The sequence below is a fragment of the Pelophylax lessonae genome (assembly GCF_965119305.1).
Source record: "Pelophylax lessonae genome assembly, chromosome: 4".
Classification (NCBI taxonomy): domain Eukaryota; kingdom Metazoa; phylum Chordata; class Amphibia; order Anura; family Ranidae; genus Pelophylax; species Pelophylax lessonae.
The window spans coordinates 138,722,692-138,866,870 of record NC_138771.1 but is presented as its reverse complement, the minus strand read 5'-3'; the positions used below and the strand labels follow the sequence as shown (position 1 = coordinate 138,866,870).

Here is a 144,179-nt window from a genome sequence, read left to right as displayed (position 1 = left end):
ACGCAATTTTTTACTGCGTTTTTTGACGCGAAGCAATACCTATTACATTTTTCTTTTTGCGCCCCCCCAAAAATTTTGAGCACCAGCCGCCACTGGTATTGACTCGAGTATAAGCCTAGGGTGGGAAATGCAGCAGTTACTGGACCCAACTGGACCACCACGAGACACAAAACAGGGGCTGCGGCATGGTGCAGGGGCTGCGGACATGGTACAGGAGATGCAGGGCTGTGGGCATGGCACAGGAGATGGTACAGGCATGGTACAGGAGATGGTACAGGCATGGCACAGGAGATGGTTCAGGCATGGCATAGGAGATGGTACAGACATGTCACAAATGGTACAGGCACGGCACAGATATGGCACAGATGGTACCGGCATGGCACAGATATGGTACAGGCATGGCACAGATATGGCACAGGCATGGCACATATATGGCACTGAGGGTACAGGCAATGAAGTGCTGCGGGCATGGTACAGGAGTCTCTCTTACCTTTACCTGCAGTGCTGCGGAGGAGTCTCACTCACCTTTCCACCTTACATTTAAAAATGGCGCCGCTCGGCGCCAACATGTCACTGCGCATGCACTGTCTGCCCGGGAATAGCCGAACGTGTACGGGCTTTCCCCGAGCGGTGGCGGCGCATGCACACTGACCGGGGGAAAAGGTAAGTGAGACCGTGACTCAAGTATAAGCCGAGGGGGGCTTTTTCAGCATGAAAAAACATGCTGAAAAACTCAGCTTATACTCGAGTATATACGGTATATGTAATTTATAAGTGAATCTATATTATTACCAAGAACAAGTGCAACCAAAGTCTGAAACTTTCCTCCTTAGTGTCCTTTATAAATAATATTGGTGAAAACACAAAAAAAAAACGATATCATAAACTCAAACCCTGGTTCTTGGGTATGCTCTAAATCAGTGCAAATAAATGTAAAATGTGAAACACAATGTGTAATGTGAAAAAAATGCAAAATCACAATATCGCAGTATAATCGCCTCAACTGAAAAAGCTCTTAAAAGTGCAACATGTATGTACAACTGATAAGTGAGTCCATAATAATCCGTAATCAGAAAAGTGCTGGTGCGTCGGTGATCCCCACCACCTCTCAATTAATGCGCTTACCTCTATGTTTGACCTCTCTAACCAGGTCAAATTTCACCTTCCCCTATATGCTGGGGTATACACGATGGGCTCCTCTTGCGTCTTCTTCCTCCTCGCTTGTTCCACTGTATATCCAGATACCCTTTCTGTAGTGGGGTGTGTGGCCCTTTAGAACAGTGTTTTTTTTCTCCATATAAAGATCCATGCAAAAAAAGGGGCCCTCATGGTGTAGTAATTTCAAAGTAGGCATTTATTTAAAAGTAGTAACTTACATTAAAGTTTAAAATAAACAGCTCCTGTAATGGACAACAGCAGGCCCGGACTGGCCATAGGGCTCACCGGGCATCTGCCCGGTGGGCCGGGGCCGTCTGGGCAGCACATAGAGGAACCGAACTGTCCATTTCTCTCCTGCTGCTTCTGAATTCCCGCTTCTCCTCCTGCAGGCATTCAGCGGTGGCAGGGGATAAAGGGACATATTGGTTCCTTTATGTGCTGCCCCTCCTACCCAGGCCATGTTGCAGTGGGCCCGTGTGGGCACATCTATATATATATAACCAGGGAGCCCATAGGGAACTATAGACTACCTCTGCTTTCTCCACCGGGTGCAGTGCAGATTTTGTTTCCGACACGCAGCCTTCTCTGGCCGGCAGACCCGATGGTCTTTCTCCCAGCCAGCAACTTCTGACTGAGCTGGTGGGAGGGGTGGGGGTGTTGCCATGTTCATTAACATACACAGGTGGCTGCTGAAGATGGTAGTACTGGGAGGAGGAGCATTGATGGCAACCCCGGGAGTCTTCACCTTCATCCACATGGTGAGTGATTCCTGCAGCAATTCCCTCCATGTGCAATTCTTCAGCTCCCTCCTGTGGTTAGTACACTATTGTATGCTCCCCCTCCCCACTGTATATTGGCCATTGCCCCCCCCCCCCATGTACTGCTCCCCATTGTATAATGGTCACTGCCCCCCCCCCCCATTGTATACTGCCCAGTGCCCCCCTCCCCCATATACTGCTCCTCCTGTATACTGTTCACTGCTCCCCCTGTATACTTTTTACTGCCCCCCTCCCCCATATACTGCTCCTCCTGTATACTGTTCACTGCTCCCCCCTCCACTTTATATCTACCACTGTATGCTCCCCCCCACACAGTATACTCCCCACTGCCCCCCATATACTGCTCCCCCTGTATACTGCCCACTGCCCGCCCCTACCCCTGTATACTTTTTACTGCCCCCCTCCCCCATATACTGCTCCTCCTGTATACTGTTCACTGCTCCCCCCTCCACTTTATATCTACCACTGTATGCTCCCCCCCACACAGTATACTCCCCACTGCCTGCCATATACTGCTCCCTCTGTATACTGCCCACTGCCCGCCCCTCCCCCCTTACTGCTCCCCCTGTATACTTTTTACTGCCCCCCATTGTATACTACCCACTGCCCCCCTCCCCCATATACTGATCCTCCCCATATACTGTTCACTGCCCCCCCCCATTGTATACTGCTCCCCCTGTATACTGTTCACTGCCCGCCCCATTGTATACTAGTCACTGCCTCCCCTCCACTGTATACCCCCCACTGTATACTGCCCCCCCCCACTGTATACTACCCACTGACCCCCCCTCCACACTGTACTACTGATCACTGCCAGCCCCTTCCACTGTATACTGTTCACTGCCCCCCGTGTATACTGCTCACTGCTCCTCCTCCACTGTATACTGCCTACTGCTCCCCTCCCATTGTTTATTGCTCCCCCCATACTGTATACTGCACTGTTCCCCCTCTGTATAATGTTTCACTGGCATAGATTCAGGCGTCACAATTGCGACCCCCGACCATGCTACAGCCTCCCTGTCCATAGGTTTGGCACCAGGGGGGTGCTACAGAACCCCCAAAAATATTGCTAGCACCTCCGTATACTGCTCACTGCTCCCCCTCCACACTATATGCTGCCTCCCTGTATACTGCTCACTGCTCCCTCCCTACCACACTGTATACTGTCCACTGTTTCTCCCCGTATACTGCTCACGTTCCCCCTCAATCTGTATACTGCTCATTGTCCCCCCCAATATGTAGTCTGCTCACTGCTTCCCCCCACTGTATATTGCTTTCCCCATACTGTATAATGCTTCAATGGCGTAGCTTCAGGGTCGCAATTGCGACCCCGGACCATGATGCAGAGAGCCCATGCAGCCTCCCTGTCAGTAGGGGCCGCACCAAGGGGTGCTATAAAACCCCCAAAAATATTGCTGGCACTCATTGGCGGAACTACCAGGGTCGCAAAGGTCACACTTGCGACTTGGCTTTGGCATTCCACCACCTTTGGGTGGCCCCACTGCAGAACATGTAAAAGGGTCCCACATCTGATCCTTAATGACATACCACCCGCCCACCGTCAAATGACGGTGGAGCAGTGGAGCTATTATCCTGGGATGCCGTCATATGACGGCGCACCAGAACAGCCTCTCTCGTCCTCCCCGGGGGCGCGCGGAGTGGCGATCGTGACTGCGCCGTGTTGCTAGGACACAGCACGATCCCGATCTCGGTAAAGAGTCAATGACATGACTCTTTACCCATGTGATCGGCTGTGTCAGTGTGTGAGGCGAGGAGAGCCGATCAGCGGCTCCTCCTCATAGGGGACACAAATACAGGTAATCAGGGCACTGATCATCAGTGCCCTGATTACACAAATGTAAAAAAAGTGCCATTAATGCCTACCATCAGTACCCACAGTGCCCGCCATCAGTGCCCACAATCAGTGCCCATAGTACTGCCAGTCAGTGCCCATCAGTGCCTGCTCATCTAGGCACTGATGGGCACTGACTGGCAGCACTATGGGCACTGATTGTGGGCACTGATGGTGCTGGCCATCAGTGTCCATCAGTGCTCATCAGTGCCACCCGTCAGTGCCCATCAGTGCCATCCGTCAGTGTCCATCAGTGCCGCCTGTCAGTGCCCATCAGTACTGCCCATCAGTGCCGCCTCTCAGTGCCCATCAGGGCCACCTATCAGTGCCGCCTATCAGTGCTTATCAGTGCCACCTATCAGTGCCCATCAGTGTGGCATATTAGTACCTCCTCATAAGTGCCACCTCATCAGTGCACATCAGTGAAGGAGAAAAAAAATTATTTATTTTCAAAATGTACTCACAGAAAATAAGAAAACCTTTTTTTTTCAAAATGTTTTCAAAATTTTCTGTCTGTTTTATTTTTGTTTTTGTAAGAAATAAAAAACCCAGAGGTGATTAAATACCACCAAAAGAAAGCTCTATTTGTATGGAAAAAGTGATAAAAAATTTCATATGGGTACAGTGTTTTATGACCGCGCAATTGTCATTCAAAATGTGAGAGCGCTGAATGCTGAAAATTGGCCTGGGCAGGAAGGGGGTGAAAGTGCACTGTAGGCAAGTGGTTAATAAAGGGACCTGCAATGGTTCTAGTTATGTCTCTGCTTCTATCCATCTTCTTTCTGCTGCCCCCAGGTCCCTGTCCTCTCTCTGGGCCCCTCTGTGCTCTTTCCCGCCCCTTCTCCTCCCCCACTGGGCTGCTCAGTCTAGAAATGCCCAGGCCTATTTTTTGTCCCAGTCCGGGCCTGGACAGCAGGATACAAAGGTTTTCACATCATTTCCTGTGTGCAGCAGTGTCACCAGACTCACCCTCTACTGACTCACCTACTCTTTATGGAAGGATCTGGGGTCTATAAGACCCAAAACCCCTCCTCTGCACTTGAAAGTATTCGTAACGCCAAGATCTGCATTTTTGAATACCTTCAAATTTTTTAAAATGGCGCCTTTAAGACTCCAGTAAACCGGAAGTGACGTTGGTAAAGCACCATTGGTCCAAGCAGTCCAATAAAAATGCTGCAGTGGAGGCTGTCCTCTGCAGTGTCTAAAAGACAATTTCTCCTTTCCAGCCCAGCCCTCTTAACTACGAGGAAAGCATGGGTTTATGGGTATAAGGTTTGCCCATAATCCCATGCAGTGGCGGCTGGTACATGATAATTTGGGGGGGCCCAAAACCCACACCCCTCGCGGGACGGTCGGCCAAGCGGTCAGCATTCTTACCTCCTCCTTCCCGAATGGCTGAGCGGCTGTGATTCTCCTCCCGCCATGCATCTTCTCCCTCTTCCTGGCCAATGGCCAGTAAAATGACTTCTCTTTGCAGCCATTCAGGAAAGGGGTCTCAGGACCTGCTTCCTGATTGGCTGGGAGAAGAATCAGTGTGATAATAGCGAATATTCATTCGCTATTGTCATACAACTGGGTGGGCTATTAGAGCAAAAAAAAACCCTATTGGAATCCATGCATCCGGCGCCCTGCATGTAGATTAGGGGCCGGATGCATGGATGAGGGGGGGGGGGGTGGCGCCCCTGCGCCTCCAATTGACGGCCGCTGCTGATCCCATGTTTTTCTCACACAGTTAAGAGGGATAATCTGCTGCTGCTGAAAAGGTACTTTTTTAATAAAACAAAATAATATATTATTATGCTATATGTTATAACATAATAATTTATTATTTATCTACAGTATTTACTGTGAAATTATTGGTTTAAAGTTATAACTTCAACATTCAGTAATTTGTCTGTTAAGCCACCTGCTTAAATACAGTTTTTTAAAATATAGTAAATTATCTAAAAACAATATATAATAATTATTTGTATATTACGTACTTATGGTAATTACCACTTGCCACCCAAGTCAATTCTGACACTTCTCTCCTACATGTAAAAGGCATAATTTGTTTGCTAGGAAATTACTCAGAATCACCCAAACATTTTATATATTTTTTTAGTTGGACAGTTTCACTGTTTTAGGCTACGTTCACATGTGGGCGCAGCGGATCAGGGCAGGATCACCGCGATTCTGCCCACGATCCGGAAATCATTGCAAATCGCAGGACGCCTATGCAATGCCCGTGATTTGCAATGGCACCCCAAACGCTGTTCGATGTTGCCGCGATTTCCGCCTGCCGAATCCCGGTAACATCGCGCAAACAGAATCGCGGGACGCATGACGCCCAAAAAAGGTACAAGAGCTTCTTTTGTGCGTCATGCGTCCCGCGATTCTGTTTGCACGATGTTACCGCGATTCGGCAGGCGGAAATCGCGGCAACATCGCATAGCGTTTGGGGTGCCATTGCAAATCACGGGCATCGCACAGGCGTCCTGCAATTTGCAATGATTTCCGGATCGCGGGCAGAATCGCAGTGATTCTGCCCTGATCCGCTGTGCCCACATGTGAACGTAGCCTTACCATTTGTTTTAAACTCTCCTGCATTTCACCCTTTAGGCTACGTTCACATGTGGGCGCAGCGGATCACGGGCAGAATCACCGCGATTCTGCCCACGATCCGGAAATTATTGCAAATCGCGGGACGCCTGTGGGATGCCCATGATTTGCAATGGCACCCCAAACGCTATGCGATGTTGCCGCGATTTCCGCCTGCCGAATCGCGGTAACATCGCGCAAATAGAATCGCGGGACGCATGACGCCCAAAAGAAGCTCTTGTACTTTTTTGGGCGTTATGCATCCCGCGATTCTGTTTGCGCGATGTTACCGCTATTCGGCAGGCGGAGATCGCGGCAACATCACACAGCGTTTGGGGTGCCATTGCAAATCATGGGCATCGCACAGGCGTCCCGCGATTTGCATTGATTTCCGGATCGCGGGCAGAATCGCAGTGATTCTGCCCTGATCCGCTGCGCCCACATGTGAATGTAGCCTTAGTAAATACATCTGAACCCTTTATTGTTTACTTGGTTATTACTGAATATTACTGTTATATTTCTGGCTTCAGAAAATAAAGAGACAGGTTTTATTTTTTCTACAATCTTTATTGTCATCTTTGCTAGTAATATTGTTTTCAGCATCAACAAAAAGGGTGACTGAAAAAGATCTTAAAGGGACAGCGCTTGTGAATATTTTTGTTAAATGAGTATAATTAGTAGAACTGCAATCACCTACATAATAAGAATCGAATACATAACTTGTGAATATGTAACCTGTGTGTATCTGGCTCTGATACTAGCCAGTGCCTCACCAGCCACTGACCTCACCGCACATCCCTGGGTAACAACCCATGCAATACATACATACAGAGAAACCAAAACAAATACGTTCAGAAATTAAGTTGTGTAAAGAAAATGGAATGACACAGTGAAAAAGTATTGAACACGCTAACTGAAATTTATTTAGGCCTGGTTCACTATGAATTTTTTTAGTGCAGTTTCAGTTTTGCAGAAACAGACTACAGTCCATTTAACATGGTTTCCTATAGGGTCAAGTTCACATGTGTGCATTTTATGGAAAGGATCAGGGACCAGCAGGTTGTGTTTTTGGTTCCATAGACTTCAATAGATCAAAAACGTGTACTGAAAAACGCAAAATGCACCAGGAATATGCACCAACTGCAACCTGCATAGTTGTGAACCAGGGCATAAATGATTGTAAAGTCTTGTTTTTTTTTAAATAACAAACATATTATGCTTACATCCTCTGTGTAATGGTTTTGCACAGGGCAGCCTGGATCCTCCTCTTTTCTGGTCCCTCATTGCTGCTCCTGGTCCCTCCCTCCTATCTAGTGCCCCCACAGCAAGCAGCTTGCTATGGGGGCACCTGAGCCAAGCATCAGCTCTGTGTGTCCATTCAGACACGGAGCTGCCATTCTGCCCCACCCCTTTCTCTCCTGATTGGCTCACTGACTTTGATTGACAGCCGTGGGAGCCATTGGCTGAGAATGCTGAACCTCGGGGAGCACCCATCCAGGATCAAAAAGAGCATACCGACCTGAGTGGTTGTATGCAGCTAACCCCCCCACATCTGTACTAGCCCACTCCAGCCTCCCTCTCACCAAACTCCAGGACGCACAGGCCGGTCCTCGGAGAAGCCAGCGGCTCCAGGCTCCGGGAAGACGGTCACTGAGAGGAGATCAGGAGGAAGTGCCGCGAGACGCCGGGAGGACACGTGAGCCTGGCGTCCAGCACGGAGACTGCAGAGAACCGCTCCAGCAAACCAGCCTGTGAAGCATACCCGCCAGACATCTGAGCGGAAAGAAGTGGAAGGGAGACCGGTGTGCCTGCAATTCGGGAGAGTACTGGAGCTGCCAGGCGGGACAAATTGATAATGCGGAGGTCGGGAGGAGTGAGAGGGGGAGTCCCCCCCACTATAAAGTCTAAAGATTGCTACACTGTTTTAAAAAGTGAAGTAAAGTACCCCTGTTTTGTTGTGAGATTAAAACTTTGTACCTACGTTGAACTAAGTAAGCTGTACCTGGGACTCAGTTGAAAATTAAGGAGACACCTGGAGGACTTTGCAGGGTGATTGATATTACCAACGGGGGTGAATATTCGTTCCTTCCCCATAGGTGTCTGAAGGAGAGAAATCCTCCATAGAGTACTGTTGCATAAAGGCAGGAGTTGAACCAGGGTAGTGAATATAGAGTTCCCTTCAAATATTTGGAAGTTAAATCTATATAAATAAATACTGGCTCATATCTACAGTGTGGAGGCAGAGAAGAGGGGAAAGTGGACTTAAAATGAAAAATAAATCTGTAAAAGAAGGGGGAGGAAAACCAGTAAAAACGATAGGGGAAACTGGAGAAAACAGTTCTAACCTTTCTAAAGATAGTGTACAGATGGACAGAGACCTGAAATAGGAGGAGAAGAAGAATGGAGAGTTAAAGACCAACTGCCTAAAAAGTTTGAAATGAGGGAGATGTTCGCAAAACTGGATCAGTCTATTAAAAATGAGATGGCAACCCTGCATAGAGATCTAGGCCAAATGCTGAAAAGAGTAGAGGAAGTAGAGGAAAAAACAGACAGTTATGGGAAAGAGATGAAAGTACTTAAAGATGAAATGAGGAGATCACAGATGGTACAAAGAAATACACTATATAAATTAGAAGACCAAGAAAACAGAGATAGAAGAAAAAACCTGAGAATCCGGGGTCTACCTGAGGCTGGGAAGGAAGAAAATTTAGAAGAAATGATTGAAACAGTGTTTAACCCCCTCCTAGGAAGAGAAAAAACAGCAAAATTGGAAATTGAAAGGGTATGCAGAATTAAGAAACCACAAAATTTACCAAAAGAGACTACAAGAGATGTCATTATGAGATTTCATAGGTATGAAGTAAGAGCACAGATCTGGGAAAAGCTGAAAAGTAGACCCCCATTAAAATATGAAAATATGAGGGTGCAGACCTACAAGTATTCGCTGATCTTTCACAGGAGACATTAGCAAGGAAACGGATACTTAAACCACTGGTAGAATTAATGAAACAACAAAAAATCCAATATTTCTGGGGGTACCCAGGATGCTTGGGAGTTAGAAAAGAGGGGAAGATAGTAAAATTGAGATTTCCGGAAGAATTACAGGACTTCTGTGAGATTTTGAAAATACCTTTACCGGAGATCCCCAGATGGACAGCCTTAGGGGGGAAAGGAATAGAGGAAGAAGAGGACCAGTGGCATCTAATGACTAAGAAGAATTCTATAGCTAAGAAGTAATAAGGGAACTGATGTTATGCATTTACCGTGTGGGGGGGCTAGGGGGGGGATTGGTGGAGGGGGGCGAGGGGAGGGGAAGAAGAGAGCAATATAAGAACTGGATGGGTCCCTGAGGACTGAGCAGTGCACCGACCCCGTGTCACCATTGTGGGGGGGGGGGAAGGGGGAGTTAGGCGAGCAGAGTTAGAGCCCTACCCCAGGGAGAGAGTCGATGTAAGGAGGGAGGAAGTGTATCGGCTAGAAGGGTCCAAGGATAGAGGGACCAGATACCCACTTTTCCCAATTCAGAGGGAAAAAGGGGGAGGGAGAGGGGGAGGGGGAGGGAGAGGGGGGGAGGGAGGGGGAGAGGGAGAGGGAGGGAAGGGAAAGGGAAAATTATATAGGTTACTCTCTCCACTCTTATATTGGAATCATTTTCTCTCGTTAAGTATATGGGGAGGTATGTTCTATGTTCCCTCAACCTGTTTGACGATAAGAAATCAGATGAATGGGAGAGGGAGTAGAAGAAGGAGGAAGTTGAACATGGAGGAGAGGGGTAACATAGAGGAAAATTCAATAGCCAGATGTCAGTAGTGAACTTTGTAACGTATAATGTCAGGTGTATGAACTCCCCGGAAAAAAGACAAAAAATTTTGAGGAAAGTTAAAAATATGGAAGCGGATATAGTATTCCTACAGGAAACCCATATCTCACACTCATCCAATATTAGGCTATATGCGAAGGACCACCCCATATGGTTCTATGCAGATTCTACAACGAAAAAATCAAACGGGGTGGCCATTGGACTAGCCAGAGGGGTGAGGTTTGCCCTGGAAGAAAGGATGACAAACCCTAAAGGGAGATTCCTTTTTTGAAGGGGAAACTATTTAATAGAGACCGTAAAAATACGTAAAAATAAATAAAAGTGCTGGTAAATTTGTGCAAAATACAATAATAAGATGCTCTTGTGCAAGTGCTGGGGTGCTCCTAGGATAATCACTGGTGCCAGGTGACTTGGTCCCCTTTAGAAACCCCACTCACCAAAATGGATGGACCCTTGTCAGGGGTCAAAACCGCTTGTGTTCAGAGAGATCCTCCAATCTGTTTTCCTAGCTGGTTGGAAACCATAGCATGTCAAATCCTCTCCTTAGTGGAAGATACAGTGGTGGGATTCAGCCGGTTCGCACCGGTTCCATAGAACCGGTGGCTAACTTTCTGCAAGTTCGCAGAACCGGCTGAATCCCTCTGCGTGTCTGAGGACGCGCAGGACAATTGAATGTCCCGCGCTCGGGCAGACGTGGTGGCCGGGGGGCGGAGCAGTGCGCCCGACCCGCCCATTCCGTGACAATAGCGAATGAGAATTCGCTATTGTCACATGATCCTCCTCCTGGCCAATCAGGGAGCGGGTCCTCCCGCTTCCTGATTGGCCGAAAGGCAAACACCGTGCCATTGGACGAGGAGGAGGCGCCGCGGGAGGACTCGGAGACGCGGGGAGCCGACTGCGAGACCGTCCGTGAGGTAAGTGCATGGGTCTCGCGGGGATCGCTGGCACTCTGCAATTGGGGGCAATGTTGTGTCTGGCACTCTGCAATTGGGGGCAATGTTGTGGCTGGCGCTCTGCAATTGGGGGCAATGCTGTGGCTGGCACTCTGCAATTGGGGGCAATGCTGTGGCTGGCGCTCTGCAATTGGGGGCAATTCTGTGGCTGGCACTCTGCAATCATTGGGGGCAATGTTGTGGCTGGCGCTCGGCAATCATTGGGGGCATGCTGTGGCTGGCACTCTGCAATCATTGGGGGCAATGTTGTGGCTGGCGCTCTGCAATTGGGGCAATGTTGTGGCTGGCGCTCTGCAATTGGGGGCAATGTTGTGGCTGGCGCTCTGCAATCATTGGGGGCAATACTCTGGCTGGCACTCTGCAATCATTGGGGGCAATGTTGTGGCTGGCACTCTGCAATCATTGGGGGCAATGTTGTGGCTGGCGCTCTGCAATTGGGGCAATGTTGTGGCTGGCGCTCTGCAATTGGGGGCAATGTGGCTGGCGCTCTGCAATTGGGGGCAATGTTGTGGCTGGCACTCTGCAATCATTGGGGGCAATGTTGTGGCTGGCGCTCTGCAATTGGGGGCAATGTTGTGGCTGGCGCTCTGCAGTTAGGGGCAATGTTGTGGCTGGCACTCTGCAATTGGGGGCAATGTTGTGGCTGGCACTCTGCAATCATTGGGGGCAATGCTGTGGCTGGCGCTCTGCAATTGGGGGCAATGCTGTGGCTGGCACTCTGCAATTGGGGGCAATGCTGTGGCTGGCACTCTGCAATGATTGGGGGCAATACTGTGGCTGGCGCTCTGCAATTGGGGGCAATGCTGTGGCTGGCACTCTGCAATCATTGGGGGCAATGCTGTGGCTGGCGCTCTGCAATTGGGGGCAATGCTGTGGCTGGCACTCTGCAATTGGGGGCAATGCTGTGGCTGGCACTCTGCAATGATTGGGGGCAATGCTGTGGTCACTGTGCATTGAAAGGGGGGCACGCTGGTCTCTCTGCATTGAAAGGGGGGCACGCTGGTCACTGTGCATTAAAGGGGGCATGTACACTGGTCACTGCATTGAAAGGGGGCACGTTGGTCACTGTTCATTGAAAGGGGGGCACGCTGGTCTCTCTGCATTGAAAGGGGGGCACGCTGGTCACTGTGCATTAAAGGGGGCATGTACACTGGTCACTGCATTGAAAGGGGGCACGTTGGTCACTGTGCATTGAAAGGGGGGCACGCTGGTCTCTCTGCATTGAAAGGGGGGCACGCTGGTCACTGTGCATTAAAGGGGGCATGTACACTGGTCACTGCATTGAAAGGGGGCACGTTGGTCACTGTGCATTGAAAGGGGGGCACGCTGGTCTCTCTGCATTGAAAGGGGGGCGCGCTGGTCACTGTGCATTAAAGGGGGCATGTACACTGGTCACTGCATTGAAAGGGGGCACGCTGGTCTCTCTGCATTGAAAGGGGGCACGCTGGTCACTGTGCATTGAAGGGGGCATGTACACTGGTCACTGTGCATTGAAAGGGGGCACGCTGGTCACTGTGCATTGAAAGGGGGAACGCTGGTTATTCTGCATTAAAAGGGGGCACGCTGGTCATTCTGCATTTAAAGGGGGCACGCTGGTCATTCTGCTGGGAAAGTCGGAACTGGTTACTAAAATTTTTGAATCCCACCACTGGGAAGATACAATGTGCTGGACAATATCCTTTCAATGTAGTGGCCCTAGGCATCTCCAAAACATTAAGGATTCCAAAATAGTGAAGCCCGTTTTTAAAATTTTTATTTATCGCCAAAAAGAAATATACTCACATCAACGGGAACCCCGCGGCCGTGTGCATTCCACGGAGAACCAGGAAATGACCAGGAAGTGACGTCAGAAGGTGTCGCACCTGAAGTACGTTGACGCGTTTAGTAGAATAGTTAAAGAAAGATACCAGTGGAGTAATAAGATCGGGAAAAAAATGGCTAGTGTGTTAAAAAAGAAGAAATCAATGAATTACATAGAAAGGGTAAGGGGCAGAAGCGGAGAAATAGTGTACTCAACAACGGAAATAGCAAGAGAGTTTCAAGGGTATTACGGACAGGGCTTTTTTTCTCAGAAAATAGGTGTCCCCCTTCTGAGACACTTCTTGTCTCCGCCTCCTACCCATCTATGAGCAACATCCCTTGGTTCCACCCCCTACCTACCTCACAGTACTGCCCCTTTTAGAGACTACAGAACCAAGTATAATTTTGTGGGGATAAGTAATTTGTATGGAATTTGTTAATAACAAGAAGAGCAGTACAGTAGATCCCCAGCAGCAATAGACCCCCCCCAGCAACAATAGATTCCCCCAGCAACAATAGAGCCCCCAGCAACAATAGACCCCCCAGCAATAATAGATTCCCCCAGCAACAATAGACCCCCCAGCAACAATAGATTCCCCCAGCAACAATAGACCCCCCAGCAACAATAGACCCCCCAGCAACAATAGATTCCCCCAGCAACAATAGACCCCCCATCAACAATAGATTCCCCCAGCATCAATAGACCCCCTAGCAACAATGAACGCCAACAAAAACAGACAACAACTGATTTCCCAGCATCAATAGAATCCAGCAGCCAACAACAATAGACCACTCCCTCAACAGGAGATCCCTTCCAGCAACAATTGACCTCCCCTAGCAACATAACCCCCCCCCCCCCCTCAGTAACAATACCAGCCTTGCAAAAATAGATTCACCCCAACATCCCTTTCCATTACATTCAGCTCTGGAGGTGGCGGCCCGGAACTGCGTTCTCCCGCATTTCCGCTGAAAAAAAGCCCTGATTACGGAAGATTAAATAAAAGGATGGGGTGAGAAGGGACAAATTAGAGCTGAGAAAATTAAGCAATCTTGAGCGATGCAAAGCTGCCCAAGTCCAACAGGAAAAATTAGATCAGTTGGAAGTTCTGATTACGGAGGAAGAGATAGGAAAAGCCCTAAACAATACAACCTCAGGTAAAAGCCCAGGGCCAGATGGGTTTACAGTTAACTATTATAAAAAGTTTAAAGAACTGCTGATACCTAAATTAAAGGATTATATTAATGGACTGGGGCAGCAGTATAAAATGAGTAAAGAGGCCCTACTGGCCTCAATTACTGTTCTACTGAAGGAGGAAAAGGATGCTACAATGTGTTCCAGCTATAGACCCATCTCGCTCTTAAATGCAGATGTAAAACTCTTTACAAAAGTGTTGGCAACAAGGATGAAGAAACTGATGATGGAGTGGGTTCACAGGGACCAAGTGGGTTTTATCCCCGGAAGACAGGGTAGAGACAATGGAGTAAGAACAATCCCTTTGATGCAGCGGATGGCTAAGAGTGGATCCCCCTCGGGCTGATACTGTCGATTGATGCGGAAAAAGCATTCGACAGGGTCAGCTGGGGATTTATGTTAAGAACTCTGGAGGGACTGGGAAATGGAATGAGGATGATGGCTTGGATAAGATCATAATATAGCCACCCTACAGCCATAGTAAAAAAAAAATGGGACCCACTCTGAGCCATTTGAGATGTATAACGGAATGAGGCAGGGGTGCCCACTTTCGCCGATGTTGTTTGTTCTCTCGCTGGAGCCCCTCCTGGCAACAATAAGGGGGAGCCTTAATATAAGGGGGGTAGAGGTGGGAGATGTGGAGCACAAGGTTGCTGCCTTCGCGGATGACGTTTTGCTGTACATCTCCAGACCTAGGATAACCTTGCCAAATGTGATGAAAATCTTGAAAAATTATGGGGAACTTTCCAACTTAAAAATTAACCCAGCAAAGTCAGAGATATTAAACATCAACATAAAAAAACCAGGAAGAAGAAGCACTAAAACAAGAATTCCCCTTTATATGGAAAAAATCAGAACTAAAATATTTAGGAATTACATTAACAGCGGTACCCGAGAAATTATATAAAGTAAACTATATCCCATTGTTAAACGAAATAAGAACGGAAATAAACAGGCTATCATTTAGGGCCCTGTCATGGATAGGAAGAATAAACATCATATAAATGGCAATCTTGCCGAAAATAGCCTATAAGTATCAAATGTTACCGATCCCCCAAACATATTTTAGGACCTTAAAATCCCTAATAACTAAATTTATATGGAAAAAAGGTAAACCCAGAATACAATATGCGGTGTTAACGAAGGGTAAAAGTCAGGGGGGCTTAGCGGTACCGGACTTCAAAAATATATTATGATGCAACATTACTTGCATGAGTGATGGAATGGGGAAAGGCAAAAAGTGAAAAGAGTTGGGTTAAAATAGAATGCACTTTAAGTCGTACACATTTAGGAAAAATTATTTGGATACCACCACAATATAGAAAACTAAACACAAACACACATATGATCACACGTCAGGCACTTAGAATTTGGGACTTAAATCACAAAAAAGAAAAATGGAAATAATTCACCACTGATCCCTTTAAAAGACACAAGTTTTTTTCCACCAGGACAAGGAAAGGTAGGGGGGAATTGGATAAGAGAGGAAGATGTACGATTGAAAGATATTTTGGATAGGGGGAAAATATGCACAAAATAGATGAATGGCAATACTGTCAGTTGAAACATTTTGTGGCATCTTTACCAAAACCCTTAAGAGCAGAAGATCAGTTGCTGCCTCTTGAGCAAATCTTTGTCTCTGATGGGGGGCAAGAATAGCATCTCAAATATTTACAAAATTTTGGTGACTATGATGGCACCGGCAGTACCGCCTTTCATAGAAAAATGGGAAAGGAAATTGGGAACACAAAATACAGATTTTCACTTGGAAAAAAGTTTGAGGTTGGTACATAGTTCTGCAGTAGATATGAATACAGCAGAAATGAACTATAAATGTATTGCCAGATAGTATAATACCCCAGATAAAGCCCATAACTATCAGAAGGAGAAATCAAAATATTGTTGGAGGGGTTGCAAGGAAGTTGGTACAATGGCACATATATGGTGGGAATGCCCGAAAATAAAAAAGTACTGGAAGGAGGTCTTAGCTCAAATTAAAAAGGTTACAAATGTAGAGGTCCCGGAAGAGCCCTGGTACTGTTTATTCCATGGTATAAAGAGCTCAGTAAAACAATACAAAGTAACCTTGATTCCTCATTTAACTACTTGCCGCCCGCCCGCCGTCAATTGACGGCGGAGCGGTGCGACCATTATCCTGGGAAGACGTCATATGACGTGATCCCAGGAAACAGGGCAGGCGCGCGATCGCGTGCGTGCCGCCCTGCACTGCCGGTGTCGGGGTGTCTCTGGGACACCCCCCGTCACCGGCAGGGGGAAAACAGCCGATGGGCATGGCTGTTTCCCACGTGATCGGTTGTGTTCTAATGACAGCCGATCACAATGGAGGCGCCCGGGAGATGACCGCGCATGCGCGATCGGGAGCGCGCAGCACGGTCATGTCGGTGGCACTGTGTTCCGTAGGAACACAGCTGTCACCGGCAGTAGTAAACAGTCACTGACAGTGACTGTTTACTATGTGATCGGCTGTGAATCCATTCACAGCCGATCACAAAATGTAAACAAAGAGCAGTAACTCACTGTTACTAGCTCTTCTCCCCTCATACAGTTTCCAGTGTGAGGAGAGCAGAGCTAGAAATAGTGAGTTACTGCTCTGTGTACCTGTAAAAAGTAAAATCACAGTAAAATCACACTAATAAAGGTCCCCACACAGTCCTCAGCCCCCCCCCCCCCAATGTCACCTGTCACCCAACAGTCACCTCATCAGTGCCCAGAAATTGACACCCATAACGTTCACATGTGAGCGATTCTGCCCGCGATCCGGAAATCATTGCAAATTGCGGGACGCCTGTGCGTTGCCCGTTTTTTGCAATAGCACCCCAAACGCTGTGCGATGTTGCCGCCATTTCCGCCTGCCGAATCGCGGTAACATCGCGCAAACAACGCATGACGCCCAAAAAAGGTACAAGAGCTTCTTTGGGGCGTCATGCGTTGTTTGCGTGATGTTACCTCTATTCGGCAGGCGGAAATCGCAGCAACATCGCACAGCGTTTGGGGTGCTATTGCAAATCACAGGCAACGCACAGGCGTCCCGCAATTTGCAATGATTTCTGGATCGCGGGCAGAATCGCAGTGATTCTGCCCATGATCGCTACGCTCACATGTGAACGTAGCCTAAAGTTCACCGGTCACCAGAGACTGCCATCAGTACCGCTGTGCACCATCGCCCGTCACCTGTCACCCATCAGTGACCATCGCCCATCACCTGTCACCCCATCAATCACCGTCACCTGTCACCCCATCAGTCATCGTCATCTGTCACCCTATCAATCATCGTCACTTGACACCCCATCAGTGATCGTCACTTGTCACCCCATCAATCATCATCATATGTCACCCCGTCAGTGATTGTCATCTGTCACCCCATCAATCATCGTCACTTGTCACCTCATCAATCATCGTCACCTGTCACCTCATCAATCATCATCACCTGTCACCTCATCAATCATCGTCACCTGTCACCCCATCAGTCATCGTCACCTGTCACCCCATCAGTCATTGTCACCTGTCACCCCATCAGTCATCGTCACCTGTCACCCCATCAGTCATCGTCACCTGTTTGCCATATACATGCAATCACTTACTGACCGCCTAACAACTATATGCGTCGGCCATTAAAAGCTAAATACTGGGGTTATGGCAGCAGATAGCCCCCATAACCCTGGTATTTTTTGAAACGGCGGGCGGTCGGCTTTCAGATAAGGGTGGTCCCAGTGGCGGATTCGCCGTGGAATTACCCTTACTGTGCAGGGGAAGAGGTGCCCCCCCCCCCTGCCGCGTCCCAGACGTTTTCCCAGCTTACCGGACCCGCCGGCAGCGGGGAAAACTATCCGGTCCCGGATCCTCAGAGATAGGAAGTCGAGTGAGGGCAAGATGGCCCTCACTCGACTCTATGGTCTTGGAGGACCGGAGCTACGTCAAAAGACGTTGCCTAGCAACCGGTTTAAAGGGCCGCCTTTTTTCTTTTCTTTTCTTTTTTTTCCTCTTTCAACAATTTTTTTTTTTTTTTCTTTTTTAGTGTAGTTGTGAGGTGTGAAGTCTTTTTGACCCCAGATCTCACAATAAAGAGGACCTGTCATGCCTATTTCTATTACAAGGGATGTTTACATTCCTTGTAATAGGAATAAAAATGATCAAAACATTTTTTTTTTTAAACTGAGTAAAAATAAAAAAATAATAAATAAAATAAATAGGAAAAAAAAAAAAAATTAAAGCACCCTGTCCCCGTTAGCTCGTGCACAGAAGCAAACGCATACGCAAGTCCCGCCCACATATGTAAACGGTGTTCAAACCATACATGTGAGGTATCGCCACGATCGTTAGAGTGAGAGCAATAATTTGAGCCCTAGACCTCCTCTATAACTCTAAGCTAGTAACCTGCAGACATTTTTAAAATGTTGCCTATGGGGATTTTTAAGTACCAATGTTTGGCGCCATTCTGTGAGCATGCGCAATTTTGAAGCATGACATGTTGGGTATCTAATTACTCGGCGTAACATTATCTTTCACATTTTGGAAAAAAATTGGGCTAAATTTACTGTTTTCTTATTTTTTAGTTAAAAAAAGTGAATTTTTTTCCAAAAAATCGCATTTGGAAGACTGCTGCGCAAATATGGTGTGATAAAAAATATTGCAACGATCTCCATTTTATTCTCTAGGGTCTCTGCTAAAAACAAATATATAATGTTTGGGGGTTCCAAGTAGTTTTCTAGCAAAAAAAATGATTTTAGCTTGTAAACACCAAGTGTCAAAAATAGGCCCAGTCTTAAAGTGGATAAATGGACAACTTTGTGTCAAGCGCTACTTGGATGTTAGGCCTATGTATTGGCCAGGCTGTGAAAAAGTGTTACACATGTGGTATCGCCATACTCAGGAGGAATAGCAGAATGTATTTTGGGGTGCAATTTTTGCTATGTACATGCTATGTGTTAGAAATATTGCATAAATGGACAGCTTTGTGTAAAAAAAAAATGTGTTTTCATTTTCTTTCCACATTTTCCAAAAACTTGTGGAAAAAAAATGACATATTCAAAAGACTCATTATGCCTCAAAAATTATACGTTGGGCTGTTTGCTTTCCAAAATGGGGTCATTTTATGGGGGTTTCCATTGTCCTGGTGCTCCAGGGCCTTCAAAAGTGCGATAGGTTGTCAGGAAATTATATGTGTAATTTGTGCTCCTAGAATGCCGGACGGTACTACTTGGATGTTAGGCCTCTGTATGTGGCCAGGCTGTGAAAAAGTCTCACACATGTGGTATCGCCATACTCAGGAGGAGTAGTAGAATGTGTTTTTGGGTGTAGTTGCAAGTATACATATGCTGTGTGAGAGAAATAACCTGTTAATACGTCAATTTGTAAAAAAAAAAAAAAAAAAAAATATTCATTTTGCAAAGAGTTGTGGGAAAAAATGACAACTTCAAAAAACTCACCATGCCCCTTATTAAATACCTTGGAATGTCTACTTTCCAAAAAGGGGTCATTTGGGGGGTATTTGTACTTTCCTGACTTTTTAGTGTCTTAAGAAATGAGATAGGCCTTCAGTACATCAGGTGTGATTAAGTGTGATCAATTTTCAATGATTCGCACCATAGCTTGTGGACTCTATAACTTTCACAAAGACCAAATAATATACACTTATTTGGGTTATTTTTACCAAAGATAAGTAGCAGTATAAATTTTGGCCAAAATTTGTGAAGAAAAATTACTCATTTGCTAAATTTTATGACAGAAACAAAGAAAAATGCGTTTTTTCACAATATTTTCAGTCTTTTTTTATTTATAGCACAAAAAATAAAAAACCCAGTAGTGATTAAATACCATCAAAAGAAAGCTCTATTTGTGTCAAAAAAAGGACACACATCTTTTATGGGTACAGTGTTGCATGACTGAGTAATTGTCATTCAAAGTGTGAGAGCGCTGAAAGCTGAAAATCAGTCTGGGCAGGAAGGGGGTGAAAGTGCACTGTAGGCAAGTGGTTAATGAAAGCTGCAAAAGGATTGATCCCGCTATATTGGCAGAAAGACGAGGCCCCGACAGTAGGGGACTGGATTAAAAGGGTAGAGACAATAAGAACTATGGAATACTTAAGAAATGGGGGAGAAGATGGGACGGAGGAATGGGTAAACATCTGGGAGGATTGGAACGAGTTCAAGAAAATAAGGGAATATAGAGGGGGAGAAGGAGAAAGGTAATTAGGGAAAGGGTGGGGGGGGGAGGGGGGGAGGGGAAGGTTAATGGGGGAAAATTGTAAGTGGGTGAAATTAATTTATAGTGAGATTTGTATTTTTGTATTTTTGAAAATTAATAAACAAATTTATAAAAAAAAAAAAAAAGATAAAAACCTTCCTGACTTTACAACTCCTTTAATTCTTCGTACAAAATCCTTTGTTGGTAATGACAGCTTCAAGATGCCCCCTGTATGGAGAAACTAGTCACATGCATTGCTCAGGTGTGATTTTGGCCCATTCTTAAAAACAAACAGTCTTCAAATCTTTATGGTTCGGTGGGCTTCTTCTATGAACTCTGATCTTTAGTTCTTTCCATAGATTTTCTAATGGATTCAATTCAGGTGATTGGCTGGGCCATTCTAACAGCTTTATTTTCTTTCTCTGAAACCAATAGATTTTCCTTGTTTTTATGTTTGGGATCATTGTCCACCCTCATTTCGTCTTCATCATCCTGGTAGATGGCAGCAGATTTTTATCAAGAATGTCTTGGTACCAGGGACGGCCCATCCATTGAGGGCGCAGGGGCACCGCCCCCCCTATCCATGCGTCTGGACCCCTAATCTACATGCAGGGCGCCGGACGCATGGATTCCAATGGGGATTTTTTTATTTTTGAAGCACGTGATTAGAGCCAGAGGCTCTAATAGGCTTCAGAAGAGGGTGGGCTCGGGGCGCAGGGCACTGCACCCTGAGCCCACCCAGTTGTGTGACAATAGCGAATGAATACCCAGCGGCCAGGTGCATTGCTTCAGCCAGTCAGGGCCCTAGAATGCACTGTGCATCCCGCCAAGTGCCCTGCAAATTTGGGTGCTTGGTGAACACCCAAATGGGTACTGTTCAGGTCTGAACCAATATGCGGCCCGAACAGCTCCCCCATCTCTAGGTAACACTAGTTATACAAAGGAGATAAAACTCTATGCATTGTGTGTGCATTACAAGTTTTAAGAGCAAACTCTCCATTCTAGGAACTCTGTACTATTACATATCTCACCTGTTCTAGAAACAAAAAAGCAAGTTGGTTGACAAGGAAATGGTCACGTCACCTTTGTAGATGTTCTTTGGCCAACAATTTGTGCAGTCTATAAATAGCGTTTTTTATTTTCTTCTATAGATTTGGCATCTTCCCTCACATGAATGAAGATAACTGAGAATCAATCCAAGGAAAAGACCTGCTTGTTGCCTACTATGATGTAGGCTATGAGAAGAACCCCAGGGGCTCCAATGGTACAGGTGAGCTGCACTTCATTTTATAGTGCAGGATTCTGTTAACCGGTTGCCGACCGCCGCACGACTATTTACTGTGGCGGTCAGCCCCGGCCAGGCAAAGTGACGTAGATCTACGTCACTTGCCTGTCACTTCCTTGTGAGCCAATAGCGGGCGAGGCGCGCGCCCGCCGCGGCTCGTTCACAGGGAAGTCAGTGCGTGTGACCGGCGGACCCGATGTCTGCCGGTCACTCGCCGATCTTCGGTGCAGAGGGAGAAAGTCAGGCGGCTGAGGCAGCTGATGTAAACAAGCCGCCTGTCATTCTCCCCTGTGTAGAAACAGTGATCATACGGTTCTACTATGTAGGACCGTTGATCACTGTTCCTACACTAGTAGCCACAGCCAATCACAGTAAAAAGCACGCCCCTAGGGACACACTTAACCCCTCCCTCCCCAATAAAGTTAACCCCTTCCCTGCCAGTGTCATTTTGCAGTAACAGTGCATATGTATAGCACTGATTACTTCAGTAATGTCACTGGTAACCCCAAAAGTGTCAAAAATGTCAGTCAAGGGTCCGATCTGTCCTCCGTAATGTCACAGTACCGCAAAAAAAATCGCAGATCGCCGCCATTATGCGTTAAAAAAAAAAAAAATGACCGAAATCTTTCCCTTAGTTAGTAAACGCAATAACTTTTGCGCAAACCAAACAAAATACGCTTTTTGCAATTTTTTTTTACCAAACATATGTAGCAGAAAACAAATTGGCCAAAAATGTTAAAAAATTTTGATTTTTACATTTTTTTGGGGGGAATTTCATATAAAAAAATGTGAAAAATATTGTTATTTTTGCAAAATTTGCGCTCTTTTTTTGTTTATAGAGCAAAAAGTAAAAATCGCACAGTAAAAATTGTATAGTGTATGGCCAGCCTAAGACTAACTAAAAAATGATCAAATACCACCAAAAGAAAGCTCTGTTTGTGGGAAAAAAAGGACGTCAAATTAGTTTAGGTACAGCCCCGCACGGCCGCGCAATTGTCCGTTAAAGTCACACAGTAAAAAATCGCAAAAAACCCCCTGGTCAGGAAGGGGGTAAAATCTTCCGGGGCTTAAGTGGTTAAGATACCCAGAGATGTGAATTGACATTTACTATAGTTACCTGGATCAGGTGATGACACATGTTCTCTGCAGGAAAATTTGATTAAAAACGTATTAGGATTGCCATTGCATCTCCTCCCACTCCGCTTCGGGTCATAAGCAGTGTTTTTTTCTCGTTCAATACTTTTATTGAGTTTTATAAAACAGCCATAAAGCAAGTTACAAAACAAAAACAAAAGTACAAATACTGTTATTGTTACAGAAGTATTATAAATGTTATACTGTATAGTGAAGTTTGCACAAAAGGAAGGAACAAAAGAAAAAGGTAGAATTATTAATATGATATTCTGAGATATTAAAATTTTGAGAAGATATTCAGAACATGGCTGTGGGGGAAAAAAATAAATAAAAAAAAGTAAAAGGAAGAAGTCAGCAGGGTGTGGGTAGGGTAAAGTGGGTAAAGCAAAGGGCATTGAGAATAGAACTTGTACCACAAAAGTTAATACAAAGTAAATAAAATATAAGTCTTAACTACCAAGCATTCAGAACCTGTTCCTCAAAACCCGGTGATAAGGCCATGTTTAATCCAAGGATCCCAAATGCTTATAAAAGTACTAAATTTATCGCAATCCATGGCTTCCATTTTTGCATGTAATAATGCATTATTCATCCTATATAAGCAGTTTTTTTTTATTCTTGGTTGGGCAAGCCAAGATTGATTTTGCCTGCTTATCTGACTGCCTTCTTATCTCAATGGCTGACATTAATGTGTGCTTGTAGCTTTATTCAGTAAACATAGCTGATAAAGATAGACGTAATATTGAGATGTACGGTATTTATGTCTTGAGATGGTAACATACACTTTAATGTTTCTCAAGAAACAAGAAGGATTCAAACTGAGCACACAATTAAAACCAGAAAGCAGGGATTGTCTGTAGATTTTTTTTTTTACTACCGTTTCCTGCTCTGAAAATGCATTTAAACTGGAACGCTCATTCATAATGTGGCTACATCACATCTACAGTATATGCTGCAGCTCATTGTTTGTAGAAAATCAGAACGTACAGAATTTTGTATACCTTGTTAAAGAAAACCTTTCATAAGAGAAACGTGAAGGTTATCATAACTAACCTACACCTGGAGGAAAAGAGATTTCATCTCCAAATACGGAAAGGCTTCTTCACAGTAAGGGCTGTGAAAATGTTGAATAGACTCCTTTAAGACCTGGTTCCTTGCCAGATCAGTAGATTGTTTTAAGAAAGGCCTGGATTATTTCCTAGGAACACGTAATATAACTGGATACTAGTAATTATAGGCACAGTTAATCCAGGGAACATTTGATTGCCTCTTGGGGGATCAGGAAGGAATTGTGTGTATATATATATATATATATATATATATAGAATGTGTGTGTTTTTGTTTTCCTTCTATTGGTTGAACTAGATGGACCTGTGTCTTTTTTCAGCCAGACTAACTATGTAACCCCACCTCATGACGTTCTCTGGTCATTATATCTGTGCATTGGCTTTACTGGGTTTAGTGGAAGAACAGCCTAAGACTAACTAAAAAATGTTCTATCCACCCTCTTCCTATCTAATCTGCCTAACCTGTATTTTTAATCAGATCTGATCACGTGATCTCACAAATGTGGCTCCCCTATGTTAGTTAGTGGCTGCTGTAGGGACAATACCTGAGTGTGGCTGAATGTCATGGCTCCTGAAATTCCCAGCTGCTGTTGAGTGCTCCTTGAACTTGGAGCTACAGCATCATGTGATCAGACTAAAGTGGATTAAAAAGGGGTAAGTACACTTTTTTATTTTGCAGGATAGGTAGAAACATAGAAACATAGAAACATAGAATGTGTCGGCAGATAAGAACCATTTGGCCCATCTAGTCTGCCCAATATATCTGAATCCTATGAATAGTCCTTGGCCCTATCTTATATGAAGGATAGCCTTATGCCTATCCCATGCATGCTTAAACTCCTTCACTGTATTTGCAGCTACCACTTCTGCAGGAAGGTTATTCCATGCATCCACTACTCTCTCAGTAAAGTAATACTTCCTCATATTACTTTTAAACCTTTGCCCCTCTAGTTTAAAACGGTGTCCTCTTGTGGTAGTATTTCTTCTTTTAAATATGCTCTCCTCCTTTACCGAGTTGATTCCCTTTATGTATTTAAAGGTTTCTATCATATCCCCTCTGTCTCTTCTTTCTTCCAAGCTATACATGTTAAGGTCCTTTAACCTTTCCTGGTAAGTTTTTTCCTGTAATCCATGTACTAGTTTAGTAGCTCTTCTCTGAACTCTCTCTAGAGTATCTATATCCTTCTGGAGATATGGCCTCCAGTACTGCGCACAATACTCCAAGTGAGGTCTCACCAGTGTTCTGTACAGCGGCATAAGCACTTCCCTCTTTCTACTGCTTATACCTCTCCCTATACATCCAAGCATTCTGCTGGCATTTCGTGCTGCTCTATTACATTGTCCTCCCACCATTAAGTCTTCTGAAATAATTACTCCTAAATCCCTTTCCTCAGATACTGAGGTCAGGACTGTGTCAAATATTCTATATTCTGCCCTTGGGTTTTTACGCCCCAGGTGCATTATCTTGCACTTATCCACATTAAATTTCAGTTGCCAGAGTTCTGACCATTCTTCTAGTTTTCCTAAATCCTTTTCCATTTGGCATTTCCCTCCAGGAACATCAACCCTGTTACATATCTTTGTGTCATCAGCAAAAAGACAAACCTTACCATCGAGGCCTTTTGCAATATCACTTATGAAGATATTAAACAAAATTGGTCTCAGTACAGATCCCTGAGGTACCCCACTGGTAACATGACCTTGTTCTGAATGTTCTCCATTGACTACAACCCTCTGTTGTCTGTCACTCAGCCACTGCCTAATCCACTCAACAATATGGGAGTCCATGTTCAATGACTGTAGTTTATTGATAAGTCTTCTATGTGGGACAGTGTCAAAAGCCTTACTAAAATCTAGATATGCAATGTCTACTGCACCTCCACCGTCTATTATTTTAGTCACCCAGTACCCAGTCAAAAAAATCTATAAGATTTGTTTGACATGATCTCCCTGAAGTAAACCCATGTTGTTTTTCATCTTGCAATCCATGGGATTTAAGATGTTCCACAATTCTATCCTTTAATAGGGTTTCCATTAATTTGCCTACTATTGATGTCAGACTCACTGGTCTATAGTTGCTCGATTCCTCCCTACTACCTTTTTTGTGAATGGGCACGACATTTGCCAATTTCCAATCTTCCGGGACGACTCCTGTTACTAATGATTGGTTAAATAAATCTGTTAATGGTTTTGCCAGCTCACCACTAAGCTCTTTTAATAATTTTGGGTGTATCTCATCAGGACCCTGTGACTTATTTGTCTTCACTTTAGACAGCAATCTTAGAACGTCTTCCTCTGTAAAGACACATGCATCAAACGATTCATTAGTCATCCTTTCAAGTGGAGGTCCTTCTTCTTTTTCTTCTGTAAAAACTGAACAGAAGTATTCATTAAGGCAGTCGGCTAGCCCTTTATTCTCTTCTACATACCTTCCGTCCTTTGTTTTTAATTTAGTTATTCCTTGTTTTAATTTCCTTTTTTCATTTATATATCTGAAGAATGTCTTATCCCCCTTTTTCATAGACTGAGCTAGTTTTTCTTCTGCCTGCGCTTTAGAAGTTCTTATAACTTGCTTGGCCTTTTTCTGCCTAATCTTGTAGATTTCCTTATCTTCATTGCTCTGTGTTTTTTTATAATTACAAAATGCTAGCTTTTTATTTTTAATGATTTGGGCCACTTCTGCTGAGTACCACAGTGGTCTCTTCCTTTTTTTGCTTTTACTGACAAATCTAATGCAATTTTCTGTTGCCTTCAATAGTGCGCCTTTTAAGTAGTCCCATTTCTCCTGGACTCCATGTAATCCGTTCCAGTCTGATAAGGACTCATTTATGACTAATTTCATTTTTGAAAAGTCTGTTTTTCTAAAATCTAAAACTTTTGTTTTTGTGTGGTGTGATTCTTTCACAGTTCTTATATTAAACCACACTGACTGGTGATCACTAGATCCCAAGGTTTCGGGAGGAGGTGAGGGAATATTTTTAAGAATACATACTTAGGCTTTTTTTTCCATGCTAGTGTCATTAGACAAGTATGCAAATGGCCTTGAACGTTCCTGACTTCTCATGTGTAATCGTTTCTAGTTGGTGATAAAAGTAATGAAGCCAGCGTGGTCTGCATAAGCAATTTCAGTATTTCAGTAGTTCAGCAATGACAGTAGGCAAGTATATTTAGCCGGAATGGTTGAAACAAAAATTTGGTGTGGGGTTTATTGGTCCCCCCCCCCCCCCCAACCTGAGATTGGTAGTATGTTGCATCTGTTTCATGCATAATTCATAAATAGAAACCTTTATTTTAAACACTTGTAAACAATTCTTGAAATTTTGCAAAAGTGCTTAGGTGTTAAAGGATCCTTCATGTAAAAGAGGCTGGTCAGATTTGGTCCAACAAGTATCAGTTTTGAGTGGACTGTCTGTACTTTTTGTGCATCAGAGACCAAGAAAATGCCTACTTATTTGCCTTACTGACTAGTCTGTCTTCCCAGGGTAATGATGGTTGCAAAAAAGTTTCTCAATGCCGGACGCAAGCTCAAATTTGCCATTGCCAACCGCAAAATAGGTCACAGAGTTTGGTCTGGATGCCAGTACTGTTGAAATTCCTAAATCAGAACCTCTAAGGGAGAGAAATATGTTATGCAGGAGGAATTTTCATAGGTGTCAGAAGTTTTATTAGCCCAAAGATTTCAAAGTGCTATTGTTAAAGTATATCTAAAGGCAAAATTTTTTTTTCGTAATTCAAAGATACTCCCGCACTATCAATATATAAGATGGTAAATATAACTAACTGCTGCAGGCCCAGATCAGCCAATCCATAGCTCCAAAAAAATGAATACAAAGACTATTGGTGCTGCGCTGTCAGATACCAGCTCATAGACCAGGCTCTGAGGAAGAGGCAAGGCCTCGAAACGCGTCAGCCCTCCGTCTATATGAGACATTGAACTTTTCCATTTGATGCTGTTCTTTGGAATTGATATGTTGATCTACCACGCATGTATGTGAGTAGTTGATTTTAAACAATTGTTATTGAAAAGCTTGCTGAGGATAATGCGCTAGGCTGGTGCACCCTTTGTGTTTATTTTACCAGGGTTCCGTGGAATCCTAGGGTTCCTCCTGAGGTTGCTAGGAGTTCCTAGAGCAATGGTAATTTCTTGTTGGAATATTAATTATTTATGTATTAACTCATTCAGCAGTGTTATGTTTTGTTTGCACATTAATATACCAATTTATTAATACTGTGCACAACACCTATATTTTTTAGCAAGTGCTGTAGATAGTCTATATTCTTAACGCTATTTTTCTGACACATCACCCCATTTCCTATAGCTGCTGCTGATTATTTATTTTCATATATATATATATATATATATATATATTCCATTTATATTATATATATATATATATATATATATACACAGTGGGGATCGAAAGTTTGGGCACCCCAGGTAAACATTTGTATTAATGTGCATAAAGAAGCCAAGGAAAGATGGAAAAATCTCCAAAAGGCATTAAATTACAGATTAGACATTCTTATAATATGTCAACAAAAGTTAGATTTTATTTCCATCATTTACAGTTTCAAAATAACAGAAAACAAAAAAAATGGCGTCTGCAAAAGTTTGGGCACCCTGCAGAGTTAATATCTTGTACTGCCCCCTTTGGCAAGTATCACAGCTTGTAAACACTTTTTGTAGCCAGCCAAGAGTCTTTCAATTCTTGTTTGAGGTATCTTTGCCCATTCTTCCTTACAAAAGTCTTCCAGTTCTTTGAGATTTCTGAGCTGTCTGTCACGCACTGCGTCTGCAATGTAGCCAAGGCACTCCACGGTGCTGGATGACGTGCTGGTGTCCGCACATATCTGGTTAGGCTGACGTTTTTCGAGGGCAAACCCTCTTCCTCAGAGCCCAAAAGTGCCACTGCCACTTTGGAGACAATTTGTCAGATGTGTTTATATGTGTGCTATCTACAATTGTTTGTGAGTATAATGTATGTCATTTTTGGGTTTTAATAAACCTTTTTAGTGGTACTGCACAAGGTCGGTGCACCCCTCTCTTGTTGTTGTCCCTGGTATGCAGACAGCTCCCATTGTGCCTGCCCAGTCAGGATACAGTGCGGCGCATGGTGGATTGCAGAAATAAAGCAAAGGCAGCAGAGGATGCCCGATATATAATGACTCCGATTGACTCCTGGGATATCAATGTCATCAATCCCAGGAGTCAATGGGAGTGGAGATATGACATGCATTGCCGTGGTGACTAGGGCTGGAAGTGGAGGGAATTTTAAATATAAAAAAAGTAACTAAAAAAAAAAAAAATTGCAGGTATTGGTTACTAGTGGGGCCATGGGTATAAGAAAGGGTGGAACTCCGCTTGATTTTTGTTTTTAAAAAGTAACTACAGGCTTTTTATTAGATAAATATGAAGGCAATTGATGTAAAAGCTAGTTCATAGAATATGCACACATTTTTAATAGTAGTATAATATCTAACAGTTGTCTTTTGTGAAAGGAGTCAGGCAGGACCATTGCACTGATGAATGAGTATGCCTTTATGTAGCAACAAAACATAACGCAGCATTTTAAAAAAATCTTGTTCCTCACATTGCACACCATCTAATATCCCTATCACAGATATATGCATGCAAAAGCCAGCTTAAAAATAGTTATTTATTTGGAATAGAGGGGGAAACTGGGAATCCCACTCAAATACCTGCAAACATTGTTCTAGTTGCAAATAAAACCTAGGGCCCCGTAAGCAGAATAAGCATTTATACAGAACATAATCACAGCCTTTAGGCTTACTTCACACTCCTGCAACCCCAAAGTCATGCAAATTCCAGTGCAATTTTGCAGGACGGCTTGCTTGCAACTTGATGTGACTTCAATGCAACATCAATGCGGCTTTGATGTTTTGCAACTTTAGCATTTGGAAATGCTAAAAATACAGAGTGTGACATATTAATATACTGTACTTACAAAATCCTCTGAAGTTGCAGCCAAAGTCACAACATTCCTTGCGTCCTTTGTGATTTTAACATTGCAATCAATCGTACTCATATCACAAGGAAGACGCAAAAAAGTAGTGCAGGAACTATTTTTTATTGTTGTTGCTGCGACTTGAGTTGCAGCAATTATAAGAGGGCAACCCTTGAAATAAATGTGTTTTGACTATTGTGACTTTCTGTGCCACACGTCACAGCAAGTTGTAAGCAAGTTGTAGCAAGTCACAGCAGTGTGAACAAGAGCTTTGTGGACTACCTTATGTTTTAATATTAGTTACAGGCAGTCCCCAAGTTACGAACAAGATAGGTTCTGTAGGTTTTTTTCCTAAAGAGGAAGTAAAGTCTGCTTTTTTTACCTGCAAATTAAAAGCATATCGTGCTAGTATGCATTGCATTCTAGCACATTATGTTACACTTGCCTGCAAACAAAGCCCTCGCCGTCCCCACTGGAGACCACATCCAACTTTGCCTGTCTTCCTTCTGGGTCCGCTGACTCTGGCTGTGCTACTTTCCAAAGCCGCGTGACGTCACTCCCACACATGCGCGCTGGAGCCGATGGTCACGGCACAGGGCTCTGAAGAAACGACACGGGGGCCATTCCATCAGAACGCATGCGCCTACGACGTCATCGGCGCAGTATACAGTAAATATCTCCTAACTGGTGCAAGTTTAGGAAATATTTACAGTACCTATAGGTAAGCTCTATTATAGGCTTACCTATAGGTACAAACAGTAGAGGGAAATTCACAACCACTTCAAGTTACATTTGTAATGGGTACATTTTTTAAGTGTAATTCCAGCCAAAAATGTATTTTTATGTTTTGGATAGCATAGGGAAGGGTTAACTGGCCATGCAGTGAGCGGCATAATGGCCATCAGGTGGTTTCCAGGACCAGCATGATGTCATACTGCCTCTATTCTTAAAGTGGAAGTAAACCGCTGGCTTTTTTTTTTTTTTTAACCTGCAAGGCGATGCCATAATGTGCTGGTATGCATCCCAAACCAGTACATTATGTGAAACTTATCTTAGAACGAAGCCCTCCAACAGCGAACTGTCACCACTGAAGGCACTTCCATCTTCACTCAGTCTTCCTTCCGGGTTCGCGGACTGCAGCTGTGTGAGTAGCCAGAGCCATGATGACGTCACTCCCGCCGTTCCCGTCCTGTCTCTTTAGAGCGCATGCGCCGGTGAAGTCACTGTCTGCATCTAAAATAAATATCTCCTAACAGTGCATGTTTAGTAGATATTTACTGTACCTATAGGTAAGATTTAATATAGGCTTACCTATAGGTAGAAATCATGCATGGGTGCTTACTCCCACTTTAAGTCCAAGTGGTATGTATGTGGTATGTTTGTAACTCAGGGACTGCCTATACTTAAAAAGCAGTGAAACCTTAGAGGCTAACATTTGTTTTGGCTCTCATATAATATAAGCTTACGGTTTCTGTAACATTGATGTTCCCATTCTTACCTCCTAGAGAGATTGAGAGTTACCTTAGTACTTCTTTTCTCTTTATGAAGACCTCACATGTTGATCGTGCCTTACAATGTATACAAATTTGTTTACATTTTTTCTGTTGTGTATTGTAAAACTTTATTAATAAAAACACATTGAACTAGAAACCTAAGGCCCCAATGCTCCAAGGACAGACTGCTTGCTAGTTTCCAATAACTTATCATTGATTAAATAAATGTAGTTAGATACAAATATGATGTTACTTTTGAAACCTGTTATAATAGAGGTCTATTTAACTAGTTGTTAAAATGTTGGGATAATTCTACAATATGGTTGGACAAAACTAGTGCTATTTTTTTTAAGTTTGCCGTTGAGCTGTAATTCTGTGTCTGATCATTTCATGGTTACCAATGCTGCAAAAACTGTCTGAAATTTGCAGTGGTGTGCAGTCCAATGGCTTGCCAGAGTCAAGAGCAAACGAAATGCAGATAATTGTATGCAACTTCCTTATGAGCTTCTTATGAGTTGCATGCGAACATTTTATTAGTTGCTCTGAGCTGCTTTGCCGTCGCTCTAATTTGTACAAGGAATAAAGCACTTCAGCTGCAAATCTCAGTGTTCATTAACTTTTAAGCACCAGCAGTATGAATAAGATGGTTATTTTAGTGTAAGCAAGGCAATCGATTTTATAATGAGCCTCTTTCCAAATTCCATTTTCAAAACTAAAGTAAGTAAAACAAAACTTTTCAGTTTTTTCTAGTTTTTATTTTTTTATCTTTTATTTTTCAATCTATTTTCTCAAAATTTTAACAAACAAAAGTAAAACAGTACAATAGCATATCTTACGCACATCGTCATATCCATAGAGTCCGGCATTTGTAAAGTTAGGGCTGTAACCGTATTCCTGAATATTAAATATTAGTTTGGCAAAGAAAGTCTGCTGAACTGGGGGTCCCCCTCCCCGAAGGTAAGGGGTCACCCCAACCTAATTCCATCAGACCCTCTCAAACTAAATAATCAGCTCTCAGGCAGGGAATATGGTCCACGGTGACCGTCCTGCAGTCTCATGGCCCTTCCCAAATGGTCAGAAAAGGGTAATACAGAAGAGGAGGGAGTAAGTGGAGAAAAAAGCAGCGAAGCAGACCCTGCAGCTTAGGTAGTCCCCTTCAGGGATCGCAAGTTTTTTCAAATCTGGGCATCTTATACTGCGGAATATCAGAGAGACATTCCATGAGCATTATCCAGGACAATTTGGCCTTTTAAAGATTGAAGGGTATTGTGAGGGATTTCCAAGATCTTGCCATCGTAATCCTTGCCACTAAAAAGATAAATGCTATTAGGTGCTGGGTGGGTCTCAGGACTCTCTCTGCGGAGTGGCCAAGTAGTGCCTGTCGGAGACATTTGGTTAGGTTAGTCGCTGTAAAGGGAATAGGTAAAGTTATAGGTGTAGCCAAATCCAAAACCTGTGGATTTTTGGGCACGTCCACCTGGTATGATACGCTGTACCCTCTAAAACATAGGGGGAGTCCCCTGATACGCACCGGCACATCTAGCAGGGATCATGTACCACCGCAGTTAGACCTTGTAGTTAGCTTCGATCAGCGATCAATTATTATAGATTTTGCAGCTCCCTTGGCCAAACTATGCCATTCTGCAGTGTCTAAGACTTCTCCCATGTCCCATTCCCATATTTCCATATAGGGAAGCTTTCCTTTTGTAGAGGTCACAAAAATGTTTAGTGGTACTAAATTTCTTAAGTGTTGGATTACCCCCTATAAAGTTTGATGCCTTCATCAACTGAGTTCACATAATTCCTTGATCAGTTTGTGTTCACCATCTATTCAGGAACAGTTTCTATCTGGACAGTAAGGTCTGTTGATGCTAAATTTTCCATATCTTTCTCAGGTAGCATCCATTTTCTGCCAGTGCACTGTAAAGCAGAGACTAGTAACCTCTGTAAAACCTCTGGACTTTGTAAACCATTAATAGAACGGCAGCAGCTCCGCTTTCTGTTTAATATTAGTGCAGGGTTGTTAATAAGAGTGTACGCTAAGTGCCACTTGGTCCTTACATGTCTATTTTTGCAGTCCATCAGCACATCTGAAATAAAGAATTAATAGAGTCTTATCACAACAGATTAATGAACGGGTTGATGCTATGTGGTTGTTTATTGGGTAATAGCAATAATACTTTCAGGACAAAATAATTTACTTTCAATCTCAAATCTTCAATTTCAAATTTTATTCACAAAATGTAATAAAATAGACAGAAGGTCATGTCAGTTGTTACAACAGTCCTGGTACAGATCTACAGGAACTAGAACAATAAAATAACACTTGAAAATGCTTAAACTATTTCTGTCTAGAGAGCTAAAGAGACAAAATACCCTGAGATATTGTTACCCACCTCCTGGGAAGAGTAATTAAAGGGATTGAAAAGGCAGAAGTATTTTCTATGCATTAAGATAAAAAACCTTCTGTGTGCAGCAGCCTCCCCAGCACCCCCTAATACTTACCTGAGCCGGTCTTTATCCAGCGATGTTGCAGGAGTGTCTAAGCTGCCTGGGACTCCCCTTCTCATTGGCTAAGACAGCAGCGTGGCATGGTTGGCTCCCCCTGCTGTCATTTAAAATCATTCAGCCAATCAGGAGACAGTGGGGGCCGGGCAGGGTCGTGGCTCTGTGTCTAAATGGACACAGGGAGCTGTGACTCAGCTTGGGTGCCCTCACAGCAAGCTGCTTGCTGTGGGGGTACTCAACAGGAGGAAGAGGCCAGAAGCACCTGAAGAGGGACCCGAGAAGAAGGGGATCCAGGCTGCCCTGTGCAAAACCAACTGCACAGAGCAGGTAAGTATAATGTGTTTGTCATTTAAAAAAAAACAAGACTTTGCAATCACTTTAAGCTGGGCTAAACCACTCACTGTTCTAGATTTACACAGTAAACTCTGACTGTAACACGTCATAATCAGGATGTCCCAATTACAGGGACCCTTAGTATGTATTAAAGTAGATGGTTGTTGGATAGACTATGGTTACATGGTATGATGACCCTACAATCCCAATTATTACAAATAAAACAAGGCAGGGATAGTGAGGTCCCCCCTCTGAGAGGTGGGGTCCCAACTAGGCCTATAAAAGAAGGGGATGGTGGTGAGGGTATCATAAACCAGTAAGTCTGAGCATCAAGGAAATATCTTGAGATAATCAAAAAAGAAGTAAATAGTTAGAGAAGACAAAAAAGGGAATAAAAAAAAGGGGGGAAGGAAAATAGAGAGAGAGAAAAGGAAACTGGGGAGAGGACAGAAAAGTGAACCCCCCAGGACACTAGCCTGAAAAGGACAGGACCCTTACAGGCTCACATGCACATATTCAGCCCAAGGGATTCAAATGGCCTCAAAGTGCTTAGTAGTGCCATTAACCACACTGGCAATTTGTTCATTAAGCATAATCCAGGACACCTTTCGTCTATATAATGACATACACACAGATGTCTTTTTCCAGGATTGGGCTAAGGTAGAGCTGCACGATTCTAGATAAAATAAGAATCACTACTTTTTTGCTTAGAATAAAGATCATGACTTTCTCATGATTCTAGGCGTAATATCATCCTTCACATTATACTAAAAAATTGGGTTATCTTTACTGTTTAGTTTTTTTTTTTTTTTTTGTATTCTTTTTTTTTTATTTTTTTTTTAATTTTGTTTGTGAGCTGCCATCTAGATAAAGGAAGGCCTGTAGATGTGGTGTGTCTGGATTTTGCATTTGATACAGTTCTCCACAAATGTCTACTGTACAAACTAATGTACGTAGGTATGGACCATTGAGTACCTGGATTGAAAACTGGCTTCAGGGGTAAGTGCAAAGGGTGGTGATAAAAGGGGAGTACTCAGAATGGTCTGGTGTGGAAAGTAGGGTCCCCCAAGGATCTTTCCTGGGATCAATCCTGTTTAATTTATTCATAAACGATCTAGAGGATGGGATAAACAGCTCAATCTCCGTATTTGGGATGATACTAAGCTAAGCAGGGCAATACCTTCTACGCAGGATGTGGAAACCTTACCAGAAGACCTGAACAAAATAATGGGGTGGGCATCTATGTGGCAAATGAGGTTTAATTTTGGAAAATGTTAGGTAAAGCATTTGGGTGCCAGAAATACAAACACAAGTTATTTACTGGGGGGAGCCTTTGGGGAAATCTAAGATGGAAAAGGATCTAGAGGTCCGAGTAGACGACAAGCTCAGCAATGGCATGCAATGCCAAGCAGTTGCAAGCAAAGCCAACAGAATACTGGCATGTATTAAAAAGGGGATTCACTCCAGAGATAAAATTATAATTCTCCCACTCTACAAGACTCTGGTCTGGCCGCATCTGGAGTATGCCATCCTGTTCTGGTCACCGGTCCTCAGGAAGGTTGTGCTGGAACTGGAGAGAGTCCAGAGAAGGGCAACAAAGCTAATGAAGGGAATGGAGGACTTCAGCTATGAGTAAAGACTACAAGCTTTGAACTTATTCTCTCTGGAGAGGAGATGCTTGAGAAGGGATATGATATCAATGTACAAATACCGTACTGGTGACCATAGCATAGGGTCTTTTCAGTAAAAGGGAATATAAAAGGACACGCGGCCAGTCACTAAAATTAGAAGAGAAGCGGTTTAACCTCAAACTGCGTAAAGGGTTCTTTACTGTCAGAGTGGTAAGGATGTGGAACTATCTTCCATAAGCTGGTATCAGCAGGGAGCATCGATAGTTTCAAAAAACTATTAGATGGGCACCTTAACGACCACAACATCCAAGGGTATATGATGTACTATTGACAGCAAACACACACACACTCATCATAGGTTATAGTGGTTTGACTGAGGTGTCTTTTTTCAACCTCACTAACTATGTAACTATTCATTGTATTGTATTGTTTACCATAAAATTGCATTTGAAAGACCGCTGCGCAAATACAGTGTGACATAAAATATTGCAACGACTGCCATTTTATTCTCTAGGGTCTCTGCTAAAAAAAAAATATATATATAAGGGGGTTCTAAGTAATTTTCTAGCAAAAATTACAGATTTTAACTTGTAAGCAACAAGTGTCAGAAAAAGGCTTTAAAGCGGTAGTATACCGCTTTTTTTGACTTTGAAATACAGGTAAGCCTATAATAAGGCTTACCTGTATGTACAATTAATATCACCTAAACCTGCATGGTTTAGGAGATATTTGCACTGCATGCAGCCGCTAACGCGAGCGGCGCATGCGCTCTGAAGGTCCGGCGGATGCGCATGTGCGGGAGTGACGTAATCGCGGCTCCGGCAACTCACAGCGCCGGAGCCGCCGAACCCGGAAGAGACGCTGAGGGATCATGTCAGCTCCCACAGCGGTGTCTGGGGGTCCGTGTCGGGGCTTCGTTCTAAGGCAAGTATTTCATAATGAGCTAGTATGCGATGCATACTAGCTCATTATGCCTTTGTCTTGCAGGGTTTTTTTTTTTTAAGTATACTACCGCTTTAAGTGGTTAAACTGCCCTCATTTACAGACCTTTCATCCCTTTAATCTAAAAGAACCAAATGATACAAGGTTTCTTTTTATCTCAGCACTGAGCAATGTTGTGATAAAACTTTGCTGGCTTATTTTTTTAAAAGGGGGGGTTGAATAGAGATTGTGCTTTTTAACGATTTATCGTGAAGCTCTAGGCTACGGTAAATTTAGCCACAAGAAGCATGTAAAAAATCGAATTTCTCTTTCATTTATTGGCGGACACAGCTCATGAACTTCTTAACCATTGGTTTATACTGCCCCCTACAGGAGTAGGACACTAGGCATTTCCAGGGAGTATACTCACTCTCTCTGCTATAGCTATTTTTTTCTGCCAAATCAGGAGTAAGGACCTAGTTCCTTGCTTGGATCTCTAGTCCTGGAAATGTTTTCTTTTTACATAGTTACATAGTTACATAGTAGGTGAGGTTGAATAAAGACAATAGTCCATCCAGTTCAACCTGTGTAGGTGTGTGTGACTGTAATCATCTAACATAGCCCTCAATCTCCTGATCCTTGAGATGTAAGTCTAAGAGTCTTTTGAAAGTCACCATACTACCCGCGGAAACCACCTCTTGTGGTAGACAATTCCACAATCTTGTAGCCCTAACAGTAAAGAACCCCCCACGTTGCCTGAGGTTAAAACGCTTCTCCTCTAATCGCATTGTATGTCCTCGAGTCCTCATGCAATTCCTTCGAATGAACAGCTTTTCTTCTAAGCTGAGATCCCCATTAAGATATTTATAAATTGCTATCATGTCCCCTCTCAGACGTCTTTTCTCCAGGGAAAATAAATCGAGCGATTGCAGCCGCTCTTCATAGGTAAGGTCCTCCAACCCCCTAATCAGTTTAGTTGCCCTTCTCTGGACTTTCTCCAGCTCCAACACATCCCTCCTGAGGACTGGCGACCAGAACTGGACAGAATACTCCAGATGCGGTCGGACCAGAGTTTTATAAAGTGGAAGGATTATAGTCTTATCTCTGGAATACATCCCTTTCTTTATGCATGCTAATATTCTGTTGGCTTTGGAAGCTGCCGCTTGGCATTGCATGCTGTTGCCTAATCTATCATCAACTAAGACTCCCAGATCTTTCTCCATTTTTGATTCCCCCAAGGGTTCCCCTCCTAACGTGTTATTGTGTTTTTATGTTTTTGGTCCCCAAGTGCAAAACCTTACACTTCTCCACATTAAACCTCATTTGCCATGTCGTTGCCCACTCCGTAATTTTGTCCAGGTCATTCTGTAGGATATCTGCTTCATGCTGTGCCGTTATTGCCCTGGCCAATTTTGTGTCATCTGCAAAAACTGATAATGAACTACTGATCCCTTCCTCAATGCTGTTTATGAATAAATTGAACAAGGTTGGTCCCAGGACTGAGCCCTGGGGCACCCCGCTTACTACCTCAGACCAGTCTGAGTATGCGCTGTTTATTACTACCCTTTGGACACGGCCTTTTAGCCAATTCCGTATCCAAGAGCAAACCCTGCTGTCGATACCTGCAGACCTTATTTTATAAATTAAGCGCTTGTGGGGAACTGTATCAAACGCCTTAGCGAAATCCAAGTACACCACATCCACTGGTCTCCCCCTATCTAGCTCACAGCTCACTTCCTCGTAGAATGCTAAGAGATTGGTTTGACAAGAACGCCCATTTGTAAACCCGTGCTGGTTACTACTGATGATGTTGTTGTCTTTAGCATACTCTACGATATAGTCCCTTATCATCCCCTCCAAAAGTTTACATATTATTGATGTCAGACTGACAGGCCTATATTTTTAGATAGAAATTTTTCTCCTGTTTTTTTCCTGTTAGAAACTACAAAAAACTGCCAGACTGGGTGACAGGCTGGATAATCTAGATTCAGTTGTCAGCCCAGTCTGCCCAGCGAGTGCACACAGACCTCAGCTCCGCGGACGGGACAGGCCTGCGAGTTAAACACCTTGCGAGGTCGCATACGATCGGTTTTCGGCCAGAGTCACAGCGTTCCTCCTGACTGACAGCCCCTCCATTTGGATGGAGAGGAGGTTCTGTCTGAAGCGGTACCCGCCTGGTTCCTGGTTTGGCGAGTAACTGCCCCCCCAGTCGGACCCCCGGGTTCCCTTCCTTCCCATCAGGCACCCCCCTTCATCTGTCCCCCTATCCTACCCCCCTCCACTTATGCTGGTACTGTGTGGGTGGTTTGGCGCTATGCTGGTAATGGGGCGGGGGGTGCGCCGCGCCAGCGGCGACCGGACCATCGGCTGTGCGGGGGGGTTGTACTTGGTGGGGGGTTCTACCAGGGCCCCCTGTCCTGCCTGGGCCTGTCCTTGAGGCCTAGGGATCCCTCCTGGGTCCCTGGGAGCTTGGTGGTGGCGCGGCCGCCATTTTCTTGTAGCCTGTGTGCTCAATGCACGGTGGCCATGTTTATGTACTCCAGTGCAAATTTTGCATTTGTTTGGCATTGAAAATAGCGGCAGTCATGACAATGGAGCCCTGTGGGTGGAAATTTTGGCGGTGGGCCCCAACCGTCCATCGATGCACTGACGGCGGTCTTGGAGTCCTTTGTGTCCTGGGTGGAGGTTGTTTTTGGGTGACGGACTAGAAAAAAGCGCCGCCCCCCCCCCCCCCCAGCTTCCCTGCCTTATCTGTCTCATCAGATCCTGAATCTGATTCGACCGCTACGGGCGTGGGTCACCCTGTTGGGTCTGCGACCACGCGCCCCAGGAATCCTCAGATAGTGAGGACGATTCCTCCACATCTGCAAAGGCACACAAAAAGGCGCTGGTGGAAGCACTGATTGTATCTGTGCATGAGACCTTAAAGATGGAGGACGCAGACGCGATGGAGGCGCAGGTTCCCTTTGGCACTCACAAGCCATCCAGAGCGGCAAAGGTGTTTTCTTTCCCCACCTATTTTGACAGAATTGTCGCTAAAGAGTGGAGACGACCAAAGCGTCCTCTTGGGGTCCCTAAGTGAGTTGCTAGGCGATACCCCTATGAGAAGTCCCTTATTAAGACTCCTCATAGGGGTACACTCCGGTTTCCAGATTGAACAAGGCAACCATGATTTCAGTTGAAGAGTCCCCGGCCTTTAAGGCTCTGGGTTACAGGAAGGTGGAGGCTGTGGACCGCAATATATTCACTCTGGCTGCTTCGGCACCGAGGCAGGTATTCACTGAGTGGGCTAAGCTTTTACGCCGTGACCTGGAAGGAGAACAGCTCCCCCCTGCCTTTGCTGAGCTGGTGGACCAGCTGCTCCAGGGGCTGCAGTTTATCTGTAATGCCTCTTTGGATGTGACTCCCCTAGTGGCTCAGCTCTCTGTTTCTGCAGTGGTCCTTCATGGTGTCTTTTGACTCAAATGCTGGTCTGCGGACCAGACTTCTAAAAAGACCTTGACTTATCTCCCCTTTCAAGGAGATCGCCTGTTTGGAGCTACCCTGGATGACATTATTAAAGGTCTCACAGGGGGTAAGAGTACCTTTCTTCTGCAGACTACTAAGGACAAGGGCCCCCGTCATACACGTGGACCCTCCTTCTCGGCTCATAGGAAGTTTTTTCGTCCCTCAGGGTCGACTGACAAGAGCTCAAAGCCTTTCAGGGCCTCCTCTGGAGAATCCAATGAACCTGGTCTGGAAAGTCGAGAGCGGGCTTCTCCATACCTGCAAACAAGGCTCCTTTAGCATGAAGGTGCACCCTCACCCGTATCAGGGGTGGGGGGGACGTCTCCGGACCCGTGGACTTCCCTGGTACAAGACAAGTGGGTCCACAAAGTAATTTGGTCCATTTACAAGATCGAGTTTCGCTCTTGTCCCCCAGCAAGGCTCTTTCCTTCCAACTTGCGCCTGTCCCCGTACCGCTTACAGGGTCTGTTTGGGGCAGGACAGGACCTGTTACTTTAGGGGGTGATTGTCCTGGTTCCGACTTCAAAATGTTTTCAGGGTTTTTACTCAAACCTGTTTACAATCCCCAGGAAGGAAGGCAAGGTGCGTCCAATCCTGGACCTCAAGCGCTGAACTTCTTTGTGCGGGTACAAAAGTTCAGAATGGAGTCCATTCACATGGTGGTGGCATCCCTGCATCAGGGGAATTTTCTTGCCTCTATCGACATCAAGGATGCTTACCTTCACATTCCAATATGTGCTGGTCATCAGCACTTCCTCTGCTTTGCCGTGGGAGAAGAGCATTACCAGTTTGTGGCGCTACCCTCTGGTCTCGCCTCTGCTCTTCAGGGCATCAAAAAAGTGTTAGCCCAGGTGCTGGCATTGTTAACGGGGGATTGCTGTACTGGGCTACTTGGATGACCTCCTTCTGCAAGCAGAGTCTCCTACTGATCTGATGGAAAACCTGGAAATCACCATACGAACACTGAGGGAGTTTGGCTGAATTCTGAATTTTCAGAAGTCTGTTCTGTTTCCGTCCACAAAGCTGGACTATCTGGGTCTGACTCTGGACTCGGCCTTAGGCAGAGTGCTCCTTCCTCTGGAAAAACTCCAGAAATTGCAGGCTACAATTCGTCTCCTGCTGTTCAGCAGATGGTCATCCCTCCGGACTTGCATGCGGGTGCTGGGCCTGATGGTGTCTACCTTCGAGGACGTTCCGTTTGCATAGTTCCATATGAGGTCCCTGCAAAGGGAGATTCTGGCCAAATGGGACAAGACTTCCGCAGTCTCTGGACAATCAGATCCGGCTGAGCTGGGGAACGGGGGAGTCTCTGATATGTGGCTTCGTTCTCCAACGCTTAGGCTGGGCATGTCCTTCCCCCCGTTCTATTGGACAGTGGTCACCACTGATGCCAGCCTGTCCGTCTGGGGAGGCATCCTCAGCAAAAATTCTGCTCAGGGGCTCTGGACACTGGAAGAGTCCAGACTACTGATCAATGTCTTGGAACTCCGAGCAATCAGACTGTGCCTGGACCATTCAGGGATGTCCAGTGCGCATTCATTCACAAAATTACCAGGGGGGCACAAGAAGTGTCCTGGCAGCTCTGGAGGTAGCCAGAATCCTAAGGTGGGCAAAACGGTTGGTTCTAGCAATCTCCGCTGTACACATTCCCAGGGTGGAAAACTGGCAGGCGAATTACCTCAGTCGGCAGGCGTGGACCAAGGGGAGTGGTCCCTTCATCCATAGGTGTTTCATCAGTTGTGTCTCTGGTGGGGCATCCCCGAGGTGGATCCATTGGCATCTTGGCTCAACAGAAAGGTGCAGAGGTTTGTGGCTTGGTCATGGGATCCTCTGGCGGACGCCACAGACACATTGGTGGCCCGTGAGGTCAGTATCGTCTGATTTACGCCTTCCCTCCTCTCCAGCTTCTGCCAAGACTTCTATGCAAGATCGAGGCAGAAGGCATTCCGGTCATCTTAGTGGCTCCACACTGGCCTCAATGGGCTTGGTACGCCGATCTGGTGCCGCTGGTCGTAGACGTTCCTTGGAAGCTTTCTCTCAGGGAGGATCTGCTGTCCCAAGGGCCAATCTTCCATCCTGCTTTACAGTCGCTGGCTTTGACCACTTGGCTGTTGAAAGCCAGGTGCTGATGGATAGTCAGTGATTCCAACGCTGTTAAAAGCTAGGTAATCGACTTCTAGGAAAGTCTACCATTGTATGTGGAAGTCGTACTTTGCGTGGCGTGAGTCTCTTGGGGTTCATCCTCGTTCTTTCTCGGTGGCTCAGATCTTGACCTCCCTTCAATGGGGGGGGGGGTTGAGCAGAAACTGGCCTTGAGTACTATCAAGGGTCAGGTGTCGGCCTTAGTGGCCTTCTTTCAACGAGCTTTAGCCACATATTCCCTGGTGCGTATCTTTCTTCAGGGAGTTAGGAACTTGGCCCCCCCAGTGCAGTCTCCATTGCCACCTTAGGACCACAATTTAGTGCTCTCAGTCCTCCAGAAGCCTCCTTTTGAGAATCTTTAGGAGATTCCCCTGCTTATGCTGTCCCAGAAGGAGGTCGTCTTGGTGGCTATCACCTCTGCGCGCAGGGTGTCGGAATTGGCAGCGTTATCCTGTCGTTCACCTTACTAAGGTGGTTCTTCGTCCCTGTCCGTCATTTCTTCCAAAGGTTTTCTCTGATTTTCATTTGAATGAAGACATTGTGTTGCCTTCCCTGTGTCCCAGGCCAAAACATCCGAAGAAAATTGCTTTGCATGCCTTGGACGTTGTTCAGGCAATTAGGGTGTACCTGGCCTCTACGGAGTCTTTTAGGAAATCAGACTAATTATTTGTGCTCACTGCTGGACCTCGGAAAGGGTTGTCTGCTTCCTCTGCGACCATTTCCCGATGAATCAGACAGACAGTGATTCAGGCCTATTCCATTAAGGATCAGGTTTCTCCTTTCCCTGTCAAGGTGCACTCTACTCGGGCGCCCGGTGCCTCCTGGGCCTTCCATCATCAGGCGTCAGTGACGCAGGTTTGCAAGGGGCCACCTGGTCATCGGTGCACACTTTCACAAAGTTCTATAAAGTGGATGTGTTGGCATCTGCAGATTCTTTCTTTTGGCCGCAAGGTTTTGCAGGCTGCTGTTTACAGGACAGGACCTGGTCCTCTTTGAGGGTGTATTGTTTTTTTTAGGTGAGCTCCAGTTGTTTTAGTTGAGCTCCTGTTTACCTGGTTTTGCTATTGTTTAGTTTTGGGATTTTCTTTTTTGCTGTTCCCACCCCTCATAACACTGCTTTGGGACATCCCAATGGTTATGAAGATCAGGAGCTGTGTCCGTCAATGAACAAAAGAGAAAATGGGATTTTTCACTTACCCTAAAATCAATTTCTCTGATGTTTATTGACAGACACAGCACCCACCCCTCTGTGGAGTTGTAACTCTTCTGACACTGCTTGTAACAAAACTGAGTAACTATAACAGGGAGAGGGAGTATACCCCCTGGGACTGCCCATACGCGTAGTCAGACTTTGTTTCTGCCTAGTGTCCTACTCCTGTAGGGGGCAGTATAACTCAATGGTTAAGAAGATCAGGAGCTGTGTCCGTCAATGAACATCAGAGAAATGGATTTTACGGTAAGTCAGAAATCCCATTTTTGTTTAGAACGTGAAAGATTTTCCACTGGTTCATTCAACAAAGCAAGGACAAATATATTTAAAAGAGAAGATGGTCAATATTTATTATACAAGCGTTGTGTATCACAAACTATTTACATTTCTCTGTTAAAGTGGAACTAAACTTTCTCAACCAACATTAAAAAGGTATTAAAGCCAACACCAAAAATCTAATATGTTTTCATTTATTAATCATTAGATGTGGTGGCTGCATTTGTTTTCTTTTTTAGGCTTTTTCCCCTCTGTTTTTCCATGGTGACCTAGCCAGTAACAGACCTTCTTCTTTTTTAGAGTGCCCCACTCTAAATGAAAGAGCACAGGGGGTACAGCAGGCAGCAGCATTGTCAGTCTAGGAGGGAGGGGAAAGTTACTAGCAGATTTAAATACAATAACAAATTGATGGCAAACTCCAGCTCATTATAATTAGTTATAGCCAACAGTTTTTTCCTTTTGGGATAAAGGTTGTTCATGAATAAATAAAAACTGATCATTGTAAGCACCCCTATCAGCGTTAAATAGTTTCTCATCCCTGCAAACTGATACATTGGAGGGAGAGAGCTTGCTCTTTTGAAAAACAACAGACTTACAGGCTGGATTACCAGATGAAAATAGAAGAAAGAAAGCCTAAAAAAGGAACTTTATGCAGACATCACATCTAATAATTGGTAAGCTGCAATATAATAAATATTTGCTTTTGGGTTTATTACTGCTTTAACTATCTTTAATCCTTTTGCTGTTAGCATTGTAAATAGGTAGGAAGTTATATTATATTTCTATAAACTTTTTTTTAACATTTCATCAGTTGGTTTCCGGCTTAGGCCAACATGATGTCATACATCCCATGAGTCTTCATGGGCATTTTTTCTTTCATTTGGAGTAGGGGATGGGCTTTCTTAGCCAAATGTACCCTCCTGCCTCCATGTCTGAGCTAAGGGCAGATGGATTCCAGGAAGTAAATGCTTCATGAACCATTGACCCTTACTCAAGATGGCTGGGGCCAGAAATGTTGGGGGGGGGGGGGGGTTCTCAATAAAATAAAGAATGGAGACATGGATGAATGAGTTTTCTTTGAACATTAAAAATGAGTTAACTACTTCCTGCAAAATCACGTACCTGTATGTCATTTTGAGGAAGTGGTTGTACCGCGGTGATTCTTGCAGCTAGAGGCATCACCCCAGTACTGTTTTGTAGAGCGGACAGTCAGCTCTTATGTGGTAACAACCGATGCAGCTAAGCAGTCACTTGGCCGTTATCACAAGCAGTGGGAAAGGATGTCCCCCCTGCTACCTTCCACCACTCTGCCTGGGTCTCCTGCCTCACCGGGAGACCAGAGCATGTCCATCGGCTGGCCAGAGACCTGAACAATTCTATCAGAAAATCGGGTGAACATTTTCATCCAAGAAACTTTCATATGATTTTTGTATAATGTGTACACAACTTTCTCGATTCCGACCTTCTGAATGAAAATTTCCAAAGGGACAAGCTCAAAATGTTTCTCTTACGGGAACAGAATGAATGATTTTTGTTTAATGTGTTCCATTTTCGTATGATTTTCGTACCAGAAAAATCAGAAACGAAAGACTGCGCATGATCAGTAACAATAAACAACCAAAAAAAGCCTCGTACGAGAAATTTCGTATGAATTTTCCTTTGTTGGTTACCATTTGTTGTGAAACGAGGAAAATCAGATGATCGTTTGCCCAATTTTCTTATAGTGTGTACCGCACTTTAGTCAGGGGGCACAACAATGTAACAGCTCAGCATTCCATGGCATCATGTTCTGAGAATCAAGGGGGGCTAATTGGCAGCAGTTCCCACTGCTAATCTCATTGAACAATAGTCATATGTCCGGTTTTCCAATTTGTCTTATTGACTGCCCCTGCATAAAGGGTCTGGTTGGTGGACACGAGGATCTAATGTAGACATGAGGAAAATTGCCTGATCCAGCTGAAAATGGTTGGATCAGATGACTTTCATATCATATATATAGCTACCCAAGGTGACACAGGCATTGTTTGTTACTTATTTTTGCTTCAGAAATAGAAGCCAAAGAGAGAAGAATCTAGGATTGGCACTGATAGCATTTTATCTCTATGCAGCAGTTAAGTCCACGTTCTCAAGGTGCATAGATACAGATACAGGAGAAGGACCAACCAAAGTCCACCATGTATGACACTTGCTTTAAATGATATCCATATTTGAGCTTAATAGGTATGACAAGGGCTATGCTTTAGCAAAGAAGCAAATTACCCTTTATCAGTACAACCCCTATTTTTTTCTACACAAAATGGACATGAAGAAGACAGTAGAAGTCAAACACTGGCCATAATTAAAAGGGAGGTTTGTCTTGTGTATACTGGCCACACTAATGTGGCTGGGTTAGGACTACATTTACTACTATACTTCAATTACTACCCATCATTCAGTTTCCAGTCATTGCTGTTTTAATAATTAGCATTATTAACAAAACACTACCATGAAATGTGGAAAAAGTCTTGCTGAATTAGGTCTGTAAAGGCTTTACCACTCCTCAGAATTGTTCATCATGAGATACATATTGTAGGTAAAGAGGAGTTCCAGCCTGGGGGAAAAAAATTAAAATTAAGCTGTTACAAATACTGTAGCTACTGACTTTTAATATTAGGACAGTTACCTGTCCAGGGATTCCACGATGTCAGCACCCGAAGCCTATCCGTCTATTGGCTCCAGGTGCAAGCGCAGGCATCTTCACTAAGGGAAAGAGGAAGTGAAGCCTTGCGGCTTCACAGCCTGTTTCCTGCTGCGGGCCGTGCTGCACTTTCTGAATGGTCCTTCTGTCTTCTGGGACCTGTGAAGGCAGCGGGCAGGGCCAGATTAACGTAGGGGCTATTGGAGCTGCAGCTCCAGGCCCCTACCTTTTATATAGGCCCCGGGTTGGCCATATTCACTGTTACCGCTCTTCTGTCACTTGTAAACACAGAAGTCTGGCTTCTATGCTCGCTTCCCCAGGCAGCTCCCTCAGAACCTCCCCACACAGCGCGAAGGCCGGACAAGGAGGGACAGTTGCCGATGCATGGATGTGTTTATGGGCTTCAGAGACAGCATCCCATGTTGAATTAGGCATGCATGGCTGCACCCTTCCTCCTCTGGGTGCATGCCAAGGCACGGCCCTTAAGGCCCTTCAAAATCCTCAGCACCAAGCCCATGATGCTCTTAATTCGGCCCTGGCAGCGGGGGGGAGCAGAAATTGCGTAGATCACCGCACAATGATTGTGGCGATCTTACACAGAAGTGGGAGTGGGTACCCTGTTTTGACAAGTATTTCGCTCCCCCCTGTAAGGTGCCAAATGTGGCAGCAAAATGGGGAGGAAGCAAACAAGCAGAGCTTCCCCTTTTGGGAGGCACTCCTCTTTAAAGTGGAACTTTAGTCAGAAACTGAAGTCCTGCTAGAACACTTCAGGCCCCTTTTGCAGGTATATCTATGTAAAACATTAATTATAAGTGTCTATACTGTTTAAAATCCAGTATACACTATCTCACCCTGCTCTGCATATGCTCAGTTGCTTTCCATTTTTAGGCACTGCAGAGTTTGTAGAGGCCAATCTGCTGACAGCCTTAAAGCTGAATAAAACCCTCCTATCCTTCACAGTTATGCCACCAGTCATTTGATGCTTTGAGAGGAATGTAGCTGTTTTTTGAAACTGTTAAATCGATGTGTTTAATTCTGCTTTACGATTTACTGCTGTTCAAGGGGCTCAGGGCTTCAACAAAATGGCAGCCTTCCGCAAAGAGGAACAGGAGCCATGCTGGAGACAATTTACTGTGTACACTCATTTTGGTAGCATAATTATTACTGTGGAATATATGTACTTTCCTAAAGAACATTATTTTTTATCAAGTTGTTATGGGTAAAGGTCCACTTTAAACTGATGCACTTGGCTGTAGGGAAATGTTTGCAGAATGATGATATGGTGACATAAGCAAGGAAAACCATCCTTGTAATGACTAATGTCCCGTACACACATTGCGATAATTATACGACAAAACTTGCTTTCGACCTGATCTCACGATAATCTGATCATTAGTACACAGCTTTCAACAGCCGATCACGACAGTTGGTCCAACAAAATCCGAAGGGACAAACAGGAAAACTTCTGTCGTACGACATCTTCTCGAACGATAATCATTTCGTCAGTACAGTATTCGTACGCTAAAAGTCGATCGACAAAGACTGCGCATGCTCAGAAACACTAAAATAGCCCCGAAAAAGCCTGGCTGCCATTGTTTTGTTTTGCACCATCTGATACATAGCTAAGCAACCAGGAAGCTTTTCCAGAATCATACGACAAAAATCATACGGTTTGTACGCATTGTTGAATTCGATGTTAGTATCATGCAACAAAATGCGAACGATAAGTCGTCCGATTATCGGAACCTGTGTACGGGGCATTCCCTTCAGTATAAGGAAAACCATCCATGTGAATCATTCTGTTTGTACAATTTGATATATAGTTCCCTTATTACCTGGGCTTGCATGAGATCTTCTAGACACTTCTTGTGTGAGAAGGTGACAAAAGGACAGAGTAACAGGATGAGTGTGGTAAAGATCCACCTGGAGCATACCTGTCCATGTATTATACCCTGTAAAGAAAATAAATAATCAGAATTAAAAAGGTTCATTCGTGAGAAGCAGAGGAAGTAAAGAATAATTCAAATTTGCTGGTGCAGGCCATGGCCATTGGGCACCAAATTCCTCTAAGAAAACGCATACTAAAAACATCCTAAATGTTGCGCTCTGAGTTGTTCCACCACAAGCCGTACCTGGAGAACGATGGTTAGTCAACATTCTCCCGTCTCCTGCTGCTATCTTGGTCGCTCTATTCTGGGACCCCAAGGCACACGTTCGCAGGACACCTGTCAACTGGCTTGCCGCCCTTTATGAACCTTTATTGTTCAGCAAAGATGTGAGTCTTCACTCGTCCACTTGTCTGAATCATTTTATTAAAATACTGCACTTAGAGGCGCCTTTCTCTTTCTTTGCACTAGAACACATGGGTCAGTGTTTGCAGCCATCGGCTGAGAGCACTGATTGGATGCCGATCAGCTACTGGTTTTCCAGCAAGCTCATTAGACAGAAGCTGGCCGTAAGATTGGCTTCTCTCAAACAAGGACCTGTATACAAGGGCAGAATGTTGGCCAGTATCTACTGTGTACAGTACAGTGTACTGTTGTGTGTACAGGGCCTTAGAGTGTGGGAGGAAGTTTTATCTCAATTAGTAGTACTTTATTGTTGTAGCAGGCAGAAAATAGCTATTTTATGGGAAATATATATTAGAACTTTTCACTTTTAACAGCTTCAGCTCTGCAAGGTTTACCTCCCTTCATGACCAGGCCTTTTTTTTTGCGAAATGGCACTGCGTTACTTGAACAGACAATTGTGCAGCCGTGCGACGCTGTACACAAATAAAATCGATGTTCTTTTTCTCTCACAAATAGAGCTTTCTTTTGGTGGTTTTTAATTTTCGCGCTAGGAACAAAAAAAAGACCGACAATTTTGAAAAGAAAAACAATGTTTCTTTACTGTCTGCTATAGTATAAAACACATCCAGTAAAAAAAAATCGAATTTCTTAATCGATTTAGGCCAATATGTATTTTGTATGTATACGCTTTTTGGGATTTTTTTTTACCAAAAATATGTAGCAGAATACAAATTGGTTTAAACTGATAAAAAATAACATTTTTAAAAATTTTTTATTGGGAATGTTTTATAGCAGAAAGTAAAAAATATGGACATTTTTTCACAATTCTTGCTCTTTTTTTCGTTTATAGCACAAAATCTAAAAAACACAGAGATGATCAAATACCACCAAAAGAAGGCTCTATTTGTGGGAAAAAAGGACATCAATTGTATTTCGGTACAGCGTCGCACGACCGTGCAATTTTCCATTAACCACTTGCCGACTGGCGCACGACTATTTACTGCGGCAGTCTGGCTCTCCTGGGCAAACCGACATAGGGCTACGTCGCTCACCCAGGAGCCTCTAGGGGGCGAGCGCGCGCCGCTGGAGGAGCGCTCCCGCCCCCGTTCGTTCCCGCACATCCCCGCGCGAGTGACCGGCGGCTCCGATGTTGGCCGGTCACTCGCGATCTCCCGCTGGAGAGGGAGAAAGGCAGGCGGCTAATGTAAACAAAGCCGCCTGTCATTCTCCCTGATGTAACTTCAGAGACTACACGATCCTGCTATGTAGTATCGTATGTCTCTGTTATTACATCACAAGCCACGCCCCTTTACAGTTAGAATCACGCCCCTAGGGATACACCTAACCCCTTGATCACTAATAAAGTTAACCCCTTCCCTGCCAGTGTCATTTTTACAGTAATAGTGCATATGTATAGCACTGATTACTGTAGTAATGTCACTGGTACCCCCAAAAGTGTCAAAAATGTTAGTCAGGGATCCACAGTTGGCACTGTGGTGTGGTGTGCTACACTTTTCACACTAAACCTGGTGTTGGGATTTCGTCCTTCCATCCTTTCTTATGGTCATGGACTGTCATGTTCTGGTTTAAGCGCAACAATTCAAGCGCAGTTTTCTCAAACTCATATTATCTAAATTTGAGCAGCATGCAGATAAAATAGGGTTCAGAGATCTATCACACACAAAACATTACTGTACATAGGCAAAGCTGAAGGTACTCACCCATATCCGCTCCTTCATATCCTCTCGGGAAAAGTGGACGATCAATCCTAGCCAGTAGCCAGCTACCCAGGAACACATTAAATAAGACTCGGAGCAAACATGAGCCCAAACCTAGGATAGCTGAGTAGAACATGAAGAAGTAGCTAAAATTCTGAAATCCTCTCCTAGGAAAAAGAATAGGATTTGGGCTACTACAGACAACATGAACAACTAAAGAAGTACATTACAATGTGCTAGGTGTGAAATTATAAAAAACATGTCAATATAACCCTACTCAGAGAAATGCACAGTCTGAGACATACCCATGCAAAGCAATTGCTTACAGCGGTATTAAACCTAAAAATGTAATGTATTAAAGTTTACCAATCAGTAGATGTGGTGGCTGCATTTGTTTTGTTTTCTTTTTTTTATTTTAGGCTTTTCCTCTCTGTTTTCACCTGATGATCTAGCCAGTTACATATCTCCTGTACCAGAGTGCCTTCACGCTGGATGAAAGTGCAACACCTTTGACATCTTTGGACAGCAGCTTTTGGGATAAAAGATTTAGATAAATAAAAACTGATCATTGTAAGCACCCCTGTCGGTGTTAAATGGTTTGCCTTAACCCTCTAATTTCCCCATCTTCAGGACAGCTCGTTCTGTTGAAAAACAAAAGACTTGCTGGCCAGATCACAGGGGGAAAATAAAAGAAAGAAAGTATATAAACAACATGAGTGCAGCTACCACATCTAAGAAATGGTAAGATGCAGTATAAAGTTTGCTTATATTTATTACAGGTACATATATAGTGGCATCAATTTATGCAGCGCTTTACATATATGTAGCACTACTCCCTTGGAAACTGCTGGATGTGGATTCCCCTGGGTTACCCATAGCAACAACTTAGTAATTCAAAGTACTTTAAGTGTTTGGCTCAGTCAGGAAACAGTCCAGAGTATTTGGTTTTTGTTGTTTTTATTTTAGAACTTGGATAGGCGAAGGGATGAGTGGAATACTCCAACTGGATGAACTATGCACAATTTTTGGACTTCTAACTATGTTGTGTGCGGCAAGGCCGCTGCTTCACCTTGCCACTGAATTGAAGTATTTAACCACTTTACCACCGGAGGATTTTGCTGTCTTACGTCCAGGCCACTTTTTGCGATTCGGCGCTGTGTGACTTTAACTGACAATTGTGCGGTCATGCGACGCTGTACCCAAACAAAATTTACGTCCTTTTTTTCCCACAAACAGAGCTTTTTTTGGTGGTATTTGATCACCTGTGCGCTTTTTGCTTTTTGCGCTATAAACAAAAAAATAGCGTTTATTTTGAAAAAATAACAATATTTTTAACATTTTTTTATATGAAATTCCCCCCCCCCCAAAAAAAAATGTAAAAATCAAATTTTTTTTAAATTTTTGGCCAATTTGTTTTCTGCTACCTATGCTTGGTAAAAGAAAATCACGATAAGCGTATTTTGATTGGTTTGCGCAAAAGTTATTGTGTTTACTAACTACGGGAAAGATTTCTGTCATTTTTGGTGTTTTTTTTTTAACGCGTAATGGCGGCGATCTGCGATTTTTTTGCGGGACTGCGACATTGCGGCGGACAGATCGGATCCTTGACCGACATTTTTGACACTTTTGGGGGTACCAGTGACATTACTGCAGTAATCAGTGCTATACATATGCACTGTTACTGTAAAAATGACACTGGCAGTGAAGGGGTTAATTTTATTGGAGAGGGAGGGGTTAATGTATGCCTGCTGCTTACTGACGTGTGGGGGGGGGGGTGACTATGTGACAGAAGGACAGATCGGATGTTCAGCTATGCTGAACACTCCGATCTGTCACTCCCTGTCACTTAGGAGATCCGCCCGCTCTGTTTACACAGGCGGGCGGATCTCCTCACTCGATTCCCCGACGATCGGGGAAGAGCGGTGGCGATCGCCGCTGCTCCTCCCCTGGCCCGACTCCCGCTGTGACTGAAAACAGCGGGAGAGCGCCTCCGGTGGCGCGCGAGCGCCGCCTACAGGGGGAGGAGTCCAGCGACGTAGGTCTACGTCGCTGGACGGGAACGAGCCACATTGCTGCAGTAGCAGCAATGTGAGCAGAGGTAAAGTGGTTAATAAGCAAAGCGTATAGTGAATTACTCTTCAGGGCCCCGCTTGGCACCCCCTTTACCCCTAGTCTTCAGGGTTCTACTTGGCACCCCCTTTACTCTTGCATACTGTGTGAGCTGACCTTCTGTCCTCTGACTTCACTGGAGTGGTCCCCCTTCCTGGGCAGACCCCTTGGTAAGCCCCCTGGTACTCACGGTCCGAACACTGTTTTTCTCAGGTGACTCTGCCAGCAACACCACCGTCAGCTTTCCAGGATCCCTTAGGCTCAGCTCCACACCTGGTTCATTAGGCCAACTGCCTGTGACCACCTTCCTCAAACTGTAGGAGGAGAGACAGCCGTCACCCTCCACCTGGGACTCTACTTCCCGCCAAAGACGCCCCGTCACATGTGCCTCTGGCTTTTATGAGCAATCCTAGGATGCACTGCGGTTGTGCCCTCCCACTGGGACTGTCACAAAAGCCTATGTGTCACTGGCTTGGTTTCCTCCACTGTCCAACAGGCTCCCCTATTGGATACAGTGGGGACACTCCCTCAGACCCAGTGAATCCCACCTGGACACATGTAACAGGCAAAACTAACAGATCAGGCTCCCCTGATAAGCAGATGGAGCTTAATAATGCTTTTAACCTAGCACCTATCTAGGAGGGTGCTACATATATATATATATATATATTGTACATTCACATCATTCCCTGCCCTTACAGAGCTTACAATCTAAGGTCCTTAACTCACATTCATACATACACATAGTAGGAAGAATTTAAACAGGAGCCAATTAGCCTACCAGCATGTTTTTGGAGTGTGGGAGGAAACCCATGCAGGCACAGGGAGAACATGCAAACTCCAGGCAGGTAGTGCTGTTGTTGGTATTCAAACTCATGTCCTTAGTGCTGCCAGGCGGAAGTGATAACATCTTAGCCACTGTGATCTTGTCTTTCATACCAATTAAAATGAGTTGTAAAGTCAGAAGTTTTTTTATCCTAATTCATTCTACACACTGAGATAAAAAACCTTCTTTGTGCAGCAGCCCCCCTAACACTTACCTGAGGTCCCTCTCTGTCCAGTGATGTCCATGAGTGTCTCAGCCGTCCGAGATTCTACTTCCTGATTGACTGAGACGGAGCAGCAGCGCCATTAGCTGTCATATCAATTAAAGTCAGCTAGCCAATCAGGAGAGAGGTGATGGGGCGGGGGCGGGGCTGGGGTTTGTATATGAATAGACACAAGGACCTATGACTCGGCCCAGGTGCCCCCATAGCAAGCTGCATTCTGTGGGGGCACTGAACAGGAGGGAGGGGCTAGTAGCACAGAAGAGGGACTAGAGAAGAGGACGATCCGGGCTGCTCTGTGCAAAACCACTGCACAGAGGAGGCAAGTATAACATTTTTGGTATTTTTAAAGGGGAAGAAAACTAGGCTTTGAAATCACTTTAAGGCCCCTTTCACACTTGTGCGACCTAAAATTTTTTCACTTTTTATCACTATTTTTTTGCTGCGGTTTTGACTGGACTTGAAGCAATGCCTATGTCTATGGACCTCAAAATGCATTAAAATCGGCCCAAAGTAGTGCAGGGACTACTTTGAAGTCATTGTGACTTGAAGTCGCACAGATATGAATGGTACTCATTGGAAATCATGGAGTATGACTTGTCATGTGACTTTGCAGTCCCAAATCGCAGGACAAGTCGCACAAGCGTGAAATGTGCCTAAGGCTATAGTCTAGTTTTTTGTTTGGTTGTTTTTTTTTTTTTTCTTGTATGCAGCATCATAAACATTACATAGTGAGGTTGAAAAAAGACACCAGTCCATCCAGGTCAATCTATGATGGGTGCGTGTATATTAGTGTCAATAGTACATTGTATACCCTTGTATGTTGTGTTCGATAGTTACATAGTTAGGTTGTCCAGACATCCAGATGAAAAAGGACACCAGAAACCCCCCCCCCCCCCCCCCGCGCTTTTCAAAAACAAAAGAAGACAAATGCAGTCACCCCATCTACAAACTGGTAAGCTCCAGTATAATACATGCGTTTTGTTTTTAATACTGCATTAAGTTTGGGGTAAACTCTAGTTGGTTGGATTGCTAGCAGAACATAAACCATAAATAAAGAATAATAAAGTAGCTCTGCCCTACAGGCTTACCTGTTATTGATGGCCAATGGTTTGCTCTTGTCAGTTGGTAATATTTTGTCTTGTAGAAATAAGAACTGAGCTGCCACAACTTGAGCTAGCATCACAGCTATCAATAGGACTATGCCTAACCTGCAACAAGAAATACAGAATTCCTTACATTAAAGCTGAACTCTAGGTAGATATGAAAGGCATACATTAATTCAGCTCTGCATTCAGTAATCCATCGTTACATTTATTTTTAAATGTAATCAGTACTTAATTGTGACTTGGTATCAGCTTCTTGCTGTTCCTGTACAGCAGAGCTCAAACTGCAAAAGGGAGAAACAGCACAAGGGGACAATCAATTGTGCTACAGTGGAGTATGCTGATATAAGGAGAGATCAGAGTGATGGAGAGATGAGCTAATTAGGCTTCTGCTTCTCCATTCACTGTCTACTCACAGTCACGGGGAGGAGAACTTCTAGTGTTTAAAAGCTGCAGTAAAATCATTTCAGGTCACCTCCCCTGCTAGATAAGGTTGTGTGGTTTGGTAGAGCTTTGTAAGTCATAGAACTGGAAAAAGAGAAATACAAATCCTCTTGCTAGTAAAACAGCTTAAGTGTATTGCATCTGTGCATTTAGCTGTTTGCATGGAGTTCATATTTAAACAAGCAGTTTTGATTTACTAAATTAGGTGTCCTAGTGCCCCAAGTGCATGGCGTTTTATATTCACTCATTATTTATTGTAAGATTACATTATTTGCTCATATATAAGCAGAAATACCACATAGGTCTGCATATCCTCTAACTGATCTATAATATTTTCTTTGACCAAAATTTGACTAAAGCAGTTTGATTTTCTAACACTAGATGGCGGTAAATAAACATTTAAAGGCAACAAAGATAACCAATTGTTTTTTTTTTTTCCTTTTTATTTGAAGTGTTTTATTTGCAAGTACTTGTGGCACTGACTTTTATTTCTATAGTTTATGCATAACAGAACCAAGTACAATAAAGCTAATGAACCAGCTACTGACAATGCACAATTATGGCTAACGGCCTGTTCACACCGGAGCCATTGGGTGGCGTTGCCCAGTGTAAACACTATGCATAATCAAGGGAAATAAAATTGGAGGTAGTTGGTGGTGTTCATACCTATCTGCTGCGTTGTCTTGCACTATGCATCATTTTTGTGCAGTGCATCACTGTAGCAATGCTATATAGTGCATCCAACTGCAGCACACGTCTTCATGTGACTGCTCAGTAGAAATAATGTTTAACAAAAGAAAAGTGTTTCAATATTCAGCTGCATCTCGCTGAGCCTGCATTCACACTGTACCCAAAGGCGCTGACATTGCCTCGTCCTCAGGACAATTGCCAGCACCACAGTTATGAGCTTCAGGTCCCCCGTTTCAAAAAAGCTCACAAAAAATTAGCCACAGCAAACAAATATACAGTATAGGTTTGTATACATTACACTTAATCAGCAACCACAAAGGAGGTGATGTCATAGTATTGTAGCACCCTCCAGTGTGCTACTAGACTAGTACGGACACATTTATATTAGACTTATGGTTAGCTTGTGAGTCTGCACTTGGGTCAAGGGTTTCCTGCAGGTATTGTAGTACCCTCTAGTGTACTACTAGATTATTGTAGGCAAATGTATGTTAAAGTCATGGTTAGCTTCTAAGTCTGCACTTGGGTCAAGGGTTTTCTGCAGGTTTAGGCGGATGACTCACAGATGCAGATCTCTGGTACCTCCCCCTTGTCAGAAGGTTGGAGAAACTTCTATAAGTTAGTGGGCAGAGACCAGGAGGAATGATTTGCATACTTGAAGGAACTTGGCCAATTTCCAGGCAGAATGCTCTGGCAGGGTGGCTTGGTCAGCCCTTAAAATGGTAGTAAAGTCCGCTTTGTTAAGATGGAAGCCCTCTCAGCGCTGGAAGCAAGCCACTGAAGGGCTTTGTTCTAAAGTAAGTATTTCATAATGTGCTAGTATGTGATGCATTCTAGCACATTATGTTATTATTTTGCAGGGGAATCTATTTTTTGTTTTTTATTATTGCAGCAGTTTACTACCGCTTTAAATATGGTGGAGCCATGCCAGCAGGGGAGTAGGGTGGAAGATGGAGTGCAGAGGAGGCTGTCAGTGGCCTAGGAGGGGTCCCCTAGGTCTAGGGGGACTTTTGTGCCCAGGCTGGCTCGGGCTTGCTTAGGAAGATCCATTGAGCATTGCAGTTTGAACAGGATTCTTGCATAAGAGCAGTGGGAACAGGATTCTTGCATAAGAGAAGTGGGAACAAGGAGGACAGAGTGAGTACATCAGCACACTCATTAATTCACAACGGGAGAGAATGCCACATGTAGAATGCTTTCAAAGGACAGCGCTGTGCTTAACCCTTTATCCCTTGTCCTGGGAGAGCCAGGAGGGCTGGTAGTTCCTGCAGGTGGTGGAGCTGGGAGCGGTTCTACAAAAGGAGAGCAGATACTCCTGTACACAACTTTGCAATATTTTGTACTACTTTCCAAAAAGGCTAGAGCGCCTAATCTGTAAGAGACTTTTCCGCAGATCCAAGAGACTGGGTGGTCCTAGCAAGGAGAGCAGTCTAGGATCTTTTCTCTAGTAAGGAATTTGTCCCCATCTGTTGTTCTTCAATTCAAGTTGGGCATCCCATAACCCCTATAAACTATCCACCCCCCCCCCCCCCCAATAAAACAACAAAAACAAGCCCATGGACTGACTTCCTGTGTCTCAATGCAAGTTGGAAATGCATGTTGCCTGGCTGTGCAGGAGTAGGGGAACAAGTTGCCAGCAGTGCTATAGTATTATAAGCAAACAACACAATGTAAAATAATGCAGCTCAAAGGAACCCAACAAAAAGGCACTCAAACCGCACATAAACATGCATCAGTTTGTTACAATAAAACACATTAACGCATCTCAGCACAGATGCCTTAATCCTTGCGATTGTGACATGAACCTGCCCTAAAAGTTATGTGAAGCCCTGGATCAGACCATGGTGAGAAACGCTCAATGAATCATTCCTACAGGAATCTGGCATACCCAAAATTCTACAGTATTATACAGGACAACTGTATAGATTTGGAAGAAAAACACACAGAACATCACAATTCAAATAAGAAAACATATGCCTCATTTGTTTGGTTAATATTTGCTTATCCCGGAGTTCATCTTTAAAGCATAACTCCACTTATGTTGAGAAAAAAACATTCCCCTCTGGGTGATCTCTGTACATTACGAGGATTATAATAACAACCTTTGTTGCAGATTCCTACCTTTTGTTATTCTGAAGAAATCACTGTTTGTGCCTCTGTGCTGAGTTGGTCTAATTGGAGAAGTTTCATAATTATCTATCAGCTGTGCAACTGCAGAGCACTAATGAGGAAATCTGCTGGGCCTGCATTCCCTTAGACGTGTTCCTATTGGGAGTATCTCACCAAAAGTGACATTTTTGTTGCAGGGGATGCCTGAAATCTGACTTGTATCCTAGGCAGACTTCTGGGAAAATTGATGAGCCAATCACACAAGCAGGAAACAATGTTTCTGGGGTGTGGTCAGTACACAATCTGTGTACAGAACAGCTCCAGGCAGCCATTATGCATTGCATTTTTGGGAAATTACAGTGGCTGCAGACTGAAAAGCAAAGGTAATTTTGAATAACATTAAATTACAAAAGGACTTGTGTCGCAATTGTATTATTATTATTATTATACAGGATTTATATAGCGCCAACAGTTTGCGCAGCGCTTAACAAAATGAAGGCAGACGATACAGTTACACTACAATTTGGAACAAAAGGAATCAGAGGGCCCTGCTCGTTAGAGCTTACAATCTAAAAGGGAGGGTCAATTAATACAAAAGGCAATAGCTGTGGGGGATGAGCTGATGGAGACGCTATATCATTTTTTCTTTATTTGCTATTTTTTTTTTCCCCAGGAAAGTGGAGCTACCCTTTAAGGATACACTAATGCACCACTTCCTATCCATATTCATTTCCATTCTGAAGGGATACTCTATCCCTGTGGGCACACATCTCTGTAATCCTGAAAATGCTTGCAGACAGATGACAGCGCTGTTATAAATACTTAATGATCTGTATTATCCTGTATAACATTATCCTGTGTATGGTTCTATCACATACACATGCAGAAAATGTGACTTAAAGTGGAGTTCCGGCCTATTTTGCAACTTTCGTGATTCCTGGAGTGCTCGCTATGCTGATCAACAATTGGGCATTTTCAATTTTTTTTTCGAGGGTCCCTTACCTTATTTTCAGGGCATTTTTGATTGTACTTCCTCCTTCTCCCCCTCTCTGTGGCCACGGCCACCGATATCACTTCCACCTTTGCATTGCATCCTGGGAGCTGTTTGTCATCACTCCCAGGAGGCTGGAATCAGGAAGAAGGACACAGCAGATTACACTGCGGCTTCAGATGCCCACATGCAAGATGGCCGCACCCAGACACCTTTTTTAAAAGTAAGATTTTGACTAAAATCCAATACTGTACACCTTGTAAGTATGAGAATAGCGGTTCTGTAAAGGGTGATGGATTAGTATTATAGGGGTATTTTTAGTTAAAAAAGGTATTTGAGGCCGGAACTCCGCTTTAAGGTAATAACACGCAGATGAACAGACTAAGCAGAACTCTTACACTGTGTAGCCAAACCCTTGCAGTATGACCATTCCTCTTCCCTCTTGTATTGGAATGACAAACCAGAATGTTATAATCAAGCTGATTAGGAAGAACATGATGTGCAAAAGAAAATATCCTGGAAGCAAACAGAAGAGACATATGGAATATGAATTATAAAACATAGGCAAATGACTCTACTCTTCTAAATGCGGTGTACATAGGAAATAAATAATACGATTTGTGTTGACCCATATATTTATGAACACTGGGTAAAACAATATATTTATGTATAACTATATTGTTCTAACCTCCTATTTTACAGTGGTAGTAAACTCTCCATTTTGATTTTTATCTAGAGGTAAGCTTATAAAAAAGCTTACCTGTGGGTTAAATGAATACCTCCTAAATGTGCACCGTTTGGCAGCCAGCGATGTTACCGGCGCATGCACTCAGAAGGGCAGGAATGATGTCATCTAGGGCTCAGCCATTGAAACGGCCACAACCTGCGAACCCGGAAGGAAGACTGGGTGAAGTTGGAAGCCTATGCAGCTGTGATAGTGTGCCGCTGGAGGATTTTGTTTCAAGGTAAGTCTTTTATAATGTATGTGCTAGTCTACAATGCATACTAGCTCATTATGCCTTTACCTTGCAGGGAGAAAGTTTATTTTTTTTCAAAGTTTACTACCAGTTTAAATTTGTGTACAATTGCTGTTACAAACAAGTAAATTGCAGTATTAATGTATTGTATATTTTTATTGGCAACAACAAGGTCAGAAATGGGCATTACATGGTTGCTGGGAGTTATCTAGAACTGAAACCGTACAAGGTCACTCCATCATCTCTTATATACTAGTAAGATGGTTTTCACCTGGCAGTATACTATCAGCTGCAAGCAGAAACCTGCTCAGCTCAGTATAACCAATTCTTATATCCCAACCAGGTGAGAACTATGTACATAAAAGGTAAATGCAGTATGTTAATTATTTATACAGTGGAGGTCATAGTCAGCATTTTTCTTCCTCCAAACAAGGTGAGTTGAGATAATGCTAAAGAGCTCAATTTTGGTCTCATCTGACCACAGCACTTTCTCCCAATCCTTCTCTGAATCATTTAGATGTTCATTGGCATGACTGTACATGTGTCCTCTTGAGGAGGGAGACTCGCTGTGTTTAGAGGAAGAAAAATGCTGACTATGACCCTAAGAACAAATCCCTACCGTCAAGCATAGAGGTGGAAACATTATGCTTTGAGGCTGTTTCTCTCCTAAAGGTACAGACTGACTCTGCCGCATTGAAGGGTCAATGGATGGGGCCATGTATTGTAAAATATTGTATTAGAATCTTCTTCCCTCAGCCAGAACACTGAAGATGGGTCATGGAAAGGTCTTCCACCATGACAATGACTCAAAACATACCGCCAAGGCAACAAAGGAGTGGCTCAAGGAGAAGCATTTTAAGGTCATGGAGTGTCCTAGCCAGTCTCTAGACCTTAATCCTATAGAAAACTTATGGTGATCTGAAACTTCGAGTTGCCAAGTGACAGCCAAGAAACGTTAAGGTTTTAAAGAAGATCTGTAAAGAAGAGTGGACCAAAATCCCTCCTGAGATGTGTGCAAACCTGGTCACTAACTACAAGAAACGTCTTACCTCTGTGCTTGCCAACAATTGTTTTTCCACTAAGTACTAAGTCAGGTTTTCCTTGGGGATCAATTACTTATTTCACTCACTGAACTGCAACTTAATTTATAGCATTTGTTTTGTGTTTTTTTCAGGATTTTTGATTGATATTTTGTCTCTATCATTTAAAATACACATATGATAAGTTAAGTTATAGACCCTTCATTACTTTGTAAGTGGGCAAACTTACAAAATCTGCAGGGGACCAAATAATTCTTTCCCTCACTGTAGCTGCAAAATTGGTGGTGTTGATTTTTTAACAGAAATTATTTAAATGTTCTACTTTTGCTTTGAAGCATGCTTCTACTTTTGCAGTAAAATTTGAGAAAACTATGTTTATGTGTTTCCATTCACACAGCATACCTAAAAATATTCCACAGTCCCCTCCTAAACATAAAGCAGGGAGAGCATGTCAGGATTTTAACAACTAGAAATCACCTAAACAAGTGACCAGAATCTTTTTTTTTTTTTTTTTTTTTTTTTTTAAACTCATGCTATGTTAATGTAAAGTAGGTAATATCCCAATTTAGCCAAAAAAGTGGAAATACACTTAAAGTGAATTGGGTGGAAATCTTAAAAGAGTCCGCAACCACAGACAATTGCTTAAAGCGGTTGTATACCATGCTTTCCTATTTTTACCTAGAGGTAAGCCTATGATAAGACTTACCTGTAGGTAAAATGAATATCATAGGCTTACCTGTAGGAAAAATGAATATCTCCTTAACCTGTGTTGTTTAGGAGATATTCACTTTACATGCAGCCACTGAGCTCAATGGTGCATGCGCTCTGAAGGTCTGGCGTACTGTGTTGGAACTTCAGAGCTTCTTGCAGGAACCAAAGGCCCCCACTCACAACGCCGGAGCCCACAATCCCAGAAGAATCCCAGAAGAAAGGATGGGAGAAGATGTCAGCCCTCTCAGCGGTAACCGGGCGCCGCTGAGAGGGCTTTGTTCTAGAGTGAGTATTTCATAATGTGCTAGTATGCGATGCATATTAACACATTATGCCTTTAGCTTGCAGGTTTTTTTTTTGTTTTTTTTCAGTAGGTTTACAACCGCTTTAAAATGAATCTGATCAAAATTTTCCAAGGGCTTGTACACTAGTACCAAGATGATGGAGGGATGTTGTCAATCTACCCAAAGCGACATCATCATGCATATGTCGTCTTTCACTTACCCCATAGTAGGTAAGCTATCTGATTTCCTGTGTATCTAATACTGGCTGCCTGAAAAACAGAGGGACAAAGTGTAAATAACAGATATTGATAACATTTAATATACAGTATACTGGTCATACAGCATAATTTGGAAAATGCATGCATGCTGTCCTATTTTATGGGGGTAAAATACATGTTTGTAGTATGGGTGTATAGTCTTCAGATTGTGGGAGAGACATTTACCTTTAAAAAAATTAGTAAAGGATTACCAAAAAAAAAAACATCAGTATTTCTTTACACATGAATTTGTGATACTGGACATAGATCTTCATAAAAGGGGCTGAAATCGAATTACTGTATAAGGCTTAACTTTGACCTGACTTCCTCCAGGATTGTATATATCATGATCAAATTGTATAGTCAAATAAATGAACATGTTGTTAATGGCTGAGGTGAAATTACTTGATAAACTTCAGATGCAAGGTCACAAATCTGACCTTGAATATATCTTAGTGTAGTATTTTTGGAGTACAGTGATCCAAAAGTTGGAGAGTTTAGGGACAAACAAGCAAATGTTGAGCATGTGCAGATGCACATAGAGACTTTTTTTTTCTAAAAAAAAAATCTCCAGCATGCTATAGGTCTAAAGAAATTAAACAAGCAAATTGTGTAGGAACGTGTTGGCATGTTCAACAACTGCAATGAAGACAGGAAAAACAAGAGCGCTGCCTTATCTGCATTTCAAATATTGCCATGAGTATGCAAGAATTAAATGTTGTATGAGTGTAGCGCTAATATACAATATAATCTACAGAAACTATGTGATCAAAAGTACATAGTTATCCGCCCCGCTGATAAGGGGGGAGGTGTTGTCATCATGGACAAGGTAGATTATATTTTAGAAATGAATAACATTTTAGGGGATAGAGACACATACAAAATTCTAAAGGGCAATCCAACTACCAAATATCAGAAGGAACTCCAGTCACTTATTAATAAGGCCTATGATGGTATCCTAAATAAAAAGGAAAAAGCATGCCTCATCCCTTCTGCTCCACGTTTACTGGTAATTTATTTTCTTCCAAAAGTCCACAAAAATCCCATTAGACCTCCAGGATGTCCCATCATCAGCGGGATAGATTCCTTCTGCTCTCGCATCGGTAAATATGCTGATGAATTTTTGCAGCCCTTGGTGTCTAAGATGCCATCGTATCTTAAGGACACTACCCATGTTTTAAATATTTTGCAAGAGATTACATGGAAAGAGGGGTTTATTATGGCTACAGCTGATGTAACGTCACTGTATAACATTATTTCCCACCAACCAGGGCTGGAAGCAGCTGGTTACTATCTGGATGCAGAGAGCTCTCTAGTGGCGGAACAAAAGTCATTTGTCTTGGAGGTCTTGAGGTTTGCCATGACACATAATTTTTTTTGGTTTAATAACACTTATTTACAGGATCGCGGTGTCGCGATGGGAGCCAAATTCGCTCCAAGTCTGGGAAACCTCTTTCTGGCCCGGTGGGAGGAGGATTTCATCTTTAGAGACTGACTGCCACAACTTATTTTGTGGCGAGGTACATAGATAACATCCTCCTCCTTTGGGAAGGTGATCAGCTATCCTTCGATTCCTTTATGCAAGATATAAATAGGAACAATAGAGGGATTAAGCTAGACTGTTCCAGCAGTACATCACACATCACTTTTCTGGATCTAAATTTGGCTGTGTGTGGAGACCGGTTAACCACCACCACACATTTTTAAAAAAACTGACCTTAATGGCTTTATACCCACAGATAGTTGTCATCACGAGGCCAGGGACAGTTCTTGCGTCTATGCCGGAACTGTACCAACCTTGGGGACTTCCTGTCACAGGCCTCAGACTTAAAATCCAGATTTTTGGATAAGGGCTATAATCATAACAGCCTAGATAAAGCCATTGGAGAGGTGGCTAATATTGATAGATCAACATTACTGGTACCCAATTCACGGAAGAGATGAAATCCTGACTCTTTCAAAAACTCTTTTGTCACCTCCTTTTCAACAAAGCATTTTATTATAAAAACATCATTCGAAAATACTGGTCTGTAATTAAAAATTTTTGGAAAAAAAAAAAAATTACTGTGTTTTGGGTCCAGTATTACCAAATCAACCTAGCATCATTTTTAGAGGTGTCACTTCTCTAAGACATAAAATAGCAAGAACTGTAATTGATGGACCCTCTAGACCCGTTTTCTTTGATATTATTCTTTTGTTATGTGGAATAAGAATTTTCTCTTGTTGTGATACAGATTATTACATTGAGTTAATTGAGATGCTCCATTGTATGCACAGAGTTTTACTTTCATAGAAAATTTGCCACTAGGTGGAGTTCTCCTTTTTTACTCTTTATACTAGTGGTTTATTTTCTAGGTATATTGCAAATGGAAAACCTCTGGCATCATTTTTTACACGTTATTTTTATATATGAAAAATATTCTGTTTTTATTTTTTAATTCTTTGCCGTGTCTGAGATTGTTCGTCTGAGGATTTGGTGGTTTGAACATCACATCTCAACATTGTAACACATTGTAGCGCACCAGACTTTTTTCACTATATTTATTTCCACACATTGGATCTTTGGTAGCAGCACATAAACATTATCAGCGCACTTTCTCACATTTTCAATTGAACATCACATCACATCTGCCTTTCCTCTATATGCATACGATATGGTACTTCCGCCCTTGGTGTTTTGGAATTGCCCATCTGAGGATTTGATATGCGTGACATCATATCCGCCCTTTCTCTCTGTGCATATGATGTGGCATTTCCACCCTTACTGGCGGTTACTGGGAGACCGGCATATAGCTTCTTATTGCAAAGGGGGATAAATAGGCGTGTTGGTCATGTCTGGAACCACGCCCCGGATGACGTCAACCTATGATGAAACGTGTCGGGCGGTGCCAGACATGACATCACCATGCCCCCACAGCCGGCCACAGACTCTATGTGTGAACGCTGGATGCCGGCGCTTGCTTTCAGTTATCGGCTCTTGTGACATGCTCGCTTGTTACATGGTCTATGTAAGTGCAATTTTTAATAAACGTTTTTTAAATTTAAGCAGTATCACGCTATGTGGCTTTCTCCTTTTCCCTGATCATGTGGTTTATACGGGCTCTACTTGGTACATCTTGAGGATTGGCTCTATATTGGTGATACCTGTACATCTGTTTTGGGTCTTTGTGCCTGATATATCCTGACGAGTGATCTACTGGATCCTATTCATTTGTCCTGTTTCCAAGCGATTTGTGGTCTATCCATTAGTTTGGATGGCCATGTGGGTCTGGTAAGCAGCCTATTTATACATCTCTTCAGTCACGGGTGAACGCTTGTCATATTGTGAAGAACTATTTGGACACTCTGCATCTGCTGGGACTTTTGATTCCTTCTAAGTGTGTTGCACACTTTGGGCACTTTTTTTCCTTTATTGGAGGACTCTTTATAGACTTATGATTTGGATTGTATTTATTTTTCTGGGACCTGTAGTTCCCCCAAGACCTTTTTTCAACACATTAATGTTTTCAGTTATATTATTGTGTGGGATTTGTGTCACTTGTATATTAGCGCTACACTTATACAACACTTACTATTTGGACTTTCTTCTATAAGGTCTGTGTATGCAGCTTTTCTGGTCACTGTTCAGTTTTCACATATTTTTTTACTTAGAGCAGAAAAACACCTTGATTTATATTATGCAAGAATTAAAACCTGGAGTACAACATAACTCTGTAGCTGTTTCTACCGGAAGATGTAATGTAGCAAGGGTTGTTGTATGTGGATATTTGGTGCTATTGTGTTTTACACTGTATGAGATCAAAGTATTGAAAACCCCAAGGCATTTTTTTTTATAAGCTTGGGAATTCAATTGCAAACTATATGACTCTCTTGTTAGGTGGCAACATTACTATACTACCCGTAGAAACTGCTTCCAGGTCCAAAATTTGATAGCTAGCAAAATAATGTATACAATGTGTTTAGTCCTTTAATATGACCATCACATGAACACTGCATCCTCATAGTATGTTAGGTGTCGCAGTAAAAGAACATGGTGGTTATGCTCTATTGCTTCAAATATTTGGTCTGCAGTTTTTCCATTTTGGGAACCTCTTTAAAAAGATTACCCAAGACTATCTCAGTACTATTGTTGCAAATAAATGTACGAAAACACAGTTTGTAGCTCTCAGACTTAATTGAAGATCTCTAGTTTGTCTTCATCAACATTTTATTGCACGGTTACTTAAATATAACTATGCAAGAAAAGGAATCCTACTTCAATAATACCAATAATAATATTTTAATAATACCCGTCAACCATGAATTCTGTAACTCAACAATTTAGGGTACCAACATGTCCACAGTCTATAATTTCTTGTTTGAGCTAATTTAAAACAAAATGTCACTTCATCAACAATTTTATTAGCATGACTATGTACACATCCTTTATTTATAGTTTGATTATTTTCTTTTTATCATGCACCCAGCATAGATAATTTGCATTGCAATCTTGGTTTACCTGTTTTACACTTTTTCTACCCATAAAGTGGACCTTTCAGTAACTTTACAAGTCTGCCTGAATAAATTCCTGACTTGTGACAGTACACGGCAATGGTATATTTTTTAACAAAGCTTAACCTATGACAATTAAAAAGCCATCCTTGAGCTCCAGTGCCCCTTTGTCTATGCTGAGACATTGTCACCAATGTGCTTCAGACAAAGGGAAGCATTTCCTCAGTCTCCTCCTTCCCAATGATCAGACTACAAAGACTGCAACTCCGTAACAAGTCACAAGATAATAGGCTGCGGAATGGGACAGACCTGTGCAGACATTTGTGAACACATAACAGTGATAAAGGACGCTAGTGTCCCCTGAATTTGGGCATTGGCACGAAACACGTCAGGGTGGAGCTTTATGCTGGTGTCACACTGCCACTTCCAGTTTCAGAACTGGCAGCCATCTAAGTAAGTGCACTGTGGTATACAGTATGTTTTTACTACTTGGCAAGTGGATTTTTTTTATAGTTTTTATGTGATTCTTATGCATCGGTAATAACTTACTACACTATTACTAACCTGTTTTGGTATTTGGCTCTTTGGCTCCTTGCGTGAGTGCTTCTTTTCCATCTAGTGGTGTTGTGGGCTTTTCCAAATCTTCCCCAGTGGTGGGCTGCTGCTGCTACAGTCAGAGGAACTCAGGTGGATGGATGGAGCTAGATGTCCATAGAGTGGAAGCTGAAAAGTTCATTCCCAAAGTGTGACTTGCTGCATTGGCAACTAGTGAGCTGGTAAGTGCGGACTTATCCACAGTTGCATGTGGTGTCCCTTTTTCTGGATGGTGGAAGCAATAAACTTTGCTGGAGTTAAATTACTTTTTAGTTTATTCATGCATTTTTTGTGTGTGATTTTCACATTTTAATGCACATGGTTTATAGTGGACGTTTAAATTTGTTGTTGCTATATTAAGACGCTGCATCTTTGTCACAGTAGACATTATATAACTGTAATTTCTAAGCCATCATCTTTTTACAGGAAGTCAATGCTGACCCTGTATGTTGCCTGAACAAGGATGGTTCAGTCCACTTTATGAGAGATAAAGCTGATGTAGTCATTGTAAGGGAGTGCTGTGTTTATGTGAGATCACATATTACTAAATGAATGCTGGGTACAAGTTAGATCCCTTAAAATACTATAAAAGTATTGAATTTGATACACATATTACCAGAATAACAGGTGGGCTTCCTGTACAATCAATTTCGGATGTCCCTCCATAAAGTTTCTTCATTTCCTTTCTAGTAAAAATACAAACGTAATGTCAAAGGCATTAGGAATATGATGTTCTAAGCAACGGTGCATTTGGTACATAACATTGTTGTACTGAAGGCAAGGTGACAGAAACAAAAAGTATTGTATTGCTTTTAGAGTCAGAACCTCTGTGAGAATTCTAATACCACATATGTCTTGGGTGCAGATGAAAAGAATATAAGGGACAGTATCCTCTGTGGAAAGACACACCAATAAAAACCCAACAGAAGTCCTAGCTCTTCCCCACTCTATTTAAAAAGGTTTGTCTGGAGTTGGGCTTTCAGTGAAATCAAACTTGTATAATGAGATTGATAGTGATACAAGGTTTGAGATTTATCTTACCTATAGCAGGAAAGTACATGGAACATGTAGATAACACTTGTGAGAGCTGACGGAAAGGTAGCATAAAACCAACACTCTGAAAAAATACAAAAGGAAATGTAATACTATAGGAACGAATAGCCTTTTTACAAACAAGTGGAATGGCAGACTTACAAATTAATTAACCTGACCTTTTAGGAGATATAAGATAAACTTTGTCTGGCCAGAAAACGAAAGATTCACTGTTCCTAGTATCAATGAATCCAGACCTTTCACAGCCTTGGGTGACACCAACAAGTCCACTAAGACAAACTGAAAAGAAAAGCTGTCATTAACTGAATGTATTGAAATTTCCCATGTCTCTTACATCTACCTACTGCAATCCACTTATAATTCAGTTGAGCAGTAGCAGAGATTGCAAGTGCTACTTGGCCCATGTATTCTGTAGTCTAGCTGTGCTCTGAATTTGTTTGGTGAATTGTTTTCTCTTCATTGGAACAACACCCATCAAGAGCTGTTTACCAGCTGGATGATATTTTTATCCTCACAACTTAATTACATTGCATAAATTATTTTGTGTCATGGTATATAAATAATAATGAGAAGAACTTGGAGCAGCCCTAGAGGATCCCCTTGACATTTCTAGGTCTCTGGAAAGCTGACTATGCCAAGTAGCTTTGGCCCTGGAACTGTGCAGGCACCATCAAATAGGAGGTCTTAAACCCAGTGGATCATGCATTTACTGCTAGGCACCACTTGGAGTCTCCCTCATGTTCCACATATTTACTGGTTACATACACTAGATATGTCATACTGACTGTTGAGGAAACCCATATGTCTACTATTATTATCGTTGTTATTTTTTTATTAGGACTGGTTCTTTTTTGTTGATCCTTGTGCATAAGCAACGTAGCAGAATCCTTGAGCATTTGCTTTTGAAGCCTTTCTTCCATCTTTTGGCCCTGGGATATACAGTCTTATACCAGGGCAACATGCTTAGACATGGTTGCAATAGGGCACATATCTAGGAGTTAACTGCAATGTTTGATCCAACTGTATAAGTGTGAGTATATAGTATAATATATGCCATGATTATTGCATGGATTTGATTATGATGATACGGATTTGTTTAACCATACACATTTATGTGTACTGTTCCTATTTTCCCTCGAAGAAGGAATTTGTATGTTCCAAAACATGTTGGATATATCAGTGAACCTTATGTTTGACTGGGTATCTACACCCTGTGACCCACCTGGTTTCCCTGTGTGAACCTATAGTACAAGTGTACTCCTATGGATGGTCAATTTTGTATATTTCTTGCAATGGGATATTTGTCCCTTTTTAATTATCTGAATAAAATTGATTGATTTTATATTCCTATTACTCCATTTACTCTCTGCCTTTAAAGTTCCACCTGGGGGTCCCCTCTTTCTCTGTGTATCAAATAAGAGGTCAGTCACCCACAGTTCAAGGGACCCCTGGCAACCTCTGGAGGAACCCTAGTTGAGAATGGCTGAATTAAACTGTCCAAGTGCTTATGATGACATTTGAACAATCAATTGTTAATGCTAAGTGTTTACAATAAATGGTGGACACACTGGTTCTATGATTTCCACCCAAAAACAAATGCAGTCATCCTACAACAGTATCATACAGTATGTCCTATCTGCCACCTGTGCAGTGTACTGCATCATTGCTAGTGGGGTGACAATTGGTTCAAATGTTTGTTTGAATTAAGATAATTATAGTATATTAAGTCTAAAACTGTTTTATTTGTCCTTATGAATGGTCAACTGAATAATGGTAATTATTTTATGGTAATTTGTTTGAAGTTATCCTTTATGCACGACTTACATTGTACAGGCAGATGAGACAGAGCACTGCTGTCACAATCATTCTTGTGGGAAATTTAAAATGATGGTCCCATTTATAAATCTTCTCTTTGATTGAGCGAGTCTGCACATCTCTATATGTAAAAGAAAAGCTCAAAGTTAGTTTTGTTTGACAGTCTGTAAAGTAATACTGCTTTTCTTTCCAAAATATAATTATTACTTAAACTAAAATTATGGTTTGCTGCCATATGATGACCATGGTACGTTCAGACATGTGGCCCTCTCCCTTACTCCCACAATGCAGCACTAAATGCCCAAGAAACTATTTACCAAGTCCCAGGGCAGCGACGTGTTGACAAAGGCAGAATCCTTAGCACTATAGGGGAATAGAATTGTAGGGGAGAAAAAAAAAAAGGTATGTGCCAGCAACAGGGGGGTGGGTTATTAGAGGCACCTTTTACTTTTCCCTTCATGGGCAAAGTATCTTTTCACTTTAAAGAGGAACAGCTCACATAATTTGTAAAATAAAAAAACATATTTGCCATTCTGAAGCTTCCCTTCAACCACTTTACATATTATTTTATATATACTGTGATTCTGTACTTGCCAAAAATGCTGCAGAAATCTTGCTCCACTAAGTCTGGTTGCAGCCATTTTAACTGAAGCTGCTGCCTGTTCACTTCCTGGATTTACACACACACACAGAGGCACACACACACACACACACACACATATATATATATATATATATATATACAGACACACACACACATACAGTATATACAGACACAGATGAAAAAGATGAAAAATCATGTATCTCTGCAGTCTCCTGTTATCTCTGCCCTCATCTAGTCCTCTCCAGCTCTGCAGCTCTCCTTGGCTCTACTATGACTCATTCCTCCTCCCTTGCTGGCAAACTCTCACGAGAGTGCAAGAGGGAGTTGTGCATGATGTCATTAGCCTAGGCTTATTACCAGACAAGGAAGAGGAAGTGGGCTGTCTAAGGTATTTACTGGCAGAAAAAAAATATTTTACTATCCAACAAAACAAAAAGGGCAGAAGATTTAATAGATGGAAAGATGAAAAAAATGACTGAAGGGCCACTTTAAGCATATACTGTATATTTTCCCTGGCAAAAATATTAAGTCTGTTTCTCTAAAATAGAAACAATATATATTGTTTGTCATTCTAAATGCATAAACTGAGAGCCTAGACAGAATATTGTGCCAGGTGCAAAACAGACTCACTTTTCTGGCGTTGGTTTCAGGAGGTGTCTCACATAGTTTTTTAAGTGTTCAGGCAACAATGGCTCTTCTTCCTCCTATGACAACAAATGTGGTCACTTACACATCCAGGATGTGTTACTTACAGTTTGGGTAAAGGGTTGTGGACAAGAACATATACTGTATATAGTTACATTTGGTTCTTTTAAACTTTCATATATACCTACCTTACTCCCTACTTGCCTATAAATAGACAGAACTGATGTAACCAGTATTTGTAGAAATCTTCCCATGAGAAAAATACAGCAAGCCAGAGATGGGATTGGAGTAAGTATGAGGATGATAGACTCCTACGGATAATTACTCAAGGTTAGATATACTTTTTTTGGCAATGCTGGAAAGACAAACAACATTATTACATAAGAAAATTACATGGGTGGAACTTAAATTCAATTTGTATGCACATGACAATGCAATTATCAGGCTTACAATTACATATACACACAACTGGCCCTAAATATTATTCTGATGAAGAAAATGCACGTATGTGGTCAGAATGAATTCTAAAAACTGAAGTTCATTGCATGTCTAAGTCTGAGATATCTGGGGGAAAGATAATGGTCACTATAGACTTTAAGAAGAGAACATACATGCAGGCATAAATGTGGCATCACCACCCCTCCTCTTTACCTTGCCCAGAGAACCCGTTGTATTTGTTGAAAAAAATACATGGTGTTCTGTGAATGGTGGTGGTGCCATGCAAGTGAACCCCTGTGGTCACTGTGCACATGGGAAAACACTCAGCACAGGATCTGGAAGATCACTGCCATCGCTGCAGCAGCATAGACTACCACAGTGATTGTCAGTTTCCTCAGCAGTGCCTCAGCTATGAAATATGCATATTTACATTGGTCCAAGTTGGACCAATGTGAGTATGCAATACACATCATACCTAGAGCTCAGCTTTAAAAATTGGGAAATGCAGTACTGAGGGCAAACTCATAAGTTGTTACCTAGATCTGAGTCACCTTCTTTTAGAAATTCATATCCCTCTTTCTTAAATTTCCCAAGCCCAAAGGCTGCACCAAAAATGCATTTTGGATATATTTAATAAAGCAGTTCCATACAGTATTTAATTCAAATATCCTTTATTGTCATTGACATATTATTCGGAAGGCTGTAGTGGGAAATATATCAACATATATACCAACTATACAATGAAAATTATAGGCTAATTATCTATAGGCATGAGCTCAGGTTAGGGTCCAACATGAGTTTGAGCCAAACTGAAGTAGTTCTCAGTTTGTGAAAATGGCAAACTAACGTGACAGTTTGCCAATGTATGAGCAAACTAACATTAATGCACTTTCTGGCCTCTGATCTGTGAACTTAAAGGATAAGTTAACCTTTGGGAAAATGCTACATGTTCCACCCGTTTTGAGGGTGGAACATGTTCCCACTCCTGCAGCCTCTCCCTGACCAGCCGCCTCTAGTGAAAATGAGCCAAGGATCTTCTCCCCAAACTCGCTGTCATAATTTAAGAAAAAACACAGCCGTGCAGGGCTCACACACCTGGTTGCATCATTCATTCACAGAGTTCTGTGAATGGGGGAACTACAAGTACCAACCGCCTTTACGGCTATCGGCTTGTAGTACTCAGTGAACTACCAGGGCACTGTTGAGCACTCCAGGTAGTTTATTGTTTCTTCCTGTCATTGTGTAGCTGCTTGCTTGTATGAGGTCCAACCAGACAGCTTGCAGGAGTCCTGCATTGCACCCACAATGAACAACAATAAATAACACATTATAATTTTAATTTCTTGAGTAAATCTGCCTGGTGTCTACCTCTGAAACTGTTGTCCCATTACAATATGAGCACAGAGTCTGAGTAATTTTTCTGTGAAATAAAACATTGCCAATTGCCCAATGTCATTGCCTGAATATAGCCATATTTGGTCAGTTATATCAGCACTGTTCTGGCCCCTTTGTTTACATGACTGGGGATTCCAATCCAGCAAATGAATAGGGCCAGGTGACATTGCTCGTTGCCAAGGACACAGCAGGTGTCAGAACCCACATCGGAATAGGAGTGGAGGCCCCGATACTGCCTTTTATGAGAATTAGCTTTTTGTTACACCATGACAAGTGAGTGCAATGTATGATGGTTTATTGGAAATAAAATTATTTCAGACATATTGCACTAGTGGGGATATCTTTTTGTTTTCCACATATTTGGGAGAAACTGTGCAAGAGGGCGACCTCACTGGATTTGGGACCATCCCTGACTCGGTTTGACTGTTCCTATGTGGAGTTGTTACATACATGCGAAGTGTGCTCATTTATGAGAGTAAGTGAGCATATATATCCGGTGAGTGGCCATTTCTTACTGACCCCCTGCACTTGGTGGTGGATATGTGGTGACCCTCCCAGACGACACGGAGCTTTGGCGTTTCTGCAGTATACATCCAATGCTTCTTGCTAGCAATATATCGGACTTTTTAAGTGTTTGAATTGATGTTCAGATTTATTGGTCAATAGACTTATGTGAATAATCAACTAATGACTATGAGGACTGAATCACTTTCCGCACTGTCACTTTAGGGGATATCCATGGTTTATTGCATTTAGGAACTTTTTTAGATTGTTTCAGCGCTACTATTATTTCTATACATGGTCATCAAATATTTTCAATATTTCCTATATTTTCAATATTTGCCTTAAGTAGCAGCTATCAGTGGGATTTCTCTTTACCAGCTGTGCGCTGGTGCATCCTAAAGCGCGGAGATAATCATACAGCTTGGGCGGGAGACTGAGGATTATTTATTATATAGGTGTCAGAACCCACTGCTTCCTTAACAGTCATTGACAGAGAGTGACTTCTCTGGTTGCAAAGGAAGAGGCAGATGGTTCCTCACAATCACTGCTTCCTTAGCAATAATTGACAGAAAGCTGTCGCAAATAGGTTTTTTTTTGTGTAAAATAATGCACTCTCTGTGACGGAACGTCTGGCACTCAGCCTGGATGCTTCAGTCAATATACAGCTTCCTCCAGTCTGGAATAAGGAGCCAGGTATTCTAGCTGAATATTGCACCCAAGGACTAGACGACATTAGCTTAGGTGCAAACTAGAACTCACTTTAATATAAACTCACACAGAATATATATATATATATATATATATATATATATATATATATATATATATATATACTACACAATATTAGATAAGAGCTTGATCACATTAGTATAAACAGTATGCTAATAAACCACTAGTCACTTAAAACAAGCTTAGGTGCCAAGACTATTTGGCACCAGATCCCCAGTAAGACCCGTAAGTAAGACCAAAGTAAGTAAGTCCAAATCTCTAAAAGGGTTAGCAGACTGACAGAAACAATAGGTGACTCAACTCAATGAACAATGGGAAATTACAGCTAGGATGCACACAATGGGACAGACACACTTAATAATAAACACAAAACACCTTAATAAACAGAATGTAGTAGAAGACCCAAGCATCAGGGTGTTTTGACCTGATTATATTAACATCTGCTCTGAATCTAAAAGGGGGTTTAAGCAGTCAATGCTTATTTTTGCATAGAGACCCCAAATCTGTGTCCAGGTCCTCCATTGCTCAGAGTCTGTGTGTTTAGGGGAGACAAGGACCTAAATCTGAAGTAAAAATACTCCAGAGATCCCCCAGGATCACACCTTTCAAAGACTAGAGCCCCCTCAAAAGCCAGGGCCCATAGTCACTTGGCAAGAGGCCACCTTGAAGACTCCTCCAAAAGCCCCTGTCCTGGTTGGATCTGTCACACTCTCATTTTGATTTCTTGATTTAAACCCACCTGGCACATTTCTCTTCAATTGTTGCCTACAAAAGCCATTTACTACTTGAGTATGGAGTCAATACAGTTTTGGTGCTTTTATTTTTAAATAAAACACTGTCTATTGTCCAGTGTTATTTCCCAAATATGACCATGTGGTATCCCTTTGTTTACCTGGCCATGGAGCAAATGAATGGAGCCAGGTGACACTACTGGTTGCAATGGACATGGCAGGTGGCCGACACCTGCTTCTCCCTTAGCAATCATTGATAGAGGGTGATGTTATTAATTACTAAGGACTTTCTTTACAAGCATTGATAAGAAGGTGTCATATATAGTAGTAGAAGCCTTGTACAGCCTACTAAAGCATCTTACATATTTGTGCATCAAATCTGTACGACTTTAGTGTCTTTTTATATGACATAATACACTCTAATGTTCATTTCATGAATTCAAAACTGCCACCGTCTACCTCTCAAACTCAGCATAATAAAGCCAATTACATCGTTTGCATTGAGTCTGTACAATATGTGTGGCTTTTTCTGTAAGATAATACACTTTCATTTTGATTTCTTGATTAAAACCTGCCTTGGATCTTAATGTCTACTTGGTGCCTCCCTCTTATACTTTGGCCTACTGAAGCAGCTTACATAGTGTGCATCGAGTGTGTACAACTTCTGTGTTTTTTTCTGTGAAATGATGTACTCTCATTTTAAATTCTGGATTGAAACCTGCCTTGGATCTTCCTGAAAATTGCAGCAAACTAAACCAGTTTACATAGTGTGCATTGAATCTGTACATTTTTTGTGTTTTTTCCAGTGAAATAATACACACCAATTTTAATTTCCTACTTAGAAGCTGCCTGATATCTGCCGCTAAAACTGGACTACTAAAGCCACATACTGTACATAGTGTGCACAGAGTCTGGCTTTTGTATCTTAAATAATATACTCAAATTTGGGGGGGTTTTTTTCCTACCCTATTGCAGCCTAATAATCTGCCCATATACTATGCATCAACTGCACAATATTTCTGGCTATTGTTTGTGAAATAATACACTCTTCTTTTAAATTTCTTTATAAAACCTGCTTCGTCTCTCCCTGTGAAAATGTGACCTAATAAAGCTGCTTGAATTCTGTTCATCAACTGTAGAATATTTCTGGCTATTTTCTGTGAAATATTGTTTTGTTAGATAAAAATAAAGATTTTTTTTATTTTTATTAAATTCATCTGTCTGTGTTTCTGCATTAATTATTATTTCCTTTTCTTATTTATTGGGTTCCATGAGTGAGACATACTGTACGTATACATTTTAACAATAAGTGTTTTATCTTAAGTGTCGGGTGGACACTTTTAAAATGTGAGTGATACAATTGTGTTTTTTTTAAAAACTGATACAGTGTTTATGGATTTATGCTATGTGGATTCTCCTTCTTAAAATGACATACCTCCATACATCTCTTTGAGAGAGCCTGATTATAAAGACGGGAATATCAACTACAGAGTTAAGAGCTGGTCTGCTGGACATTTCAAAAGAAGGCCTTGAAGCTGGTTTATAACTTTACCAGCCACTCCGTCTGGTGAGTCAGTTTGGGGTGATTGGTGGAAGGATTGCACAGGGTGTTTGCACAGATTTGCCTGTTGAAAATTTTTGCACATTGCTACCTGCACTTTTTTGCACTTTTTTTCCTTTTGTCTGGGACTTTATGGAATATGGGACAATTTTTGCAGCCTCTGATTTTTGGATCACTTTATTATGACATTTGATTTTGGATTCACAGTAAATATACAGTATTTGTAATGCAATATAGGAATTTGTAGTTTATGATTGCATTTTTATATGTAATATTTATTTTTCTTGTGGCACTTATTCATCAGTCCTTTATAAGAGTGATTGTTTATAATAATTGTTTACAATAGTTGCACTGGCAGTTTAGGATAGAGGACAAATAAATTGTTAATAGGGGATAATTAATTTAATTATCTCCACTTCATCAACTAGGGGAGTGTAGATCTGCGATGACTGATTTTCTCATTACTCTGATGTTTGGAATACCTGCAGATAGTAGCAGCGGTCATAAATAATAAACCCCTTTTTTTTTCTTGTTGCTTGTAACTATTGATAACCCAGGCGCCAGATCCCTTTTCTGTTATTGCAAGCTCTTGCTTAGGTCTAGGACTTTTTTTTTTTAAGGCACTGCCATCCATGCCAGCAAGGGCAGCCTTACAATGAAAAAAAACAAAAACGATTTAAATAAAAAATATTTTTATATAAATAAGTATTTACATTTTTAAATACAAAATACTGTTTACAAAAATAAAACATAAAAAATAACCTACTATTTTTGTATGTAGAACTTCTGTCACACACAAAGGGCAACTTTGACTGTTTTAGTTACAAGTGTCAAACCAAAGCTACCTTGTACTAGGGCAAACCCCCTTTAGATATGCCTAAAGTGCAGTGGATCTCGCTACCATCAGGAAAAGCAGCTGATTCTTTGCCATGTAGCCTCACAGTGGGGCACGTTGTGTGATGGTTCTTTGATGGTTGCAGTAGATCCCTTGTATTGCGGAAGGGTGAAACACCCCCATTTGATGCTGACACCACCAACCCTCCTCTTTCTCTCCAATAGCACCCCAACCCCCCTCCTTCTCACCAACAGCACCCCAACCCCCCTCCTTCTCACCAACAGCACCCCAACCCTTCTCCTTTCTCACCAACAGCACCACAAGCCTCCTCTTGCTCACCTGCATAGCCAGCACCCCAACCCTTCTCTCTAGTTCTCTTCTGCCTTCTACTCTCATTCCACAGTGCCTGACACCGTGGTGTAGCACAGGCCACAACAAAGGCATAAAGGGTGTTAGGCAAAACTGGCATTAAGACACTGGGCATAAGGGTGATTTGGGAACATTTTTGCCTTCTGCTTCTGCAGCTTGCCCCTCTCATTTCCTGCTGCCTGCCCTTCCCTCTGAATTGTGGAAGGTTGGGCAACCTTTTTTTTGCACATGGAGTAAGGAGGTGTATAGGCCTAGGAATGTCTTTTTTTGATAAAGTTGAATTCCCGCCTAACGCTGTCCAAGCTTTAAAATGCCCCCCTCCTCCTGCTACCTATTCTGCCTACACAAAAAAGATGTGTATACTTATCTACTTTTAGTCTGCTCTGGTCCAGTCATGTGATCCCACAGCTCTGGTTTCCCTATGTCAGTGAGCAGCAGCTGCAGGGGAGAGGGGGGAGCACTGACAATGGCTGGGATAAAGAAGTCTATCAGTAATGTCACAGCTCATGAAATTCCCAACTGCTATCAGTGCTCCCTCCTTTCCCCTGCATTTGAAGCTCACTGACAGAGTGGAGCCAGAGATGCGGGATCCCATAACCGGACTGAAACAGACTAAAAATAAGTGAGTATACACATCTTTTTTTATGGAAGTTAATTATTCTCGGCGTAACATCATCTCAAAGCTTGGTGGGAGCAGCACCTCAATAAGACAAGTTGGCAGCAAAAGACATGTCCTCCTCATTTCCCAAGGGAGCATAACAGCCACTTTCTTTTAGAGTGCTCCTAATGCACCATTATCCTCTAATTTGTTCCTCAAGGCCCTTAGCAGCCATCTTCTTTTAGAAAAGGAAAAACTCAATAGTGTTGACATCCTTTTAAATTAAATGTATTGAAGGAATAAATCAAAAGCGCTCACATTTAAAAGGTGCTATAGTGCACCACTCCAACAACAGCCTTCAATCCCGAAAATATCGTGGTTGTATGGTGAGAACAGCAGCCTGATCCGCTTGTGGCAGCCGACGGCCTTACTGACTCATTCAGTGCAGCGTTTCGTCAGTTCTTGCCCCTTCCCTACGCGTGACGACACAGGGACCACGTGTCTTCATCAGGGGATGGTGCACTATAGCACCTTTTAAATGTGAGTGCTTTTGATTTATTCCTTCAATAAATTTAATTTAAAAGGATGTCAGCACTATTGCGTTTTTCCTTTTCATGTGGTATACGTATGATGGTTAATGGAAGGAGCTGTCTCTTGTGAAGGATCCACACCCAGGAAGGCTAAACAGATTCCATTAAGCGCTGTTTGACTGTAGCTTAATTGTTAAGTCGCACTGCATAAGGTTAGCCCTGACTCACAAGAGGGTGCACAGTTTGCTGTGAAGAATTATCACTGTGTCACCTTGAAGCACTTTATTGTCTGTACATACTCATCACTATTGGCACTTTTTGGAAGAAGCTGCATTTGTACCTGCACTGGTTTACCAAGATTATGTTTGCACATATGGACTTTGCACATATTTATTAATAGTGGTTATTTGCATACGCTTAGCACTATTGGCAACTTTGAAGAGGCCATACCTGCACTAATTCAACTAGGATGGACTTTTTGCACAAATTGGTCTTTTTTCACATGTTATATTATTTGTGATTTCTTACCTTCACATTTGGCACTTTATAAATTCTTTAATTAATTCTTCATTTATTTATTTTTTATATGGAAACTATTTATTCACACCAGTCTATTTAGCCTCTTTTTAACACAATATCTATTGGTGTTTATAATTATTTATTTTTAGTTTTATGATCATATATATTTGATGCCCACTGATTTTTTGGATCATTTTAATCACCAATTTGGTTCACCATTTATTGCGCAGCATTTTTTGATAAAGTTATTTACACTGTGTGAGATAGTGGAGTGCTTGCGGCAATTAAATCATTATCTAGTTGCTCGTAGGATTTACCGATTGCCTCAAACTAAAATGGCTGCTATGCGCCCATGAAGAGGAGAAGGGGAGGAATATGCTGCATTAGCATTAGGAGCTAATTAGGAGCACTCTAAAGGAAAGTGGCTGTTATGCGCCCCTGGGAAACGAGAAGGACATGTCTTTTGCTACTAACTTGTCTTATTGAGGTGCTGCTCCCACCAAGCTTTGAGTCATGTGTTGATTGATTCATACATTTGTTACCCAATTGCTGTTACATTTATGGCTGACGTGCTGCAGGCTACAGAGGCTGGAAACAATTCTTTAAATAAAGGCTTGCACTGCAGAAGCCTTTTGATTTGCTGTCTATTCAACTGCTTGTGTACTGTCCTAAGGCTGCTCAGTCTATCCCAAACACATAACTGAAGTCTATATTCTTAATATTTTGGGATTAATTGGGGATACAGGGATACTGGGATAGGAGGGGTTTGGTAATTGTGGGGCTGTGTTGTTTCAGTGTTTTTGTCAACTTATTCTTTTTTGGAAGAGTAAACTTTTCTATAGCTTTTAAATATCTTGTAGCTCCCCCTTCCACCATTCAAATCAGGCCTATTACTGCTGGATAAAAAAAAATCAGGAGTCACAGACAAAAGTAATGATACAGATTCGGGTTCTGATGCTGTATTTAAGCCAAGCAGTGACGTAAAATTTAAAAAATCAAGTACACATCCAAAATATGTGATACTAAAATATGGTGTCACTGATGCTGTCCATGTGAGTCATAATATTCCATAACACCACATACAGCTGGACCATTTTCACTGCCATATGCCATATGGTGGGTTTGAGGGGGGAGGGCCGCACATACTTCCAGAGGCTGCAGCCACCAGGTGTGTGTGTAAATATGACAAGCCGACTGTCGGCTGTCAGATGGATCACTTCCATTCTTCCCGTCCCAAACTTTTTGTCCATTATGTGATAGCAAAAAAAGTTTAGTAAAAAATGTAAACAAGTGTAAAACATTTTAAGTTAAACCTAAGCACAAAAAATACCCCCAATAAAATGTTTAAGCCACCCACATACATGCACGTATTAAAGTAAATGCACATTTCGGGGGCCGCTTAAGCATGAAAACATTCTATGCACTACACATGTTAAATATCGTGCACTAGATCCAGTGCACACTGGAGTGAGAACAATAATCTGAGGCCCGTTATTTACAGTTAACACTAAACTGATGACCTGTAGTAGCTTTAAAGTGTTGCCTATGAGTATATAAGAAACCGAACTTTGTCACTGTTTCATGGGCGCACTCAATTTTAATGCTTGACATGTTGGGTATCTAGTTTCTTGGTGTAGCCTCATCTTTTATATTTTACCAAAAATTGGGTAATATAGTGTGTTTGTGTTCTAAAATTAACTTTAGTGTAGTTTCTTACTGAAATTTGCATTTTAAAACCAGTCCGCTAATACTGTTACATAAAAAATTGGAACAACAATTATTTTATTCTGTAGGGTGTCTGTTTTCAGAAAATATATAATGTTTTGAGATTTTACATAATCTTCAGGCCTAAAATATTTTTTTAAACATGTGGGAAAAAAATGCAAAAATTGCTTTGGAAGCAAAAGGGTTAAAGGAATCTTCGAAATAAGTGATTAAAAGGATTGGTATATTTCCTGTTTTGCTCTTAAAGTTGCATAAAAAAGGAGAACCCCCTCCACGCTGTATGGTATTTTTTATTTCCTTATTGGTCAGTGTCCCCTATGGCAGTTCCCATCATCCCATATCCTATGATAATCTCTTATCTATTACCTAAAAATGTCCAGAATTGATTTTTTTTTAGATCTCGCTCCCCATAGGCTTTAACGGGGTTCAGAATAAAGCTTGCCATTTGTAGACCTTACGATGGGTTTGACCAATGGCCTGCTACCTGAAATTAGGCTTATTAAATCATCCCTAGTTGATTGTATAATAGTTGTTTCAGTAAGGTTCTGTGTACCTATATCCTGTTGGTATGAATTCTGTTTCATTAAATGGCCTCATATCAGAAACATAGCATTTGGACTAGTACACTTCAATTTAAAAATACCACATTTATAGCTTAATAAAAAAAGAAAAAAAAAACTCACATAATTTGTTCTGGGACATTCAAACATATCTGCCAGTTGTACACAAAACCTGCAAGAAAATTAAAGTATGTCAGTCTTTCCAAATATACCAATTTGTGCTGTGAAAAGTTTCCAGCCAACCAGTAGTGAAGTCTCATAATGACGTATCTGTACAGAGTGTAAAAATATACACACTAAGCAGCATGTCTGCTATTTTTATTTATTTATATTAGGTACTTATATAGCGCTTTCAATTTACGCAGTGCTTTACATCCACCATAGTGGCCAACATTTGAAAAAAATTTCCAGGGACACTTTTCAGCACAGCTATCAATTACTTACCTCACCCACTTCCCTGAAGCTCCGCCCACTCTGCATAATTAATCTCCGCCTCCTTATCAGATTATAGGGTCTACATAATCTGAGAATTACAGGAAATTGAAAAGGGAATTTCAAACTTAAGGCCAAAGTAGCAGAGTTGGAATAATTCTCCCATTCAGCTGCACTACTTTTGCCTAAAGTTTAAAATTCTCATCACAATTCCCTGCAATTCTAAAGTGTCAAAGGTGCTCAGGTGTGACCATACAAAAATGTAATATGTAAATATAAATAAAGTGGAAGGTGTAAATAAGTACGATAAAACCTAATTATACTATCTGGTATAATTAGGTTTTAGTGGCACCAGGCGGCACTATTACGTAAATGCGCATGCGCCCGGCCGAGCTTATACGAGCATTTTCATGAGCCCGGCAGGCGCATGCACAGTTACGATGTCGGCCCACAACCATTTTTTTTTATGGGCGCCGTAAGGGGCATTTAGGGGCTGCCCGATTAACAGGCGCTTGCCAGGACAATGTCAATTGCCCGGGACAGGCTCCTACTTGCCGGGACTGTCCCTGCAAAAACAGGACAGTTGGCAAGTATGATATACATTGTAAATTGACATCAGTCCCTGCCCTCAAGGAGCTTACAATCTAAGGTCCCTAACTCACATTCATACATACACATACTAGGGCCAATTTAGACAGGAGCCAATTAACCTACCAGCATGTCTTTGGAGTGTGGGAGGAAACCCATGCAGGCACAGGGAGAACATGCAAACTCCAGGCAGGTAGTGTTGTGGTTGGGATTCGAACCAGTGACCCTTATTATCACATACCCTTAACTGATAATTACCCCTCCATTCTGCAGGCCTAAAAAGAAGCCTAGCACATTTGTATTCTTTTGCCCCATTCACCACATTATACAGTGCATAATGAATTTGAATGTTCAGCTTGGAAAGTGTTCAGATGTTCCATATTATTCAGCTCAAATGTAAAATAACCATTATTTGGGAAAACTTGTAGTGTTTCTGTAAATACTGTATGACACATGCAGCACTGGTTTCGAAAAATCTGCTGACAGGGTTTATGTACAGTCGTTGATCAGTAGCTTTCACAGCTGTTCGAACACAAAATGACTGTTTTTCGAATGTTATATTCAATATACGGTGCTAATTGTTATCACTTACCAGCACAGGGAGTAGCAGAATCCCAGGGTTGATCCTACCAGTCTGTTGTTAGTAGATAAGCAGGCAAAGAAAGGATAATAGTCCAGCCCGACCTCCAGTGCAGACAGTAGATAGACTAGTGCTAAGAAGAAGAAAATAAACTGCCATCATTTTCTTGAAGTATTTGTAAAATTTTGTGGCAAAGAATTTAAAATGACAGAATGTCCATCAACGATTACGTTCTTAAATAGGAACCACATGTTTTGGTAGCTGTTGTCCTCTAATTATATGGAATAGCCTAAAAGCTGTCAGAATAATTTTTATTTCAGCCATGTACTGTTAGTCAAAGGACTAGAATTCCAATTATCATCCCATGGGTATAGCTACCTATGTAGTGCATCATCAGGATGGTAAAATATGGTGCTCTGCCAGAATGTACAAATGACTCAGGACAACCTACCAACAGCAGTTCCATTTTATAAAATTGTTTAACTACTTCTGGACCGGAAGGTTTTACCCCCTTAATGACCAGGCCATTTTTTGCGATACGGCACTGCTTTACTTTAGCTGACAATTGCGCGGTCCTGCGACGCTGTATCCAAACAAAATTTAAGACCTTTTTTTCCCCATATATAGAGCTTTCTTTTGGTGGTATTTGATCACCTGTGCGATTTTTATTTTTTGTGCTATAAACAAAAAAAGAGCGACAATTCTGAATAAAATATATATATTTTTTACTTTCTGCAATGAAACATTCCCAATAAAAAAAAATATAAAAATCAAATTTTTTCATCAATTTCATTATGTATTCTGCTACATATTTTTATTTAAAAAAAAAAAATCCCAATAAGTGTCTATTGATGGGTTTGCTCAAAAGTTATCACGTCTACAAACTAGGGGAATAATTTATGTAATTTTTAATTAATTTATTTATGTTTTACTAGTAATGGCGGCGATCAGCGATTTTTAGCGGGACTGCAATATTTCAGCGGACAGATCGGACCCCTAACTGACAATTTTGACACAGGATCCTTGTGTTCATCACTGGCAGAACAGCGGTCTGCCATATTTACATCGGCAGACCGCCGTTCTGTCTCCACGGGGAGCGATCGCAGGGGTCTGGTGGACATCATGGCCACCGGACCTGCTGATTGGCTCCTCCTGTGGCGCCTCCGGAGGTGCACACCCACCCCCACTAGCTGCCCGGCGAAACAACGTGCAGGTACGTAATTTCGCAGGACAGAACCGACCTGCCGCAGCTGGTCAGGAAGTGGTTAAGTAAAAACTTTTGTATAGGTTGCCTTGATCCTTTTAGTCTTTTCTACAATCACAACCTTGCTGAAAGTGGTTGGAATTGCCTGAAAACTGATCTTCCAAGGACTCGGCTCACTTAGCAGAGTGTGTTTGTGGCTTTTTGCCCACTTTTATTTATCCAGACATCAAAACAAACAGTATTCTGCCCGTACAGGGGTTGTTTAGCAAAACAATGAATACAAACATGTTTCAGCATCATTCATTCTAATTTTGTCGCACAGCTCTGTCTATTCCTCCCAAAGTGCTGGTTCACATCAGGAATCGCACAGGAGCGTGTTCCGTGTTCTTGTGTGATTCAGCGCGATTGTGATTTTAGGCCTATTCATTTGAGTTGGCTGAAGTTGCAATAGATGCATGCACTAATTTTAAAAACACACTGCAATGGGATCACATTGTTTTGCGATACTATGCGATCCGATGCTAGCAAACTCTTTGTGTTTGCAATCTGCATTTGGAGTGTTCATAGGAAGCTATTGACACCTTACACATCCAGTGCATTTGGAACGTGGTACCAAGGAATGTGGGTTTCCCAAACCATGTTCCGGGGCTAATGGGCACTAAGACAGAGCTGCCTCAGTCTCAGCCTCTTTGCCATCAGACCCTAGAATGGACCGGTTGTCTGCTGCTCACACACAGATTGCTACATGCTTAGCTCAGTCACACAGGCTGGTTCTCATGTGGACTACATCTGTCCTTTCACAGCATCTAACTCTCACACTCAGATCTGGCTTGGCGGCCTGTCTGTGCAAGACACACAGGCATAGACACACACTCCCCACCTGTCAGGCTTCAATTAGTTCTCACTATGCATAGGAGAAAGGAATAACTAGAAAATACTCTCTTTTATGGTCAACATGCAGCTATCCTCAATCAGTCCCTACCTGTTAAGGGACCTTTTCCCTTCTGAAACAAAAACTATCTGTACCTTTACACAGTGACAGTCCGTCCACCTATCAAAATAAAAAGGTCAATAGAACAGTCATTTCATTTGCAGGTCACTATGGCTGAGGAAAAAAAAACATTCTGGAGAATCCAAAAAGTGTGTCTATGAATTCTGTCATGCTTCTGCGTGATCACTGTTAGTGCTTGCCCCAAATACATGCACCTGTTGGAAATTGGTACATGGATTTTGGGCAAGCACTGACATAAGTCATCCCAGGGCACACTGAGGCTGGAATGTCCAAAAGTGCAAAGGCCAAGAAGGTATGTACGTGGGCAGATCCTGATGTGGATTTAGAGACCCTAGTTCTCCATAATGTCCGCTCCCTTGGGATTTACAGTTAGCAGTGGGCAAATCCATAGTTAATAGACAGCCTGAATTGGCTATGGATCTGCCCATGACTGCTGTCAATCACAAGCAGAGGGCAGACTTGATGGGGATGCCGCTCACTCTCAGCATCGCTGGTTGCTGAGAACCTGCCAGCTGTGAAGCCAACAGCATCCTTGACAACCAGTGACAGGTGAAGAAGGGAGGGGGTCTCGGCAGCAAACAGGTATACAGTTGCCTACCTAAGGTAATTATTTGTAATGTAATGTAGAGTACATGGCCGGTGTTGCAGGGGTATATAATTTTGTGTCCTGTGACGTGTCTTCCCCTTTATTACTCATTTCCAACCTCTGAAGTGATATATACAAGAGAAGACTGTACCAAGTGGCTGTCCAGGGATGGGAAGCAGTGAACACTGGCTGTGTCAACTTGTAAGCTGCAATTGTGGAAGGGTTACCCTTTAATGGGACCCCATAACAGGTGGGACGGGACTGTGGACATTATCTGAGAGTGACTTATCCTTTTTTCAGGCATGGACAGCACCCTGTTGTACAACACAGCACAGCCAATAACGTTCTTTATGGAAGAGAATAAACATGTAAATGAGGATAATTATGTAGAGTCGGTTGTAATACATCGAAGATCTAAATAATATTGTCTCTTCAGTAAAAAAGTTACTGTCTAAGAAGAACTGTTTGGTCTGATTTACTTGGGGAAGAGGAACCAAGTGTGTACTTTATTAATGTATTCATGCTGTTTTCATGGCGTATTAAAAGAACTGGAGAACATAGAGTAACATCTTAAAGTAAACCCTTGTGGTTATGAAACAGAGTGTAAATTACAGTAAACCTTTGGGATTATGAGCTGGGGAGTGTCAAGAAAGAGGAGCAAGTTCAGGTGTGGAGCTGTGGTGGCCAGCAATGGAGATTATGCAATTAAAGGTGGCAGGGAATGGGGCACTCTACTGTGCGGCAAGATCCCTATCATAGAAAGTAGCACTTTTGGCACTGAAGAAGAGGGTTCTCCCTTGAAACGTGTCAGCCATGCCATTGTGGACGCCATCATGTTATCCAGCAGCATAGGAGTATCCTGGAGGCGACTTGTCCGTATTTCTTACATGCGTGTACATATCTTACGTTTGTGAGTACTATGTATGCTACCTTTTTTAGATTTTAATAAACTTTTTTAGAAGTAATGCACGAGGTTGGTGCATCCTTCTCTTGTTGTTTTCTCTATCATAGGGCCTGCTGCGGTACGGAATCCTTTAAGGGTCTGGACCTGGAACCACATGAATACAGTGTGGTGGCTCTACTTTTTTTTAAGGGCAGGACAAAAGTAAAGTACAGTCAGTGTCATGAAAAGCTGGTGAAGGGTTGTGAGTGCTTAGCGCTATCGCCCTCAAAATTCCTCTCTAGTAGTAGTCAATGCCAGAATAGGAGTCACTGGGAGGGTATAAGACTTGATCCTTCAATGTGTGTGGCCTGGTAAAGTAGCATGGCTTCCAGCCACAAGATGGTGCTAGCCCATTGGAGAGCTAATACAGAACGCTGTAATGTTGGCTGCATGCAGTTCCCAAATGTGGCTACATGCTAACCTTTTGCCAGTCGGCAGTATACACAATGAAGTGCAATGACAGCTGCCCTTCAAAACAGCACACAAAGCAGGCACTCTGCCTGTCTCTGTACACCAAATTAGGGTAGGCCTTAATTATCTCCAGCTTTGTTATTAAGTGGAGATAATTCCTTTTTAATTTGGTGCAGCCATAGCACCACTTTTATTTTTTTGGTAAAAACCAAAACTAGCCACAGGCTATTTTTAATCTGACGTAGGACATTTTAACCGCTTGCTGACCGCCGCATGACTATTTACGTCGGCAGTCAGCCCCTCACAGGCAAAGCAAGCGATGTAGGGCTACGTCGCTAGCCTGTGAGGCTCTAGGGAGCGAACGCGCGCCGCCGGAGGCGCGCTCCCGCGCGGTCACGGACCCCCCCCCCCCCCCGAGCGTGTGTCGGCAGACCCGATGTCCGCTGGCCACTCGCGACCGTCCGTTACACCGTTAGAAAGGCAGGCGGCTAATGTAAACAAAGCCGCCTGTCATTCTTCCCTGTGTAAGAATGGAGATCACACAGTTCTACTATGTAGGACCGTTGATCTCTGTTCTTACACTAGTAGCCACAGCCAATCACAGTTAGAAACACACCCCTAGGGACACACTTAACCCCTCCCTCTCCAATAAAGTTAGCTCCTTCACTGCCAGTGTCATTTTTGCAGTAACAGTGCATATGTATAGCACTGATTACTGTAGTAATGTCACTGGTAACCCCAAAAGTGTCAAAAATGTCAGTCAAGGGTCCAATCTGTCCGCCGCAATGTCGCAGTCCCGCAAAAAAAATCGCAGCTCGCCACCATTACTCTATAAAAAAAAACAACAAAAAGACAAAAATCTTTCCCTTAGTTAGTAAACACAATAACTTTTGCGCAAACCAATCAAAATACGCTTTTTGCAATTTTTTTTTACCAAACATAGGTAGCATAAAACAAATTGGCCTAAAATGTTAAAAAATTTTGATTTTTACATTTTTTGGGGGGGAATTTCATATAAAAAAATTTGAAAAATATTGTTATTTTTGCAAAATTGACGCTCTTTTTTTGTTTATAGCGCATGATCAAAAAAATCGCACAGGTGATCAAATACCACCAAAAGGAAGCTCTGTTTGTGGGAAAAAAAGGACGTCAAATTAGTTTAGGTACAGCGTTGCACAACCGCGCAATTGTCCGTTAAAGTCACGCAGTGCCGAATCGCAAAATAGGCCCTGGTCAGGAAGGGGGTAAAATCTTCCAGGGCTTAAGTGGTTAAAGGGCCAATGCTTTATAAAGTTTCCCCAATTAATTTTTACAAGTGGGCATGTTCTAATAAGCGGAGATCTATTGTATCATCTATAAAACCAGTAGTCTTTAAAAATAATGCTGTAAATGTATTATTCTGTTTCTGCCTATAGGTATATACTGTATATTAGTAATTATACATACCCTTGGCCCAGGGTGGAGCTGTGAAGTTGAAATAATTGGAATATTCATTGTGGAACAATAAAAAAACTGTTGTAGCTGTGGCACCACATGCTGCCCCAAATGACCAACGGTTTGAGTAACTGCTAATGAAATTCACAGGTCTGAAAATACAAAACAGAAAGAACAGGTTGTAGAAAATCTGTAATGGATTCAGAAGAATTGGATTTCAGTGACTAAAACCAAGTTTAGCAACATGTAAGCAAGCATGTCTAAACCCAACAACAGAAGTGTAATATATTGAAGCTTACCAGTCCTGAGATGTGACTGTCTGCATTTGGGGCATCACATATGTCCCTGTACGCAAGTACCACTCAGATGTAAGAATATCAGCTTACAGCTACTGCATATTTCAGCCTGTCATTGATTTTGACAGGCTGTTGGCAGCAGGTTGAACACTACACCTGTGATTACCAGGCAAATAATTATGCTGAAATGTACTCTGTACAGCCCTCTTGTGACCATACGCATGCGGGGCGCTACGGTGACCAGCGACCGGATCTGCTTTCCACTGGAAGTAGCCGCTAACGAGAGACTCGCGGCCCCTACTGCTTCTTATGCTGTACCTGCTCGTTTTTAAATGTGAGTACCTGTCTTATTTTATGTTTTAATAAACGGATCAAACGGTACTTTACCATATGAAGTCTTCCTTTTTTATATGCTATCCTGGGATATCTCCCTATATTGGAGAATGGAGCAATAAGGTGATCTTGCTTATTGGGGATTCCTGACCACGCAGAGTAAAGACACCCAGGGATATTTCCACCAGAGAGCCTATTATTAGGATTACCAGGAAAAGGCTATTACCCTAAGGCTTATTACCCCTGTAGGGGTATACATCTCTGGTGAGTGCGGGATATACAGGAGGGGTGCATGAGTGTTCCCACCCCACACCCATCACCGGATCACCCCCTGAATAATATTGTATCACCATGTTTTTCTTGAATCACAGTTTTTTCAAGCACTTTATGGACTGAGTTTGGACTTTTATATATATTTAAACATATTTATTTAATATTCTTTGGTGAATGTATTGAATTCAATCACACTAGCACTGTGCCATTGTCACTTTATTTGCACATGTCACTTTGAATTTACCACATATGTGCTTACTTTTTACTTAAGTTATATATTTATGTGCATTTTGTATCACCATTCACTCAATTTTTTAATTTTTTATAGAGATCACATGATTTTATATTTAATTGCACATTAGGAATTTATACTTTTATACCTTCCATTTATCCTTTTATAGGCAGCGCCATTTACCGCATTTTTAGTCTTTTAACATTTGATATAGCCCCTTGGGACTATATTTAGAGATGGGCTGCAGCCTTATTTCGATCCATAAGCGTGGAATTCCTACCCTTATATTCACTGTTCTACTTGTTGGCTACCTGCACACAAAGAAAAAGTGCAGAACAAGGTATGATAAATCAGGGATTTGGAAAGATCAGCTGCAGGGAGACCACAGGCAATACTGGTGACTAGTCCTCTGCCCTCCACCTCCCTTTTTTGGGTATAGCTTCCAGAGTTAATTTCTTCTTTAACAATGCATAAAAAAGGGAACACATTACTTACACAACAATGCCGAATCTCATGCCCAGTGGTATTTTATCTGTTGTTTTCTGATGTGTAGCTCTCCGTTGGAGAAAGGATAATAAAACTGTAATCAGCACCTGGAAAAATCCAAACATCAAAGGCTGCTTATAATAAACAGACAGATATGCTCCTGCTTTAAGTACACATGGCCCGAATGTCGGGGGACATTTGCCCGTTAAAAAAAAAAAAAACGACCGGCATTCGGCCCATATGTATTTCGGTCTGGTCGACAGAAGCTATCTGTTTGGCCCGGCTTCTGTCAGACGTGCATGCTGTAAAACGAGCAGTCAACCGACTCCCGATCAGCGCTCTCAGCCAATGGCAGAGAGTACTGATCGGAGTGTTCTAACGGGGGGGGGGGGCATCCCCCTGTGAGAACACAATAGCTCAGCGGGGGAGATCACTATACTAACTTCACATAGTCAGTATAGCCGCTCTGATCGAAGCTCACAGTTTTTCTTTGTTCAACTTGCTGGGTTGAACAGAAACAAACTAATAGTGTGTACCAGGTTTAAGTATGGTATAGTTTTCTTTAACAAAAAGTAATTTTTTATCAGACATGTTACAATCAGATAATCCTCTACTGAACAATGTTGTGTAGCAATGACCCCCAAAGCGGCTGCAGGATTTTAATGTGCTCTCCTGTTTTCCCTTATAGTGATGTATCCTCTAGCTCAGTGATGGCGAACCTTTGGCACGCGTGCCACAGCTGGCACGCAGGGCCCTCTCTGTGGGCACCCCAGCTATACTGGGAAGCTGCCACCACTGATGCCTGGGCTCTCTAATCCTCCCTCCCCCCGCACGGCAGCGGCGCTGTGACAAGGGGGAAGCAAGCGTGGACTGTCAGTGTATTTCCCCACTTGCCCGCCTTCTGTCAAGCAGCGATGTATAGGGACAGAGCGGCGCTTGTAGAGATCGCCGCCCACTGTGATTCCTCCTGCCTCCCCATTGGCTGCAGCCAAGCACCAATGAGGAGGTTGACAAGTGCACCATGGGACGTTTAGTCCCGGAAGACTATGGGGAGAGAGAGAGATCGAGATCGTGAGGATACCCCCCCTGCAGTGCCAGTTGCAGGCCTTGCCAGGGGCAACTGAGAGTGAGTGGACATCTGTTCGGAGGAAGTGTTGCTGTGTCGCTGGGATTGGTGAGAGGCCCTTCCGGCCATTATCTGTGGCTGTTATTAATTGCAGTGTTGGCACTTTGAAAAAAATACGTTGGTTTTGTGTCGCATTTTGGGGACTCTGGCTCAAAAAGGTTCGCCATCACTGCTCTAGCTGCTCCCAAACAACCCACTGACTAAGGGAATACCCTTTGAAGAGCAGTACTTTTCAGACCTCCCCTTCTATCCCTTAAGTTTCCTTTGTACTTTGATTTGCCTTGACCATCCCTATGAATAACTCACTGATGCACCAGCGTCAATTGACAAACTTGAGATCCTTTTCTAGCAAATTATGGACTTGATTGTCCAGGGAGAGAGGGTTAACTGTAAAGGCTACCCAAAAACATTAGCAAAAATGCCTCTGCACAGTAGACTTTTCATAGAAGGGCCAAATATGCTACTATCTTCAAGTAGCTTTTATGCCTCCCCCACAGGCTAATGTAGAACTGTTTTTGCCTTTGCAACAGGTCAATGTAAATTCTGTAGACCCGGATGGGCAACTACATTCAATTTTCTTCTGCCTCTGCCACAGGCCAGGTTAGGACTCTTCAGGCCTTTCTAAGTTCAGGTGAGCAGCTAGGAGAATAAACATCCTTTCTTGGCCTTGGCTCCCTCCTCCAGGCAAAGGACATGGGAGGCAAAGACTGGAATGTTCTGGAATGTTTACCCTCCCCAGGCAGTAGGGAAGGACTGGGCCTGGTAGGCATGCACTATCATAATGAGTCTCTCCAAATGATTGGCCTACCCAGCACAGTCTACATCACTGACCTAAATCCTTCAGTGATTGGCCATGGCAGAACTAGGCAGTAATATTCAATACATTGTATCCTCCCACTCTACCTACTAGAGAGAAGTGCCAGTGGCAGCCAGAAGAAAACATTGTCCTTGAGCTTAGGAGAAACCGAACAATTCCAAATAATATAAACAAAGCCTAAGCTGGCTGAGCTTCGAACACCCAATTTGGAAAGGGACGCTCCATCTTAAGGCAAGGGTCCTACGCTTGTTTATTATTGTGCAAAGCAAAGGGACGATATAGGCAGAGCAGTCAAATGCTGTATGGGCTCAGGGGAGAACAATGGTTATCAGAGCAGGCATTCTAACCTGTCCCATTGCTTATTTTGCCTTGAAAATGGTTAACTGGTGGGTGTCGGCTAGACCTATAGAAATGAGATGAGTTTGTTTGCAGGGTGCCTTCCTCTTTTTATTTATCCATGGGCAATACCAGATACCTTTTGCTGAAAAGCATTAAGAGAAATATTGTATTGTTCTTCTAGCACGGGAGGTATGCGACAGCTCCCTCTTCTTTTTTCATAGCAAAACATACATGCACTGCCCATAATGTTTGTTCCCAGCTATAGGGTACTTCTTGGTAAACTTTAAGTACATTAGCTGATAAATAGAATTGGTCCCAGGAAGTGAAAAGAGTACTTACCGAAGAATAAAATACTTACAGCAGGAATTAATGAATAATGAACAAAGAGTTCCATTTGAATGCCTTTTTGACAAGTTCCTGGCGTTTCACCATGTGTTCGGTTTGCAGTGGTAAAGCTTAAACAAAATAGATTGTACCTTTTTTAAATTTGCTTCCCACATAACAAGTCTGCACAAATTTATTATGGTACATAGGAATATACAGAATAAAATCACCTGTTTAAAGTGGCAAACTTTGTAAAACTTTAAAAAAATATATATTGCATACAATTCGAAATGTAAGGTATCCATTTTTTTGGATATATATATATAAATATATATATATATATATATTAGATGTCAAATATGATTTCCAGTCTGCTATAAATCCTTAGATGCTAATGCACAGGGGCCACCAGAACAGTGAAGACTTGCACCTTGCACAAACAGTGGAAATGCAGCTGTTGGATAAAGGGAAAACGTATTTGTGGAAGGGGGGGGGGGGGCGGGTGGGGTTAAGGGTTAGGTTATGTCAAGGGAAAGTGGGCAAAAAGGATAAATGCACTTTGTTTTAAACAGCACTTATCCCTTAAAAGGTAAAATGTGCATTCTTTACCAAGCTCAAAGTGTTTACATGCTCTTTGCCTGCATTATTCTGCAAATGCACCAGAACTGGTATGCAGCTCACAATGGCTGCTCCTGGACAAGGGTATTTTGTTTTGTGACACCTTTTTAAAAAACAAAAAAAAAAAAAACAAAACAAAAAACAGTGCAATAAATATATACACATTGAACAAACTGGAACAAATCGTGCAAATGTAAAAATGTATGCTACTGTAGCACCCTCCTGGGTAGGTGCTAGAGAGAGAGAGAGAGAGAGTATAGGATTTTGGATCCTTTCTGCTTACCAGAAGGATTGCCAGGTAATTCTATATTGTTCTCTGCCTACCAGAGAGCAGGGTCTGTTAGAGAGGTCTGCTCAATGTGCTCAGGTGCAACTCAGTTTGTCGGGAGTGTTTCACACTGGTCCAATAGGGAGGCATATTGGACAGTGGGAGGAAACCCGACAAATGAGTGTATAGGCATTTAGGGCAGCCCTGGTGATTGGCAGAGCAAAGTGCCTCCGGGTATGCTTGGATACTGTATTAATGCCAGGAGCACATGTGCTCGGGGTCTTTCAGCTGGAGAGCAGAGTCCTGGAGGGAGGGGGCAGCTGCCTCCTCCTCTGTAGAAGTTGCCATGTGGCCTCAGGTGGTAGACCTGAGGGCCTAAAGAGCTAGAGAGGAACTGAATCCGGAGGTCCTATAAAGCTGACTGGAAGGGAGACTCTGGAAGGATCTGATTCTGCATACAGTGAGTACAGATCGGTGTCAAGGGGCCTGACCTGAGGGGGGTCATCCCTGCAGCTAGAAGAGTCAGTGTACAGGTGTCAATAAAAAGGATGCTAGAGAGAATCCTGAAGATAATGTAGTTCACCAAGTCTATTGCTGGAGAAAGAGCAAAGAGACTTAACCCTTTCCCAACACGTGGCAGTATGGTAAAGCAGTATGATTGCTTCCACAAGCAACCTAGTGAGGCCAAGTGAGAGTTGTCCTTATCAACATTATATATTTCCAGTTGGAGTATCCCACTATTCACTTCTCCCTTCCCAGTTCCACAATAAATACTAAAAACCAACACCCCTGGACTGTTTATTGCGTAACGAGCCATTGGGAGTAAGGATGAATGTGTGAACTGTACCCTAAGATACTGTCTGCAGGTAATCAGAGGAGGCCCAAGAAGTCATCACACAGCAAGCTCTACGGGGACAGTGCTCACAGTTTAACATTATTACCCATGCAATTTTACACTGTACCATTTCATTTTAAATGTATATATACAGTACATCTACCTTCATTTAAATAAATATTTTAAGTCACCAATAGGAGCAAATTAAAAGGTTAAGTGCCATACAAGGAAATCCTCATTTTTCAATACAACCTTTAAAGAGAGTTCCCAAACCCTGAGACCAGGCCACCTTTTTCCTTTGCTCCATGGTCCAGCTCTGATGCTCATGTGCCCATTGTAGATGCATTTGGCTGTGGACAGGAGTCAGCATGGCCACCTTGACCGGTCATACGCTATGCAGCCCCATACACAACAAACTGCAATGCCCATTTTTTCTGCTTTCAACACATCAACTTCAGGGACAACAGGTTTACTTGCTGCTTAATATACCCCACCAACATTCAGATACCATTGTAATGAAATAATCAGTGTTATTAACTCTATTTTTCAGTAGTCACACAACGTTATGGCAGTTGTGACAGTGTGTGTGCTGCGGAATTTGTACTGTACTGTATATGAAATATTAATTATTGATAAAGTGGTAATATTACCTCTGTCTATGTGACAAAGCTAACTGCAAAACGCTTTGAACTGCAATACTCCCACCCTGCCTACCGAAAAAGCTTTATTTAGTAGTTACTGCATTCAAGTTGAATTGTGTAAGAGGACTACTGTGTCCTGCGGCATTTATTCTCTGTAAACATACTGTGTATATGGTACTAGGGGGTTGAATTACTAAAGGGAAAAAGCCTGTGCACTTTGCAAAGTGCACTTTGCTTCAGAGCTTAGTAAATGAGAAGAACCTTTGCTTACTTCCATCATCCAATCGTGCGCAAACAAAAATGCTGTTTTTTTTTTTATTTTCCTTGCATGCGATTGAATGAAGAGAAGCCTTACCTCATCTACTAAGCTCTGGAGCAACTGCTCTTGCAGAGGGCAACTGCACTGTCTATTTACACTGTGGCAAACACAGACATCTCATGTGATTCGCACTGCATTGCTGTGCTGATCACATGGGATGTTTGTGCGATGCGAATTCAGCCATACAGTTTGTATGGCTGAACTCGCATCCCATTCTCACGAAAATTTTGCAGGAACCTTTTGTTTGCCTGCACTGGAATCAGATTGCATGGATGTTCACACCCATGAGATCTGATTCCAGTCCGAAATCACAGTTCGCACTGCAATCTGCGAACCGATCTGGGGGTGTTATTAACACTGTATTGACACCCATAGCGATTAGCAGAGAGCAGTGGGAACTGCCTGCGAGGGAGATGTGATGCGGGAACCCTCACTGGAATCGTGCTGATTCCCAAATCGCAATAGTGTGAACCCAGGCCAATAGTGTATCAGCTGTAAGTGAATGCATGTATGTAAAATAGAATATTATGTTTATTTATTGAATACATTTTATTATATTGATGTTGTTTTTGGCACCTACAAAGTCTCATTTAAATGTCTACCTTTGATTTATCCTAACAAAGGGATGTGAGGCCTTGATCACTCATCAATTGAACAAATCTATCTAAAAATGTAAATAAATATAGGAAAATTTAATTTCTTCCGGGCCTCTTCAATATGGACTAGCTCTGTATGTACTTCTATTATGATAGCAGCGAGTAAACCTTTTTTTTTTTCTTGGCAGCTACTACCTTCTCAGCAGTTAGATACTTGTAGGGATTACCAGTAGAGGAAACATTACCATAAGAAGAAACCTCTGGATTTTAAATTCAGAAAAAAAAGTGACCAGGATTGAATAGAGGCTGTTTACTGAGTAAAGTATAAGTAAACTTTGCTAAAGCGAATATTGATATAGCTGAATGAATAAGATGAAGTTGTGCTTTGAATACCCAATCATGTGTGAGACAAAGAAAAAAAATGGATTTTTGCTTGCACATACACTATTTTACCAAAAGTATTGGGACACCTGCCTTTACAGGCACATGAACTTTAATAGCATCCCAGTCTTAGTCCGTAGGGTTCAATATTGAGTTGGCCCACCCTTTGCAGCTATAACAGCTTTAACTCTTCTGGGAAAGCTCTCCTCAAGGTTTAAGAATGCGTATATGGTAGTGTTTGACCATTCTTCCACAAGTGCATTTAGGAGGTCACACACTGATGTTGGAGACAAGGCCTGGCTTGCAGTCTGCGCTCAAATTCATCCCAAAGGTGTTCTATCAGGTTGACCGAGGTCAAGATTCGGTGAGGCCAGTCAAGTTCCTTAGCCCCAAACTTGCTCATCTATGTCTTTATGGATCTTACTTTGTGCACTGGTCCAAATCATTTGGTGGAGGGGAGATTTTGGTGTGGGGTAGTTTTTCAGGGGTTGGGCTTGGCCCTCTAGTTTCAGTAAAGGGAACTCTTAAGGTGTCAGCAAACCAGGACATGTTGGACAATTTCATGCTCCAAACTTTGTGGGAACAGTTTGGGGATGGCCCATTTCTGTTCCAACATGACTGCGCACCAGTGCTAAAACAAGGTCCATAAAGACATGGATAATCGAGTTTGAGGTGGAGGAACTTGACTGGCCTGCATAGAATCCTGACCTCAACATGATAGAACAACTTTGGGATGAATTAGTGGGGAGACTGCATGGGGAGCCTGACTGCATGGGGAGCCTGACCTCACAAATGCGCTTCTGGAAGAATGGTCAAACATTCCCATAGACAGACTCCTAAATCTTGTGGACAGCCTTCCCAGAAGAGTTGAAGCTGTTATAGCTGCAAAGGGTGGGCCAACTCAATATTGAACCCTACGGACTAAGACTGGGATGCCATTAAAGTTCATGTGCGTGTAGAGGCGGGTGTCCCAAAAATTTTGGTAATATAGTGTACACGGATGATTGAGTGAACACAGCTTCATAGTATTCAGTAAGGCCAGCCATAGATGGTTCGAATCTGAGCCCGCTGAGATTCGAACTGTATGTGGGCAGGGTAAATGTACCAATTTGATCAACTTGGGTATAACCACTGCTGTTGGATTCACTTGCAATTATGGCTACTGGCTGATATATATATATATATATATATATATATATATATATATATATATATATATATAGCAGTTGCTTTGGAACAACTTCACTTTCAGAGTGCAAATGCACTTTGCAAAGCGCACAGTCTATTTCCCTTTAGTAAACCATCCCCCTACTATAATTGCAGACAATTGCGCGGCAGGAGAGATTACCCTGTAAGCACTGTCTCTGTTGATGGGGGGAATCGTGCAAAATTCAAAATTCGCACCAACTATGGCCTGCCTAATCTAAGTGAACATTCAGTTTATTAAGTGAACAATTTTTAGTCCCTTAGGCTCTGTTCACACATTAGTGTTTTAATGCGCATGTCAAAACACACTAAAGTACATGTGTCATCAAAGGCAATGTTATAAATATAGCAGGTTCATATCTGTGCATAGCGATCACCGGTTTCTAAAAATAATTCAGACTAGAAGTCAATTGTAAGGAATAAAAAACACAGGTATCATATGTTTTAAATACATTTTTGACCCCTGGTAACTAGCCTAAATAATTTTTAATTGGTCAACTTGAAAAACCATGACGCATGCACATGCAAAATGCACATCAATGTGCATTGAAAAACACTTTAAAAAACACATGAAACTGGAAACTCAAAGATGTGAACCTAGTCTTAGTAAACTAACCCCACTGCTTTGAGGTTGGCGGTCCTGGTGTCTGAAACTCTCATTTATCAGCAGCATAGAAACTCCATACAACTGACTTTATTTAAGCAGGCTATAGGGCAAGTAAAGGATGAGTGCTGAAGATGCACACATTTTTACGATAATTTTGTTTGGTTTACTGTCATAAAACTATCACTAGCCAATTATTGAGGCTTTGTTCACATCTAGGCATTTTTTTTGGGCGATTTTCTCCTCTAAGCCTCTAAAAAACACCCAAGACTAATCCCATTCATTTCAATGGCCCCTGTTCACATCTGAGCATTCTGTCACCTGAAACAAAACACCCGTCATAAAAAAAAAGTAAATGAGCTTTTTTTTTGGCAGATTACTGGCGTTTTACTGCTATTCATTGGTCACTTGTCAACTCAAAACTCCTGCACAAAAACTATGCTCCAACGCCAGAAAAACGCCTGTAAAAATAGCAATGCCTAGATGTAAACGGAGCCTAAATGTTATTTTAAAAGCAGTTAAAAATCTTTTAAGACTTATGTTTTTGCTTTTTAAATAGCTGCAGGTCATAGAGTATATTTTAGATGTATTTTATGAGCATCATATTTCCCTTTGTGTAGACAGAGAGGCTTACCCACTAACGTCATGCAGACACGTTATTATTGCACAACACAGGATGCCATAGAAAGATGCCATGATGATGGTACAATTTACAGAAAGAACATCCCATGATGGGCTCTTAATGCAGGATATGGGCAGTAAAGAAGGTAATTAGCTTTACATAAAACTTTATGTTGGAGAAAAAGAAACAGGTTTCCATGAACAACTAAACCAACTCGTAGATGGCATATAGTGTTTTTATGGCCGCTGTTCTTCTCAGCAGTACTTTAGTCTGCATTATAATAGCAATCTGCACTAACCTTTTTACGGTCATGTTTGATGACTAAAAGCAATTGTCATATAAATTTGATACACCCATAGCTGTGCAAATAGGAGACTTTGAAGTTAGGTAACAGCTAAGCAAATTAAAACAAGTGTTTGTGTGAACTTGTTTTTCAGGCATATTTTGCCTTAGTTTCTCTTGTTTTTGCTCATCTCCTGATTTACCCCGTGAATACATGTTTCTAAGCCTCATTTGGCAAGGATGCTATAAATGGGACTGTTATGGCCATATGGCCATATTAGTGATAACTAATGTAATGGCAGACATACATGGCCAGCTATATAGAATTGGTAAGTTGTCAAACCTGGACCACTTTGACTACAATTTCTGTGCACGACCATCTAACAAAACACTTTGGAGTCTCTAATATGCAGACTGTATTTCACAATGTATATGAACTTTATATGAATTTCCGTCTAAAAGGGAAACCTCACAAAAAACTGAGATTTAAATTCTTGGTAGACACTGGACAGGTAAAACATCCTACAGATTCTAGTGATGATATTTTTGAAGGTCCGCACACCTCCCATGGCTATTACAAAAGATATCATCCTTCATTTTAGATTTTTCATGAATGAAAAATGTAACAAGAGAAGTGGTAACACCCCAACATAAGCAAGAACTACACCAGGGTTCAAACCAGGGCCAGATTTCCATCACTTAAGCTTGTTATAATGTTTAAATAAACTTATATGAAATGATTCCTACTGATGATGGAAAATAAGGAACAAAGGAAACTTGACTCTTTGACTTTGTTGTCAATGGACATATGCATATGTATAAACCAGTGGCCTCCAAACTGTGGCCTCGGATGAATATGGCCTTTTGCTGGCCTATATCATCCCCTCGGGGCACTATTTCTCCCACTGGCACCATTTTCCTCCCACTAAAACCAATGATGGGGCATTTTCTACTCCAACTGGCCTCAGTCCTGCCCCCCCCCCCCAAAATCCTAAAGGACAATAAACTGGCCCTCTGTTTAGAAAGTTTGCAGACCCCTGTTATAAACAAAATATGACTTTTTGATCCACATAGAAAATATTAGGCCTAAAAAACTATTATTTTCTATGTGTTGCAATTTGTAAGGGATGTTGGTACTAGCCCCCACCCCCACAAATGACGTAAATAACCTTCCTAGACAGCAAATGAACTGATCAGTAAATTAAAAGATCAACTGAGACTAAATGGCATCTGTGTCCCAAAATAGTTTTGTAAATACTTTTAATACATTACTACAGCTACACACCTCAAATTGATCCAAATGTACCACAGGTCAGGACAGAAAGGGCTTTTGCTTGAACTGTAGCCTAAATTGCCTCTTAAAGGGACACTCTGGTATATTGTCAGGAAGTGTGCATTTTAAAACATGCTGACCATTATCTGGAAGCATGTTTTCACAAACCTTTACATTTTTTTCTAATTCAGACTTCAAAATAATTTCTGTAGTACTGATCTATGTATTGAGTAATGTGATTGGCATTTCCTGTTTTAAGTAAAAGTACAGCCAAAGCTTGATTAGCTGTACTTCTCCTTTGGATCACAGGAGTGCAGTTCATTTTGCACTACTGTGACCCGTTTTCAGCTGACATCACAGAGCCGGTCGTGACCATATGCCTGGACCGGCACATGGCTCAGCCTCTCAGCGACCCGCTGAGAGCCTAATCTAGCCGCTTCCACTTGCTTCATAGCCCAGGGCTTAGGTAATGACTAAGTGCTGATATTTGCACAAAACCTGTCTACCTGCTTGTCCCCTGCTCCATCTGTTAACCATCAAAGAGGATTTTTGGAAGTGCAGGCATCTGGAACTATTTGTTTAATGATACACAGCATGCCAGCTGGGCTGGCACCCAATTAGTGTGTGTGGGAATAAACTGGAGACTTACTCATCTGGAGCGGCTTTTTTTTCTTCACCAGCACTCCAGTGAGCATGGAGGAGGGGTGGGAAGAGGGGGCAGAGCAGAGTGCCGCTGACTGACAGTCACCATCTCTCTACTCATGGAGCACTGGAAACTGAGCGATCTACAGTGTTTTATCCATCAGTTCTCAGTCTGAGAAGTAGCAGGGGACAGGTGCAGCATCGAACCGATGCTCCATCTACCTAAGTATGATTTCCGAAAAAAGAAAAAAGCCAAAAGCCGATGGACGGATCAGCTTGGGGTGCCAACATCGTGGTCTCCCTGGACAGGCTAGTGTCCTTATATACAAAGTCAGCAGCTACAGTATTTCTATTTGCTGACTTTTCACTTTTCCCCCCCAGGCTGGAACTCTACTTTAATTTAGTGGTCCCATGCACTATCCACAGTATACAGCACAGATCTTCGAATCTCCCGCTTTCAAAATTCCCAAACAGTGACTGCGTCTGATTAGATGCAGCTGTTACTTGGCTGACAATATTCCACCTGACTCCTTTGATTTTTCAGTCGGGATTTTGGGGTGGGCGATTGTGGCCAAAAGGGCCACCCACTGAGTGAATTTTTGTTCAGTATATCAACCAGCTTTAATCTATTTTTCAATCAGATCAGATCTGTGTGAAAGACATTGAGAGGAGCAATGAATCAGTCACTGGGAATGATTTCAAGGCAGGAAGCCCAGGAGTCTGCATAGCTAATAATCACATAGGGATATTCCATTTCCATGTACAGCATGTTCTGTAAGCTTAGAGTTCTAACATGATACTATATAGATCTGAGCTGATACTATAACCATAAACTACAGATAATGGACTGATAAATTCATTATTTTCTTTATATACTGTACATTATTCACATAGTGGATAGATATTTTCCAGCTTTGGAATCAATAAATGCTCTTTGTTCTTAATAACCCATTTTTACTCTGAAACAGCTTTTTTCCACCAGTTTTCGGTTCAGTGCATGAGACACTCAGTACTCAACATATGTGGATCATACTCAGTGTCATAAACCCAACTAAACACAAAATTATGAAAAATATTACAGGTTAACCCAGAAAGAACAGGTAACTGCCCATATGTATAATTTCAAAACGGTAAAAATAATGCTGTAAATATATTTTTATATATATATATATATATATTTTTTTTTTTTTTTTTAGCGAGTACCAGCTTTAAATGTATACATTTCAGAAAAAATTAAACTGGTTTATAGTCATACACAATGTTATAAATTATAAATACATAAGTACAAATTTGGCAAATATTTGTTTTCTAAAAGATGCAAACATTTAACATTTATAACCAAAATTCAAGACCACAGGGGCAATGAAAGCTTTTTTTTGTAGGTTAAAAAGTTATGTTCACCTAAAGTAGAATCCTGTTTAAATGGTTTCAGCAGAAGGGCAGATCTGATAGCTCACTTACACTAGCCAAACATGGTTAGTTTTAAGTTGAAATGTTTGTATAAAAATTCAGAAAAATTGTTTTGCCATCATTAAGTCAACTTATTTTATTTAATAGCCCTTAAAATTTCATGAAATTATGAAGAATATTACAGGTTAACCCAGAAAGAACAGGTAACTGCCCATATGTATAATTTCAAAACGGTAAAAATAATGGTGTAAATATATTTTTATATATATATATATATTTTTTTTTTTTTTTAAGCTAGTACCAGCTTTAAATGTATACATTTCAGAGAAATTAAACTGGTTTATAGTCATACACAATGTTATAAATTATAAATACATAAGTACAAATTTGGCAAATATTTGTTTTCTAAAAGATGCAAACATTTAACATTTACAACCAAAATTCAAGACCACAGGGGCAATGAAAGCTTTTTTTGTAGGTTAAAAAGTTATGTTCACCTAAAGTAGTACCCTGTTTAAATGGTTTCAGAAGAAGGGCAGATCTGATAGCTCACTTACACTAGCCAAACATGGATAATTTTAAGTTGAAATGTTTGTATAAAAATTCAGAAAAATTGTTTTGCCATCATTAAGTCAACTTATTTTATTTAATAGCCCTTAAAATTTCATCCAGACCTGTTTTGTATTAAACAGATTTCATTACACTACATTTGATTTTTCCCAGATGAAAACTACATTCACATTTCAATTTTTGTTTGTTTGTTAAAAAACTTTTACTATAACTTATTTCTTAGTTTATTATCACTACATCAATTTGACCCCATTAATCATTATAAAATGGAAACGAACATTCCAAAAATTATAATTTTCAAACAAGATTATATGGGTGTATGGCCAAACTGAGACATGTCTCGGGATCTGAAAGATGCAGCAAGTTAGATGCAGCAAGTATCCATCGAAAAATGAAATGCCAACTGAAGGCAAAAAATCTATAAAGCAAAAAAACAGCTTCCCCAAAAGGAGCCTCTCTCAAAAAGGGGTCATATCAGATGTATGATGTATACAAATTTCATTGTGTACACATTCTCGCAGATGTATTCCTTCCATCAGGTCTGTCTCCAATGCTATAATTTTAATAAATTACCAGTATATTACATTAACAAACTAAACTGCAAATATGTTTGACATCTGAAAGTACATAGTAGCTGTACAGGGTAAAATGAGAATATGCAGTCTATTTAAACAATTTCACTACTTACGAGCTATAAGTGGGAAGAGAAGCCATAATGTCTTAGTTGTTGCTGCAGATATGGTCACAAGGTGTGTCTGTAATCTGTTGCCAGCCAGGTGAAAAATGAAGGTCGGGGATTGTTATCAGCAGGGAACCAATGAGAACATTTCCAGAATGACTGGGTAAGGACTGGACACTTTAAAAAAAAAAGAATAATGGCCAGTGCCAGCCATGAAGGTTTCTCACTGAAAGAACCATTTAAAACATTTATTTATTACAGGACAGATTGCAGTGATGGTTTCCACATGCATAGTTCTCTGTATAATGACTTGGGAGCTAAACATTTCAGCTGCCTGGAATAAATAGCGCTTAAAGTGTTAGCCACAACAGTAAAATCAGTCTGCCTACTGTGAGGGTAAAAAGTATTTGATCCACTGTTGATTTTGTACCTTTGCCCACTGACAAAGAAATGATCAGTCTATAATTTTAATAGTCGTCTTTTTTTTTTCTTAACAGTGAGAGACAGAATAACAACAAAAATATACAGAAAAACACATTTCAAAATTTTTTAAATTGATTTGCATTTTAATGAGTGGAATAAGTATTTTGCAAAGCATGACTTAATACTTGATGGCAAAACTCTTGTTGGCAATGACAGAGGTCAGACGTTTCTTGAAGTTGGCCACCAGGTTTGCATACATCTCAGGAGGGATTTTGTCCCATTTCTCTTTGCAGATCCTCTCCAAGTCATTATGGTTTCAAGGCTGACATTTGGTAACTCGAACCTTCAGCTCTCTCCATATATTTTCTATGAGATTAAGGTCTGGAGACCAGCTAAGCCACTCCAGGGCCTTAATGTACTTCTTCTTGAGCCACTCCTTTGTTGCCTTATCTGTGTGTTTTGAATCATTGTTGTGCTGGAACACCCATCCACGACCCATTTCAATGCCCTGGCTGGGGGAAGGAGGTTCTCACACAAGATTTGACAGTACATGGCCCCCGTTCATCGTCCCTTTGATGTGGTGAAGTTGTCCTGTCCCTTTAGCAGAAAAACACCACCAAACCATAATGTTTCCACCTCCATGTTTGATGGTGGGAATAGTGTTCTTGGGGTCATAGGCAGCATTCCTCCTCCTCCAAACACGGCGAGTTGATTTGATGCCAAAAAGCTTGATTTTTGTCTCATCTGACCACAACAACTTCACCCAGTTCTGCTCTGAATCATTCAGATGTTCATACTTCAGACAGGCCTATACATGTGCCTCCTTGAGCAAGGGGACCTTGCTGGTGCTGCAGGATTTCAGTTCTTCACAGCGTAGTTTATCAATTGTTTTCTTGGTGACTATGGTCCCAGCTGCCTTGAGATCATTGATAAGATTCTCCCGTGTAGTTCTGGGCTGATTCCTCATTGTTCTCATGATCATTGAAACTCCACGAAGTGAGATCTTGTATGGAGCCTTGTGTTTCTTCCATTTGCAAATACTCACACCAACTGTTGTCACCCACTCACCAAGCTGCTTGGCAATGTTCTTGTAGCCCATTCCAGCCATGTGTAGGTCTACAATCCTGTCCCTGACATCATTGGACCACTCTTTGGTCTTTGCCATGGTGGAGAAATCGGAATCTGATTGATTGATTGCTTCTGTGGACAGGTGTCTTTTATACAGGTAACAATCTGGAAGGATTGGGAAACAGGGATTTCGGGCACAAGAGTTTTTTTAAAAAAAAATTTTTATTTTATTCAACAAAAAACTAAATATTTTAAAATCATGAAAAAATACAGGCAAGTAATTGTGTATTGAGGACACAGTGAGACCAAAAAAAAAGGTCTATGTTGTACAATATCTCAGTACATAGAACTTATAAAAGTAATTTACATACAGTTCAGAGTACAAGATCATTGGTAGTCATATAATTCTTGGAAACGTGTTACTCGATATCAGAAGAGGACCGCCGGCGGACACCCAAGTAATATGGTGCCGGTCAGCGGGGTCAACTGAGAGTATAAGTTAACATTCACCATGTAACATATGACCTTTGCTCGACATGTTTCGCTTTCTTAGACAAAAAAGCTTCGTCTGGAGCATATCATTTCTTTTGTCTGTACATATAGTAATCAGGCCCATATCTCAATTTCCATAGAGAATTCTTTAACGAGGAGGACTGTGCGTTTTAGGAAGCTCAGACATAGGCAATGTATAGTGACATAGTAGTGAGGGTAATCACTCAATGTCTCTTATCTTCGCACGGCTCACCAAACTTGGAAAGGACCAGAGCTTAATGTAGGGAGCATGTCTCCTCTGCTTGTATGTCGGCCAAGGGTGGAGGTTCCCCATCCGGTGGGGACTGTGCGGAAGCCGGGAACAGCGTGGCAAGGGCCGACATACAAGCAGAGGAGACATGCTCCCTACATTAAGCTCTGGTCCTTTCCAAGTTTGGTGAGCCGTGCAAAGATAAGAGACATTGAGTGATTACCCTCACTACTATGTCACTATACATTGCCTATGTCTGAGCTTCCTAAAACGCACAGTCCTCCTCGTTAAAGAATTCTCTATGGAAATTGAGATATGTGCCTGATTACTATATGTACAGACAAAAGAAATGATATGCTCCAGACGAAGCTTTTTTGTCTAAGAAAGCGAAACATGTCGAGCAAAGGTCATATGTTACATGGTGAATGTTAACTTATACTCTCAGTTGACCCCGCTGACCGGCACCATATTACTTGGGTGTCCGCCGGCGGTCCTCTTCTGATATCGAGTAACACGTTTCCAAGAATTATATGACTACCAATGATCTTGTACTCTGAACTGTATGTAAATTACTTTTATAAGTTCTATGTACTGAGATATTGTACAACATAGACCTTTTTTTTTGGTCTCACTGTGTCCTCAATACACAATTACTTGCCTGTATTTTTTCATGATTTTAAAATATTTAGTTTTTTGTTGAATAAAATAAAAATTTTTTTTTAAAAAAACTCTTGTGCCCGAAATCCCTGTTTCCCAATCCTTCCAGATGAATTAGTCAATTGAGGATAGGGGCACACCCTAAATAGATACGTCATGGCCAAGATGGCTGCTATCTGTGGACACATGACTTGTAAAATAATTTTTATACAGGTAACAAGCTGAGATTAGGAGCATTCCTAATCTTCTTAATGCTTCTAATCTCAGCTTGTAACCTTTATAGGAAACACCTGGGAGCCAGAAATTTTGCTGATTGATAGGGGATCAAATACTTATTTCACTCATTAACGGCAAATCAATTTATAACTTTTTTGAAATGTATTTTACTGGATATTATTGATGTTATTTTGTCGCTCATTGTTAAAATAAACCTATAATTAAAATTAAAGACTGATCATTTCTTTTTCAGTTGGCAAATGTACAAAATCAGCAGGGGATCAAATACTTTTTTCCTTCAATGTATGAAGTAAGAATGCTTGCTATACTCATTGTGGAACCTAAGGGGTTAAGCCTCTACATTGTGTTAAAAGGCTGTTTCATCCTGCCTTCTCTGATCCTCCCCTTCTTCCACAGTCCCCAATCCATCTCCTTACAGTACAGAGCCCTAAGAGGCACTCTGCACATGCTAAGTTTGGTGTGTATTGCTAGAGAGTTTTCTCTTTTTTTTTGGGGGGGGGGGGGGAGGGTGTATGTGGTCATCACAGGGTCAATCAGCACTGTCCAGACTCCTCCTACAAGCTTTAACCAGTGCTCGGCGGGACACTGATAGAAGTCACAAGACTGCTATACACTGCTGATGAGAAAAGGTATATGTCAGTTTATATTTACTAAAATAATTGCATTTCCATGTTATGTGTACTGTGGGAGACCAGATATAGTGAATGCAGAGTCCTGGGTTTAGTAACACCTAAGGCTTAGATCAGGGCCCGCCCTACCCCACTAAGTAAATACAAACGAATAAAAACAACATTATCCTGTCTGCGATTATCCTCTCCCTTTTCCCTTTTCTAACCGTAATCCTTCTTTTTGTTTTCTTTCTTTCTAACTATGTCTCCTCCTATGTTTCAAGGTTTTTACTATTCTGTACCTTTTGAAACTCCTCTCGATGTTAAATTCCTGGCAGTTAGGCTGCCCTGATAGCTAGTGGTGGAGCCAGAGGGCTAGGTGAGGTGTCAATTGCCACCCCAGACGAAGTCCTTGCCACCCCTGTTGCCACCCCGCTGAAAACATTACACTCATAGGTAGGGCTGAACGATAGAGCGTGGATGATACTCCGTGGATGTAGAAGGTAGCAGAACAGAGCCCGACATCCGTCCCACATGTTCCGTCTCTGCCTGCCTGCAGCTAGTTCTCCTGACTGAGTGGTGAGCAGCGGCCCTGTGAGCAGCTGCACAGCTAACCAATCACGCGTGCCTGCACACCTGATTCGTTCGCTGTGCCGCTACTCACGACATGATTGGTTCGCTGTGCCACCCTCACCGCTCGGTCAAGAGAACCAGCTGCAGGGCAGACTGAACATGTGGGATGGATGTCAGGCTGTGTTCTTCTACCTTAGGTAAGTCTCTCTGCATTGAAGGGGACACGGCATGCTGGTCACTACATTGATGGGGGGTACGCTGGTCACTACATTGATGGGGGGCATGCTGGTCACTACAAAAGGTAGGTAAGAGGCTACTACTGTAGTACTGTCTGACTGTATTAGTGACTGACTGAGTAATGAGAAGTCTGTAAAGGAAAGGGAATCTATCTTATGGGGAACCTGCCCTTGCCCAATGCCTGGATTGCTGACTGTAAGGGGGGGATCTATATGGGGGACCTCACCTCACCCTGGCCTGCTGTAAGGGGGGATCTATATGGGGGTCCTCACCTCACCCTGGTGAGAGGTGAGGTGAGGACTATATGGGGGACGTGTTGCTGCTACACTTTTCATTGGTTAAGCTGACACACAGCTCCTTCGTGCTCCAAAACAAAACATAACACGGCAGCACACACAGGAAACTTATTTTTAGTGTAATTGAACACTTTGTATATTGACCCCCCAAAATAATACCTTGCCACCCCCGTTTTAAAAGTCTAGCTCCGCCACTGCTGATAGCTTGCCCATGTTGTGATTGTGAGTGGTACTGTTTTGGGCCTGTAACTGCACCCTTGGACAGCGCCGGGTCTTTTGCTCTCTTTGTTTTCAGCTACTGTTCTGTTAATTGCAACTTGTAATAGGTCAATAAAAATTTATTGAAATAATAAAACAGCACAAGGCTACTTGAGACTAAATTTCTACTGTTTCCACTTCCAATTGGCTAAATTGCAAAACAGCCCAGAAGATTCTACATGGCCTGATTAAGCAAAAAGCAAAGAATAAACTTTTCTGCTGCAAACAAACATACTTTGAAGAGGTGGAAATAGGAGACCATCTGCTGAAATTTATTACTAAAGTCAGCACCAGAGTATAGCCTGGTATCTTTAGTAATTTATTAAGTGGTGGTGAAAATTGTGTGGTCTGAAGCCCCGTACACACGCACAGATCGTCGTCATACAAATGTTCGTCTTTTCTCCCCGGGATGTCGGTGTCTGTTGAAAAGTGCAAAGACAGCACAAGGACAGCACAAGAATTTTGTCCGCAGACTTCAGCTGACTGCAGAAGTGATGTCATGTAATGGTTAACTTTCCCTGTGTTTTTTATTTTCTGAGCATGCCCAGTCTTGCAAATCTTCGGTCTGTCGGCTGATTTCTGTACTGACAGGCGAACAATCGTCCGTTCTGGTGTCCGCAGACAAAAATTTTCATGTTTGCAAGAAAGACTCTTGTCCGCGGATTGTGTGCAGACAGCTGTCGGAGGCACCATACTAACACGCGTACAATCGGCAGATCTTTCGTCCGCCGACGTTTGTATGACGACGATCTGTGCGTGTGTACGGGGCTTAAGACACAGAGTAGTCTTTAGAGTATTTCAAGAACTGTATCCAGACTCTGGTCTGTAGGCAGAGAATTTTTGGCATTCTATTTACTAAGCGGAACTTCTATAGTTGATCTGCTGTAAAGCCCTGGGGGATGAACTGCCCAAGTAATTTACATAAGACTTTTCTAAACATTCTTAAATTATTATATTTGAACCCCAGTACTAGGATTAAAATTGATGACCAATTTTCTAACGTGTTTGCAGTGGCATACCCAGCCAGGGCTGGCCCAAGACATTGTGCTGCCTGGGTCCAAGAATAAAATGCTGCACCCCCCAAAAAAAATCACGCCCACAAAAAGGCCCCCACATCCATTATTTTATATAAATATAAAAGTTTGAAAATATTATATATATATATATATATATATACCGTTATCTTCTTCCATAACCCACCACTGGTCCACCAAACCACCGCTGTCTGTCCTCAGTCCTCCTGTCACTCCTGTGTCTGCCACGCCCTTCGCTCCGGAAAAGATCCAGCCTGCCCTGCGTGAGATAGGGTGTGCTGATGTCTGACGTCATTCCACACACCACAATCACATGAGGGACGTTCCCCAGAGGAGACACTCCACCTCCTCATACTCATCAGTTTGCACCACAAGTGGCAGTATGAGATGGGGAAATGCCACCCGTAACGCACTGCAAACTGAGGACACACAAAACTGCTGGAAAATAAATCTTGGGAGTCAATATGCTGCCCCTCTACAAGTTTTTTTGCATGATAGTCGTATATCAAAAATGAAGAGGTTACTAAAGTTATAAAAATTCTCGTACAACAGAATAAAAAATCAGAAGCGATGTAATGGATTGCAGTGTATTTGTATTGTATTTTCGAACGACAACTGTACTGATGATACAAAAAGCGTACGATCTGGCGAGAAAACATATTCATGCTTGTCTGGTCAGATGAACTGTCGTGATCCGCTCTTGAAAGCTCTGTATTAATGATCCGTCTACAGGCCTTAAAGCAATACACAGCAGCCTTGACTCCCCTTGGTGAGGCAGCAGCAGAACAAAGGGCAGGTGCACAAGCATGCCACTACCCCTTAGAAGCACCCTTCAAGTCAGCCCCCTCCCCACCCCCTGAGTGTGCCACTGCCTATTGCTGTGCCTGATAGGACATATTGAACTGAATGGTTCAATACACACAAATCCTTGGCACCTATTGCCTGTGTTTTGAGCAAAATCTGAAAGTTGAAATGATTTCTTAGCAATCAAACCCTTAGGAGAACCCTTTTCCACTTGACATGCACAGACACCAGGCATGTACTGTATGTATTGGATACTTGCCAAGAAAACCGAACTATCATTGTCTATATCTGGTGACAATCTATTCGAATGTATGGCCAGATTGAACTTCATCTTTAGGGTGCCCATTGGAAATACTCTGGCATTTTGTACAGGTATTTCTTCATCCACCAGCTAGTTTCTGTTTGCCGAAACCCTTTCTATGCTATCTGAACTATGTTATCACCTAATTGCAGCAAAGAACGGATATGCTAAGTTTTAAAAATCGGCATTGCTCACATTTCTTTGTTGACTCTTCTATTGTGAGAAGAAAACAGAACACCTGTTCCTATTTGACTAATCTAATGGCTTGAATGTTTCTATTCAAGGTGTCAAAAAAAAAAACTTGATTAATTTACACAAAAATACATTGTAAATGGAACACAATGCAAATACTGTCTCCACTTTCAATAATGTTAGCCATTAAGTCTTGTGAACAGTAAGCAGACATTCTTGTTTACACAAAATGGTATGTGACTTTTTTACGTTTGCAGTGCAGGAACTTATTCATCATCAGTTGTTTGAGTGGGTGCCACATGTGTTTCATACAGTGCAATTGCAAGGATAATAATCATAGCTAGCAATTAGAGCAGCAAAGAATTTCTCTAACCTTATTTTAAAGGAAAATCAGACAGAGTTTGTATATAACTTCATTACTATAATTTCAAAACAAAATCTGTTTGTATTGTCAGATAAATATGAAATATTGTATACATATACTTTGTATTTGGTATCTGTTGAGGACTGCTGGACTGCCATACAGAGCTTTGAGGAAGGGAGCTTGACTCCCGAAACGTGTTAGCGGTCGCATTTTCCAGGACATGTTCCAACACATGTGTGACGGGAATTTGTAACACGATTTCTATTCTTCATGTTTGTGAGTATGCATTCAGCATTTTATTAAATCATTTTAAACAGTACCACAGGTAATGCACTAGGTGTTTGCGCCTCCTTTTCCTTTCTTTCATGCACCGTTTTGGAGTCCCCTGCCTGAGGAGAGCAGCACGTCAGTCTTTCCCTGTCGAGTGAGCGCCTGGCTGAAATATTTGTATACAGAGCTGGGAGCCTAAAGGTTATTTCTACCCAGCCATCCTGTGGTGTTGTGATGAGCTGGAGAATCCCATAGGATCAGGACCAGTGTGCAGAGCTGCTGTATCCAGGATAGTGCTACTGAGAGCTGTGAGTTCAGTGCTGCTGTAATGAGCTCACCAGTGTCACTGTTCCTGTGCTGCTGTCTTGTGACTGCCAGAGACTGTACTGATGTACCTGTTCTGTTGCTGTTCCTGTCCTGCTGCATGGAGAGCTGCCATACTGTTCTGGACAGACTGCTTTTCTAAGGGGAGACCCGAGTTGTGCCTGCCATAGGGTGAGATATTTCAGGTACTGTGCTGTGCTCCTTGAACTAGAGTCTGACTCATACCCTAGTCCTGGTCTATACTGAGACTGCTTGACTCTACTCTCCAGCTCTACTGGCCCTGCATGAGGGCTGAAGATGAGAGTTACTGCCAATCCTGTCTGCGTTGCTTACAGAGGAAGACTTTTCCCTGCAGAGTTGCCCCAATGGGCCATCCACAAAGTCAAGGCCCCATGGAGTTGGTGTGCCTTTATTTTCTCTGGTTGGAGCCCAATATGAGCATACAAAGGAACATCCTTGTGGTGGATGACCACTTTACCCAATAACCCCAAGCTTTCGAAATTAATGACCAAAAACCTTTAACTTCTGGTGGAAAAGTTCCACATTCACTACAGACTTCCTCGAAGATCCAGTTCAACAAAGGCAATGACTTTGAAATCAGACTTAATAAACAGTTGTTAAAATTGTTAGGATGCCAGAAGTCAAGAACAATCACTTATCAGCAAGTGAATCCTCAAGCTAAGAGGTTTAATATTATTCTCCTAAACATTCTTTGATTCTCATGATGGAGAAAAAGCAGCAATGGAGTAGACACATCTTACCAGTTGTACATGCCTACAACAATACAAAGAGTGATGTGATTTGGTATTGTTCTTAAATGCTCATGTTCAGGAGAAAGGCCCAATCACCAGTGGACTTGGCCTTTGGTATCTGCATTGATAGAACATCGGCTGCAACTCACAAAGGCTATGTTGTTAAGCTCAGGAAGATTTTAAACACTGTATGAGAAGGCTTTTGATGGATGAGGTCAATGGAACAAGAACTTTGACTTGAGAGTACAGGTTCAAGATTAGCAGCCTGCAGATTAGGTGCTTTTGAGGAATCTTCTGGTTTCCAGGAAAACATAAGTTAGCTGGCAGATGGCGCTCCCAGCACTACATTGTCTACAAGCAATTACCAAGTCTTCATTCATATCAAATTATTTGGGATGGAAAGACTAGGCCTCTGAAAACTTGGCATCAAAATGACCTCCCACCTTTGAGTGAAGCTGTTCATGTGCCATCACAGACCTTGGTACCCTCGACTAGTTTGCCCTCTGCAGGACAAGCTTGTGTGAGCAGGTCACAGCAAATACTTTTTGAGGACAACTGGGAGAAAATCTTACGTGTGGGATGGCTGTGGTCTGAGTCTACGAATGCCACCCTCTCCATGTCCACCACAGAGCATTGCTCAGGAACCCTCAGAACTGACACTCTAGACTTTGTGCCACAGGTCAGGGTAAAAGAGAAGATGGAACAGCACAGCTCTCCCTCTCCAGTCCTAGGCTCTACATGTCTCCCCACACTCTGCACACAGGCTCTCCACCTCCTATCCTTGGGTCTAGTGAACTGGTTCCAATCTCGGGCTGCAACTCCAACCAATAAGAGTCCTGCTCTCTGTTACCAAGGACAGACTCACAGTCCTCTTGGTCTCCCCCAAAATTACCACTGCTCCTCCTCTACTGGGGACTCTGTCCAGTGTCCACTGTGAGTGAGAAAGCATTAGGCTGCAGAATGAAGGATTGTTCTGTCAAGCAGCCTAAAGGTGCCACCATTTGTGGAACTAGATTTAAAATAAACGTGGAGAACAGTTTGTGTAAGAATATAATATTCGCCTCCCCATGGAATGTGTGCTTTACCTCCCACAGAAGAAAAGTCCACATCACATTTTTTTTTCTTGTGTGTGGGGTAAATGCAGACATCCCCAGCGGAATGTGTGTTTTACCTTCCACAGAAGAAAATACCATGTCACATTTTTTTCTTGTGTGTGGGGTCAATGCAAATGTCCCCCAGCGGAATGTGTGCTTTACCCCATAGAAGAAAATACCACATCACACCTTTTGCTTGTATGTTGGCTAAACGCAGATGTCCCTCAGAAGAATATGTGCTTTACGTCCCACAGAAGAAAAAGGCAAAACTATCCTGGAAGACAAAAGAGAACAAAACGTTCTGAACGTTTGAAAAAGTTTGTTCAAAGATTTTCAAAAATATTTTTTTTACATTTTGAAATGATATATCCGATATAGCCTACGGATATCTGATGACCTATACATATTGATCCTGCCAGGACACCTCACCCTTGGGGGGCACAAAGAAAACTACAAATTGATTTCTGAATCTCATGACCCATGCAGTGAAGAGTAAGTCCATAAACTTGACATCCTGAGTGGGACTTGGTGGCGCAGATTCCCAGGTGCCTCTCTCCTTATCACAAAGAAAATTATGGAGAAAACAGCAGGCCAGTATGATTTTGATCACATTTTCTACATCCAACATGTAGAACAGGAGGACAGGCCACTTTGCTGTGCAGACACAAAATTCACCCTCCACAACCTGACAGGCATGGCTCAGACGATAATTAAAAATCCTCTGCATGTGGCTCGGTCCATACCCCATGTATGAGTAAATTCAATTCTCGGCTAGTCCAAAAGCCTCATTTGCCACAATGACCAGCAGGAGACTCGGCTCTGCTGTGCATGGTAGAGTCCTGCTTGGAGGATTCTCGAGATGTCCTTTATATATGCGATACCCTATTTCAGATTCTCTGCATAATTGTGCAAGAAACGCCTCATGGACTTTTATAGACAGAATACGATCGTAAAAACATATTTTTATTGTTTACAATAGTTAAAAAGAACATATAGACGTTGCAGTGGTATAAAGAAATAGATAAAAAAAACAAAAAAAACAAAAACAAATGAGTACACGTTACAACACAAGGACATGGCAAACAAAGGGCCACCCATATTAAAACGTTGGGCTAGCTGCTATGAACTGTTGTGTAGACACCAAACATGTTTCGGACCAATATAGTAGAGTCCTTCTTCAGAGGTGTAGCGATGGGTACTATTATTTTCTAAAATATAAATGTATTATAATTAGTAATATGGTCATGATAATCACAAATAGGCAATCTACATAAAGCAAAGAGTGTACCCAAAGGTGCAGTAATATCACAGTCAACATATTACATAAGCTACAATAATACTTACAAAGTTCAACAAATATATTGCACATCATAGCTGGATGGAAAATAACCCCTTTTGGAAGGGTCCGCATGATCCTGGACCCCCTATGTAGTGAAACGATAGGTCCCCAAGTGGAGACAGAGCTGCAATCACAAGGACCCCAAAATGGGCATCAGCCTGTATATACACCGGCCAGATGAATTGGCTAGGGACAAAAATGAAGGAATAGAAACGTAGGCTCAAAGAAAGAAATTCAAATGGACTAAGCATTTCAGAAATAATAAAAAAAATGATATAAAAGATGTTTACTGAATCTAGCTGCTGGAAAAAAGAACAGCAGTGGTGGCTATAGGGGGAAAAATCCCCAACTGTGGAGAAAGACATCCCCATGTAGTGTCCATAAGTACAATAGGGTGGAACAAAAAATGCAATCAATGTCCCAAACACATACCTGTCTTGTATAGAAGCAGCACTAGTTCAATAAAACGAACAACCATCCACTCCATGCAGCATGGGCTGACCTACTGGAGTGGTGGTTAAATATCTTGTAAAGGTGTGCAGGTCCATTGTTAATGGAATTAGTTATTGAAATCAGCTGGCTGGTGTTGTGGTGGTTGCCCCCATCGTTGTGGCAATAAGTCGCATCCACAGAGGATCCCCGGCGAGACAGTAAGCGGCGCCAGCCTGCCCACTGTGGGCGGAGTGGCGTCACACATCATAACGCCACCGACTTATAATAGGCCATCTGTCTGCGCTCCTAGCTGGAACGCAAACAGGTAGAGAAACACGGACCTCATACAGAAGCCCGTGAGCCACATAGGCCTGCAAACCAGCCCACCTGTGTTCCACAGAGGGAACAGAGGGGGCCTTTGTGCACCGGGTAATGCCGCTCCAGTCACACGTCGGGCCCCATCAGTCAACCCGGGGTGTCATCATGCCCCTCCATTCCGCAGGGGCTATAACAGAAAGATGTGGAAAATAAAAAAGGAATACAATACACAAAATTGGAACAGAATATACTTGTGTGCATATTGCTACAAACAATATGGAGGCTATGTTGGTAATTGCCTATATTTGATTGGATAAACAGTCGGCCATATGAGACATAAGCATTACATATTAACAGCAGTAAAATATATAAACAACATTGTCATATAAAGAGCCTCCCTGCCCCAAAGCACCCCCCAATGTTGAGGACATGTGGCCTGGTATGGTTCAGAAGGGGGACACTCGCTCCATTCCTGAGATCATTTGACCAGGCCACCTTTTTCCGTTGTTGTGTGATCCATTTCTAATGCTCACATGCTCATTGTAGGCGCTTTTGGCTGTGGACATGAGTCAGCTTGAACACCCTGACCAATCAGTCTGCAGCTATGCAGCCACAAAAACAACAACTGCAATACACTGTGTGTTTTATAGTTGGTGAGGTTGAAAAAAGACACTAGTCCATCCAGCCCAACCTGTGTGATTGGTGTATGTGTATATGTGTGTTCTGACAACTTTCTATCAGAGCCAGCATTAACTTTTTCAGCATATTGAGTTTTAGTAGCTCTTTTAGTGGATCCGACTAAATGGGCCTGTCTATGCTCCTGATTTGCATCAATGAGCCTTGGCTGCCCATGACCCTGATGTTGGTTCACCGATTTTCTTCCCTTGGACCACTTTTGGTAGATCCTGACCACTGCAAACCAGTAACATGCCACAAGAGCTGAAGTTTTGGAAATGCTCTGACCCAGGTGTCTATCCATTACAATTTGACCCTTGTCTTAGTTGATCAAATCCTTATGCTTGCCCATCTTTTCTGCTTTCAATACTTTAACTTCAGGGACAACATGTTCACTTTCTGGCTTATATTTCCCACCTACTTCAGATGTCATTGTAACGAGATAATAAATGTTATTCACTTTACCTGTCAGTAGGGGGACCCTGGACACACATCACCCAGGGCACCTTAGCTGAAGTCTGTACTGCTGCCATACAAGTCCTTCAGTGACTGTCACAGTGCCTCCACACTGCCCAGCGACACTACGAGTGCCGAGCCCAGGCCATCCATGCCATACGACTCCCCAGGGGGTGAAAGGTAACCGTGGCGGGCCCACTACTGACATTAGCACCTGTGATTGGTCAGCCGGGCTTAATTGTAAATGGCAGCATGTCAGTGTACTGTGCACTGTTCGTGTTCTGTCCTTCTACAGTGGTCCTGTCTGCACCCTAGGCGACTACCTAGTTCACCTAGCAGTGGAGCTGGCCCCATATATATATATATATATATATATATATATATATATATATCACTTAAAGCCCAGTTTGAAGTGGGTTCATTATGGAAAACTTGCAATGGGTGCCAGAGGACCTTGTAAGAACTTCTGATATTGTGACCAATGCCAATTATGAAGTAAAAACTATTGATATGGTGATTGGTGACATAATGAGCTGTGAAAAAATATCACATGCTACACAACTAGGGAAATTAAATGGCTGCATAGTCTGCAATATGATAGGATTCAATGTTATATATTGGTTTATACTGTATGTGGCCATCAGCTGTGTACTTGGCCTTTTTTGGGAAACAGAGCAAAGAGCAAACTGCAGTTAGCCAACTGTGATTTGCTTTTCCGAAGCCAGACCAGTACAAATTGATTCTAGCTGGTTACCATCTGTAGAACACTTTGCCCTTTTTAAATTAAATTAGCCTGTTTATTTGATGTATGGGCATAAATAAGCATACATAAAAGTAGGGATAGACTGATTATCGGCAAAGCCGATATGCACTTTCCCTGATATATCGGAACCGGCCCCTGAGGTTACCGATATTGCTGGTATTTCAGGAAAGTGCTGTACCGGAGTGATGACTACAGCTAGAGGCATCACCCGGTACCGGCGTCCATAGGCGACGGTCGGCTCTCTTGTAATGACAACCGATGCGGCTGAGAAGCCACTCGGCTGTAATTACAAGGAGCGGGAGGGGACGTCCCCCTCCCCCCTCCCGCTGCCTTCCACGGCAACCAGCCTGCACGGCCGCCGAAGAGAGGACCTGATCAAAGCCGCATTTGGCTCTGATCGGGTCTCCATGTAAAAACCCGGAAATGATGTCATGACATCAGTTCCGGGTACTCGGCGCCAAATTCAAAAAAATTACAGCATTCAAAACGGCCAAACTTGGCGTTTTGAATGCTTTTAAGTGCAGAGGCGGGGTTTTGTGGTCTTTTAGACCCCCAGATCCCTCCACAAGAGTGAATAAAGGGGGGGGGGGGTGCGAAGGCGCCTAGTTTCTATTAGAAGGTAGACACTTAAAGAAAACCGATCTACTGCCTCTTTTAAATGTGTGTGCACAATTTAAACAAATGAAAATAAAGGGGTGAAAAGGCGCTGATACATACAGTGTCTCAACATCAAAATAGTAAATATTCCAACAGTGTATAAACAACACTTGATCAATATTATGAGAAACCAATATATAAATTAGTGTGCAGTGCTCAGAAATACTACTTTGTGTAAAGTGCTTAAACCAAGCATAGGTACACCCTGTACCAGAAAATATGCTCGATTAATAAAGATTTCCGTGCTGAAGTGGTAGATAAAGCAAAAAACTATTCAGTACAATAAACAATATATATGGTGAACAGATGATACCTGTGCTATACCAGGTGCAAAGTGCCTGGTCTATATAATTAAGGTGCTGAAGTGATGGACTGAACCCAAACAAATGTAAATTGATATACATCGTACCTATCAGTGCCGCACTTAGTGTTATACAATGCATATAAGTGACATATTCAGTGAATAATTCCACAAAAGATTGGTGCAATTTTCAAGTGCAGGTGTTACAATAGTAACATATTAGTCCATTTGGTGATTTTCAAGGAGAATGTTATATCCAGGTGTTTCACCTCGTGATCCTTGTGAGCTACAGTATGTGATAATGATTAAAGGCTCACCAGAGATCCGCGGGTCACACAGACCCTGCAGGCTTTAAGATATTTATCCTACTGGATATACATGGGTCTGACCACTCCTTCTCCTCTCTCCTTTAATAGGGTCTCCTGGATCACTCACTTTAGTTTCTCCTGCACCTTGGGTCATCGGGGGATTAATCCATCACCTTTTTTCTCCAATAGGGTGTCCCTGGGTATGTTTCTCAGTAATATAAGGTATGGGAGACAGGAAGTCACATATAGTGTAACACCGTTTTTTTATTTAAATTAAAAAGACAAAGTAAAATTGGTGCTTACATTTGTAGGTGCCCTCCTGGCACAGGTAAGAGTGCTTAAAATAGGTGTGTGCAAGCCGCAATGTCTGTAGATAGACCGGCTTGCTCAGCAGTGACTGGTAGCGTGGCAGCAGTTGGCGTGCGTTCCACCGTGCAATCCACCGTTGGTAGGATATGACGTCGCTGATTTAGAATACTAAGCTTAGACCACAATGCATTTCGCATTCACAATGCGTCATAAGGAAGTCTCAAACCACAATGCATTTCGCATTCACAATGCGTCATCAGGAGACTTCCTGATGACGCATTGTGAATGCGAAATGCATTGTGGTCCAAGCTTAGTATTCTGAACCAGCGACGTCATATCCTGCAGACGGTGGAACGCATACCCTGAGACACATACCCAGGGAACCCCTATTGGAGAAAAAAGGTGATGGATTAATCCCCCGATGACCCAAGGTGCAGGAGAAAATAAAGTGAGTGATCCAGAAGACCCTATTAAAGGAGAGAGGAGAAGAGTGGCCAGACCCATGTATATCCAGTAAGATAAATATCTTAAAGCCTGCAAGGTCTGTGTGACCCACTGATCTCTGGTGAGTAGTGTTGAGTGAACACGGACTGTATTATTCGGGTCCATACCGGATAATTGGATTTTTGTTACCCGGACACGGACCTGAAAACTTTACTGTATGTTCGGGCTTAAAATCCGTGTTCAGTAATTTTATTTCCTGTTTTGTATGTAATGGCGCGCTTTTAATGGCGGGCTTTCAACAGCCAATCAACAAGCGTTTAACTGGTGTGCCATAGAAGCCATCACAGCCATGCCTACTAATGGCATGGCTGTGATTGGCCAGCTGAAGCATGTGACCCAGGTCTTTATAAGCTAGAGACACAGCGCGCTGTGCGTTAGTCTGCTCTAGTGTAGGGAAAGAGCACACACAACGGTGCTGGCTGCTGCTGATTAGGGACAGACAGGGAAAAAAAACATTGTGCCTGAAAAGAATGCAGGGACAGGTCGGAGTGTAGGCAGGGAAAGATAGAAGAGCATTTTAGGGACAGGCTGGAGAGAGTAGGCAGGGAGAGATTAGGAGACACAGGACAGAACAATCGTCCGTTAGCGATCTACATCGATTTTGCTGTGTGGGGGGTCTTGCAGTGAACAATCTTTTTGCCCTCACTGGAGCCCACTGAGAAGGAGGGAGAAAAAAAAATATTTTTATCAGTCTGTTGTGTGCAGCGTTCAGCTATATTTTACTACAGAGTGCTGTTCTAATCTGCTATTTAAAAATTACAAATTTAAAGGGGAATTTTTTTTTACCCTTCATAGCCTGCTGCTGACCGTGACATAAAACATAAGACACTGCTGTGTTCACATGTGCTATTGAAAAATCACCAATTTTATATACTTTTTTCTATTCCGCTATTCAATATACACCCTTTTGGGGTAAAAAAAACTTAAATTGCGGCATAGTCTGTGAGATACACCTTTTAGATTTGTTTGGCGCATCTTCCACCGCCGAGGATTACAGGGCGCTTCAGTTTGCCTCCTGTTCCGAACTCCTCCTACTCCTCTTCCTCATCCTACCTTTAGGGTACAAAAAATTGTAATCGGGGCCTAGTCTGTGTTTGTACGTGTGAGATACACCGTTTTATATACTTTTTTCTATTCCGCTATTCAATATACACCCTTTTGGGTTAAAAAAAATTAAATTGCGGCATAGTCTGTATCGGTACGTGTGAGATACACCTTTTTATATACTTTTTTCTATTCCGCTATTCAATATACACCCTTTTGGGGTGAAAAAAATTAAATTGCGGCATAGTCTGTATCAGTACGTGTGAGATACACCTTTCAAATTTTTTGGGCGCATCTCCCACCGCCTAGGATTGCAGGGCGCTTCAGTTTGCCTCCTGTTCCGAACTCCTCCTACTCCTCTTGCTCATCCTGCCTTCAGGGTACAAAAAATTTTAATCGGGGCCTAGTCTGTGTTTGTACGTGTGAGATACCCCATTTTATATACTTTTTTTTCTATTCCGCTATTTAATATACACCCTTTTGGGGTAAAAAAAAATTAAATTGCGGCATAGTCTGTATCGGTACGTGTGAGATACCCTTTTTTATATACTTTTTTCTATTCCGCTATTCAATATACACCCTTTTGGGGTGAAAAAAATTAAATTGCGGCATAGTCTGTATCGGTACGTGTGAGATACACCTTTCAAATTTGTTTGGCGCATCTTCCACTGCCGAGGATTGCAGGGCGCTTCAGTTTGCCTCCTGTTCCGAACTCCTCCTACTCCTCTTCCTCATCCTCCCTTTAGGGTACAAAAAATTGTAATCGGGGCCTAGTCTCAGTGGTGGGATTCAGCCGGTTCGCACCGGTTCCATAGAACCGGTTGCTAACTTTCTGCAAGTTCGCAGAACCGGCTGAATCCCTCTGCGCGTCTGAGGACGCGCAGGACAATTGAATGTCCCACGCTCGGGCAGACGTGGCGCCACGGCCCGCCCATTCTGTGACAATAGCGAATGAGAATTCGCTATTGTCACATGATCCTCCTCCTGGCCAATCAGGGAGCGGGTCCTCCCGCTTCCTGATTGGCCGAAAGGCATACACCGTGCCGTTGGACGAGAAGGAGGCTCCGCGGGAGGACTCGGAGACGCGGGGAGCCGACTGCGAGACCGTCCGTGAGGTAAGTGCATGGGTCTCGCGGGGGGGGATCGCTGGCACTCTGCAATTGGGGCAATGTTGTGGCTGGCGCTCTGCAATTGGGGGCAATGTTGTGGCTGGCGTTCTGCAGTTGGGGGCAATGTTGTGGCTGGCGCTCTGCAATTGGGGGCAATGTTGTGGCTGGCGCTCTGCAGTTGGGGGCAATGTTGTGGCTGGCGCTCTGCAATTGGGGGCAATGTTGTGACTGGCACTCTGCAATTGGGGGCAATGTTGTGGCTGGCACTGTGCTATTGGGGGCAATGTTGTGGCTGGCACTCTGCAGTTGGGGGCAATGCTGTGGCTGGCACTGTGCTATTGGGGGCAATGTTGTGGCTGGCGCTCTGCAATTGGGGGCAATGTTGTGGCTGGCGCTCTGCAATTGGGGGCAATGTTGTGGCTGGCACTCTGCAATTGGGGGAAATGTTGTGGCTGGCGCTCTGCAATTGGGGGCAATGCTGTGGCTGGCACTCTGCAATTGGGGGCAATGTTGTGGCTGGCACTCTGCAATCATTGGGGGCAATGCTGTGGCTGGCACTCTGCAATCATTAGGGGCAATGCTGTGGCTGGCACTCTGCAATCATTGGGGGCAATGCTGTGGCTGGCACTCTGCAATCATTAGTGGCAATGTTGTGGCTGGCACTCTGCAATCATTGGGGGCAATGCTGTGGCTGGCACTTTGCAATCATTGGGGGCAATGCTGTGGCTGGCACTTTGCAATCATTAGGGGCAATGTTGTGGCTGGCACTCTGCAATCATTAGGGGCAATGCTGTGGCTGGCACTCTGCAATCATTGGGGGCAATGCTGTGGCTGGCACTCTGCAATCATTGGGGGCAATGCTGTGGCTGGCACTCTGCAATCATTGGGGGCAATGCTGTGGCTGGCACTCTGCAATCATTGGGGGCAATGCTGTGGTCACTGTGCATTGAAAGGGGGTCACGCTGGTCTCTCTGCATTGAAAGGGGGGCACGCTGGTCACTGTGCATTGAAAGGGGGGCACGCAGCGCTGGTCACTGTGCATTGAAAGGGGGGCACGCAGCGCTGGTCACTGTGCATTGAAAGGGGGCACGCTGGTCACTGTGCATTGAAAGGGGGCACGCTGGTCTCTCTGCATTGAAAGGGGGGCACGCTGGTCACTGTGCATTGAAAGGGGGGCATGCTGGTCACTGTGCATTGAAAGGGGGCACGCTGGTCTCTCTGCATTGAAAGGGGGGCACGCTGGTCTCTCTGCATTGAAAGGGGGGCACGCTGGTCACTGTGCATTGAAAGGGGGCACGCTGGTCACTGTGCATTGAAAGGGGGCACGCTGGTCACTGTGCATTGAAAGGGGGCACGCTGGTCAATGTGCATTGAAAGGGGGCACGCTGGTCTCTCTGCATAGAAAGGGGGAACACTGGTCACTGTGCATTGAAAGGGGGCACGCTGGTCACTGTGCATTGAAAGGGGGCACGCTGGTCACTGTGCATTGAAAGGGGGCACGCTGGTCATTCTGCTGGGAAAGTCGGAACTGGTTACTAAAATTTTTGAATCCCACCACTGCCTAGTCTGTGTTTGTACGTGTGAGATACACCATTTTATACACTTTTTTCAATTCCGCTACTCAATATACACCCTTTTGGGGTGAAAAAAAATTAAATTATGGCATAGTCTGTATCGGTACGTGTGAGATACACCTTTTAAATTTGTTTGGCGCATCTCCTTCCACTGCCGAGGATTGCAGGGCGCTTCAGTTTGCCTCCTGTTCCGAACTCCTCCTACTTCTCTTCCTCATCCTCCCTTTAGGGTACAAAAAATTGTAATAGGGGCCTAGTCTGTGTTTGTACGTGTGAGATACACCGTTTTATATACTTTTTTCTATTCCGCTATTCAATATACACCCTTTTGGGGTAAAAAAAATGAAATTGCGGCATAGTCTGTATCGGTACGTGTGAGATACACCTTTTTATATACTTTTTTCTATTCCGCTATTCAATATACACCCTTTTGGGGTGAAAAAAATTAAATTGCGGCATAGTCTGTATCGGTATGTGTGAGATACACCTTTTTATATACTTTTTTCTATTCCGCTTTTCAATATACACCCTTCTGGGGTGAGAAAAATTAAATTGCGGCATACTTTGTATATTTGACTGTGAGATACACCCGTGCGATACTGTTGTTGTTTTGCTCCGCTATTCAATAAACACCTTTTTAGGGCAAGATCATAAATGACAGAAATATGAGAACATGATTTGCAAGGGGGTGAGGTGAAAGAGCTCCTGTTGCAAGGAGAGGACGTGTTCGATCTGTGCCAGCTACACGCACAAGTGAAACACCTTCCTCAAGTGTGAGTAGGCGACAGAACCTGCAGCAGTATTTGGTAGGGCATCATGCGCCTCTACAAGTGTTAAGGCAAGAACAAGTACAGGCGATAGTAAATTGGGTTGCTGACAGTGCCTCCAGTTCCTTCACATTGTCTCCCACCCAGTCTACTGCAGAAAGGTCAGAGTTGGCACCTGCAGCCGATGTCCAACCGTCTTTCACCTCACCCCCTTGCAAATCAGGCAAGCAGTCTGAGCCCCAAGTCATGCAGCAGTCTCTTCTTCTTTTTGATGACTCTGTCAGCAGGGTTTCCCAGGGCCATCCACCTAGCCCTGCCCCAGAAGTGGAAGAGATTGAGTGCAGCAATGCCCAACCACTTATTTCTCAAGATGAGTACATGGAAGGACCATCGCAGCACGTCTCAGATGATGACGAAACGCAGGTGCCGACTGCTGCGGCACTCAGAATTGTGGAGAATGACAAGGAGGGCAGGGGTGAAGACTGGGTGGAAGATGATGTGGAGGACGATGAGGTCCTCGACCCCACATGGAATGAAGGTCATGCAGGTGACCTGAGTAGTTTGGAGGAAGAGGCGGTGGTCGCACAGAGCCACCAGCACAGCAGAAGAGGGAGCAGGGTGCAGAAGCGGAGCGGCCGTGCCCTAGACACTACGCCTGCTACTGCCCAAGGCAGCAAGGGACCGAGCGCACCAAAGCCAGCTCAAAGGAGTTCTCTAGCGTGGAAGTTCTTCAGACAATGTGCTGATGACAGGACACGAGTGGTTTGCACCCTGTGCAATCAGAGCCTGAAGCGAGGCATAAACCTTCTCAACCTGAGCACAACCTGCATGATCAGGCATCTAAGTGCAAAGCACGAGCTGCAGCGGAGTAGACACCTTCAAAACCAAGAAAGGTCTCTGGCTCCTCCTGCTTCCTCTTCTGCTGCAGTCTCGGCCTCTTCATCCACCTCTGTAGTGATACCGGCACCTGCCACCCCGCAAACAGACGATCTGTCAGCAACACCACCACCTGCGTCACCAACCATCTCCACAATGTCCCGTGGAAGCGTTCAGCTTTCCATCTCCCAAACACTTCAGAGGAAGAGGAAGTACCCCCCTACCCACCCGCGATCCCTGGCCCTGAATGCCAGCATTTCAAAATTCTTGGCCTTTGAAATGCTGTCATTCCGTCTGGTAGAGACGCACAGTTTTAAAAGCCTTATGTCGGTGGCTGTCCCACAGTACGTCGTGCCCAGCCGCCACCATTTCTAGGCAAGCCATCCCTTCCCTGCACAACCAAGTGGGGGAAAAAATCAGGTGTGCACTGCGCAACGCCATCTGTGGCAAGGGCCACCTAACTACCGATACGTGGACCAGTAAGCACGGTCAGGGGCGTTATATCTCCCTAATGGCACACTGGGTAAATGCAGTGGCGGCTGGGCCTGAGGCAGATAGCAATTTGGCGCATGTCCTTCCACCACCGAGGATTGCAGGGCACTTCAGTTTGCCTCCTGTTCCTAACTCCTCCTACTCTGCTTCCTCATCCTCTACCGCCTCCTCATCCGGTCAGCGTAACACCTTCACCACCAACTTCAGCACAGCCAGGGGTAAACAACAGCAGGCAGTTTTAAAACTTGTCTGTTTGGGGGAAAAAACCACACACCGCGCAGGAGTTGTGGAGGAGCATGGAACAGCAGACCGATGAGTGGTTGCTGCCAGCGAGCCTCAAGTCCGGCCTGGTGGTGTGCGATAACGGGCGAAATCTCATAGCAGCTCTGGGCCTAGCCGGTTTGACACACATCCCTTGCCTGGCGCATGTGCTGAATTTGGTGGTGCAGAGGTTCCTTAAAAATTACCCCGATATGTCAGAGCTGCTGCAGAAAGTGCGGGCCGTCTGTGCGCACTTTCGGCGTTCTCACCCTGCTGCTGCTCGCCTGTCAGCGCTGCAGCGTAACTTCGGCCTTCCCGCTCACCGCCTCATATGTGACGTGCCCACAAGGTGGAACTCCACCTTGCACATGCTGGAAAGACTGTGCGAGCAGCAGCAGGCCATAGTGGAGTTTCAGCTGCAGCACGTACGCGTGAGTCGCTCTGCGGAACAGCACCACCAATAACTGGGCCTCCATGCGAGACCCGTGTGCCTTGTTGTGCTGTTTTGAGTACTCCACCAACATGGCCAGTGCCGATGACGCCGTTGTCAGCTTAACTATCCCACTTCTATGCCTCCTTCAAAAAACTATTCGGGCGATGATGGAAGAGGATGTGGCACAGGAGGAGGAGGAAGAGGGATCATTTCCAAGGCTTTCAGGGCAGTCATTCACAAGTGGCTCTGAGGGTGGGTTCCTGCACCCACAAACGCCAGGTACACAATTGTCCAGCAGGGGCACAGTTCTGTAGGATGAGGAGGAGGAGGAGATGGAACCATGTTCACAGCAGGGTGGCACCCAGGCCAGCTCGTGGCCATCACTGGTGCGTGGCTGGGGGGATACAGAGGACACAGACGATACACCTCACACAGAGGACAGCCTTTCGTTGCCTCTGGGCAGCCTGGCACACATGAGCGATTACAAGCTGCAGTGTCTCCACAACGACCGCCGAGTTGCCCACATTCTAACTTGTGCTGGTTACTGGGTGGCCACGCTGCTGGATCCCCGTTACAAGGACAACGTACCGTCCTTAATTCACTCACTGGAGCGTGATCACAAGATGCGCGAGTACAAGCGCACGCTGGTAGACGCGATGCTGCTGGCATTCCCACCTGACAGCGGGGCCACAGTGGAAGCACAAGGCCAAGGCAGAGGAGGAGGAAGAGGTCGCCAATGCAACCAGGGCACCGCCAGCACCTCATAAGGCAGGGTTAGCATGGCCGAAATGTGGAAAAGCTTTGTCAGCACGCCACAACAAACCGCAGCACCAGCAGCTCATATGGAACGTCTTAGCAGGAGGCAGCATTTCACCAACATGGTGGAGCAGTATGTGTGCACACGCCTACATGTAGTGAATGACGGGTCTGCCCCCTTCAACTTCTGGGTCTCCAAATTGGGCACATGGCCTGAGCTTGCCCTTTACGCCTTGGAGGTGCTGGCGTGCCCGGCAGCCAGTGTATTATCTGAACGTGTATTTAGCACAGCTGGGGGCGTTATCACAGACAAGCGCAGCCGCCTGTCCAGAGACAATGTGGACAAGCTCACATTCATTAGAATGAACCAGGCATGGATCACACAGGACTTTTCCGTACCTTGTGCAGAATAGAGATGGATACCGACCTTACCCAGCCATTGTTCTATTTTTGATCTTTCTCACTCTTTTGGGGTGTACCCTAATTTAAAATGACTAAAAAAAAAGCAGTGTTGGCTACCTCGTCCCTCTCCAACCGCCGCTTCCACCTACACCGCCACCTCAACCTCCCTCCTACTCCATATGGGCCTCGTCCTTCACAGATGAAGAAAATTGTTTTATTTTTCTGTTTGTTTTGTTGTTTTAAGTTATTTCCCTATCCACATTTGTTTGCAGAACACTTGTCATGCTCTTAACTACATTTTGCTGCCATTTGCAGCACTCTAGCCCTTTCCATTGTTTTTTAAGAGCCATTTTAGTGCCTGAAAGTTCAGGTCCCCATTGACTTCAATGGGGTTTGGTGTCTGGGTAAAGTTCGGAAAAAGTCCGGGTCACGGACCCGGACTTTTTTTTCAAGTTCGGCCAAACACGGACATCCAGGTGTCCGCTCAACTCTACTGGTGAGGTGAGCATTTAATCATTATCACATAGCTCACAAGGATCACGAGGTGAAACACCTGGATATAACGTTCTCCTTGAAAGTCACCAAATGGACTAATATGTTACTATTGTAACACCTGCATTTGAAAATTGCACTAATCTTTTGTGGAATTATTCACTGAATGTCACTTATATGCATTGTATAACACTAAGTGCGGCACTGATAGATACGAATATCACCAGTGTATATCAATTCACATTTGTTTGGGTTCAGTCCATCACTTCAGCACCTTAATTATATAGACCAGGCACTTTTCACCTGGTATAGCACAGGTATCATCTGTTCACCATTATTGTACTGAATAGTTTTTTGCTTTATCTACCACTTCAGGACGGAAATCTTTATTAATCCGGCATATTTTCTGGTACAGGGTGTACCTATACTTGGTTTAAGCACTTTACAAAAAGTAGTACTTCTGAACCCTCCACAAGAGTACGTCGGGAAAAAAAAAAAAAAAAATTTATTGTACGAAAATATCGCCCGATATGCGATGACCAAAATATCGGTATCGGCAATAAAAACGGTATCGGTCGATCACTACATAAAAGCATTTTGAAATACAATTAGTGACAAAAATCGAATGGTGGTATTAAACATTCCCCAGTCTTCTTAAAGTGGAACTTCACCCATAATAAATTGAATATAAATAATGTTTTCTAACAAAGGAACATATATTCCACATTATTATTTATGCTACCAAAATGAGTGTGTGCTGCAAATTGTCCCAGCATGGTTCCTGTTTTTTTCTTGCTGGAGGCCTCCATTTTGTTGAAGACCAGAGCAGTCATTTCTTTATTGGAATCTCTCCCCCATCTCCTTAGTCTCAAAAACTATATGTGACTTTCTTCAATTAAAATGTACATTTGCAGCCTTGATCGTATGTCTTGGCTCAGATAGGAATACAAAGTTCTGGTATCCTATGAAACAAGCATGACCAGAAATGTATGAACTTGCACTGAGAACACCAGGTGCATATATAATATAAAAAAATATTGAGATTTGTTAGGGATGTCAGTAAAAAAAGAAAATCTAAACACATCCAATAAATCAAGATATCAAAACCCCATGAACCTAGACCAGTGAATCTAATGAGTGAAAGTGATCACAATAAATAAACTACCTAAACCAACTAAGCTAACTACTGTGTGTGTGTGTGTGTGTGTGTGTGTGTATATATATATATATATATATATATACACAGTAAAACCTTGGTTTGAGAGTAACTTGGTTTAAGAGCGCTTTGCAAGACAAGCAAAATTTTCAAGTAAATTTTGACTTGATATACAAGCGATGTCTTGATATACAAGTAGCCTCAAGTCCCAGCTGAGTATAAAAGAGAAGAGAGGCGCCTCTAAGTGTAGCAATATTGCTAAATTTAATGAAGGTACAACATTTAGCAACTCACATGGTTGATGATTGAAACAGGCACATCTAAGGATGCAGGCATCCGGGGTAAAGCTGTCCACATAGACCATCCTCCGCACCGTCATCTTTCAATGCTGCCCCTCGCTTTACTGCAGGGTGGTCTTCCCGTTCAGGATTACAGACCAGCAGCCGGCGGTGCAGAAGATGGTCTATGTGGACAGCTTTACCCCGGATGCCTGCATACTTAGATGTGCCTGTTTTATTCATCAACCATGTGAGTTGCTAAATGTTGTATCTTCATTAAATGGAACCATATTGCTACACTTAGAGGCGCCTCTCTTCTCTTTGATACCCTGTATCTCCTGCTGGATTTTGCTGGATGGACATTTTATGGTTATATAACCTATCGCAATGCTATAATCTTTTTATATGGACTATAAATTGAAGGATTTATGAATAAATGGTTGTGGAACGAATCATCTGAGTTTCCATTCTTTCTTATGGGGAAATTCGCTTTGATATAAGAGTGCTTTGGATTACAAGCATGCTTCCGGAACGAATTATGCTCGCAATCCAAGGTTTTACTGTATATATATATATATATATATATATATAGCAGGGTAAAGGCTAAGAGATAAGATAAGTAGTCCATATCAGTGGCAGGGTCACACATGGAAGACCAGGAAGAAGGAGCAAGGAACAGGACAGGGAGAACACCAGAGCTGAAACAAGCAGGCTGGTGAAGTGTCAGGAACAAGAAGAGAGTAGAATTTTGAGGCACACAGATCAAGGGCACACCGCAGAACACCAAGGCAAGATGGAGTAGCAGAGGAGGGACCTAAATATGCTCCAAGCAGCCAGCTTCAGGAGATGACTAATTACCAGGAACCGCTGAGAAACACCTGCTGGTGGATACTGTAACTACAACCAATAGGTCTGGAAGCCACAGTGCCACCTGCAGGTGATCAAATTCCTGACAAAGAGGAAGGCTGACACAAGCTTTACAGTGCTTAAGAGGTTCACAGGCTGCCATGAGAGGGAAAGCATTTCTTCCTTGTAAGTTTAATCTTTTTGTTTCTTAGTGGCAACAGAGTTTGTCCTGTCACCTCCCCTCCTTTTCTCTCTCCCTAATCTGTGTTCCTTCAGCACAGTCTGTGTCATTCCTGTTTCTCCCTCCCCCCCCTCCCCCCCTCAAAAGCAGCAAATCTTTAGGCTGTCAGCTGATCAGCCTCTAGTGACCCAATGATTATCAGAAAAGTGCCAAGAATAGGGAGCAAATGAGGCTCTGTACAGCAGGGTGAGACAGTGCCTTACTGGATTTAAAAGGTTATTTGTAATGTTTTACATAGCTATACCTGTAAATGGGGCCAGCCTGAAGAGATTTACTGAAGACTTCATTTTCTGACTTAAGTTCTACGTTAAAATGATATAATTTTTTTGTAAACTGCTTTGTTTTACTACAAAAGGTGCTGTCCAGTAACAGTCTTAAACCTAGTACACACAGGCCAAATGAACCGGCATCCGCCAATTCAATAGAAACCGGCTGACTTTCGGCCTGTGTGTACAGCAGCTGGTCCGACAGAAGCTGGCCATTCTGCTGACTGGCTCCAGATCAGCGCTTTCAACCAATGGCTGAGAGCGCTGACCGAAGTGTTCTGGCAGGAGGACCACTCCCCTGGTAGAATAAAAAAGCTCAGCAGGGGAGATCGCTGTACTAACATTGGATTGTTAGTACAGTGGCTCCGACCTGAGCTGTCCATTTTTTTTGCTCAACCCACTGGGTTAAATGCAAATTAGTAGTATGTACGAGGCTACTCTCTAGAACCGTACAGCCGGCTGATACATCACGGAGCACGGACCCCCTGTTTCGAATCCTGCCGTTGCCAGAGGAAAATTTGACGGTTCACACAAGACATCCATTTTCAGGCTTTTCAACTCCTCAGATCTTGTGAGTGGTTTTAATGCTTATTCTCCAATAAAATCCTGTATGTACTATTACACTTAGAGACACCTCCTTTCTCCCCCCCCCCTTTTTTTCTTAGCAGTATTTGGAACTTCACTTCAGGTCCCTGTGGATGGCTGCCCTAACTTGTATGTACTCTTTTTTTTTGGGGATTTTATATTTACTGTTGCCTCATTTACCATTGTTCATCTCTACCCTCATATGCTCAATTTTGGATGCCTTAGGGTCCATATCATGGTCCTGAGCAATTGCGCTCTTTTCCTTGTGTCCATTAATCTTTATATGCATACAGGATAAAAAACGATTTATATCTAAGAGGTCGTTAAATGGAAGAAATCATTTGATGCTGTGCTATAAATGGTTAGGGGCCTGACTGTTTACTTTGTAAACAAAAATATGTTTTAAGATAACACAAAAAATTAATATTTTTTTTTTTTTTTAAATGTATGAATGGTTCTTAGATCCGAGCTGTCAAACTGACAGCTCAGTCCTGCAGATTACACAGGGGAGAGAACACACAGTGACAGCTAACCACTCTGTATCTAATGCTTTGTAAACTGGTAAGCAGAACACAGTCTGGCTGTAGCGTAGCTCTGATTACTTAGGGAGAGACACGCTTTCCCTGTCTAATCTGCAGGACTAAGCTGTCTGTTTACTGATGTAGCAGCTTTTAGTCATATATTACAGTTATTATTAAATGTATGTTAAAGTACAATGTTCATTTAAAAAAAAATAATAGTTTAAATAACTATCTCCTTTTTCCCTTACAATGCATGTAATACTTATTTTTGTAGCACCAAATTACAAACTGCTTTGTATCAGAAACATAATTCTGGAGTCCCTATAAAGAGCCACAGGAAAAATTGTTGTAAATTGTTTTTTACTTACCTGAAAATGTTAAAGCGGAGTTCCACCCAGGGGATACTTTTTTTAATAAAAATACCCCCGGGACAGTCAGGGCTAGTACATTCCACAATGGCTAGCCTCTGATCTGTCCCGGGTTGCACTTACCTTTTAGGAGAAATACTTACCTTGAAAAAGTATTCTCCAGCGCTGCCATCTCAGGTGTGGGCAGCTTGAAGCCAGCGCGATCCTCTTCTGCATCCTCTTCCTTCTTCTTCGGTCCCACGATGCACTGCACCGGCCCCGCCGTCACTTCCGGTGCGCGCGCGTAATCCCTCCACAGGGAATGACGCGCGCGCACCGGAACCGACGTCGGGGCCGGTGCAGGCGCATTGATTCCTGGGAGCGATGACGTTCAGCTCCCAGGAATCATTGCAAACGCCAGGAAGTGACGAATCGCCGTGTCCGCCGAGGGGAGGAAGAAGGAAGTAAGGGAAGTATATTTTCTCTACGAGGTAAGTAAAAAAAAAAAAAAAAAAAATTGCGATTAACCATTTGTTTTTCAGGTGACCCGGAGCGAGAAGATGGAGGTAAGTATAAATTTAGGGTGGAACTCCACTTTAACTCCTTTGTCCCCTTCCTTTATTCCCTTCTCCTTCCTTAGTTATTTTCTTTTTTTTCTTTTTTACTGTTTGTACATAACCTTTTTTTTTAGTTTTTGTAGTGCCATAATAACAGAGCTTTTACTTGCATGCCTTGGATGCCAGAGGAACTTGTCTCAGCAATGACCACATGCGATACCATCTTAAGCTGGCCATACACTAGCCGAAAAACCGTTTAAACTCATTTTCAAAAAACGAAAAATCGGCCGTGAGAGCAGACGATCGTGCCATGATGTAATGACCAAATTTCAAATGATAAATCGTTCAATGGACCTTTTTCGTTCAGTTTGTCACATATGCCTAGTGCAAACAGTTTGGCCAAGAAACACATTAACCTTTCAATTTATCGTTCGTTCGCCAGAATGTTCGAAACTGTTCCTTTGATTTTTCAGCTCTGAAAAGTTAAAAATTATTTTCTATTTGTTCCCATTAACTGGACGAAAGACGAACGATCAGACCAAATGACAGATTTTCAAATGATTTTTCAGCTAGTGTATGGCCAGCATTAGGCTTCTGTATAGCTGTTTATGTAATCATGTTATTATTATTTCATGATAAACAAATCTACCAAAAATATAGACTTTTCAGATCAGGATTGGAGTTTTCACTTTTATTTAGAACCTCATACCCACTCAGCTGCATAAAGGGCCCAATATAGAACAGAAATAAACTACATATACAATTAAATAGAGTTACATTTCAAAATAGGTAAAGGCCAGTGAAAAGACAATAGCTTTGTTGTTCTTTTTTTTCTCTCTCCTGGATTGTAAAAAAAAAAAAAAAAAGTTTTACAAAAAGAACAAATATTTTGCAATCTTACTCCTAGTGCTATTGGGCAACAATTTAGTTACTCAATGTTCAATAGATGATCTCCTGACCTGGCCAAAAAGGGAGGATTAGAAGACTGTCATATAATGTTTATAAATGTGAGTAAGGTGTGGTTTGACATATAAAAGATCTTGTTTTACAAAGGTGGTGAGGGCCATAAAGTGATCTTTGCCATATATACGATGAAACCCTGTGGAGACCTGTTAGTAATTTTCAAGTAACAATTACGATAGATAGAAGATCCCGTCACCAATATTTGTGTGAAATGATAGCACACAACACCAAAAAAGTGCCCTAAAGAGGCTGCTTACCAGACCTCCATAGGCATGGAGCATGTAGAAAAATCAAGGTGGGGGCGGGGGCGGATCAGCTGTATAAAAACAGACTTCCTTAAACTCCTCTCAGCCACTCTCCTCTTCTCTTCAGGGAATCAGTATGGATATGAAATGAGAATGCCTAGGCTCCCATGGGTCAGGGAGCCGTCACCAAAACAAGAGGGAATCAAGTCTTTCCCATTCACATCTGAGCGTTTTGTTGCCTGAAGCAAAAACACCTGAAGCTCAAAAAAGTACATGAGCTTTTTTTTTTGGCATTACCAGCGTTTTTGTTAGATGTCGATGCCTGCTTCCAAACACTTGCAAAAAACGCCTAAAAACGATACGCTCAGGTATAAATGGAGCCTTAGTTACAAGCAGTGTCAGACGAATTACAACAACACAGAGGAGTGGGTGCTGTGTCAGTCAATGAACATCAGAGAAATGGATTATACGGCAAGTCAAAAATCCCATTTTCTCTTTCGTTCATTGACCGACACAGCTTCAGATCTTCAAACCCGTTCCACGTCCCAAAGCAGTGTTAAACATGAGGGGTGGGAACATCAAACAAAATTCCAAAGGCTAAACAGTAGCCAACCAGGCAACAGGAGCTCAACCAAAACAACTGGAGCCCACCTGAAAAAAACAATACACCCTCAAAGAGGATCAGGTCCTCTATACAGCAGCCTGCAAAACCTTGTGGCCAAAAGAAGCATCCGCAAATGCCAACACATCCACTTTATAAAACCTTGTGAAAGTGTGCACCGATGATCAGATGGCCACCTTGCAAACCTGCGTCACTGACGACTGATGATGGAAGGCCCTGGAGGCACCAAGCGCCCTAGTAGAGTGCGCCTTAACAGGGAAAGGAGGAACCGGACCCTTGATGGAATAGTCCTGAATCACTGTCTGTCTAATCCATCTGGAAATAGTCGCAGAGGAAGCGGACAACCCTTTACGAGGCCCATCCGTGAGCACAAATGGTGAGTCTGACTTCCTGTAAGACTCCGCAGCAGCCACGTACACCCCAATTGCCCGGACCACATCCAAAGCATGCAAGGCAATTTCCTTCGGATGTTTAAGCCTGGGACACAAGGAAGGCAACACAATGTCTTCATTCAAATTAAAATCAGAGACAACCTTTGGAAGGAACGACGGAAAGGGGCGAAGAACCGCCTTATCTCTGTAAATAAGCACTAGGCACTATGGGCAATCACAGCACTACACATTTTGTGTTCTACCAGTTCTTGCACCACCCATAGCACTCTACCTCTGCACTGCCATATTTATTAATATATTGACATTTTAGTCCTATACCCTGTCTATCTGCATATTTATTTATGAGAAGATCTGTATTTGTTTACATTGCCTTTTCTGATCTATAGAGCTACTTATCTTTGACTGTCTGTGATTAGATATACCGCTTATCACGTAAGAGGTAGCGCAGCACTACCCCACACCTTTAATACATTTCATATAAAACGACTTCAAAATCACAAAACACAGAAAGTTAAATGAAAGGCAGAACCATCATAAACCTTGTTTATACAGTTCCAGCTAAAAGCAGAGCAGGAAGTTGAAAAAGTGCTATGTTTTAAATAGTCTGGTAGAGCAGTTTAAAGCAAATAAATATACATTCTTAATTTTTTATTTATTTTTTTTACTACCAAAATCTTCCAAAAGCATTTAGGTAACACTGGCATTAAAGGTCTGTCTGCTGAACATCATAAAATACTTTGACACAGCTTCAGCAAACCCCTCAGACCCATATAATAGTAAAAGCCCTCTTTAAAGATCAGAAAAGGTGGCTGCATTTGCACCTTTGTCTCTATCCAAACTATGAAGTAATTCTAAGTGTCATTTGTGAGAGCCAGTGACTCTATATTTTCAGATTTCAGGACTTACTTTTTTTTTTTTTAATCCCCATTTTTCCCACTGTTGCTTTGTTGGAGCCTGTTTTGTAATATATTTTCTGCTTTCTGTTAATATTGTTTTTTTATTTTCATTAAAACAATATTTAAAAATTGTTAGGTTGAACCCGAATGCTCTAAAAAAGGAATTAAAGAATCTTTGCCTCTGTGAAGGCTACCACTTTTTAAAATTCTGCACATGCCTGTCTGGGTGTGGCAACAAGTGTCACAGATATTTCTAAAGTCAGAATTGCAACAGTAGATACTGTGACCAATGTACGTTTCTGTTAAGGCATGTGGTAGTGGCTACGGTGTGTGAATAAAGAGTTAAAAGGATAAGTTCACTTTGGGAACATGGTTACATGTCCCACCTGTCTTTAGGGTGGAACATGTTCCAACTGTTGCAGCCGCCGCTCGCTCTCCTTGTGGCAGCAGTAGGGGGAGAAGTTCCCCGTACTAGCTATCACTTTTTAAAAACAGTGCACAGAGCTCTGTGTATGAATGAACTACAAATCCCGACATCCTTTGCGGTTGTCAGCTTGTAGTTTTCAATAAACTACTACGGCACTGTAGAGCACTGTGGTAGTTCATGGTTTCTTTCTTTCAGAATGTATTGGCATCCTCATACAAGGAAGTAGATACACTGAGTCTGATGGGGACCTGCATGGCATCAGCGATCTGCTGACCGCTGGTGCAATGCTTTACAGGCTCCTGCAACTAAAAATAATAAATTAACATTTTTTTTATCCAAGTGAACTTATCCTTTAACCCAGGCATGTCCAACCTGCGGCCCGGAACCCCAGGCAATGCGGCCCACTGCCCCCTGACAATTTTTCAATTTTTTTTTTTGCTGGGGAGGAAGGAAGTCGGTCGGGGGCACAGCCACAGCGGCTTCCAACTAATGGTAGGCAGAGGCTGCCTCGGAGGGGAGGGGGATATGTGAGCATGTGCAGTGTTTCTGACTCCTACCACCATGACCACTTCAAATCACTGGTGGTTAGAGTGTTCCTTTAATATCTTTCAGAAAAAGTAAACCTCTGTATACTGATTCCATTTAATTTGATCATCCTCTAGTTGTGTTAAATTAGTGCGGGGGGTGTGGCCGCGCGAGAAGGGCGTGGCTGAATTTTATTACTTATATAGCTTAACTATAGTATATATTTTATACGCGGCCTCAGAAAATTTCTCTACACTCAATGTGGCCCAGAGAAGCCAAAAGGTTGGACACCCATGCTTTAACCCACTGACAACCCCACTTGTCAGCTGGCGCTTTGACTGCTGTCCCATGAGCTGGAACATCTCTGCATGGGGCAAAGCTGAGAGTAATATTGTTATAGAGGGGTTAAACCATTTGTTAAAAAAGGTGACCATTCAACCACCCCTCCCCCTTCAAGTTAACAAATAGTTTCACTTTGTTTAAAGGGTAACTCCACTTTCATGGGGAAAAAAATAGCATATAAAAGAAAAAATAATATAGCGTATACAATTGCGACACAAGTCATATTGTATTTGAGTGTTAAACTACCTTTCCATTTCAATCTGCAGTCGCTGTAAAATGTAATGGAATATGGCTACCTGGAGTTGTTCTGTATACAGAATGTGTACTGACCACACCCCAGAAATATTTCCTGCTTGTGTGATTGGCTCACAAATTTTCCCAGAAGTCTGCACCAAGATACAAGTCAGATTTCTGGCATCCCCTGGAACAAAAATTTAATTTTTGGTGAGATACTCCCAATAGGAACACTTTTAAAGGTGTGCAGGCACAGCAGATTTCCCCCCTCAGTGCTGTGCAGCTGCACAGCTGACAGATAATTATGGCACAAACTGATTTCCTTGCAATATACATAGATCACCCAGAGGTGAATGTTTTTTTCTCAACAAAAGTGGAGTTACACTTTAAATACAGAAAGATACTTTACAAAACAATGACAAAGGGCAGTTCTATTTAAAAATCATTTACACAGTAAGGTTACTAGAGAATACTTACTGTATGTATCCTATCATGTTATTTAAAAAAAAAATACCAGCATGCCTGAGCATGTAGCAAACAGTATAAAAGGTTTTAACAGGGAGTACAAAAAACCTATAGTCTTCCTGGGCAATTGAGGGACACAGTAGTTGAGATCCCATAAAGACATCCATAAACAGTACAACTGAGGAGAGGGCAATAACAGAAGCACCAAATTGAGGACTTCCTAAGAGGCACCTGAAGGACCAAAGTCCAAATAGGTTATCAAATGAGGCTGATCCTGAACCAGACAGAGAAAGCAGCAAATGTAACCTGAGGGACAACACGGAGAATTAACCCCAAGAGAAAACTGCCAGAGGAGAATGATTCAACACAGGAACATCAAAACCTGGAGAAAGCGAGAAGATGATGAACCAGAATCCACCAAAAGAGGTGGAAAAACAACAAAATCCTTTGAAGGAAAGAAAGACCCATGGCCTTATGTGGTCATTTAAAAAGTGGCCAAGGCCTTAAAAGGAACTGGTTCTCCGAAGAAGACCTAGAGCAAACCAGGCCCTACTAGCAAGAAGGACCTGCCAGTGTGAAGGTGCTACAAGCCATAAATCCCAACTCCCTAGTAGTAAGGGACGAGAAACCTGTTAGTGAAGAGATTGTCTAAACAGACAACTAATCTCACCAAGCAAGACTTAACAGGGAAGCCCCTAAACTAGAAAAGAACATCCTACAATTATATCAACAAACATTATGGTGTCAATATTTGAACTGTGCACCACATCCCCAAATTGCACATTACAATCAAAACACTATAAAAAGAGTACAGAATGTGACTTTAGGCGCTAAAACACTTAGTGGGAAAATAAACTGAAACCAATCACGTAAAACCAAACATTTAAATCATCTATTTTAAAATACACAACAAGGTGTAATCCATAAAAAACAATTATACAGATTTCCACAGGCTCATAGACAATACTCTGCATATAACCTCAGTTTCACACATAAATCAATTACTTTTTCCTAACAAAACATAATTAGAACTTCATTTCTGTTCCCTTACAGTGTCCTCGGAGGTGACAGTGGGTTATAAACTAATGTGAGATTATCTCTTTCAAAGTATGAAGCTTCATCATGAGATGAGGGAACAAGAAATAAAGATTGGAGGTCACAAACTAAGAAAATCCCTCCTAGACACAAGACTGGAGGAAGAGGGGACCCAAAATCCTGGACTTGCAGGGAGCCCCAGATACAACACAGCAGGCACACAGAGCCCTATACCCAACAGTCATCCAATATTTAGTAATTTTTTTTTTTCGTCTATTAATGCATCCTCCTGTAGGCAGCAGTATAACCCTAAATCATCGTAATTCCTATATTCCAATATATATTTAAAGCCTTTTATCTTAACTTAAACGCATGGTGATCCTGCCAGTAATACATTTTCTGTTATAGGGTTGCAAAACTCATTCAGCTGCATCTTTAAAGAAGAACAGCTATGGCCTCCTAGACTGTTCTCCCGATTCGGGCTAATTACATTTTTCATTGTTAACATACTGAAATTCAGATAGCCGTATACACCCTTTCTCAAAGTATTGACTAAAAATTTTCTACTTAACCACCAGAAGATTTATCCCCTTCATGACCTAGCCATTTTTTGCGATACGGCACTGTTACTTTAAAGAGGAAGTAAACTCTTCCTTCTTTTTAGTTTTTTTCTTCCCTGCAAAGTAAATGCATAATGTGCTAGTATGCATCGCATATTAGCACATTATTTGACACTTACTGAAAACTAAGCCCGCTTTGTCCCTGCTGGCGGCTGCATCCATCTTCGCCCGTCTTCCTTTCGGGTCTGCGGACTCTAGCTGTATTACTGGCCGGAGCCGTGTGACATCACTCCCGCGTCATGGCACAGGGCTCTGAAGAAACGGCACGGGCGGCCGTTTCGTCAGAGCGCATGCGCCAATGACGTCATCAGCTGCATGAAATGTAAATATCTCCTTAAAAGTGCAAGTTTAGGAGATATATACAGTACCTATAGGTAAAAGTTATAAAAGGTGGGTTTACAACCACTTTAACTGAAAATTGCATGGTCATGCAACGCTGACCTATTTTTTTCCCTCAAATAGAGCTTTCTTTTTGGTGGTATTTGATCACCACTGGGGTGGTTTCTTTTCCGAGCTATAAACAAAAAAAAAGAAAATTTTGAAAAAAACAAAAAACACAAAATGTTTTTTACTTTCTGCTAAAAAAAACATCCAATAATAAAAACTAATAGAAAATCTAATTTCTTCATACATTTAGGCCATCATGTATTTTGCTATTTTGTTAAAGAAAAAAAAAAAAATCACAATAGGTGGTTTAAATGAATATTGTAGCGTCTACAAAACTTTGGGATATATCTATGTTTTTTTTTTTTTTAATACTAGTAATGGCAGTGATAAGCGACTTATAGCGAGACAGCGATATTGTGGCAGACACATTTTTGTGAACCAGTGACACGGATACAGTGATCAGTGCTAACAATATCCACTGTCATTGTACTAATGACACTGGCTTGGAAGGGGATAAACATCCGGGGAAATCAAAAGTTGTGCCTAGCCAGCGTTTAGTGTATGTGCTGCTTTTATCAGGGAAAGAATCCATTCCTTCCCCCTGTCAGAACGGCGATCTGCCCCATTTATATAGGCAGATCCCTGTTCTGTGTTTAGCGATGATCGGCGGGTGCCGGAGGATATGGAGTGCCTGGCAACCGCAGATCAGCTTTTGCTGTGAAAAATCACAGGAGAAGCAACCCACCAATGGCACGCGAGCACCCGCTGCAGGCGGAAGTGCAGGATCACATATTATATATATATATATATATATATATATATATAAACACACACGTGATCCTGTGCAGAGCTGCCACCCTGTAGCAGTAAAACTGCTATAAAGCGGTCAGCAAGTGGTTAAATTGGAAGTTGTTTCTGTAGTGATGTTGATTAAGCTGGCCACACTTGGGTCTGATTTGTTTGATCAGTAAAATGTAACAACTAAACAGTGTGTGTGGGCCTTCCAGACTAGATATAAAATTGAATGTATTATTTAAAGAGGCCCCTGGTCTGGGACGGCAGGTCGTTAAGCGCAGATTGCAGGTTCTCGACCCGCCATTCCCAAGCATCAGTGTGAAGAATGGAGCCAGCACTAGAGGAAGAAGAGCCGATGCTTCTTGTATAGCGCCGGCTCCTGTCACAGGCAGAGTGATATCAAATGTACTCCGCCTGTGACAGAGGCAATACAGGAAGCATCGGCTATGCTCTCTACTGCAGCCGCATGCTTCCTCTAGCACCGGCTCCTGTCCCACTCATGCTCGGGGGATGGTGGGTTGGAAACCAGCCAGCAGTAACGCTTCCTCTAGCACCGGCTCCTGTCACACTGATGCTCGGGGATGGTGGGTCGGGAACCAGTCAGCAGTACCCACCAACAGAACCAGCCCTGGAGGACAGCCAGCAGCAGCCAACAGTCATACCTGCCTGGGGGACAGCAGCAGCCAGCAATACCTGCAGGAATCATGAGGAAGAAGTGAAGATTGAGGTCAGTTTAAGTACAGGTAAACCGCAGTGCATAAGTGTGAAAGCAGCCTTATGCCCCTTTCACATGATTGGTCCGATTGGGTCCGCCTGTTTGACTAGACTCTGGATCCACCCCTGAAATGAAAATGGCCACAACCAAACCAAGTACACAAGGGGAAGATACCGGCGAGGGAACATTTGGAAGGGAAGCATTCTCCCTTTAGTTCTGCTTTAAGTAACGGTTTCTTTAAAAAACGAATTGTACACTTATGCAATATACGGCAACAGGAAAATTTAAATGAGGAAAAATTTCAGGAAAAAAAAACTTAAATTTCACACACTAGCCATCAGGCAGTGTGTGTTTCTTTACTCCCCCCCCCGGGAGACTTCTTTTAATACTCTGGTCTACTTTAAAATCAATGCACACTGCTATAAAACCAGGAGTAGGGACAAGTTGTTAACAAAAGCAACCCACTCACCCAGCGCTGACTCAAATACAAAACGACAATTAAATAAAAACTTGTTAAATAAAAAACATACAAAATAGCATAAAGCTAATATGAAGCTTCTGCTATAAAGATCAAATCTAAACAAGCTTGCTGCGTTTTGCAGAGAGGGGGGTCAGCTAGTGTACCGTACTTGTCACATACTTGAAATTCCTTAAAACGTCATTAAAACTGCTTGTACCTCCTTGTTAGCAGTCAAACTCTCACAAGTCTGCGAGCAGTGCAGAGTGTTACCGTGGTTACGCTCCGACGGCCCTGAGAATTACTAGTGTGACTGTATTCCCCTGTAGCAGAGGAAGGCTGCTGGATGCCTGCAATGCCGCACTGTTCAAGAAGACATCCACTTGCACATTGTGTGACATGTTCCCCTGTAGCAGAGGAAGGCTGCCGGAGGACTGCAAAGCACGCCGATGACATCCACTCGCCTTACATTGCGCCGCTATGCGGTATGTACGGGTATGGGTCCTTAACATTATATCGGCGTATAAGACACCCACATCATTTGCCCTCAATTTTCAGGGGGGAAAAGTGCATGTTATACGCCGATAAATACGGTAATTGTCAATGTCAAAAAACAATTCAAGTCATTAGGTAAAATCAATCAGTAAGCGGTTTTTACTATTCAGGAAACTGGGCTTAAAGTGTTACTATACCCAAGACCCTGCATTCACTACACCTGGTCTCCCACAGTACACAGAACATGGAAATGCAATTGTTTTAGTAAATTTAAACTGCTAAATACCTTTTCTCATCAGCATATATAGCAGCCTTGTGAATTTATCAGTGTCCGGCCAAGCACTGGTTAAAGCTTGTAGGAGGAGTTTTCATTCTCCTCTGACTGTCCTATGAGGCTGCATGATCCCTGACATTCTGTCTGGAAAATGCTGATTGGCCCTGTGCCGATAACGTGCACCTCCCAAAAAATAAAACCGCTTTAGCAATACACACCAAACTGAGCATGTGCAGAGTGCCTCCTAGGGCTCTGTACTATCAGCAGATAGATTGGGGACTGTGGAAGAAGGGGAGGATGACATCAGACAGAATTAAACAGCCTTTTTACGCAATGTGGAGGATTAACCCCTTAGGTTCCACAGTGAGTATAACAAGCATGCTTTACAGCATATACAGACTGATTTTAAGGTTGTGGGTTTAAGAACACTTTAAATTGGTAGTAAACGCAATATTTAGATTTTTACCTACAGGTAAGCTTTATAGGTTAAATTAATATCTCCTAAATGTGCACCGTTCAGGAAATAATCTAGGAAGAAGCAGCCAGTGATGTCAACAGCGCATGCTCTCTGAAGGAGCAGCATACCCATGCTGTTCCTTTAGAGCCCCAGGAGCGACATCTTTGCAGCTTGGCCATTCAACCAGCCACAGCCTCCAAACCCAGAAGAAGGAAGAC

At 42.7% G+C, this 144,179-nt stretch overlaps 1 protein-coding gene across 1 annotated transcript; it reads right to left on the bottom strand.

Annotated features, from left to right (window-relative positions):
- Positions 1-33,110: 33,110 nt before the first annotated feature.
- On the bottom strand, positions 33,111-99,772 carry LOC309552556 (stimulated by retinoic acid gene 6 protein-like; the record flags this gene model as incomplete). Its single annotated transcript, XM_082253509.1, has 16 exons — positions 33,111-33,373; positions 48,324-48,440; positions 50,501-50,664; positions 54,744-54,863; positions 59,388-59,505; positions 62,222-62,270; positions 67,960-68,029; positions 68,385-68,460; positions 68,555-68,675; positions 70,221-70,332; positions 71,446-71,519; positions 71,649-71,771; positions 82,078-82,126; positions 83,567-83,687; positions 89,157-89,296; positions 99,759-99,772. The coding sequence occupies 16 exons, from the start codon at positions 99,770-99,772 to the stop codon at positions 33,111-33,113; spliced, it is 1,731 nt and encodes a 576-aa protein (XP_082109635.1).
- Between the last annotated feature and the right edge of the window lie 44,407 nt (positions 99,773-144,179).